The sequence below is a fragment of the Beta vulgaris genome, chromosome 4 (assembly GCF_026745355.1).
Source record: "Beta vulgaris subsp. vulgaris cultivar EL10 chromosome 4, EL10.2, whole genome shotgun sequence".
NCBI classification, from domain to species: Eukaryota; Viridiplantae; Streptophyta; class Magnoliopsida; order Caryophyllales; family Amaranthaceae; genus Beta; species Beta vulgaris.
Window position 1 is genome coordinate 60,771,713 of NC_079205.1, and position 144,179 is coordinate 60,915,891.

Sequence of the window (144,179 nt, forward strand, 5' to 3'; positions counted from 1 at the left end):
AAATATTGGAGCAAAATTTACCCTGAAAATTATTAATCATGTCATCACTAATATTAACCCATCAATTTAAAATTCATTAAAAACATAACAAAAATAGAAATAAATCAATAAATCACATAAAGATCAAAACTTTATATACCCACCTATCACATTAGGGTTTCAGTTTAGGTAACAAAAAAATTGATCCAATAATTAAAAATTTGATGCATAAAAAAATAAGATATTGAGAGAGAAAGAGGAGAGAGAAAATAGAAAGTGGAGAACAAAGTGCACGATCTTTAGCATTAATGCCAAAAATAGAAAGTAATGAAACAAAATTGAAGACAAAGATTCAATCTTTTATTAATATGTTTTCTGGGATTCGTACCTGTCACGCAAAAATCCTTTATGTTGTTGTTGTTGGTTGATTTTGGTGCAAAAATTGTAAATTATATGACAGTATATATAACACAGAAGTTGGTAGTTTAAACTGAATAAATTACGAAACAAAAGTTGTTTTTTTCTGAGATGATGAAGAAAGTTCTCCTTTATCAACAAATTTTCCTGGTCTAATGCAACGTGTTTAGAAAGATTAAGTGATAAGTATTGTTGTTTGAAGTTTGAATAATCATCGAAAGAGTTAAAAACTTTTTTTTGTGAATAGAAAAAGGGACCACCAGAATTTCAACAAAGTTTTGGTTATTGTAAAGTTTTCCACTAATCACGTAGTAGACCTATTTTTAGTCCATAACCGTGGGTATGAGGGAATTGTGGCAAAGAGTCTCGAAAGGTTTCTTGTGACCACTTCTTATATTGCATTTTACGAATGCGATAGAATTTGGGGATTCCACTTGTAAAAAGAAAGAATCGAACTTATGTTTTAGGGGTGGAAGGAGGATCTTAAACTAGCTAGGCTAGCTTTTGATTCTTGTATAGTGAGCACTATAGTCTATATCAACAGAGATGTAATACGATTTTATGTAAAAGAATATAGTTTTTTGAAAAATATATGTATGTCACCTTTGTCTACAATTACAAAAGAGCAATGATACAATTGATAATGATAATAAAAATAGATATTATGAGAGAATAAACAAAAAGATCTTATTAAAAAAAAATATTCTAGGTGTATATACAACTATCCCCATAAGTCACCTGTTTTTGTAATATGTTTCTAGATGAAACTTAGAAGAGATATAACACGAAAAAGGAAATTACTTTAGAAACAAAGAAAACTATTTTGAGTAATATTTATTTTCCTTAAGTCTTGCAATATAAGTGAAATAGAGTCATCAACTAACTTCGGAGCATTATTGTTCCTAACTTATGAGTAGAGATGGAAATATCCAGTGGACCACCCGGTCACCCGGTCCATCTGTCTTAATGGACGGGTGAAAACCCGTTTTAAACGGATGGTGAACGGGTGACGGATTAACGGATGCAGGTGATGGATCGGATCCCGGTGGACAATTTTCATCCATCACCCGACCCGTTAATCCTACCCATCACCCGTTTATTAAAAAGAAACATTTTTTAGGTCCAATCCTCAAGGCCTAGCTAAATGTCCAAATCTAAAAGCCCAATGCCGAACCTAATTTTCCTAATTTCTGTATGCGAATTATTGTGATTTTGAGCTTAATTTGAATTGTGGTTGTGGATCTATGGTTTTGTCGGTTGAAACTTTATTTTTCTGAAATTTTATGGTTAGCATTATTTTGAGGTAATTTCACCCGATTATAACCCGATCCATCCGTTCACCCGGAAGTAAATGGATGGATGATTCGGGTGGTGATTTTTTCGGGTGATGGATAGATCGAGTGGTGCGGATGGTAGCGGGTGAAGGATGCAGGTGGTGCTCCACCCGCCCAGAACCTGATCCATTTACATCTCTACTTATGAGAGAGCGAATGTAAACATGTACCACTCGGTTCCTCCAAATTTGATGACACTTCCTTTATACTATTCAAGCCTTGATGTGTCGAGAAAGTTTTCATGTGACCACTTCAACTCAAATTGCATTTTACGCAAGTGATGTGATGTGCACCATAGTTTATACTAACAAAGATGTATGTGTTTTATAAAGTATATGTAATACGATGCAATTACGAAAGAGCAATGATACAATTGATGCCAAAGATAAAAAAAATAGATATCATGAATACAGATTTTATGAATAAGATATTCTAGATGTTATGTATAATTTAAGACTACTTCAAAGTTTTGACAACACAATTCTTAAATAAATCATAGTATTGCTAACAAATGACCCGAATTAAAGGAAATTACTATTTAAAATGAACAAAAGTAGTTTGAGTAATAGATATTTTCTTAGCATCTTGCAGTTAGGGGTGAAAGTTCGGTGTGCGGTTTGGATTAGGGCCTAATCCAATCCGATGAGAATAAAATTTGGATTTCAATTTTTCAATCCGAATCCAAACCAATTAGGGTTTGAATCCGATCCAATCCAATTCGAATCTTCATACTCTAGATTGGAACCGATCTGAAAATCCGATTTTTTTTAAAACTCTAGTTTTTTGATGAAATGAATTAAGCACAACAACAACTTAGTAGATTTAGGAAATGAGGAATTAAGTGCATTTAGTGTTTTAGGGGAAGGGTTGAAGTGCTATGTGTATTGTGCTATGGAGTAGGTTTTTTTTATAAAAAAAAATCCAGATATATAATACAAGATATGTTACTATTTGGTTATATTGGATTTTTGGATCTGATTACCCTCAATCCAATCCGATCCGAAATCCAATTTTTCGGAAAATCTCAATCCGAATCCAATCCGAACACAGTTCAAATCCGATCCGAATTACTAATTTGGATTGGATTGGATTGGATTGGATTTTGAATTTTATCCGAATAACTATCACCCCTACTTGCAGTATAAGTGAAATAGAGTTAATGAGTTATCAGCTAATTTCAAAACATTGGTGTTTCTTGGTTACGAAGAAATGAAATAGAGTCATTAGCTAATTTTAGAACATGGACATCCCTAGATTACGAAGGAATGTAATAGACATGTACCGATACATCGTCTACTCTTCCAAATTGGATGAAAGGTGAACCTTTAAGCATTCATGAACTATCTTCGTATGTCAAAAAGAAGTTAGAACTAGCTTTAATGCAATGTTACAAAAGGTACAAAAACAACAATAAGCTCTATTATTAAATATAATATTGAAATTTTATTATCCTTATCATAACCTACTAATTAATTGTTATTGAATAATTATCAAACGACAATTAGAATAACAATTAACATTAACTACTTCTCATCTCAACTTTTATCCTATTGTGTACATCTAATATCATTTATAAGTCCTTCTTAGGAAAAAAAAAACACAAAGTGAAAGTATTACAACCTCTAATAAAAATTCCAAAAAAAATTAGTAAAGAAGATGAGGATGATTGAGACAATTAGAAGGTTGCATAAACCCTAAAACTTTTCCATGGGCATTTTCACTTTCACATCGAGGAATCTTATATTTGTAAGACAGTTTAACATCTTGCAATGTTAATTCCATGCAAGGCTTCGTGGGACTACAATCGAAGATCAATGCTGTTTCTGAAGTCGATGTTCCATAAATGCCCTTGTACATAACATTACTTATTTGTATTCTCGATCCCTATATGAAATACAATGAAACAACATGAGTCACATTATATTACTTATACATAGTAAACAACAAGAATAAACTGTCTAATTTTAATACTCCCTCTTGTTTTTTTTTTTATCATTCTCACTTTCTTTTGCACATCTTCCAATGCACGTTTTAAAACTTAAATATCTTTCATTATATTTTAGTAAAAATTATAACGATTGAATATTAATAAAGTACTAATTGAGAAGAATCAAACAAGACCCCACATGATTATGTTTTTTCTTATAAATTGAGAACATTTGAGAAGATTCTCTCTATGCATGAATAGTGTCAAGATTCTAAGTGAGAAAGATAAAAAAAACAGAGGGAGTATTAGACAACTCAAGTTTACATTCTCCTAACAAACTCATTTCATTTCTCTTTAACTTAACGTTATTTCTAGGTATCTTGCACCATCTTAGTCGTCCATTCTCTTCTCCTTCCTTTGTATTCATTTGAATATCAGAAAACAATTTTTAAAAATAGTCTGACAGTCTTACGAAATTTATTAAACTAATCACTAAATGGATTAAATCAGTCACTAAATGAATTAAAAAATATTATTACTGAATAGATTAAGTTGGTCAGTAAATAAATTAAAATGCTCACTAAAAAGATTAAAATAGTCACTATACTATATTAAGAAAGATGGTACATTCTCTTCTGAATATCATTTTCTCTGTCTTTCAAGTAATTGCATATTCTCTTTACGGAGTCTCTAATATATATATGCAACTATTAATATCATTAATTATATTTTGATAAAAATATACATTTAAAAAAAGTATTGCATTTATTTTAAAAAAAAAGCCGAGCATGGAGTGAATAAATTAATAAAAAATCAAGAGAATAATATTGGGCCCTATTGGGCTGGACTAGTAGAGAAGAATCACCTGGCCATTAGGGCAAGTATTATGTGGACAGTAGCTCTGATCGATGATAATAGGGTATTGGACATTATTCATATGGGCCCCAATAAAAAATATATCTCTGACTGTTCCAGTTACTGGAGTTGAAAAAGTCTTTATTCTGAGCCCATTATCTGTACCCGTAAATGTTACGGACTTCACCATCACATTTTGGACTACTACACCTTCATCTGATCCACGTCCAAGGCTCCCTATGCTGTTTCCAAATACCATGCATTATCACAAACTTTAAATTAGTAAATAAATATTACAATTTTATGTCAGAGTGCGTCTTATAAGAGATCGCCAATTTTTAAATTAATATTAGGCAATGGTAAGTTTAATATTAAAAAGAGAATTAGTCCAATAGTGACTAGGTTAATTTCTTTCGGTGACTAGTTTAATCCATTTAGTAACTAGGTCTACTTTTACATTAAATTAGACCGTTTCTTTAATAATTTTTGTTCATGTCATGAACAAAATGTCAAAATAATTAGTGGAGTAATAGATTTACGTTTTCTAACCATTGCATTGAGTTGTGTGTTTATTTATTTTGACAAGATTATGTTTTTTTTTGTGGTTAAAAGAGAGGGACAAAGGTTAAATAAGAATCGCACCCCAATTTATTAATTGCGTTCTTAATTGAGTATTTCTCGATTCTTAGAGGGAGTGTAAATGACCCTATAGCTGTGCTCAAGTAATGTAACTAGACTAACATGTGAGCTGCACATGTTTAGTAAATTCAAGTATCTTAGATCATGTGAGGATTCATCTAGGGATTAATGCCACCCTCATTTTGTCCCTAGTATAAAAGGTTGTGTAAGTCAGCTTGTAACACTTAATAAATACATTTATAAAATACAAAGAGGAGCCGTCATTTGAGCTGCCTACCTACATTCAAACATTCTTCTCTTACACTCACGAATGCTAACAGATTTCATTAAACTCTCTGTCTAAAATTATTTTCATTATAGTATAATGGATTGTAGATCAAACCCTTCCCCATTTACCCAACAAGATTGAGGTCATCCAGGATTTTTGAAAGTTTGGCCATATTTCTTTTACTAGTATATGTAAAAAAAAAAGTTATTACGCAAGATTGATCTTATTGAATTTGTTTTAGTATATGCTTCCTACTTAAACACTTTTGACTCCTATTCTATTTGAATATTTCACTTTGATCCTTCCCTAACTAACATATAAAAACATATGCTATATATTTACTATTGGATTTGTCTAAAAATACCATTTCGTTTTTTAACGATTTCTACTAATATTAAAAACATTAATAATCAAAGTTGTGCATTATCATACATAACCGTCAAAGTGTTGCAATTTTGTCTAAAGTAGATTACATACTTAATTAACTATAAATTATTCATACGATTAAAGAAAGTAAAAGAAGTAGTAGTAAAAAAAAGGTAAAATACCTAATACCGTGGCCCGGTCCACAAGATATGTCTTGAATCCAAATATTTTGATTATTTGGACCGATTGATATACAATCATCACCAGTTTTAATAAGAGAATTGATAATTGTAATTTGATCTGATTGTGCCAAATGTATACCATCAGTGTTAGGACTATTAGCATCAGCTAAAATTGTCAACCTCGTCATCTTTATTTTCTGGCATGCGTTAATGCTAATGTGGAACATTTGGCTGTTTATTGAGGTCAAACCATCAACTAATATATTCTTTGAGTTGTCAAAGCTCAACGACTGCTCAAAAGGAAAAACAAATTAAATAAACAAGAAGAGATATATATATATATATATATTTATATATATATTATAATATATATATATATATATATATATACTATATATATATATATATTAGTAAATATATATACAAGTAAAGATCATGAATCATGATATTATAAAGTGCAAAATTGGAGGTATTATTGTTGTTTTCTTTTTCTAGTTTAAGTAATTTAGAATAAGTTACTATGAACTTAAAAGTAACACAAATTATTAGAATGGACGGTCTAATTAGACAAACTTTAGTCTAGATTCTCCTAACAAGTGTACAAGCTCATGTCATCTAACTCTAACCTGATACTATCTATAGATATCTCGCACCAACATAGTTGTCTCTTTTCTTCTGTTTCCTTTGTTTTCCTTTAAATATCGAATTACATCAAGCAATTTTAAATAATAACCTAGCATATGTAGCAATGTTTTAAATTAGTCACCAAATGGATTAAACTAGTCACTTAATTGACGAACTCAAAAATGTGATTACTGAATGATTAAACTAGTCTCTAAATAGATTAAACTAATCATTATATTTAGAATGGTGGTTTTTTTTCTCTTTTTAACATTAGGCTTGGGCCGTTACCTAATTTAAAACTAAAAGTAGACCATCTTTTACAAGATCAATGGTAAAAGTAATGCTAATCATGTTAATTTTCAAAAGTAACAGGGAAAAAAATGAAATATTATGTTGGTAATTTTCATTATAGGATTATGTTGAGAGACTTAATTTTTTTTTATTGCCCAAGAATTTCTCTGTAAGAACAGAGGTAGAATGTGATGAGAAAGAAAATAGCAAAACATTGTAGGTCTATGTAAGGAAAATTAAGTATATTGTTCTCATATGCTTTACTCCAGTATGACAATAAAATGATAAGATCATTCTAACCACAATAATATACTTCTTTTTTATGTTACTAATCAATTACTACTGCCTACTGGGAGAGTAAGATAATTTGTATGTAGATGGTAATCTCTTTTGCTAGTTAGTCAAAGTAAATCAAACATTACCTTAATTCTGGGAAACTATGAGGATACCAAATCACATGAGATATTATTTTCAATATATAAAATCCATAAGATAGATATATATGATCAAAGACGTACATATATTACTAAACCATAGACATTTTATGAATCCAATAGAAGAAACACACTCAAGAAAAATGGAGGAAGTTATAGATTTCTTTAGATTTTTTAAGGGATGATATCCTCTAATAATACTACAGATGTGTTCTCTTAAGTTCAAATAAATTTAGTTAAATTTGATAAGTCTTAACATCTAATAAAATAAATTTTAATAAGTTCAATTCAGATAAGTTCATGAAAATTTTAGTGGAGAAATTGTACTCTAAGTAAATTAACTAGTAGCTTTCCTCAACGGCTCAACCCTAGCCTCTTCTCACCTCAAACAGATCGAGGCAACCTAAGTAGATTTTTTTAGTATCACGTCATATAAAAATGACTATTGTATCATATAAATATAAAAATAAAATCCACAATCTACTCAAATAGATTATAAGTATTTAGCTAGATAGGTCTACCTAAAACAATGTTCACTCCCTCCATTGCATTTTGATCTTCCTAATCATGTAACGCACATCTTTTATTATTGTTTGAATCTTTAACTATTTGTGTGTGAAAATAGTTTGAAGTGTTGTATTTCAAAAATGCATAGTAAAATAAATTCAAATTCCGTATAATTACAATATTCTTATATTATATTTTTCTAAAATGTTTACGCAAACATGAATACAAACAACAAAATGGGACGGAGGGATTAATAAATATCACGAGATGCGCAAAAAGGTTACCTTAGCCCCATCGGGACATCCTTGATTCGAGGCCTTACAATTCCACAAACGATTACCCTTAGCATCAAGGACACCACCCTTAATTTGTAGGCCATCAATCATATGAAACACAATCCAACTCTTAGATTTGGCTACTTCTATATAGTCATCAGGAGCAACTAGGGTTCCATCAATTTGTAACACAATATTTTTACTCTTACAACTTCCCTCAAAAATCAACGGTTTTACTAGATAGTATCCTTTAGGTACGTACAATATTGATGGTACCGCCGAGGTACATGCAACATTCCATGCACTAAGAAATGCTTGTGTTGCATCCGTCTTACCATCATTTTTTGCACCAAAATTTTTCACATTTATGAAGCTTTGAATAGACGACGATAACAACGACAACAACGACGATGGGGAGACCGAATCAAGAGTCGGTCTCGTTAGAGATGGCGAAGATAAGTGAAGGAGCGAGGAAAATAGTAAGATTAGCAAAGAGAGATTACTAGGAGTAGTCATGTTGGTGAGTTTCAAGGGTTTTGGTGGCTAATTAAAGTTGATGAAATGATTTAATTGTTTAGAGTAATTGATAGTGGTGGAATTTATTGGGAGTTAATAGCCGTTTTTAGTAAAGATTAACGGAATTTATTTATGGATATTGACGTAAACTAGGAAAAAGATCATTTGGGTACTAAAATGTTTAGTTTGTAGTAAATCTTGATAAATAGATGCTTAAAAGATTTTGGATCCATTTTGAGAGTTTAATTTTGTATTTTATCTTGATTTTTATCCTTTTTTAACATTTTCTAATATATTTGTTACTTAAGCTGTTATTTCCATTACGGATATATAAGCAGATGATTGCGGGCTTGATTTGAGATTTTCTAGCAATTTTTGCTTCATTCCTCATATATTTGCTTCGTTTGCATATTCTCAAATTATGTTAGTACTTAGTAGCGTAGTGTTCCAAAATCAAACTTCGGGCCTGTTCTTACTAACTTATTTTCAGTTCAGTTCAATTCAGTTTGTTTTATGCCAGAGAGAACATGCCTTTATTACCATTTATCAATTTCCAATTTCTAATCTTTTCGAAAAAAAGTTTCCAATGTTTAACTTTTAAAATTTTTATAGGTCACATTATATAAGTTGTACAAATTTAATATTATTCAGAGTTACATTAATTATGTTAATTTTTTGAAACATGGCAATTAAAAATCGAAAAATCATTTATTATGGTTTTCATACTTATGTCTTTAGTTTTAGACTTTCATTGCGCTCAAATATTTTCATGGCTCGAAGCAAAAACTAAAAAAGGGGCTCCTAAATAATGGAGATGCATGCGTTTAATAAAAAATTCATTGCCAAAAATATTTCATAAAATTTTAAATTCAACAACCACTAAAAGTTCATTAAAATTACGAATTATATGATAGGCCCATTTAAAATAATCCAAATGAACAAAATGTATTAATAAATAGAGTTTCAAACGAGCAAAATGTATTTAAAAGGAGAGTTTCAAATGATCACATAAGCATAAATTAGTCTCAGATATACCAGACTATCGAGTTTGTGATGAATAAACTCCTCAAAGGAACATCTAAATTTAATTTAAGTAAAAAGGTCCTAAACTTTTATTTACGGTATATGCCAAAATAAATTATAGTTATTTGAGAACCTTACAGATTCCAGTCTATATATGTCGATTCTATTATTTTATTTTATTTTTACATAATATCCGTTTTATTTAAGGTACTTATTTAGATGGATTACCAATTTACACGATGTTAATTTTTATTGTATTTATATGAAAATGGGCTTGGGGTGACCCAATAAGGAGGAGAAGAGTTTAGGCCACTTACAAGTTAGGAGGTTCCATCCTAAAACCAATTGGTGATAGGAGAAGTAACTCCTAATCTTATAAAGTGGTTTATTCTCTCCTCTTTCTCCAATGTTGGACACTCACAAGTGGACTTTCAATGGGTTTCAACACACCAGACATAAATTTTTATTTCTTTTATTAGTACACTAGCAAAAGTTCACATCCCTGGCCTTCAGGCTTTTCCCCTCATTCTGATCTGCTCACTAATCTTATCAGTACCTCACAACTGAACTGAATTGAACTGAATTGAAATGAACTGAACTGAATTGAACTGATCTGAACTGAACTGAATTGAACTGAACTGAACTGAAATGAATAGTGATATGTGAGAGTAAAAGTATTGTCAAGAGCTGAACTGAACTGAACTGAGGGCCTGTTCTCTTCGGCATAAAACAGCTGAACTGAACTGAACCGAATTGAATTGAACTGAATTGAACTGATCTGAACTGAATTGAATTGAACTGAAATGAATAGTGATATGTGAGAGTAAAAGTATTGTCAAGAGCTGAACTGAACTGAACTGATCTGGTCTGAACTGATCTGAACTGAACTGAATTGAACTGAACTGAATTGAATTGAACTGAACTGAACTGAAAATAAGCTGGGGAGAACAGGCCCTGAACTGAACTGAACTGAACTGAACTGAATTGAACTGAACTGAACTGAATTGAACTCAACTGAACTGAAAATAAGCTGGGGAGAACAGGCCCTTAATCTACTTCCTGCCTGTAATTTGTCATAACTAGCATTTTTCAATTTCTTTCGAGACAGAACTTCGGTTCTAACTTCTATTCGACATAAGTAAGAGTCAAAATTTGAATATTAGACATCCGAAGTATAATTGTTTTTAGTTGCAAAATTTAATTGATTTAGTCTCTATCACTTAAGTCTCTCACTAGTTTTTTTATTTATTTTACTTTTCAAAGTTAAATTCTATGAACAAAATAGAAATTTTATTGAATTTCTTTATGATTTCTAATATTATATTTTTTTAGTTGATTTTTGAATTAAATACACTACTTCATAGATTGTGAAGAAAGTGGACAATTTGATTTCAAATAAATTTTTTTGAATATTTTTGTGAGTATGTATTGACGTTGCAGTGTATTGATTGTAGTTTGTAATTGAATTTTTTAGTTTTGTAAAGTTTCCTCATTTGAGTAATTTGTATAATGTAAATTATGCAATTCTCTGATTTTAATTGACTTGTGAGTGATTGTTATAATTTTATTTTTAGTATTTTTGTTTGAAGCCCCTTTTCGTTTGTAAACGAATTGGTAATTTAGAAAAGAAATGGGGGTAAAATATCTCTTCATTGGGACACCATAACTCCCCCCTTCCCTTATGTAATAGAGATGATGAAGCAAATTTAAGACCTTAAGCTGTTTATTTTCAAAAAAAAAATAAAAGAAGGCTTTAAGCTGTTTATATATATCAATAAGTTTTTTTAATCTATATGAATCACAAAGGCAGTACAAAATACAAAGAAGAAGAGGGGGATTCAAATTTGTGACTATCGTTTACAGCACCTCAATCTTAACCACTAGTAGACCAAGACATCCTTGGTTCATATCAGTAAATAATAAACAACAAATTCATGATTCAAAGATTGAATCTGATCTAACTGCTATTACTAGTACTACACCACTATATTTGAAAGAAGTATTATATTAAGATCACAATGAGTACAATTTCCAAAATTCACAAAAAGAGAACAAAAAAGATGTGATCATTGTAACAGCATTCTTGTACAACATGTGGAATGAAATCCAGCAAATTACAGAAAACTTATAATATTTGATGTGTGTTTACTTTTTTTTCTTTTCTCTTTTATAATTTGATTTGGTACTTTGAAGTATATAATATAAAAAAAAAAATACTTCTGACATTATTTACTCAAAATGTGGATCCGCTGACTAAGGATATTCATTTTTGGTACAAACTAAAAGAACTTCATTACTCATAATGAGTGAAATGTCTCTAAAATTGCATAATATGCAATCAAAATTGGAAGTGAAGCCATCATGCCAAATATTACCCTGCAACATGCATAAAATTGAGGTGTAAGAAATTTGTAAAAAGAGATAATATTGCAAATGTATATATAGAAACGCAAAAGTTTAAAATGATAACAAAATGTTCACAATTGATATTTTATAGTTATCACTTGTGAGTTGTGACTAATCTGAGTCCAAAAACACCCAAAAAGGAAAGATAATTTTTTTTTTACTACCTTTCATTGTGCTATGTGTACAAATAGTTTTTCTGTAGAAAAAGAAATGCAAAAAACCAATTACTCCTACTAGATAATGTCATAGACAGCATCTAATAAGTTCACTTCTTCATGGTCTGATTAGTGCTTATTGCTTATTCCGATTCCGGGTTTCCGGTCCGGTCCGAACCCGGAAAATTCCGTTCCTGACCGAGATTTCTATTATTTTAGTAAAAAAAAGTTTATATGTTAAAAAAAATAAAGAAAAAGGTAGAAAGTTACAAATTTGAAAACATACTATTTATTACTTTAGGATTATTGTTATTAAAAATATAATTTTTAATATATCTAATTTATAAATACATTTAAATAAAATAAAAAAAAATTTTTTATAAAAAAATAGATTCCGGTCCAAGACCGACCAGGCCGGAAAAATTCCGGTCCAGATCGGACCTAAAATTTTCCAATCCGGTCCAAGAAAAAGGGATTCACTGATTCAGTCGGTTCCGATCTGATCCGATCTCGGACAGGTGCACACCCCTAACTTGTGTTTTTATTTTTTTTGGGTGTCTCGACTCTCTTCCCTTGTACAATAAACAAACCAAAGGTAGTAGGGTCATGGGGTGAACAATGTTAAAAACCAACTTCAATATATATGCGGCTTGCTAATGAAAGAACTTACGCAGTACTTAGAACATCTGCGTGCAGTCCATATTCTTTCGCATATATGAAGGAGGTGATAGATTGGGGCAATGCTGCCTGAAAATAACACACATTATTAGAATAATTTTGTGAAAGAATCTAAAATATAAATTATGTACTCGCTAAGTCTCAAAATATTAGATCTACTAAATATTCCACTGAGAAAGGAGGGGTGGATGAGATTCGAACCCGTGACCTTTTTGTCACGCTGGCTTTTGATACCATGTCAAAGGACCAACTCAACCAAAAGCTTAAGCTGATGGTTGACGCCCCAGAAATAGATCTATACTCTATCAGACCATAACTTTGATCATATGTAGTGTCTTAGCTTGTTAGAATCCTATCACTGTGTATTTTTTTTCAAATATTAACTTTTTAAATTTGATATTAATGAGTAATTAAAGTTATTTCTGGTCAAACATGCTTGTAATATAGAAATAAATTAAGTATTTTCAGATAATGAAGGGAGTAATATGATCTGTAGGCTACTTCCTCCTTATTTGATATTTGTGCCACACTGATCACTATTGACACTATTCATAGTTTTTACTTTTGACTATCTTGTATTATTACTATATATGTACGAAGAAAAAAAATGTAATAATATTGAATGTTGTTAAAATTTATCTTAAAATTAAATTAAGTTTAGTAGAAAAATCGTAATTAAAGACATTAATATTCAATTCTCTGTTTGGAAAAGCATTTTAGCTACCTTAAATGATAAGGTGCTAACATATTTTAGGTGCTAAAATGATTAGTAGTATTTGGGGAGCACGTAAAATAAAATTTCAGGTGGCTAAAATGACTTAAATGATAAGTTAATAAAATTTACCTTTTCACAATCAGGTGGCTGAAATTTAGGAAAATCCTTCCAAAATTTTGACAACAATAACTAACTAATTTTGCTAAAATAATTTATCAACTTAATCAACTAATTTTGCCAAACAGTTAAACTAATCAGTTTCAGCACCTTATCAGTTTCAACTTTATCTTATCAGTTTCAATTTATTTTCAGCTAGTAATGCCAAACAGAGTCAATATTATGCAGTATTAAACGTGTATGTCAAGTCTTTTGGATACAACTGGTAAACAAAGGAGGAGGTATAAAGTACCTGGATGATAGCTACACGTAGAACATCACCATGCAAACCAAGAACAAGCGAAGATATAGCCATAGCGGCAGGGCCAGCTATAAACTTCAAAATCATCGCGAATATGGTCAACTTTGGTCCACATGAGATTAGCTTCTCTTGCGATGCCATGAACATGCCTTAATTTTCCATACATATTCCAACATTAATTAAACAACACAAATAATAGAATAATAATATCAATACTTTTACTAGGAAAAAGAAAGCTACAACCTTATATTAATTCTTCCTCCCTTAGTTAATATTGCACTTTATAAAACAAAGGCAAGATAAATGCATGTTTAATTGTTGTATATCTCATGTTGCATATTCGAGAAATATTTGTTGCATCATGAGAATTTTTTGTACGAGAGAGGTGTATGGTTGTATAGAGTTACGTAACTTTTGATAATACACATAAGTGATCTGCATGATTAGCTCAAGTATTCGGCAAAAACATCGCCAACTAATTTAATGGCGGATCTAGGATTTCTATATTAGGATGGGCCGAACTTGTTGATTAATTTCTTTGAAAATCACCTACTCCACCATACCTAATTGCATTACTATCCCAGATAGGTTACTTATAATTATATTGGATCGTGGGGTGGGCCAAGGCCCGGGTAAGCCACCCCTAGATCTGCCCATGCCAACTACTAGCATGGTTACGTTGTTTTAATTAAGTATGCTATTTATTGGATATAAACATCCTTTAATATGTATACTTAATTAAAGTACTTCACCATGAATAACTATATTCATCAAAATTACATGTGATTTATGAAGTAATTAACGGCATAATTTTTTGGTAGGTATATTAAAACACAAAAGTTGTTTAAATCAAATATCAAAAGATCTGGGTTTAAAACAAAAAAGTTATTTAAACCAGATATCAAAAGTTGTTTATGGACCAACACATATTTAGATCAACTGGTAAGGGAGTTATTCTAGTTTAACCAGAGGTCTCGGGCTCGAGTCCTGGGAACGCAGCCGTGTGTGCTGAGAGAGTTTTCCCCCCAATTGGGGCCTGACCCGGCTCGAATCCAGATTAGTCGGATTCAAAAATAGATTTCGAAAACCAAATATGGTTCACCAAAAAAAATTGTTTATGGACTTGATTATATAAAGTGACTCGACTCAAAAAAGTAACATGAACACGAAACTACTTGGACACCAGACTCGACCTAGAGGTTAGTTTAGCTTACCCATACTAAACATAGCAGTTCCAGTCCCAGCTTTTGACATAATGAGTATAGATCCATCAACTATGCTTGGCAATTGCAAATGAAACCTACATATAACAAATCATAATAAATCAAACGCTAATAACATAGTCATAATCACATGTAAATCATATAATAAACAAATGATCACTATGAAATAAATTGTACCTGCTAGCAAAAAACGCCCAAGCAATACCTATAATGCAAGAATAAGAGTTGGGATTAGCAAGAATTTTCACCCCAACCCCCTTGATTAAAGACCATAATGATGGCCTAACAACATCCCCTAAACCATCATTAGTACTAATAATTTTTCCTTCCATATCTTTATTCTGATCAACCCCAAAAGAATGAACTTGAGAAGGATCCTTAATCTCTACACTAGTACTAACACAATTTATAGTACTAGGTAAATCTATCCTAGATTGACGAAATTCAAGAACAAATAAGAGTACCGTAAGCCAAATAATAGCTTGAGTAACCGAAAATTGAACAACTAGGTCTACACCCATAGGACCATACATGGCCCCTAGTAAGGGCACCCCAACGACGAGTGAATTTGTTAAGGTTGACAACGAAAAACTAGTTATCGACCAACAATAGCTTCCCTTGCTGCTACATGTAACCCAAAGGGCTAAGACCGCGACTATAATGACCTTAGACATGGCATCCGCGGCTAGGAACTTGTAATTCCATTCAAAAGGGTTACTATGAGCCGTGAAATCTAAGTTGAAAAGAGGGAGAGTAAAGTAACAAACAAGCCTATTTATGGCATCACATTGATCAGCTTTAAAGAGGCGCCACCATTTGACTGAGCCATAGCCTAAAATTAGTGCTACATAGAGTGGAACTGTTGCTACTATAACCTTGGATATATCTTCTAAGCTTATCATGATTAATTAATAACTCTGAGATATGAACCAAAACCTTATATATGAATTTGTGCTAGAGAATGTTTGATGTGGTACTGTTGAAATGACAAAAAGCATCAGCTTGTTAGCTATTTATATGCATACGTGACAGAAAGCATCTCAAACAATTTGTTAAAGTTAAAAATTTATAGACTTCTTTTTCTAGATGTAAGCAACTAAAATTTGTTACAAGATACCTTAGTGGCTTAGTTAGACAATAGTAACCGTTCTAATCTTTCTAAAAATGGTAAGGAGGATAACAAATAGATACAAATCAACGTCCCATTAATGATAATGGAATTAGGCTAATAGGCACACATAAGTTAAAACTATGGTTCGGACCATATTACATAAAAAGTTTGTAAATAACTGGATTAGATTTCTTAAACTCCAAATGGTTTAGTCTAAATTCAATCCAAAAAAATTTAGACTCGAAAATTTGAGTGTAAATTCAATCCAAAAATTTTCTAATCCAGTCCAATTTGACAGTTTGGACTAGACCTTGAACTTTTTTTTAGTCAACTTATACCCTGTCAGCACACATATCAGGTTGGGATAGTGAGGGGACCCCACACATGGTAAGGCACTGTAAGTTCGAATCCTATTACTAGACCAAACAACCTTGGTTAATGACGTAGGAAGGTTAGCAGATAAGTTCTATGACGAAGTTTGTCAAAATAGCTTGAAATGATTTCTACTAATTGGGCCTCCGGAGTCCGATTGCTTATTGTAATACCTTTCTGGAAGCGGAACGGGCCAACGAGTCAAACTCATCGCTATGCCGTGACCTATAGGCTTTTTAAGCCCTCCGAGTTCGTTTAGGGCCGGAAAATAACATTTTAATTATTTTCGGATTTTATTATTTCCTTAATTTCGTATAAGGGATTTGTGTTAAGTATTTAAACATTATTAGGTCATTATTGGGAGGCAGTTTTTGATCTTTAATTATATCTCAGAGTTCCTACTCTTTTTTGGTGGATTCCGGATTTCTACAGATTTATCGCTTGTAAATCTGTTTGTTCTTGATCGAGATTAGTGCTTGCTTTTCTCTGAATTTTCCGACTGCGTCAGTTAATGACCGTTAAACTACTATTTGTGCGCTTTTTTTTTTTGATAATTTTATTAATATCAAAGAGATGGAGATGACCTCTAACTCCAAGCTAGGTATTCCCCCACTAGGTGGGCGAAGTTTTTATAGTGCCGAAACACACCCGACAAGGAGGAGTCCACCACCATATAAAGGTACAAACTATTCTCAGATACATATTATATTGAGCTAATTACATAATACATTGAGATAAGTTATCTAATGGCAATGAGAACTACCAAATGAAAGACACTGTGAAAGCCTAACATCGAGCCGATTATCCTCCACACCTCTGAGACCTGCTACTCCATTTGCTTCTCCAATTCTACTGAGAACTTTTCAACCTTCATGAGATCAACACATTTACAGCCAGACCACAACTTCCGAATTTCGCCATAAATTCAGTTTTGAGAGTTGCTCACCTACCAATTGGGAACTATTCAGAGAATGAGAGATGGAGATATTCCTTTTGCTTCCCAAGGAAGCTCTGATGAATCTGAGGATGAAATTTAAATTTCCTGGCCCCCCACCATTATTTAAACTCCAATTCACTGCTTCCATTGAGTCAGAAGCAATAATAAGGGGCAGCGAATTATATCTGGGATTGTTAATTGTGATTTGCATTGCTCTGTGGATGGCAAGAATGGAAGCTGAGTTAAAATCCATAAAGGGGATGGGGCTGGACCAGGCGCACAAGATCCCTCCTTGCTCCAATCTGAGAAATCCGCCCGTTATCAAACATGAATTGTTCGGGTTTATAGATACACCTATTATCCATGATGCCTTCGGACTATCCTTCCTTACTTCAACATGGGGATTCAAGATGGAAAGTGCAGGCTTAATTATGCGAGTCTCATTCGCCCACTTTAGACATGATGGGGTTCTTGCAATCTCTTCGGGAGAGTATGGAAAGGGCTCCTTCCAGCTTTTAATCCACCAACCCAATCGGATGAGAATGAGATTGCGAGAGTCTGCTATAGAACTTGCTTTGTTCATAAAGACTCTTTCATTTCTCTCTTTCCAGATTGTCCACAAGATAATTGAGAATATTGCCTTCCATACCTTTTTAAAAAATTTGCTTCTTGTTGGGAAAGACCATTGAACAAAAGCTGATTCAATACTATTTGTGCGCTTATATTATGCTCATATTTTATATACTTAGATTCTTGATTAGAAAATAGAGAAAAGGGTTCTGGGGTTTTCTTTATTTTGTTTTTTTTTGTCCGACGGGAGGATTCTTAAATCATGTGATTTATGTTTAGGGTGCATCATGATTGAGAATTAAAGGGAATAAGATTTAGGTGCAGATCGAGATTATTCTAGTGAATATTGCAATATAATGGTATTGGTATGGTCTAATTTATGGGGTTTTTTTAAACTATTGTTATAATTAATTGTACCTTTTGGGTAAAGGCATAACAAATTAGATACGATAGTATCAATACTATATATACCTTGAGCATCATGTAGATCGATGGATTATGGAAGAATTATAAATTTGTTTTGTCACTTCAAGTTTTACACACATGTATATCGTATATATAATGCAAAATAAATAAAAAATATTATCGAGCTTGAAACATAGATTACTTTAAGAATATATACGAAAATTAGGATTTATTCTTAAGCTAAATCTATTCCTACGAATTTTTCATAAGTGGTTAAGCTTATTTTCCTCATTGCTTAAAACAATTCACAGGTCAAGTATTTTATTCTCGCACATATATATGCAAATACCATTATTCAAACTTTATAAAGAATCAAAATAACCTATAGATTGAGAAAGTATTCTCAACTATTGACCTTAAATTCCAATGATTATAATTAACTTCAACTGTATGAATAATTGTACACGTTTAATAATCCCAACTACACACAATTGCTTCACAATTCGTAATAGACCCTCTCTTACCTCCATGCATGGTAATCTCAAGTAAAGTATAGTTACGTGCCACATAAACAACTGTTACCTTAGCTTGATCAGATCAGCATACCCAATGCATGTGAAATATGTATTTTGAACTTCTTTTCTAGTGCCATGCATGCATGCAACTTTAAGTTCATGAGAGTTGTGAGTGGTCGATGTAAGTTCTATTGACTATCAATCTAGAAATAATAGCAAACAATAATAGAATATCAAATAATAAAGCAGGAAAGAACACACCAGAAATTTTACGTGGAAGCCCAAGAACTGGGAGAAAAACCACGAATCTGCACTAGGAATCGATGAATATTCAAGAAAGATTACAAAAAAGCGCTCAAGAACTCTCTCTATAGCTTTTTCTCTCTCTAATCTGTATTTAAAGATGAAGAATACATTAATCGTAATTAGGGCACCTATTTATACCCTCATTAAGCAAAACCAGAAAATTAACGCGTCGAACTTTTCACAGAATAGGTGATTTGCATCGGATGTGAGGCGCCTATTTGCGTCGGACTCCGGTGCGACGCCAAAGCCCTCGACGCAAATGACTCAAAACCATCTGCGTCGTATGCGAAAACGACGCAAATGGTTCAGCTATTTGCGTCGCACTCGTATACGGTGCGACGCAGATGGCTATCCCAGCCCAACTCAGAGTACTGCAGAGGGTAATGTGCGTCGCACATAGCCTAGGGTGCGACGCACATTAGTGATTTGCGTCGCACCTCGGGCTATGTGCGACGCAAATTGGTATTTTAATAAAAAAAAAATTATTTTTAGACCTACAATATACTGCAAAGATAATTTCGTTGAACTGAACCAATAAAACAAATATAACAAATACTAAACCAAAATAACAGATCTGAGAATAACAATAAAACAAATAGAACAAATGAAAACAATGTGAACATAAATACAACAAACAATCCAACTCATCAATTCTAAAAGGCGAAAATAACGAATGTACAACAGATTAATATGTACAACAGATTAAGCGAATACAATACAAAATTCGAATAAATATGTACAAAATGAAGAATAAAAAACAACAAAGAAATTGAGAAAAGAAGCGTATAAATCTGAAAAAACGTGAAAATACATCGATGAATTGAAGCAACAATTCGCTAATCTAAAAAAAAATAGTCTAAAAATCCTAAAAAACAAATCTCTCAACAGTTAATGTAATACAACATCTAAAAATACTAAAAACCTGAGAATGAGCGAAAAAATTTCGTCGATGACATCTGAAAATATCTCTGTGTACATAGATCTGAAAACAGCATCAAAATTTTTGATGAACATAACCAGCAACGGTGGGGTTGTGTACAGCAATCGCGATTAAAGTGCGACGATGAGTTAGAAAATTTTCTGGACGGAACAGAACAACGAACGTACAGCAATCGCGACGATGAGGAGAGATAAAAGAGTGCGACGATGAGGAGACTGAAGAATTAGGAGGGAGATTAAAGTTTTTAGGAGGGAGGGAGCGGCTGAGAAAAGAGTGCGGCGATCTAGGGTTAGAGAGTGAAGGCTGATGAGAGTGAGAAAAAAGGTGAAGGAGAGGAGTGAAGGCTGAGAGAACGGACGAAATGGAGCGGGATCTAGGGTTAGAGACGCGAAGTGGGCTTTTTATATGTTGGGAGCCTATCTGCGTCGCACTCCAGCCCATGCGACGCACTATCAATTTTTTTTATTTTAAGCCCAACACATCTGCGTCGCATGGATTTCTTCGTCCGACGCAAATCTATTTTTTGCAACGCATCTTCATGACATGCGATGCAGATAGGGCCTCGACATTTTTGTGAGCAGTTGTTTTGCGTCGCACTCTGGCTCCCATGCGACGCAAATTCCCTTTTTACGTCGTTTCCGTTTTAGTGCGACGCACATGGAGGGACGCAAATCGTCTTTTTTCTACTAGTGCTGCTTTTCTAGTGCCATGCATGCATGCAACTTTAAGTTCATGAGAGTTGTGAGTGGTCGATGTAAGTTCTATTGACTATCAATCTAGAAATAATAGCAAACAATAATAGAATATCAAATAATAAAGCAGGAAAGAACACACCAGAAATTTTACGTGGAAGCCCAAGAACTGGGAGAAAAATCACGAATCTGCACTAGGAATCGATGAATATTCAAGAAAGATTACAAAAAAGCGCTCAAGAACTCTCTCTATAGCTTTTTCTCTCTCTAATCTGTATTTAAAGATGAAGAATACATTAATCGTAATTAGGGCACCTATTTATACCCTCATTAAGCAAAACCAGAAAATTAACGCGTCGAACTTTTCCCTGCAAAACCGCGAGTCGCGGTGCCTGCCGCGAGTCGCGGTGCCTGCCGTGAGTCGCGGTGCTGGCCGCGAGTCGCGGTCAGCTCTCGCAGTTTTGCCAGTTCTTCGTAAAACAGTCATAACTTTCTCGTTTCTCACCAGAATTGGACATATGACCTATCGTTGGAAAGCTCTCGGAACAAGCTATCACCTTCAATTTGAATCAGCTCAAAATCATTTAAGGATTGGAAGACATGTGCATTCAAAGTCAGCCTTATGTCCCAAATGACGTTTTCCTTCTACGCAACCTCATCTCCACACCCATACACCTCCATGAGCTTCATATACTACCATATACCCAACAGTCGATTGTTGTTAAGCAAACGGTTATGTGAGATTTATTAATCATGTTCCTTTCGATATATTGAGACTTATTATTATTTGATAGCCCATAGATGGAATGTGGAGTTTTGGACTATTAGACTTTGTTTTTCTGAACTGAATTAAACCGAATTGAATTAAACTGAACTAAAATTATGAAAGGAAATTAATTTATTTGAACCGAATTGAATTTGTCATTTTCCATTAATTCAATTCAAAGGAACAGAATCTTAGGGTTTTAGTTATTCGATATTGATAAAGAGTGAGGTTTTAATTCTTATGTAAATATACCCACATTCCTTGAAACTAAGGCTATGTTTGGCAATACTTACTGAAATGGAGTTTAAACTGATAAGGTGGCTGAAACTAATTAAATAGCTGCTGAAATTGATAAGCTAGCTGATTGCATAACCTGTTTGGTAAAATTATTTATGACGACTTTAGCTGAAATATCTTTTTAGGCTTAAAAAGAAAATATCTTTTTAGGCTTAAAAAGATAAAAAGAAAATAAAAAATCCAGCACCTAATCTTAGACGTTATATTTTGTTCCAATTCAATTTCAATCAAGTTTTGGACTTAAATTTTATTTAAGTTCCTCCACCAAACACCACTAATTATATAAAGTAACTTAAAATTATAGCACCTTATCATTCAAGTCACCCGAAATGCTTCTCCAAACAAAGCCTAAATAACAAATTGAATCCTTCGCTCCATCATATGCATCTTTCCTCTTATATATAGTGAATTTTATCCCATTTCTCGAATAGTCAATTAGTACGCATCCCCACTCTAACCATATCTGTATATCTTTACAATAGTTTGTGCACAACCTTCAAATATGTTAATCGAATTATTCATTTCGCTTCAAGTACCTAACTAAATTGGAGCCTTGACACTCCAACTCGAATATGGACAACCTGCCACTTCATTTGATCTAAACTTGATCAAATCAGCCCAGCCCACGGGCCTAGTCCGATTTTTTGCGGGTTTTGGGCAGATTTTTTGGCTCTCTGTCGGGCCCGACTCTATTTTTTGTTTTGGCTTTTCAGTCTTTTTTTGGCACGGTCCGATTTTGACTCGAAAAGCCTGCTCATTTTATCCCGAAATAACGGGCTTTGGACACAATTTTTTGGCTTGAAATTTGGGCCTGCCCGACCAATGGGCAATTTTTAAACCCGACCCTACTCAAAACCGGTTCATGATCATCTCTACTTTAATCTAAATCATGGACATTATAAAGTTGTCGAATCGCACACTTGAACACTTGTGCGTGCCAATATGCTTACCCAACAATTTTTTTTCGGAAATTCTTAGGTAAATGACGCACTCCTAAATTATTCCAGCACTTCTGAATTAAGAACAGGAAATCAGGAATGAGTGGAGAAAAGACAGAAGTACAGAAATTTATTCTTCTGATCACCAGATCTCTGAGTAATCCCACTAACTTGTGTTTCAATTTTCATAGTTTTGAATTTTTGATGCCCTTTATGTGAACTATAAAAGAAGAACATATACTTCTCACTCTTAATTACATTTTTCACCAGTGAAATGGCATATTAATTCCAGCTTCAGTATCATGCTTCAGTGAGTCAGTCACTAGCATATATCTTGCCAACTTGTTGGTACTAATGTCTAATGTATTATCTTTAGCAAAGCAAATATACACATCTTGAAGATGTAGGACATTCGCTCCAATATCTCTCAACTACACCACAAAAGTTCTAATTATTCAACCGTGAAGATGTTGCCCATGCTGGAGTAGAGGTGATCATGGACCGGACCGGGTCTAAAAAATTTCCCATTGGTCGGGCCGGGTCAAAATTTTATGTCCAATGCCCACTATTTCGAGCCTAAATGTGCGGGCTTTTCGGGTAAAAATCAGATCTGGCAAAAAATAGACTAAAAAGTCATTTTTGGCTTGTCCAAAGCAAAAAAAAAAAATCAGGCCGGGCCCGACCGCTTGCCAAAAAATTCTGCCCAAAATCGAGCCGGGCCAAAATGATCAGCTCTATGTTGGAGATTAGTGTCAATAAGCCTTCATTCTTCTTTTAACTTCTTATACTCCATCCGTTCTAAAATATAGTTCCTATATATTTTCATTTTCAGTATCTCAAAATATAGTTCTTGTTTCTATATTTAATTACACATTTTTCCGTAATTACCTAGAAAAATCGTGTTCCTGTAATTTATTTGCGTCTTGAAATTAGTTTTTTGCTTTGTTTATTCAACCCAAGTGTCATAATTAATGCTCTTTCACCAATTATCTCCATTCTCTATTCTAAAATCATCTTTTCCCGTACAATATTTATTTAAATAAACAAAAAAACCTTTACTATCCCTTTTAGATTCTACTTACCTTAATTTCCGTAAAAAAAATTAGAATCATGAACTATATTTTGAGACGGAGAGAGTAGTAAGTTTAAGCAAAAACAAGTTGTTCAACAAAAATAAGTTACGTTTAGTAAACTAAGTTTAACCAGAGCAAAATATTAGATAAGTTCAACAACTATAAATTCATCAACTACTCCCTCGGTTCTTTGTAGTTTACCATTTTATTTTGAAGGAGAACTGAGGAAGTATAAAAAAAAAAATGAGAGAAAAACTAGAAAATGTGAGAGAGAGTTAAAAAGTGAGTTAAAATATTAAAAAGTGGTTGGCATGGGTAGAAAAGGAGGAGAAAGTAGATGCATGAGACATGTTAAAGAAAATAGAAAAGGCAACCTTGTGTAGATTAAAAAGAAATAAACCAAAAATAAACGTGGGTTGATTAAAAAGAAACGGGAAGAATATTAATTAAGTTGATAAAAAAGAAATCAAGTTAAGTCTATTTGACTTTAGCGTTAAATCAAGTAAAATTTGATATTCCCATTATGTTATTATTTGTAAAATTTGAAAGAAAAACTACCTCGATCTATTTCTTTTAATTTTAGTATGAGATTGAAGTTCCATCTTGAAAAATGATTGTATAGAATTTGGAGGGAGTAACAATTAGCGAGTAAGAGTTGATTGAAGCATGAAGATGTGCGTCATTGACCATAATCGGTAACATTTAAAAGAACGTGTAATCATAGTAGGGCTTAATTCTGTGATATGCAACGAGACTTTCTAATTTTAGGGATAAGTAAAATATACACTTCTAATCCCTCCTAAACCCTAATCCTGCATACCGTTTAGCTGGTAATATCTCTGTTTTTAATATCGTTCTCATTTAGAATTTTGACACTATTCATAGTTAGAGAGAATCTTCTCAATTATTTTCAATTTATAAGAAAAAATATAGTCATGTGGGGTCTTGTTTGATTCGTCTCAATTAGTACATCATTACTATTCAATCGTTATAATTTTTACTAATATATAATGAAAAATATTTAAATCCAAAAATGTACATTGAAAGATGCGCTCAAAAAAATGAGTAAGATAAAAACAAACGAAGGAGTAATTTTGTAAATTGTAGACCTTTAATTATATAACCGTATGAAATTGTGTATAAAAATGAGCATGATTCTCTTACTACTATTATGTTTATAAGATTGAATATATGCTTCCTAGCATTAATATTGAAGTACTCTTGTGGAGGTTTTTGAAACCTTACAAACTACCAAAAACAAAAAAGTAAGACAAGGAATCTAGTGGATAACCAAAGTTTAGTCACATCATATATGTAATACTCTTAATTATGTTATAAGTAATTTATAACAAATCACCATAGGGTACCTTTGTTTTAAAAATAAATGCTAAAAAGAAACGCCTTACTTGACCAGATGCTCTTGCAAGTTGACCCAATTTAGCTATAGACAGACAAGACCTTTTGAAAGTGGAGGAAGCGGTAAAGAATCCCACCCTCATAAAGTCATAACGTCTCTAATAGGATTGATCATACACCTTAACAAATTAGCATATGTTCTTGATCTTTGTAATACTCTGAATTAATTAGTACCAGAGACAAAGAAGACAAGGATACCTAACCTAGTGGCAATGATAATTTGACATCACCTCTTAATTTCAAAAATCTAAGGATCGAGTTTCATCCTTTACAAAAAGGATCCTTAAATTTTCCTCTACAATTGCAAAGAATTTTCACATATCTTTTCAAAAAATATTTTATATATCAAATATATTATTCTGTCGGATGGTAATCACTAGTTCACTACCCTTACACATTGGCAAGGGGTCTTACCCATTCATTTACGCCGAATTGACTTGTAAAAGTTTTTGATGGACATTTCTTTTTACCAAAGTAAAAAAAAAACACGTGTAGTATTTTTTATTTGTATTGAGAAAACTTGCAAATTAATTAAAAATTGAAGTACAACCTAATGTTTATATATTCAAACATTTACTCTTACATATTTTATTGAACAAAAACTAACTTGTCTCGAGCGAAGTTAGATGATGTTGACTGTTGAGTTATATGTACTTCTTGCTGGAAAAAACCTGATATGAGAGAGAACATGTTGAGAGACGAAACTCAGACGATCTTCAAATTTAGATTGCCGCATCCCATCTAGGAGATCTCAATATGTCTACTAGATGATATATCCCAAGGTACCTAAACAAAAGTATCTTTCTGGGGTCCTACTGATTGAAGTAACAAAGAAACCATGTTCTTTGATGACTTCTAACCCATGTGTGAGGGTATACAGAGTTTAGTTTTGCGATACTGAAAATAAAATGCGTGGAGGCCGAAACTTACCCCAAATTAGATTGGAGAGCCTTCCACAAAGATGCATTTTTTAAGTATGATGATTCCGAAAGTCATCACATGAGCTTGGGCGAATTATACTGAAGTAATTCATCCCATCTACGGGATCCAAAGATCCAACCAGACAACCTCTAAACTAGAAGATCGAACCACAACATATTTAAAGAAAGAACCTCCTATCATCTTAGCCAATACTACCCACCTATCATGACTAACTAGCACCCAAGCACAACCATAAACAAAATGGCAAGGATAATTGGAGCAGGATAAACCTACACTAAAGCTAAAATAGAGAACATAAATGAAACAAACAAAACAAAAAGGGGAGGGTTGAGGGGGCTTGACTGCCGTTAAGAGGAGCCCGAGGCGGCTCACGCAACAATCGATCCCCGCTGGGTGTTGAAGGTTTGCGGAGGAAACTTTATTTAGAGAGAGAAAGGGTTGGGTGCAAAAACTACTCTCAAGTTATAGTATTATTCAAGGGAAGTACTGAAATAAAGTACTTCATTCGCCTCTAATTAGTAATTAATTACATAATCTTATATAACACGGACTTATAATAATATACTTCATCTGTTTCTTTTTAAGTGACACATTTCTTGTTTTCACGTTTGCCAATGCATTATTTTAACCATCAATATCTTCAATTATTAATAAGTAAAAATTATAAAAAATTGATATTAAAAAAAATTCACATTCAGACGAATCTAACAAGATCCCACATGACTATGTTTTTCTTAAAATGTAAATCACCAAAGCTAATTAAAGTTTAAACTGTGAATAGTAAACACTATGCAAATGTGTCACTTAAAAAGAAACGGAGAAAGTATATTGTAAGATAGGAGTGACTTCTATTTTCTTCAGGGGTGTTTCCTTGCTTTAGTAAGTGTCTTTTAACATCTTGTTGTAATAATTTATATACATATTCTACCTTATCATAATTTATCTATACTAATATACTAAAAGGTGTTGTCAAACAAGGATCGGTGCCATCTAGCCCTCTCTTTTAAGGTGTTTTGCTCCATGTAATCGATATACATTTTTTTGAAAAAAAACTTAGTAATTGCATTATATAAGATTTATAATCGATCACGTGAATTCAAGTTTATATACTTAACTATTAACCACTAAATCAAGTGATATCTATTGTTATCATTTTGAAGCGAAATATTAATAAATGAAAATTTTTCTTACCTGAAGCATTAACCGAGCCTAATAATTGGTTAGATGATTAATATCCGATTGAAATGAACTAGCGTTTTCCAAAGAGTAACACTACCTGTCCAAGCATTTTCCACAAAACAAAGAAATATATTTATATTTTTACAAGTTCAATATACAAAGATTATACTACCTCTGTTATATATTATTTGCAACGATTTGACATAAAACGTGAGTAGAAAATTTCTAATCGTTACAAATAATATGAAACGGAAATAGTAATTGAAATATACCTTGATTTAGTGAAAAACGCCAAAACGGATAGGTAAATAGCCTTTCCGTTCCCAAATATTCTTTTTGTGGTTTCACCTCAATTTATCTTTGCTAAGTTTTTTCAAACTTGTAGGCAAGGAGAACCAATTCTTAGATTCGATGATCCCAAATTAAAATAGACATGTATAGGGTACCTGAGATTGGGACTCATCTTCCACATGCAAAAAGAAAAGATATTAGACCATTAAAATTATGCCACCATAAATTCTCAAGAGGTCAAGGGAAAAAAAAGATTCATTTTTCCAATTGTTTTCATTACCCCATGCTGTTACTTTTGATGCCTTTAAAGGAACACTTAGAAGTTCTTTTGTTCCCACAAATTAAAAACAAAAAACAATACTTTCAATTTGGAAGATCTTGTTATGTTATTTTCAGAACTTAGAATAAGACATCAAGCAAGGTTTTTGATGAGGCATTTTCATAATTTAATTTAATTATGCTTTGTTCTTTCTTTTCTGTTTTCTCTCTCAAGACGAACTTTTTGAGCACTAAAAGCTTATCTTGCAAGATCTGGATGCAATCACATCATATAAGATTGATGATGAGTATAGTATTCGATGCATTTACTGATTCTTTTGTCATAATTATTTGGAAAAATTGACAATAGATGTTTCAATTTTGGATGATAATTTTTAAAAAGTAAGAACTATTAATTAACCTGCGGAGGTCCCAACTTTAGGGGTCTTAATTTTTAGCGGAGCTTTAGTGACTTAAAACTGACTTAATAGGTCATAACTTGTAAAATTTGGGTCATACCAGAAGGGTTAATTGAGGGAGGGAAGTAGTAACTAGCTAGGTGAGATTTTTTTTAAAAATCGTCAGCTTTAAGTCACCGAAGCCCGCTAAAAGTTAAGACCCCCAAATGTTAGGACCACATAGGTTAATCAATAGTTCAAATCTTTTAAATATTATCGCCCAAAAGACCTCTATTGTCAATTTTTCTAATTGTTTCCCTTTATATTTACATGTATTGCCACCAATCAATACTACAAAAGTTTCACGAATTATTGGAGTTTGTTAAACATCTCCCCAAATCCACTTAAAGTCGCGAAGGGTTGGTGGTGGTATGACGCGAAGGTGGTGGTATTAGGGAGGTAGGGATGGCAGGGGTGGCCGGGATGGCAGGGGCTAGCCGAGGGTCGCAGGTGGTGGTGGGGATGGTGGGTGGTGTGAAAAAAAAAGAAGGGTAAAGTTATCTAAAAAAAATGATTTTTGGGTGATTTTAAGTAGTTTTGGGACGATAAATAGAAGTTCAGATTATTAAAGATTATAACCAAACTTAGTCATGAAATTTTTGAAAGGCAATTCGCAAGAAATAACTTTACTAATTTGGTGACCCTAAAATATCAAATAATATTTTACTCCTGCAATTTCTAAAACTAATAGTTAATCGCTCATTTACATCAAAAAAAAATAAGAATAATATATATATGTAACTATTCCGCATATAAAATATAATAACTAAACATCAGTTAGCAACTACGTTCAATAATGCACGTAACCCTTGCTAGTACTCCAAAGTCCAAATATGTCCTTGGAACTTTGAAGAAATCCACTAGTTTTACAAATGTTAAAAGCTACTTAAAAAAGCCCTCGAGTGTATATGTAATATGCGTACATGTGTATGATCTATTTTTTTTTAAAAGGTAAGGAGAAAGCGTCCTAACCAGATCGGAACCTCGAATAGGTTAACTCGGTCCGGATTTGCAGGCAAGTCCCCTTGGGAGTAGGGGGAATGTTAAGGGAAAATTCACACCCCCTAAGTGCCTCTAGTGGAATTTGATCCCACAGCCTCAAGATTGTGGATACAAACCAAATCACTAGACCAATTACTACTTGGTCGTGTGTATGATCTATTTGTTTAAATTGGATCTCATTTGTATTTTCTTTGTGGTATATATCGCTTGTGAGAAGAGCAAATGAAGATAGAGGTAGGACAGGTAGGTTCATGTGTGCCGATCATGAGGATCCACAATGCAAATCATAGCAATGAACACTAGAATAGCAATATACATACTCTAAAACACAATGTAACAAAATCATACCAAGCTAGGTGTACCGTGCTCATTGTGCATTTCACGGCTATTTTCTTACTCATTTGAATTGCTCCAAATGAGTCAACAAGCATAATGAAAGAGCTCAATAAGCAAGTAGATATTAAACAAGCTTGAGTGTACGATTCGCATCATACACCCGAGAGTACGATAAATGACTTGATAAAATAGTCCAGCCACACCATATACAATTATCATGAAATCCATATAAATGTGAACACTAGGATAGACATGAATATACAAATCAAATTATTCAAATCTCAAGGATCACCAATGCTTGACAAATTGTGGGAAGCTTTGTAAACTCTTATTTGATTGATATAAAAATAAAAAATAAAAAATAAAAAATCCAAATCTTGCAAGCATAACAGAAAAAAATAAAAAATAATACACTCTGCAACTATTTAAGAACGGTTATTAAAGACGTTCCCACACTGCCAAGCATTTTTACAGCATAAAAGACTCCCAAGGCATACAATTGGTACATGTAATGATACTAGGAGACCTGGAGGTCTCTGCTTAACATAGTCTTAGAGAAAAACCTGTGAAGATGAATGTTATGCAGAACCAACTAGAAGAGCAATTTGGATTTAGGGATTCGAAGACGCGGTTGTAGTTGGTGGTTTATTAGTCACAGCATGCATGATCTCCCCATATCCAACTACGCCAACTAAAATATCATCTTCACCTTCCGTAACCCATATATGGGTTGCCCGGTGAGATAGCATTTGAGCCATAACTGCAGCCAACGAGCTTGTAGCCCTGCACGTCAAAGGTGCACTTCTTCCTCGATACATACTTCTAGCAGACCCGGAATTAGGGCTAACAGCATTTCCAAAGAATCCGATACTTCTGCTGCTAAATCTCCTAAGCCTCATTGAGCCACTCCCGTTGTTCGTATTATTCTCTCCTTTAACACCTGAATTAACTCCTCCGATATCAGGAACCGCCCTTGGTGTCATATTATTATCTTCGACCCCCATAACAAATTGCCCGGCTGAAAGATTGGCCAAAGCGTATGCTGCAGCTAAATAATCACATTTCCATAATTTACAAGCTGAAATTTCCCCTATGATTTTATGCTCACCATCAGGAGCGGACTCCACGACTGCAACAGCACTTGGGTCGTGAGGCAGCTTCTTGGTGGCTTCAATGGCAGGGAGGAGGGCTTCAATGGAGGAATAATGAGGGTTGATTGCTCCAAGTGAGGAGATGGAGGAGAGAGGTATAGGAGCTAGTGCTCCCAGGCAACCAATGAGGAAACGGACAACATCTTCTCGAGAGAGACAGCAGTACTTGGTTTTGCTGATATTTGTGGTAGAGGAGGAAGGGCGATTGAGATTTGCAAGGCCATTGTTAGTGCTGCTGCCCGTGTCTATGGTCCTAAGCCATTTCCCATTGTAAAGAATTGAGAACTTTTTGCTCACACCTTTCCACACGACACTCTTCGGCACAAGAAGGCGCTTCACGCCTTGTTTCATCATTTCCAATGCATCTACCAATCTTGCAAAGAATGAACAGTGTCAATGGGAGAATCTAGTAAATGGAAAAAATTAATGGGGTTTTGCAATAATCTGAAATTACTTTTGGTAGGATTATTTTTGCAGAGGCGGGGCTAATGCATCAGTTTTATCACAAACAATCAAGCAGCAGATAATCTTAGACCCTAGTCTCTTTGTTTAAACATAACAGAACAGCTGGAAACAGATTGCAGTAGTGCCAGAGACACAAGAAGTCTCATCAATATTGAGTACTTTGCAGAAGTTTGCTAAGAGAAGCGACATTCCAAAAACACAAACAGCAGCAACAGACAGACGCATGATTGAAGAGGAAAAACGCCAGTAAGATTTCAGATATAAATAAATAGATAACCCATCCACAAAGGTGAAATTCTCATTTCGACCAAGCAGATTAAGCAGGAAGAGCAACAAGAGTAAATACATAAAAAAATCATGATGTCAGAAACTTGAATGTATAGATCAACCATGACTAATGTCTGCCGCGGAGATACATACAATCTTGACCAACTCTTAAGAAATTTCACCAATAGCCCACTTTTCTCTATCCATTATGCTTAGTCTGTACATCACACTACAGTATCATATTTGCAAAGTCAAGACTTAAAAAAAAAAAAAATCTTTCCTCACTTTTCATCCTTTTTTTTAACTATTTTGAGGAAGGGATTGACATATTAATAACAAGAGTTTCATCTGCTTTTGTGTATTCTGTTCCAGATTCCTCAAGAGCATCATCACATAAAAAAAAACTCCACCACAAAATCCCACTTAATTATTTTCCCCTTTGGATTAGTCAGAAGATCACACTATAGTCTCATTCTGAAATACTATTTTCCTTCTATTCTCTTCACTTCTTTCTTTTTTAAGGGACGCAAGCAAGCTGTAAAAATATGCACTAATTAAAGTTATGCGAAGAGTTTCATATGCTTGCAGATGCTGTTTCAAAGTACAAGAAGCAAACAAACATTCACCCCAGCCCTCCCTTTCTGTTTTATGTGATATACGGCGTGAGAGTGAACACCAAGAAACACATTGAAAGGGAAGAATGAATCCAATGATTAAACCTGCTGAGAAATAGTCTTCCTAATTCAGGGTGAGAATGAGTGAGTGGGCTATAAGCTTTCTCCTATAAGGCTATAACATAGATAAGTGCATCCAAGACCATAATAAAGCTGATCTTCTTGGCAGGTGGCAAGTGCACATAATTGTGCAAGTGAAAGATTTCAAGGCTTCGCTATGCATTTGCACACACCTACCGTGCTTGTTTCTCTGCAAAATTACAGCTAAACCGATTCTAGCATCAGTTCAACAGTCGCAAACAATTCATCTATTAAAGATTCTCCCAATCTTGACGAAAGCTAAGTCAAAAAGTTCCACCTGACTGGACATGCAACCAGTTGAACTGTCAGTTGACTTTGTAGCTCTAGACAAAACCAAGCAAAAATGGAAAAGGACACAACTGTCTGTGCATCTCAAATACCTACTTAGTGGAAAAAAAAGGGGATACTAGTGAGATTGATAATAAAGAGACCATAAATCAGACGCAAATAATCTCATGATGTTACGACTCATCTCAAGTTCTCAACACGAACATCAACAACTGTACCTGAGAATATCAGTGAAAAGAACCATTGATAGCTTGATAGGTCAGGGCAAAGATGCCATGAGTGTCCACTGCCTATTGCTTAAGTCTCGCAGTACCACTCTCAAGCAATTCATATAAGTTCATCCAAGTAAAAGAACAAACTAGAATGAAGTTTCTTGTGTCTTTCTAAGTCAATGCTGATAAGATGAGCTAAAATCACAATGTTCAATGAATGAAAAAGCTAATTTTGACGTACTGACACTAGCCTGTGGGCAATCAGTGGGGACTCTCATAATAATAGCTCTAGGCTCTAGTTTCTTTGCTTAGGAGAGATGATTTACCAATCGACACAAAAGGTGCATCATAAATCCGTTTAGACATAGAAGAGCAAACAAGAATACAGTCAAACACACATAAATTGGGGAGCTATATATAGCATTCAAAAAAAAAAGTACCGAGCTAGCAACAAGATGTATGCATCTGACTATATGAAATTGTATGTCCCAAAATCCTCACGGAAGAAGTTAACCATGCATCACATGCCAATTGCAACCTATAGTACGGTTCTTTTAGCTTTAGACTTAACAATGGGACTGGGTTACAGTATTGGTGAGACAACTGAAATGGCAATGCTATATTGTTACTTACTCCCCCAAGTATTTGCTTGAAGCAAGTCTAAGCTCGACATTTAAGACATCAAAGAAGAGCAATTCTCACTGAAGATATCTGTTATACACCTAATATTGGGAAAAAAAAATAGCATGGCCGTTACTAATTGTTTCACTTCTCCCTGATCTATGCAACACACTCTGCAGAAGCAGCTTCGCCATGAGTAAAGTTTCAAACTGTTTTTCATTTGGGATTAGAATCATTGAGACTAATACAGACTAGATCCAAGCTGCTCTGATGTTCATATTCTCAAAAAGGAAGTCACTCAAATTTACACAAAGGCCACGTAAGATGTAACTTTGTTGTCTCATCCATTGACCCGTTCTTAGAGAAGATAATTGCTACACAATGACTGAAACTTCTTTTACCAAGTCAATCTAATTCTACTCGCAGTTGGAACTTAAGCTTAACCACTTTGGTACCTAATCAGTATATGGTGATGGGTGAGTTGTTCACAAGCAAACAGATTTCCAATATAATCAGTGCAGACCATCCAATCCAATCGATAGCTTTGTCTCCTCTACTAGCCTTCAACATAGATTTAATTGAAAGATAACATCCCACTTGCCATGTCACTTAATTGCATGAAACATCGATATGCATCGGAAAGCAGTTAATCACCATTATATCACCAAAATCAGAGATGATGTGCCACATGTATGAATAGATTCGAAAAATCATGCTTAGCTTGCCTTAGAGAAATTCCTGCAGCATTTATCTTGCTAGTCAGACAAAGCAAAAACCCAAATTTTGTTAATTTGGTTCTTGTTAACAACCAAGATTCAATAGCTTCTTCTTCATATCTCAAAAGTATTATCGTGCACTCCTTCACTCATAAGACGGTTAATCACTTTCAGGAAAACATATCTACTACACATTTGGAAGAGATCATCCGGTCAATCACTGCATTGGTTTCCTCCTAGTTTCTAACAGATAACCAACAACATAATGCCATGATTATCTGCTTGATCATCATCCATCAACCTAAGTACTTCAACGAAACAGACAGTACGAGCAAACTAACAGAACCAACCAGGAACACAACTAAACAAGTAAGACCAGTGCCAGATCTAAGGAGAGTTACCAACACAATTTAATAAAATATAATGTCAATAACTATACTCCAACCACACTTAAATACATTAACCAACTGACAAATTGGCAATACAGCAGTATAGAAATCGAAATTCTAACTCATCATCAAACAAAGATTGCTTAAAACTCTCTAAAATTGATTCAATTTTCACCTAACAAATCATTGTACCTAGAATCATAAAAGGCAAATTCAAGAAACACACTACAACAATCCATCACCACTCAAAATCATGAAGCAAAAACATCCAACAAAGATGCAATAACTATAATCAATCACAAAAACCAAGAAAAAAAAACTCTAACCTTGTGGCAGGATCCACTTCCTTAAGAAGAGAATTATTAAGAACAACAACCTCAGAAACAGGAGTTTTCATTGCTTTTTCCTGATCTTGCAAACACCAATCTTTTGCTAAAAAAGCCACAATATCCAAAGGATTAAGAATACCCACAAATCTTTGCAACCTCATTTCACTATTTTCAATCACACCCTTTTGAGGTTTTTTTCTCCAAATTGGAATTCCACCTTCAGTTGACTCTCCAATAGCTTGAATCGCTGATTCAACCGTTTCACTCTCTAAAAACTCAACTAATTCTGGTTTTGCCACTGTTAAATCACCCACCACATGGTACACTAAAACAGAAGCCATCTTTAATGGAGTTCAAATTCTTGTTTCTAACGAAAATTTGATGAGCTGGGTATGATTTTTCTTGTGTTTTGCTCAAAACCCAGAAATTAAAAACGGTAAATTTGGTATAAAATCAAGTGAAGATGAAGATAGTAATAAAAGGATGAAAAATTAGGGTTTTTTTGAAGAGAAATTGATTGATTATTATAAGAGAGAATGGAGAAAAATAAGAAGGAGATGAAGGGCAGTAATGGGAAGAGAGAGAAAGTTGAGATTTAAGAGAATTTTAGCCATGGATGATGATCAAAGAAGCTTGTAAAAAAAAATCATGGTGGATTGATTTCAGTGTGTCCTAAATTTCCACAATGAAAACCCTTATTTATTTCAAGTGTTTGTTGTCCTAAGAAGTAAATTTTATTTTAAAATTATGAGAGAGGATATGATCATATGAGTGGCAGGGTGGGGATGAGAAAAGAGTCCTATAGAAAACAAATTTGTGATGGATTTTTTAAGGCTTAGATTTGTTAATGGAGTTTACTATTCAATTTGCTTTAGCAATCTAATTGTCCTGATTAGTAATCACTGTTACATAACATGAATTGCATGATCTACAATAAATGGAGTTTGTCTTGTATTGTTTTGTAACCCCTTTCTTCTTTTTCTTTTTCTTTTTCTTTTTAAGGTAGGAAGAAGGTGTCCTAACTGAATCGAAATCTCGCACAGATCAACCTGGTTCGGATTTGTAAGTAAGGTTCCTTGAGAGTAGGAGGAAATGGTAAGGAGTAATCTCCATCCCAAAAGTATCACTAGACCAAGTACTACTTGGTGTTTTGTAACCGTTATAGGTGAATATTAATAGTATAAACGTAGTTTGTAATCTCTCTGTTCTTTTTCTATGATAATATATGAGTTTTATGTTTGCTAATGTACAACTTTACTCGTTATAATTTTTAATTGATTGTTAGTAAAAATTAATTAAAAATTGATATGTTGAAAGTACATATCAAGACGAATCTAATAAGAACATACAAAACTCTATTTTTCCTAATGTAAATATCGCAATAGAAGGTGAGGGTAAATGTGTGAATAGTGTAGATACTCATATGTTGCAATAGATTAAGAACGAAGGAAGTACATTTTTTGCAAAATGTTATGAATATTTTGGGATTTTTTTGGAAATAAAAGGGGTCTTTTAGATAGCTTTTTTCTTTTTCTTTTCTTAAAGCTCCAAATTTCTTAAAGCACAATTCACATATCTCAATAATAAATTTGGGATTGATATTAAAAGGCACCAATAACTAATACTTCATAAGTCATGTGATTATGTCAAAGAGTGTAAAAATTTGTAAATATGAGAAAATCAATCATAAACTAACACAGTTGTTATTTAGAAATAACAATATGGGGGAATTTTAAAATACATACAAATCACTTGACATACTTAAGATTAACTTTATATTTTCATTTCTCATTTTATGGTCCGTTATGTTCAACTTATTTTAACTTATATAATAGATCAGATAAGATAAGATGTTATGTTAACTTATCTTCACTCATTCCAGAAAAAAATAAAATCAGATAAAATAAGATAAGATTTTATAAGATCTTATAAGATACGACAAAATAAGTTAAACAAGACAGATCGTACTAGTATTTTTTTATAACAATCAACTTTTGTACTCTTGTAAGCTTCAAGCCTTCAAGCTTTTGAGCCAGATCTGACTAATCTGAGGCCTCTTCAAGGCAGCAAGACGCAAGTGAATAAAGCCAAGAAAAAAAAGGTCATTAACTTTTCTATCGTAGGATTCCCTAAAAAAAAGAAAGAAAGCATATAGATCTATTGGAGCAATTTTTTAATGTTTGTTGCCTTTTCTTTTTTTTTTTTAAGAGAAATTTCATTAATTACAGGTCAAACGGCATCTACAATAGATATTAAAGAATAACAAGATACAATTAAACAAGATTAAATCAAATTCGTCCTCGAAGAAACTACAATGAACCAAATCGAGCAATACAGCGCAGCCCCCTTGTATAATAAACCAACTATTAATGTTTGTTGCCTTGTAAAACATAATCTTGTATGTCTTTTCTTGTAAGATCTTCCCCAATTATTACCTATGTTTTACTCTAAGGGCGTGTTCTCTTCGGATAAAACAACTGAACTGAACTTATTGGAGCTGAACTGAACTGAACTGAACTGAATTGAATTGAAATAAACTGAATGTATTAAATATATAAATAATATTTTAAACAAGAATAATATGAATATTAAATAGTAATTATAAAGATAAGTAATAATAATGAATAATAATAATAATAGTATTTTGGATATTTTTAAATAATAATTATAAATAAATAATATTAATAATCATAAATTAATAATAATAATAATAATAATTAATGATAATAATGATAATTAATAATAATAATTTTATATTATTTGTATTAATATATTAATACTTGATGATGATATATAATAACAATAATATCTAAAAAGTAAATTAATATTACTATTTTAATAATTAAATTTAATAATATAAAAATATTTAGTAATAAAAATAACGATTGGGTTGGACATAAACCGTCTTGACGCGATTTGATTGGTTTATGGGCTAAAAAAGGTGGGTTTATTTGTGCTTTGACCTAAATCATGATCCTCCTAATAATAATAATAATAATAATAATGAGTAAAGCTATAATAAACAAAATAATATAGAAACAACAACAACAACAACAACAACAACAACAACAACAACAACAACAACAACAACAACAACAACAACAACAACAACAACAACAACAACAACAACAACAACAACAACAACAACAACAACAATAATAATAATAATAATAATAATAATACTTAATAGTAATGATATATATTTAAATAATAATAATAATCATAATCATAATAATAATGATAATGATAATAATAATAATAATAATAATAATAATAATAATAATAATAATAATAATAAGAGTAATTAGTAAAATAAATTATACCAACATAATAATAATATTTAACAAAATAATTATAAAAGAATAGAGCTGAACTGAACTGAACTGATCTGAACTGAACTTAAATGAACTTATTGGAGATGAACTGAACTGAACTGAACTTATTGGAGCTGAACTGAAAGTCTGAACTGAAAATAAGCTGGGGAGAACAGACCCTAATTTTAACAGTTTTTGACAATTACTTTGTCAATATATAATTTTGTCCATTAAATTTTTAAATTATCAGTAGGATAATGTCATATAAAATAGTTGGTATTTTTAAATTTTATATTGAGATTCACATGTCTATTTTTTTGGAACACATGTTTTTGTTCTTACATTACGATAGTTAAATGAAGTATATAAACAATGCAAAAAGTCATGAAATATGGAGGCTTAAAATAACGCATGTTGTAATGTTGTATATATTAATCATTCTTCATAGCATTATTTTACACATACTACTTAGGCCTTGTTTGATTGACAAAATAAATCATGGGAAGTGCAAATTCCTATGAAGTAGAAGTATATGAAGTTGTTTGGTTGGCAAAATCAATACTTCTTTGATTCTAATTTGATCTGACTTATACGTCATCTCCTTCTTATTGTATGTCCTATACATTTTGTATACTGACAAACAATTGTTGTGAATGATTTTTATGCGGTGCCAAAGTGGTGCGTAATTGTATTAATAAGAAGCAGAGAATAAGCCATTTATTCATATTATACATATCAAAATTTGTAACTTAGTTATTTGAATATCTTTGAACATGAAAATTGTATATCATTCTTTTTTATATAAAAGGAAAATTTGTCAGAAAGCCGCTTTTAAAAACACTGTTTTGTCAAAAACCACCTTTAAAAAAAATTGAGTACGCAGCCACATTTCTTGTGGGAAGCCACCACTCGCCGGAATCTGTTCATAGTTTGAACTACGGGCATGTTCTCCCCAGCTTATTTTCAGTTCAATTCAGTTCAGATTAGTTCAGATCAGTTCAGTTCAGACCAGTTCAGTTCAGCTCTTGACAATACTTTTACTCTCACATATCACTATTCACTTCAGTTCAGTTCAATTCAGTTCAGTTCAGTTCAGATCAGTTCAGTTCAGTTCAATTCAATTCAGATCAGTTCAGTTCAGCTGTTTTATGCCGAAGAGAACAAGCCCTACATATCAAGATATGCAATATATAGATCATGATTCATGAAGATTAAAATATGGTATCTAATGTCAAACTTCTAAAGAGAAAGAACAACAAATTCAAGTAGATGAATCTCAGCATAAAATGGGTTACGGCTTTAGTAATGATCAATGATATGAGATTGCATATTCTAGATTGGCTAACTGACAAAACGATTATTGGAGTTCTTCCATCATCCAGGTAGGGGATAAAGGAGAGAATGGAAATAATGATCCTTGCTTATAGTCATAAAATGGTCCATCTACATAGCGTTATAGATAGTCAAAACCTAATATTTTGGCAGATGAATAGATGATGATGTCACGATTTGGCCCCTTGTTAGCCAAAAGAAACAAAACAGTCAAGACCTTACCCGAATACCATGACTAACTGAAGACCTCTTTATAGAGATGACTACTAGTGGGGGCTGGTTTATGGACCCTAGTGGGGGCTAAGATTTCACGGTTCAGGAACGGACCGTGAAGCTCACAGTTTGGGTGGGCAGGTCCATGGGTTGAAAAATCTTGGCCCACACCAGTTTGTTACCGGTTTTTACGGTTCGGAAAGCGGTTCTGACGATTTGTGGGTTTGGCGGGCCGGCATGATAAAGTTTTTTTTCAAAGTTATATCATTATTTATTATTGTTACATAAAACCTTTAAAATATATACAATTATTATTATTACTGAATAATTTCATTGTATTTGAATTTGATTGAATTATAATATATCCAATTTGATTAAAATATATACAATTTGATTAATATGTACACAATTTGGTTGAATAATTACTTGGGTTGGGCTGGAATGATCCTGTTTCGTGGACCGGACTGGGTTGTTTTAGTAGCGGGTTTTCGTGGACTGGGCTTAAAATAACTGGCCCACGGCCCAACCACCAATTTCACAGTTCGAGTTTGGCTGGACCGAGCACTAGGGGAAAAAAAAAAGAAGGGCTGCGCAGGAAGGGCTGCGCTTTTTATATAAGCGCAGCCCTATAAATGAAGGGCTGCGCTTTTCTACAAAAGCGCAGCCCTACAGAACAGAAGGGCTGCGCTTTTGTAGAAAAGCGCAGCCCTTCAGTTAGTAGGGCTGCGCTTTTTAAAAAAAGGGCAGCCCTTCAACTTTGTAGGGCTGCGTTTTTTTTTAACAGGCGCAACCCTATTGGGCCTTAAAACAAACACCCACTAATAAACTTCAGCATTCTCACGCACAAAAAATAACCTTGCTCATAAACTTCACGCCTCCCTCTTCTCTCTCTTCTCTCTCTTCTCTCTCATACGCCTATTCTCTCTTCTCTCTCTTCTCTCTCTTTCCTCCCTCTCATATGCCTTTTACACTCCTTCGTTCGAATTTTCTGTTATCAAATGCCTTAAAGCAGACGACAAACACCGTGACTTCATCTCCTTCGTTTGATTTTGAGGTTATCTTCATCTCCTTCGAGAAATTCCCTCCTTCGTTCGAATTTTCTGGTTATCTTCATCTCCTTCGTTCGATTTTGAGGATGTTTGCAAGTACACCGTGACAAACACCGGTTATCTTCCTCTCGTTCGTTCGTCTCCATCAACCCCGACGAGTTGGTCTTCAGATCTATAATTTTAGGGTTTTTTTTTGCATTTTATTCATTTTCGTTCTTATTTTTTCATTTTTGTTCTATTTTCGTTCCTTTTTTTTCTATTTCCGGTCGTTCGTTGCAGCAATTTCAGATCTATAATTTTAGGGTTTTTTTTTCTTCATTTTTTTCATTTTCGTTTAATTTTTGTTACATTTTTCGTTTCTGATTTTGTTTTTTTGTAATTGTGATGTAATTTTTTTCGGTTTTTCTTTTCAGGATATTAATTTCTGTTTTTTTGGTTTGTATTCAATTCTTTTTATGTAATTACTATGTAATTTTTTGTAATTCTTTTGTAGTTTTTGGGATATTTTTCATTTTGGTGATTTTGTTGAATATTTTGCTGCAGTTATTACTTTTTGTTGTATTGTTTCTGTTTAATTTCGATGTTTATGTCAATTTTTGCGCAAATGTTGATGGTGGATAATGAATTGTGTTTGTATTTGATGTTTAAATGTCAATTTTATGTTGTTGTTCATAATATTTCTCTGTATAAAAAATGCAAAAAAAAAAAATTTTTTTTTTTATTTTTTTTTGGGTCAAAAGGGCTGCGTTTTTTTACTAAAAGCGCAGCCCTTCAAGCTTAGAAGGGCTGCGCTTTTTAGTAAAAAGCGCAGCCCTTTGTTGTGAAGGGCTGCGCTTTTCTAGCGCAGCCCTACTTGAATACTGAAGGGCTGCGATGAAAAGGGTTGTCCTCAAAAAACGCAGCCCTACATGCCATTTTCAGCGCAGCCCTACTGCTTTTTTCCACTAGTGGAGCTTTTCACGGGCTCAACCCACATTGCCGAAGAGGCGGGCTGGGCTGGATTGGCTCACACTGTTTGCCATCTCTACTTCTTTATAACGATTATAGATGTGAATATTAGCATATCACAACATAATTTTGGATAATTTTGGACAATATTATGGAAATTTTAGGAAATTTTTCACAAAACAAGGGGGTATTTTAGATAGTAAATTTTCTCATTTTTCTCAAAAACTAGATTTTAGGCCCGTGCATAATGCACGGGAACTATTTAGTATAATAACAATGTTTATATATCAGCTACAATGAAAACGTGTAAACGATTCTTACGTTAACTTGATAAAAAAAAACTTTGTGTTTAAGAGATATACACCTTTATATTAATTATAAAGTTGTTTAACATATACATGATACTCATATGTTTTGGAAGACTTTTTTTAGTGCAAAACGAAATTTATTAAGAAGTTACTTCCTCCGTTCTATTTCTATAATATTTCAAAATGAGATTTTTACACCATCCATTCACCATCATAACCTTTCACTATATATTATGATTTTTATGTAAGGAAAAATATTGTCATGTGGGATCTTGTTAGATTCGTCTTGATATATACTTTCAAAATATCAATTTTGTATAATTTTACTAAAAAGTAATTAAAGATATTAATAGTTAAAATAGTGCATTGTAAACGTGAAAACTCAATTGTTGCAGTAGAAAAAGAACGGAGGTTGTATAACATAGTCATAAGCAAAGCCAACTGTTAAGAGGAACTTTGGAATTCCATATTTTCTCCACACTTTCGATAATTGAACCGCTAATAACTTATGTATGGGAATTCTTTGAAAAAATAATAAAGTTATGACATGCTTTAATATAATATACTAATTTTGGTGTATCCCCACAAAGCCATCATCTAAGGGTTGAGATGACAAAGGTAAATTAATGATCTCAGCTGCTTCAAAAAGGGAGAAAATTTGCACGAACTTGGTCTTAGTCCAGTAACCACTTATGAGTCAATTGTCTTAGAAACCCTCTCCACATTACAGTCTTTATTTTTTTACTCAAAATGGCCTTAAAGTGTTAGACTTCTCATGTTATTTCTCATAAATTAGTACTATTAGACAATTTTTACTCGTGACTGAGAAATGGCTACATAAAATTAGCCATGACTAAGAACTGGTCTCGGGAGATACAAACCTACCATGTGATAGGGATTGTCCTTGACTTTTAACACATGGCCGAAAAACTATCTTTTTTGAAACATCATAAGAAATTTTGTTCCAATTGACGGAATAAATACCATATGGGGTATAAATACCTTATTCCCCATTGCTACCTGAAATTACCACAATTTCGATGATATGTTGTGTCATACCTTATTCCCCGTTCCATCTGACATTGAGTATCATACGGGGTTTCCCACTTTACTTTTTTGCCTAAACTTATTTCCCGTTGCTACTTGTAATAATCCTTACTCATTAATTAGTTTCTTCCTAAAATAAAATTAGAATATATTAAGCCACCATAATATTAATATTAAGAATAATTTAAAAAATGATAATTTTGTATAGTAAACAAATATAAATACACAGTACTTGTACAATGTATGTGTGTTTTATAAGTTCTCCATATGACTTACATTTCAATATTATCTTTTACATCAAAGAAAAAAGAAGCTATCAAAACAAAGTACAAAGGCAAATTAACAACTTTTCTAATTCGATAACTTCTGATCTTTCAACAACAGTTTTACTCTCTTATAGACCAACTAAAATTGAATACTTTTAAATCCCTCTTTTGATATAGAAGCTTGATATATAATTAACTCATTTTGTTAATTCACCTTCTCAATTAATGTCTTGAAGCTCGTTAAAGAAAGCTATATTTTATAATTTAAGCACATGGGCCATGGTTTCACTCTCTCTGCTAATCCTTTATTTTAGAATTTTTATATATAATGGGCCAAATTCAAAGTGTACATTTTCTTTAAAAATGATACTAATATCAAGCGTAAGTTCATAAGTGGATGTATTTATATTTTTTTGTTTCATTTGAATGTAAGAGCGCGGGAAAATTTTGAGTGATCCTAAGGTTAACGGTTAACCCTCTTAGACACAATAAAATAATAATATTAATATATATACAATAAATTGGAGAGAGAACAATCATAAAATTAATGTTTGAATGTACTATTGACTAAGAAAATTTCAATAATTAGAGGGTTGGCAACCCGTTGGATCACCTAATCATCTAAATTTTTTTGAACTTATATCGTCATAGTTTTGTCAAAATAAGTTGAAGTGAACCGACCCTTATATGTTGGTTTTCACTTTTTTTACCTTATTTAATTTCTTGTTTCATATATTGTCTCTTGTCTTACTTCTCTCACTTTAAGGGACGATTCTCCCCAACTTATTTTCAGTTCAGTTCAATTCCTAAATTATTATCATTACTATTAATTATAATTTAATTCAGTTCAGTTCAATTCAGTTCAGTTGTTTTATGCTAAAGAGAACATGCCCTAACTCTTTTTTTTAAAAAAAAAATTTAGTATGTATTGGTCGTGGATATGTTTTGTTATGATGATTCATATCAACCCACCTTAGACCACTTTGGGACTAAAGATTGAGTTGTTATTGTTTTTATAGTTTTTGTTATATGTAACCTGTGATCATAGTCATGGTGTGACAATTTTTTTTTTTTTTGAACAAAACATCTTTTTATTTCTTATTTGGTAATAAAATAAATTTGCATGACTGTTATTATTGCATTTGCATTTCCTCCTGAACGGGCTAACATCTCATTATATTCATTACCAAGAGTGAATCAAGAAAAAAGAAAATTAATTAGTTGGCTAACATATTATCAGGATATCATATACTACTTCACATTTGCAATTTTTTCATTCAACCCATTACCCATGAGCTGTTTTATACTTCTTTCATAAAGTATGATATATTATAGGATGATTATGTCATATATGAACATTGCGAAATAGGTAAAAGAGTAAACATAGGAAGGAATGTGTGTATATTCTTGCACGAATTTATAATACAGTCATTCAATTGTGTGTAACTAAATTTTCTTAAACAATTTCAGTATCAAATCTAAAACCATCCTGTAAATATTTTTCAACTTCAAAAAAAGTAGCTGAATAGAATAGTTGACAGGAAAGGAAAAACCTTGGAAGATTTGCTTAAGTGGAGATTTCCTTCCAGTGAGGAATCTTTCTTTTACCATCCAAAATCACGGATATATCTTCAACTTAAGGGAATTGGAGGTTTTACTAAAGCATTCAATGACTGATTTTTAAAATTTTTGGAAACTAATAATATCATAATGAAACAAAATCATTTTGATGGGATGTGACACGTGGCATCTATTTCATTGCTCTATGAATGTGGGGTGAATTGTGAGAGCAGAATTTCTATAAAGTTGTCACGTAAGCTAATTTTTTCTTGCTTTAATATTATATATGATGTCATTGTGATATGCATTACTTAAGATCACAGTGATAATTTGTTAGGTTTCCCAGAATAAATGTATTGATAAATAAAAAAATAACATGTATGGATATCCAACATAGTTTTTGATAAGTCGAAGTGTTAGAGGTAACTTTTTATCCTAAATTTAATGTAAAAAGGTGATCCTTATATAAAAAGTGACCCTTTCAACTATAAATGTGACCTATTTAGGACAACTAGTGACATGATTTTACAATAACTTCATTATAAATCGGTTTTACACAAGACTTATTATTATAAATTACGGTACGTTTGGTAGTTGGTCAAACTGGTGATAATGGAAATGAATTTGTGTGTGAATTTGTGAAAAATATCGTTGTACATTCCCATGGTAATGCTAATTTATCCTAAATTGTCCACTTTCCTTCTTGAATTTTCATTGCCATCCAATACCACCTTGTAGGTGGTAATGAGTGGTAATGAAAATTGCTTCCCCTTGGAGACAAAAACACAAGTTTAATTTAGGTTCCGTTTGGTAGGGCGTAAAACATTTTCAATGTAAAATGATTTTCATGGAAAACAATTTACAATAGAAACACGATTCCAAAATTAGTTTTCCGTTGTTTGGTTTGATGTAAGAAAAATGATGAAATGAAAGGGAAAGTAAGGAGGTAGTGAGAGAAGTGTATAAGAGATAAGGAAAATAGTTTTCCCTTCATTTTGAAAGGAAAATGGTTTTCCATCATTGGGAGAGTAATTTTACCCCAAGGGAAAATGATTTTACACTCTTTTGCCAACCAAACAATATAAAACTGAAAATAGAGGAAAACAGTTTTCCGGAAAAACGTTTTACGCCCTACCAAACGGAGCTTTAGAGGTGAGATTGCTTGCCCATGAAGAAAAAATGTCTCCCCATGGAGATTTTAAGGGTGCTTTCCTGCTAAAATAACACTTAAAATTCATTCTTATTACTGCAATTTATTAGCGACTATCAAACGAGCCATTAAAGTTAATAAGGTTTAATTAGAGCTGCAGATGAAAACATTAGTTGAGATGTCTTTACTAAGTGAAAGTATTGGGTCAGACCGTCTGACCAAATACTTTCTGTCAGACGGGCTGACCCAGTGACCAAAAATCAGATCCCGACGCAACATAAAGCTCCAATCTGACACCGATAAAGTAGATCTAAAACAAATAAATAAATCCAAAAGTGAAAATCGAACTCACATAGACTATCTTATCGATGATAATCAATGAAGAAAATAGAAATGAGATTGAATACGAGTAAAAATACAAATGGAAAATCAAATCAAAGATCGCAGAAAAACAGAGAGGGAGGAGAGAGAGAAAGAGAAGCGTTAAAACTTAAACGCATCGTACCTTGAGGAGGAACCGGAAGCCATGGGAGAGTCCTTGGAATTAATCGGTTCCAACCAACATTTCAGTTGGTGTGGTTATATTACGCTGAAATGACAAAATGCGATAACTTCTTCATTTGATTCAGAGCTATGATACCCTGGATACTCTTGCAGAAAACTTTAGTTTATTGAGGCAACTCCACTGATTTTTGGCTTTGAAGATGGCAAAGATAACTATAATACATGCACCAAATATACAAAAGAACTCCCAGGTACGTCCAAGGTATAACGCAGATACAGTAATCAAGGACTTTGTAGCAGAAGAGGAATGAAGAAAAAGGAGAAAGTGAGAGAAAGCAGAGGTTAGTGTTTTATTTTCTTTTCAGTTGGACTTTGTTTTCTTTCAGTTGGACTACCTGAAAAAAAATGAAGACTACCTGAAAAAGAATGAAGACTACCTGAAAAAAATGAAGACTACCTGAAAAAGAATAAAGACCCACTGAAACCCAAAGTAAGTCTAACTGAAGTACAAAAACCAACTGCAAAAAAAAAGAAAACTAACTGAAAACAAAATGAAGACTACCTGAAAAAAAATTAAGACTAACTGAAAAAAATTGAAACCACCTGAAAGTCGTCCGACCAAAGATTATGGTTGAACGAGTCCGACACAATACGTTCTCCTTTACTAATTACCAATCGGTTAAGATAATAGTTTTTACACTCCTTACTATAGTTCCTAATTCCAAAACCTATTGATAATCATAACATATCCTATCATCCTAAACAACTAATAAAAGAATCGGCATTACGTATGGTTTTACACAAAATATTTAATCAAAGTACCATATATAAGAGTCCACTCATGGTACACCCAGGTGTACCATGCTCATGGTACACCTAGGGGCATTTCTGTAATTAATTGCAAGTTAAAGGGCACGCTGGTAATTTCGGAGCAATAAATGACAAAAAGCAAAAATTTGAATCCAATTCTTCTTTCTTGCTCATTTCTCTCAATTCTTTCTCACCAGAAAAATCTGATTTTCAATTCTTCTCTCTCTCCTCCTTCCAAACCTTCCAAACACAACAATGGAGATCTGAAATTCGCGAAAAAAAATTCCAGATCTAAAATTCGCGAGATGAACGATGAGATGATGATGACGCAGACTCGAAATGATGATGATGAGGCGACTGAAGAGACCCACAACCCATCCACGACGATGATGAAGACCCACGACCCAGATCTGATTATGTTTTTGCTCATTTGTTTGTTGTTGTTTTTCTCATTTCCCCTCAGTTATTCGTATTGCATAAACCAAATGTTTTTGGTTGTTTTACATGATCAGGATATGAACAAAATTATGGGTGTTGATTTTGAATTATCATTGTAGAAATGAGCAAATGTATTCTGCAATAATTTTGAAATTCTAATGTTCAAATGAGTCAAGCATCTATGCTTATTTAGAATGATTGAAGATTATGTGCTCATTTGCATAATTTGTGTTGGATGATTATTGCTGCTTAGTCAACTCTTATACGTGCTCTAGTCTTTTTTTTTTCTATTCATTTCATCTCTTTCTTCATTTTCTTTTTTACTCACCTGTAATAAGTTCGTTTTCATAACTGCTCATTTGCACCAAGTTTGCTCAATTTCTTAAATGAGTAGAAACATTTGCTCATCTGCTCATTTTACTATTTTGCTCATTTGATCATTTGCTTAATTTTCTCATTTGCTCATTTTTCTCATTTGCCCATTTTGCTCATTTGGCGAAAATAGCCTTGGGTATACCATGAGCATGGTACACCCAGGTTTACTATAAAGATTCTCTCATATATAAGTACCGACCAAAATCCAATCAGTAATTTATTGATCAACTTGTGAAGGTTACACTTCCATAACTAATCTTAATGATTTTTTAATGTTTTATATGCTCAATTAAGTTGTAAATAAATTTTCATGATTGTCTCCACAAGTAATCATCAAGTGTACAATCTAAAATCAAATTACATAAGTAATAAATTATCTCCCCTAAAAAAAAGTAACAAAACATTATAGAAATACAACTATAGTATTATTTTTTTTTTTTATAAATGACAATATTTGGACCATCTAATATGCACTTATTAGTTCAATTAAAAACTATGTTGACATTTAACAATATGATAGACATTCAAGAAAAAATTATCATGTAAATCTTGATAGACACCTACACATTAACCTATAAAATCAAATTGGCCTGCTTAGTGATGCTAGTTGCTAGTCTTGCTACCGCCTGTAATTTGTTTTAACCTATACATGCTATCTTCATGAATAATGCGTTTTCATACTAGTTGCCAAATTTAAGGAATGTATTAGGGCATGTTCTCTTTGGTATAAAACAGCTGAATTAAATTGAATTGATCTGAACTGAACTGATCTGAATTGAACTGAATTGAACTGAACTGAAATGAATAGTGATATGTGAGAGTAAAAGTATTGTCAGGAGCTGAACTGAACTGAACTAGTCTGAACTGAACTGATCTGAACTGAATTAAACTGAAAATAAGCTGGGGAGAACAGGCCCTTAGTATATAAACTTATTTTACTATCCATTTAGAATACTATGTGAAATCGTGAACCTACCCACTAAAATAGTTTTTCATAAATAAACCAAACACATATATTCCATAATTGATTCGAAATCTACCCGTTCATTTCAAAGTTTCCATCTTCTGAGTATTTTATGATTAATATACCATATTTAAATTAGCTTCTACCTTTTCCTAAGAAAACAAAGGTATGAATGATAAGTAGATACAGGTGCTAATTGAGGGCCTGTTATCTTCGGCATAAAATAGCTGAATTGAACTGAATTGACTGAATTGAACTGAACTAAATTGAATTGAACAGAATTGAACTGAACTGAATTGAACTGAACTGAAAATAAGCTGGGGAGAACAGACCCTGAGTGAGTCAATCACGAGTAAGGCCTTGCTTGACTCGAAAACTCGTAAAATATTTACTTGACTTGAAAACTCGTTAAGCTCGTCAAATTCGCTCTTTCTTTACTCGTGCTCGTTAATATTTTTTTGATCGACTCAATTACTCGAAAATCTTTTTTTTAAAAAATTTGTTGTTTCTTTTAAACTCATGTTACTAGTTTATGAAGTATGACGTGGACCATGAGATAAATTTTGATTGGACTCGGTAACTTAGACCTTGACTCTCAAAAAAATATTTTATTTATATTAAATAAGATAAGTTCTTAGAAAAAAATTATATAAGTAAATTATTGCGCTACTCGCGAGCTTAATAAATCGAGCAGACACCTGCTCAACTCGTGCTCGTTAAGATCGAGCCGAGCCAACTTGCATCGAGCTTTGACCGAGTCGAGCTCAAGTTGCTCGACTCAATTAACACCTATATAAGTAGATAATATTGTCGCACAAACCTCATGATAGAAGGTTGTCACTCATGGATCAACAAGCTAAGCTAATTTTGCACCAAAAAAGACAAGCTAGGCTATATAGGATTTATATTAAATGATCTCATCACTTATTAATAGAACTAACTTAACATAAATCATTTTGAAATAGTTTAGAGTCGAGTTAACATACTATTTTCATTACATTTTTAGCTCCGTATATTTCTCTGAAGTTGAGAGTTTTTTTTTCTCTCTTTAACCTCTCTTTTATCTTTGACAAAAATTATTTTCACTTAACTACGTAATATAAGGATTACTAGTTTACTACTACTATTTGATAATAAGCCCCTTATATAATGCAATTTTTTATTACCAGAACCTCAGCCCGGCCTGCGATTTTGGCCCGAGATGGGGCACCTTTTTCGCCAATACCCACCCAAACCTGACCCATGCACCTTTAAGGCGACCCAAGTACCATAATTTTAAGTTGAGTTTACAATATCTATACTACATTACTGCCATTTGAATAGTCTACTAATAAGCAGTTTGGCGAATCAAAACTTATATTTGTGTCTCTCATGGCTACGACTCTTCTATCTCACATTTAGGCTCCGTTTGGTAGGGCGTAAAATGTTTTCCCGGAAAACTGTTTTCCTCTATTTTCAGTTTTACATTGTTTGGTTGGCAAAAGAGTGTAAAACCATTTTCCCTTGGGGTAAAATTACTCTCCCAATGATGGAAAACCATTTTCCTTTCAAAATGAAGGGAAAACTATTTTCCTTGTCTCTCTTGTACACTCCTCTCACTACCTCCTTACCTTCCCTTTCATTTTCCTTTCATTTCATCATTTTTTTTACATCGAACCAAACAACGGAAAACTAATTTTGGAATTGTGTTCTACATTGTAAATTGTTTTCCATGAAAATCATTTTACACTGAAAATGTTTTACGCCCTACCAAACGGAGCCTTAGCTAACTAAAATTTAGCCATACAGACTTTCTCGACGAATAGCGAAAGACGAAAAGGCAAACAAGAGAACATGCGTGAACATCACGCGAGATATAGAGAAAGCAAAAGATGCTCATACACAGCTTTTTAAGTTTTTACATAAGAATGCAATTATCAAAGAAAAAAAAAAAAAAGCAGGGGCTCACACACACATACAGTCATACACATACCACTCTCAGTTTCACACGATTTTACAGAAAAACAAAGGGCCCTTCCAAATACAAAGCTGCCGAAAGAGAGAATATTTCACTGTTCATTTAATACACAAACCCTTTATTACTAATCACTTTCATAAATGCCCAGAATTCTCTCAATTCTCACATCAATGTTTCCATCATTAATTAATTAATTCTCTTACTACTAGGAAACAGAGCATAATTCCGTTATAATTATACACTTATCATATATACTCACTCTACTAGTAGTAATAAATACTTATGTTTCACTCAATTTGATTGTTACTAGTATTATGTTATTGCAAAAAATGCTCAGTTTCAATAAAGTAGACAACAAAGAAGAATGTTTGTTCCTCTTCCTCGTCACATGAGCTTCATTTCTCCGTCCTCTGCTTCAGTTAAGCTCCTTCTTCAGGTCTTTTCTCTCACTCTCTCTCCTCATTTTTCTGTTCTGAGAAAAACCCACTTCATTTTTGCAGATAACTTTTCTGGGTTTCCATTTTTACACTTAAAGACCTTATCTTTACCTTAAATTTTCAGTTTTTCTTCATCACATTTGAGTTTATGTGGAAGTAATAGAAATGGGTTGTTGATTTTTTCCTTTTTTTTGTTAATTTTGAGTGGTGGGGGTTATTTTTGGACCCACTTGAGTGAGCTTTCAAGTTTAATCCTTTAATGGAAGTAAAGAAGAGTTGTGGAATTTGTTTACATATTTTTATGCCATTTTTGTTGTCCATGTTGTTGATATTTGGAAACCCTAGTGTAGTTTCAGCTGTTGTTGTTCACCCACAAGATAGAGCTTCACTTAGTGAGTTTAAATCAAAGGTAATTGACGCAGACCCTAGTTTGTTTGCTTCATGGGTTGGGTCCAATTGCACCAATTGGACCGGTGTTTTGTGTGAGAATCGGACCGGTCGGGTTGTAGCTGTGAACCTTAGCTATATGAACTTGTCTGGCACTATTAGTTCTAGCTTATGCAACCTTTTATCTCTTCAAACACTTGTTTTGTCTCATAATAACTTTAGTTCTGTGATTCCACCTTGTTTGGGGGATCTTTTGGGTTTAAGGGTGCTTGATATTAGTCATAATGGTCTTGGAGGGTTGGTTCCTGATACTTTGAGGAGGTTGAAGCATTTGAGGGAGTTAATTTTGAATGGAAATAGGTATCTAGGAGGTATATTGCCTATGTGGGTTGGTAATTTTTCGAGAAATCTTCGAAAACTTGATTTGGGTTCGAACTCATTTGGAGGGGAGATACCAGAGAGTTTGTTCTGGTTGGAGTCTCTTCGGTACTTGGACCTTTCAGAGAATAATTTGTCGGGGAAGCTTGGTGCGTTTCATCAATCTCTGGAGGTCCTCAATCTAGCTTCTAATCGTATTTCGGGTACTTTGCCTTGTTTTAATGCTTGTGTACAATCACTTAGCATCCTTAACTTGGCAAACAATTCTCTTGTTGGAAGGATTCCCTCTTGTATGTCCTCATTTCAAGCTCTGAGGCAGCTTAATCTCTCCAACAATGGGTTGAAATATGGGATTTCACCAATGTTGGTGTTCTCAGATATGCTTCTGTCTTTAGACTTGAGTTACAATCAGTTATCAGGTCCTCTTCCTAGCAAAATTGCAGAAACAACAGACAAGTCAGGGCTTCTTGTTCTTGACCTATCACACAACCAATTTTCTGGTGACATTCCTCTGAAAATCACGGAGTTGAAAAGCTTACAGGCATTGTTTCTATCGCATAATTCACTTACTGGGGCGATTCCTGGGAGCATTGGGAATCTGACGTATCTCCAAGTCATTGATCTTTCATACAACTCTCTATCAGGTTCGATTCCTTTGAATATTGTTGGGTGTTTCCAGCTCCTTGCATTGACACTCAGCAACAACGATCTCTCGGGTGAAATACAACCAGAGCTTGATGCACTGAACAGTTTAAAGATACTAGATATTAGTAACAACAAGATCTCTGGTCAAATTCCTCAAACCTTAGCTGGATGTAGATCACTGGAAGTTGTGGATTTCAGCTCCAATAGTCTCTCGGGATCTCTAAATGATGCAATGAACAAATGGTTAAATCTCAAGTTTTTGTCGCTTGCTCAAAACAAGTTTGAAGGTTCTCTACCTAGTTGGCTCTTCACATTCCCGTCCATCAGAACAATTGATCTTTCAGGGAACAGATTGTCCGGCTTTATACCTGATGGTACCTTCAACGTCAGTAAGAATTTCAACAATGCAGCTATCAGTGGTATGAATATTGAGCAGAACTCCTTATCATCTGAAAGTAAGGAGATTCAAATTTCTGTTATGGTAATGGATAGAAATGAGCTAAGTTTTGCTTATGATTTACTTTCACCTGTGGGAATTGACCTATCAACTAACCAGCTAAATGGGAAGATACCCGAGAGTCTATTCACTTTAAATGGATTGGATTACTTGAATTTGTCGTATAATCTTCTGGAGGGTCAGATTCCTGTGGATTTAGAGAGGATGTGGAATTTGAGGGTTCTTGATCTGTCACACAATTATCTTTCTGGTCCTATTTTGGCTAATATTTCAAGCCTTCAAGACTTAGTTATGCTAAATTTTTCGTACAATTCTCTGTCGGGATTTGTCTCGAGGAAGCAGGGTTACTGGAGATTTCCTGATGCATTTACCGGAAATCCAGCCTTATGCATTGAGGTCTCTGCCGGAAAGTGCCAACCACCAACCATTCCTGCACTTCCTGGAGATAATTTCAAGGATGATTTGGAGGGAGGGCCAGTGTCAGTGTGGATTTTCTGTGTAACTGCTGCTGTAACTTTTTATGTGACCCTGATTGCTCTCTTCTGTTGGCCACGATCAAGAAACTATATTCTTAGGTCGAAAATTTAGGTGCATTGTATAGAGAACAGAAACTTTTGTACATTTGTTATGATTTATATTAGTTATGATTCATATTTGTCCTCTAAAGGAGAAGGAAAGTCATGTTTTTAGTGATACTGTTAGAGGCTTTGAGCTAATGCTAACTTGAATCAACAACTTTTCAAGTTAGTTGTAATGTGGATGATATAGCTTGTGTTCTATTCAACAAATTTTGACTCACCTCGACTTGTTTTAGAACTAATACCACCTCTGTATGTTTTTAGTTGCAACATTTGCTTTTTCACATTTGTCGAGACGATGCTTTGAACGTCAATATCTATTATTGGGTATAAGTAAAAATTATAAAAAATTTGATATTTAGAATCCTCGCATCGAGACGAATCTAACAAAATTTCACTTGACTATGTTTTTTCTTATATAATAATACGACATAATTTAACAAAGTTGGTTGATGAATAGTGTCACAAAACCAAATGATGTAACTAAAAAAATACGGAGGTAGTATGAAGTTTTGAACCTTTTTTTTTTCCGGGAAGGTTAGAGAAATCCTATTGGTTGCAGCTTTATCCAGACGTCTCTGGGAAAGTATAAAAAAGATCAATTATTTTCTGAAATAAGTTGAATAAAACACTACAATGGTAGGTGGGTATTTCTATAGGTGGTCTTAAAAGATATGAACATGGAAATCCTATGGTTAGAATGATTCTAGGCCGACTCTCTAAAACCCAAAATCATTATGAGCCATTAGATTTTCGGTCATTTGTTTTTATGACCACCTTAGTATAATCAATAGTAGAAATGATATCTCCCGTTCCAAAACGAGTTTTGCTTGCATTTCCTGTCTGCAGGGGCGGCTAAGGCCATGTGGCAAGGTGAGCAACTGCAGAGAGCCCCCGAAATATAAGGGTCCGATTCTATTAGTTGTCCGCCTAAAGAAAATAAGAAAAGAAAACCTAAATCTAATTACAAATATAAAGAGATTAATTCCTATTTGGTGTTTTTCTTCTTCTATCCTCCAAAAACCCCCCATTTATAACTTTTCCATCTCTTCTGTTCACCAAAAAAATTAATCTTTATAATTTATTTTAGCACAGGGCCCCTAATTTTATGAGACGGTCCTGCCTGTCTGGCAGTGGCCAGTAGCACCAGTAAAGAAACGCTTTGAACTTTTTGCAAAAATGCACACATTATTATTATGCGCTATGATTGCCAGAAACCTCAAGATATCAGGTTCAGGGACAAGAAAAGGAAGCTACATCAGTTCCTAGGTTAACATAAGCCTAATGCTTCAGTTTCTACAATGACTTGCCACCCAGGAACTACCTAAGGAATTACAAATGGAATGACAAAAAAAATATGAATTTGTGTGACAAGTATATACTCAGATCACAGGACAAACACAGATGGCTTGATTACAAGTGTGGCTACCCGTATGAACGGTAAACAATAACATTGTTGGATTTTGCATTCCATCCTCCATGTAGCATCATCAGTAAGACATGCGAGAGTTGGAGCAATTGTCAGTTCAGTCTCATTACTGAGGCTTCTGGTCACCTTGCATTGTTATATTTGCAGAACAACCAGCTTCTATAGACCAATAGCGAAATCGCCAGCATCTTCTCTAACAGACAACACAATATCTTTGCACGTCGACACCCTATTAATAAACTCGTGTTCTCCAAAAAGCCTTTGCTAATATTTGATTGGTCCTTCCAGACTCCCTGATACAAACTGGACGTGCACCAAATAAGAATGCAATGTTCAACCTATCTAACATTAAAACTTGCCGTTTCAAATATATGAATTGTTCATTTCATGCATTCACAAATTTTACATGTCTCAACAGCAGAAGATGATTAAGACATGGCATCTAATTTTCGAAGTACTGATATGATACTTACCTGTTGAACAATGGGACTAGTTGAGGTGGTAAATTCATGGGTCAATCCTTCCCAAGCAATCCTCCCCTCGTGTAGGAAAATCAGCCTGAATCAATAGAAATCATCAGTGATGGTAATGGATCAAAACTCCAAAAAGGACATGCAATATAATAGATTGAATGAGGCACATTACCTATCAACTGCTCTTCGGATGGTACTATGTTGGTGAGTCACAACTATATAAGATGCAACCTTTCCAACCTTGCCAACAGCATCTTCACCTTTTATATGAACAGAACGGATCAGGTCTTCAACAACAGTTGATGCAATTGGATCAAGTCCAGCAGTTGGTTCATCATACAAAAGCACCTGTCGAAACAGTAGCAAGCAACCGTATTATTAAACAAACGTCCTTAACCCATTCAAATACTAATACATTTTATTTATTGTTGATAATATACAAAAGGGAGCATATGTAACAAAGGCAAATGATGTAGCTACAGGCCCCCCTTGTCAATCATAAAGTACTACAACAAAAGATCCTAACAAAAAAATAAAAAGACGGGATACTTCCAATTACATCAAGTAAATTGATTGACTCAAATAATTTCACAGCCATAATATATAGGGAAGATACCAAATAACTATAAATCAACCGGTTGATGATGGATTCACATTAATGGTGATGTAAGATTATCCATTATAGCTGCTATGTGTATGACATGCTTCCAATAATATTGTCAAATAAATGTTTCAGCGAGAGAGTAAAAAACATACCTCCGGTTCCACAGTATCCTTTGTGGTGTCAAAGATAATAGAACGCGCCAGGGCAACTCGTTTTTTCATCCCTCCAGACAACTCAGAAGGCAACCGATCCTCAACCTCCTGCAAATAATTACAGTATTACTCTAATCTTGTTCAAAGTCACCACATTGCAATGCACATACCCAAGTAGCAATAATCGACATAAACAAGAAAAATGACCACAAAGACTTCTAAATCCGAAAAAGATCACCACGTGCACTGGTAAAAACATACCTTCAGTCCTACTGCAGCTAGAGTTTCAGTTACCAATTCCGAAATTTGATCATCTGACATCCTGGAGTTTTCGTACCTAATTCATCACACGAAAGAATGTGGACAAGACTTAGTATCAAACCCATAAGATATTCTCAAAAGAATTATAACTGACAAAGAATAACGAGGAGAGCCTCTTACAAAAGAAAACCAACATTCTCACGCACAGTAAGAGAATCAAACAATGCACCACTTTGAAAGACCTGTCAAACAAACAGTACAGAAGTGAGCAACCATATTACACCACTACACTAATAAAGAAAGGTAATTATGAGATACAATTACCAAGCCAATTCGAAGGCCGGATATTGAGACCTCCTCATCACTGATCAATCCCTCTCTCTTTTTCCCACAGATAAAGACCTCACCCTGTAACCACATTGTCAGACTAATTTACATGAAATAAACTATAATCCAAATGCAAACGGACTTCAGAGAGATTGTTCACCTTGTCCGGAGCAAGAAGTCCAGCCATAATTTTTAAAATGGTAGATTTCCCAGTACCAGAAGGTCCAATAATTCCAACTGCTTCCCCATGTCTGATCTACAAGCAGATGTAAATATCAAGAAACATCTCAAGAATGAAAATCGAGAGTCTCCACAAATCAAGCATGGTCAAAACTTTTACTCTTCACCTACAAGGACATAACATATGGAGAAGATAAATCTTCACCTTGAAGCTTACACCTCTTAAAATGTGTTTCTCCCCAAATGACTTGAACACATCTTTACACTCAATAAGCACATCTGAATCATCCTCGGGTTCGTCGATTGAGTTCAATATCTTCATATCAGAAGAATCCTGACACCAAAGATAATAAAGACACAACCAAGTTTGAAGCTTTACTTTGAATACCAGCAAAAAACTACATAGAACTAATTTTTTTCAGAAACAAACATAAACAAGAAATTCTTTACTGAAAACTGAAGTAAAGCTATACACAATATAAATTCAAATAAACAAATTGAGAAACTAATAAGTGTCAATGACATCAATCCCATGTCCTATAATCTATAATCCAAAACACCCATCAAATAAATTACAGATATAAGCATAATTATCAGGTAGCTACTACTGAAACTAAAGAAAAAGCATAAAGTACAAGTTAGCAAATTTAGACCAATTGAAGCATCAAACTTTATTTATCTATGATTCACAAATTGATAGCAAATTGCAAAATCAATAGCTTGTCTGCTTGTTGCATCACAAAAAAAAAAAGAAAGAAACTTACACTTAATTTAAAAGGGGAAAATCCATCGCTCACATTTCTTGAAGATGTCATACAAGAACATACAATTTTCCTCTGCATTGAAACCCAAAAATTCGACATGTTGGAAACTTCAACATTATGATTTATAGTAGAACGAGAATACCCATGATATGAAGGTGAAAGAAACAAAGCTGAGCTTGATGTAGAAAGCATTTTTGATTGATATAATATTTGGGTACAAACCAAAAAGAAGATTTTTTTTGAGCAATAATAAGGATAAGTTAATTCATTGGAACATATTCTGATTGAAAGGAGAGAAATTGAATTTCTGGGTAGCTAAAATTTGGGATTTTGGGTAGGTTAAGAACCCTATTATGAATTATCAACTAATCAGTCGAACCCACCAAAAATGAGGAAGGATTCAGGGTTTTGATGGAAACCCAGAAAATTAGAAGCGAAAATTGTGAATTTGTGATGTAAATTGGTCGAATCGACAATGTAGCAGTTATAATGTGGATTAACTCGTTGATTAGAGATGAATAAGTGAAGTATTAAAGATATTTTGGGTCCCAGAAATTGGTAATCGGGAAAGAGGCTAAAAAACAAAGATAATTCGTAAAGGATAGGAGAGAGGAAATATTAAAATAATTGATGATCCAAAATTTTGGATTAACCATTGTGTATGCTTTTAGCATGTTATTGCATGCCTTCACTTTACTAACGCAGTCCAGTAAAATACCTAAAATACCCTTCATAATTTGATTATAGGGATTTTTTGGGCTGTGTTAGTAAAGTGATGTTGCGTTTAGTAACCCCATTGTATATGGTGAGGAATTTGGTAGAAACACAAATTTCAATACCTTAACAAAATGAAAAGCTTGGTGCTACAATCAAATATTTCTTCTTACCCTTTTTTTAATTAATCGCTACATTTTTCTTTTATACAAATTTATTTCGTGTCGCACTTACAAGTTGAGTAATCTACAATTAAGTTATCAACTTAAATAATTTTTACATGGCTACCACATCGATTATCTTGAAGTTTGCCAATTTAGTTAACCTTACACATATTTTAATCATTGGTTATGCATCAAGTTCTTGTGTCATATTAGGCTATGAGTTAGAATTTGTAACTTATCATCCTCTTGAGTATTACCAAGCAAATAAAAACTTACCTATGTTAAATAGATGATTAAATTCCATTTAGATTGACATGAGCATGGATTAATTATTTAAGGGTTCCATACATTAAGGCTCCGTTTGGTAGGGCGTAAAACATTTTCAGTGTAAAATGATTTTCATGGAAAACAATTTACAATGGAAAACACAATTCCAAAATTAGTTTTCCGTTGTTTGGTTCGATGTAAGAAAAATGATGGAAAACAAGGAAAATGAAAGAGGTAGTAAAAGGAATGTACAAAGAGGAGTGGTGGAAAATGTTTTCCTCCCAATTTTGGGGGAAAATGTTTTCAATGGGTGGAAAATGGTTTTCCATCCCAAGTTTTACATTTTAATATTTTACACCAAACCAAACAATGTAAAATAGGAAAATAGTTTTCAAGGAAAACGTTTTACACTCTACCAAACGGACCCTAAACAAGCTTGGTTATAAGTTGTTGTAGAAATATCATCTACGAATTTGTGTTGTATTATGCACATACATATGCAAATAACTATTTATTCATGTATATTTTAAGTAATAAAAAATTATTAAAAGAGACGGTCTAATTTTAATATAAAAGTAGACCTAGTCACCGAAAGAAATTAACCTAGTTATTATTAGACTAATCCTCTTTATAATATTGGATTATTTACCATTGCCTAATTTTAATTTAAAAGTAGGCGGTCTCTTACAAGACAAACTCTTTAAGTATTTACTAAAATAACTCATGTGCAAAATGTAAACTTATCATGAGCTGTTGACTCGGGATTAAATATGTTGAATTACTATCATCTATTGCAGTTGTTGATCCGATAGTGAAATTGACCCAACCCGAAAATTGACATGAATGTTGACGTGTCAATCCCAAATTGATTGAGCCTACCATTTGGCAAGGTGGGTTTTTTTTAGGTGGAGATGTATTTCAAACTAATGTTATTTGTATAATTTAGTATTTACTACAAAATACTGAAATAGGTCGCTTGTGGTTTTGATTAATACTAAATTAGAGTGGTTGAAATAATCTATTTACCTAATATTTAAAAGAGATGGTATTGTGTCAGATTCGTCTGACAAACCATTCTCATCGGACGTCACACACAGAAGACCATATGAAAAAAACACAACACAAGCTGAAAGAATTTACACACCATCTGAAAGAACTCAGAAGATCAAATGAAAGAAAAACAACACAAGGTGAAAGAAGTTACACACCAACTGAAAGAACACAGAAGACCAAATGAAAGAAAAATAACACGAGCTGAAAGAATTTACACACCAACTGAAAGTCAACAAAAGACCAAATGAAATAAAAACAACACAAGCTGAAAGAATTTACACACCAACTGAAAGAGCACAGAAGACCAAATGAAAGAAAAACAACACAAGCTGAAAGAATTTACACACCAACTGAAAGTCAAGTACTCTCTCACCAAATTATTACTATCTTCTTCTCTACTCCTACCTCACCCCTCCCCCTCCCCCTCAAAGTCAAGTAATCTCTCACCAAATTAGATTACCAAATACCAAATTCCTTTACACCACTTGCATGTTATGTATTTGCCTCATCTTGATGGTCAGAGCAAAGGAAAAGAGAGAAAGAAGCATAAAGCAGAAAGAAAGATGTGTTGTCCTAGTAAGATTTGCATGTTATGTATTTGCCTCATCTTGATGGTTATCGCCATCGGTTTCCTCTTCGAATTCGGCGTCTTCAAGAATGGTTTTCACAAATCTTAGCCAAACCTCCACCTTTTTTTTTTAATTATTACTATCACAATTGTTCCTACAGTAGCATAAAAGTGTATACATACCGAAGATAATAATATCCCAATAAATTCCAAGAAATTTGGAATTACAGGAAGCACACCCAGACGCAGGAGAGAGAAAGTTATTGTGGGTTGTTGTTGTTGTCCGACCGAAAGTTTCGGTCAGACCGTCTGATACAATACTTTCACTAATTAAAATAATTGATACACCAACTCATGATTCATGCCCAAACTAAAAAGTAATTTGGAGCCACTAATTTATTGAGTTGACGCGAAATTAGATATATTGAATTATGATCAAAGTTATCAACTCGATACCAGAATTAACATGAACACAAACTTACAAAAAATTCAAAACTAATTCGACAACCATTTTACAAGGTCTACCCTAAGCTATATATCGTATAGAAGCGAGGGAGTTAAAGAAGGTAGTGGTTCAGACCGAGTTGAATTTCACAAACTCCATATATGATCCACCTTTATCCGAATTTTATTTAGATCAGAATCAATCTCCTTTGTATTGGATTTCCAACAGATTATTATTTTCTCGGATTAGATCACATAGAGTCGGATCTAGAATATTTTATCACTTAAAAACACAAAACTCAAAATTTTAGCCGATAAATCGACGATGTGGCAATAATAATCAAATCCAGGTTGGGTTTATTGGATTTTATATCGGCTACACCGCTACACCTCTTTAGATCATATTCTCACATCTTCAGATATGAATTACTACCTCCAGTCTTTGTTAGTTTACTCGTATTCCTTTTTGAGATATCCCTTATTAGTTTATCCATTTCTTTTGTTTCTATTTTTGGAATGAGTCCATTAACTTTCCATCACATATACATTCAACTTTCACATAAAATAATAGTTTATCTTCCTTCTATGTCCTATAACATTATTTCTCCTAAAACTTTGCGCAAAAGAAACGGATAATATAATAAAGACCGGAGGGAAAATCAGACTCAGATCCTTCCTATATTGCCCTCCCTAGATTGATCACTTGATTGTTTTGATTAAATCATAAATTAACAGGCATTTAAACCGGCGCCATATCTGGTTTCTCTCTTAGCATATCTTATCATATCGTTATTTGTTGCTGCCAGTTTCACGTTTTAAGATTTGGTATTATTATTATACTATTCTGGACTAACCTGTCCAATCAATACACTGGAAAAAGGGCAGTATCACGCACATTTGGTAATTACCTTCCACATGAAAATCCTATAAATTGTGATGTCTTTATTACTTGTTTGTGTTGTTAGCAAGTATTTCTGCAACTTTGTCAAAATCTCAGACTATATACTCAAAAGCACGATTATTTCACAATAGAATGACTCTTTTCTTCAAACCCACAATTTCAATCCCACTTAATTTCTCTTTAAACCCACCAAAATCAAATCCCAGATTATCAACAATCATGAAAGATAGCAATAATAGTAGCAGTTTTAGTTCTGGTATTGACTTTTCTGCTGCAAAGGAGAAGAGAAAGTTGCCAATTTTGCTATTTGATGTAATGGATACTATTGTCCGTGATCCCTTTTACCAGGATATTCCAGCGTTTTTTGGGTAATTTTTAATCCATTGTTTTTCCTATTTTTATGTGGGAAATGTGTGTTTTTTCTGGTTAAATGAGGAAAAGTTTGGAATTTTATAGCTGTGTTTATTTTTTTTTACAAGTTATTTTGATTTGGATGAATTAAGGTCCTTATTGTCTGTGTGTTTATTAGCAAAAATGCTGAAGCTTTCTGATATGTTTCTGGAGAATAAGAAATGGTCTTCAGAAGTAATGGAAGTTACTGAAATTGTGGTATTTTTATGCCAATAGAATTTGAAGTTGAGATTATTATGATGTAGGGTGTAACTGATTGGGGATGTCACTGATTCAGTGATTTGTACTTCTGAATTGATGTGAGTTGGTCAATCTTATTGGCTTTCTGGTCTAACCTTTCTGTAATTGCAGGTTAAGCCTGAAGTGTATTTTTGGCCGTTGTATTGGTATCGCGATCTTCATCTGTTATTCTAGGGGGGAGTTTCATTAGATGCATTTGGGACTTTGGGGTGGTGGCGTGGTAGTTTGGAAAATAAGGTGGAATTTATGAAAGTTATGGATTTTAAGTAATGGAGGATTAATATGGAATAGATTTGGATAGTATGTGTGCATTGTGCACTTGTATGGTGAATTTTAAAGCATGTTTGAATAATCATTCTCATTCGCAGGGAAAAAATTGGCTGAGGTTTAGTGTTTTGATAATCGACTTATAGTGACCATCTTGTGCTTGAAGAACTCTTTCTGCACATGAATTTGTGTAATGAAGCAGGGGATGAAAATGTTAGATTGGTGCAGATGTGCTATAAGTTGTTAGATAGGTTATAGTGAGCCTGCTGAAAGTGCTCAAACTAGTGACTTAATCGGAGTGTTGACTTATGGTTAGAAGAGATAATAGGAGCATATGCCTCTTTGTAAAATTATTCATTTGCTGTAGGAGATGGTAGTCATTAAAGAGTTCACTAGAGTTCATATTAGATGCTTTCGACTCTGTTATTTATTGACATGTGCTTGATAGTATTCCTTATCCAAGTTATACAAAGGAAACCTGTTAATTTGTCTGATCTTTCTAATGTGAAAGGTGCAAAAACTTGAGAATTCCGACTTTGTAGCCAAATACATTTCTCTACATACCTTTTTATTTCTTTCGTGGTGTCTATCCGCTCTGGGTTTGAATTGCTGTAATACTATTTCAGTAATAGGAGTAATAGATTGCTCTGAGTGTAGCTCACTGGATAGTTTTGGGCAATTATGCTGATTTTGCTTCTGCAGAATAAACTGTTGATTTAGTTTATCTGTTTCTTTTTTTTTTTCAAGTACATTTTAATCGTTTGACCTGAAGAATCAGTGTAATATTTGAAAAGTGAGGTCATGAATCAATGTGTTACTGCTATATCATTTGCTAGATGGTTGTTTATTAAAGTACTACTGTTGTCTTGTCTGTTGTGATTTTCATGCTCAGCATGTCCATGAAGGAATTGATGGAGTGCAAGCATCCAACTGCCTGGAGTGAGTTTGAAAAGGGATTGATTAATGAGGTATATGGTGAATGCTAAAAAAGTGTATATCTTCTGTGTGAAACTTATTTTTATTTTGGAGCAGTCTGATGGCTCTCTCTGATCTTTAGTCAAAGATGGGTGTTGCTAGATGTGTGACAGTCTTCCTGTTTGCTTTGCTTTTCATCTATTCTAAATTAACCCTTTTGCATTCTAATATATCGAACTGCCCAAAATCCAAATATCTACACTCCCTTCTCCTTGTAGATCATCCCACAGCTACTTGAATGGGCTGGTGGCATTTAGTGACTCACACTGTCACACCTATTGTGAATCTTGGTCAAGTTTTATTTGGCCAATTTTAAGTTGCAAACTGGGTCTCATTTGTTTAGTTTGCTTTCACGTCATTGTTTTATCGGGCTTGCTTGAAGTGACAATTAAATCAGAATGTTCTTTAAAGCTCAATAATCTACAGTTTGGATTGGTCAGTGGCTTAATTGCGTATAGGCGCATAACTTAGTCTCATGTCTAGAGAAAATTTCTTTATTACTGGCTTTCTGAAATAGTTATTTTCCAATATGTATTTAGGTCCTTGATGTCGCTCCAATATGTTTTCCATTATCAGCTGTGAGTTAAGAAGACAATCTTTGCTTTAGTCAAGTTTCTCATATCTTCATTTTTGACCGAGTTTAGGGAACCTTTTTATACTTCCGTCAGTTTTCACTTTGCTTTGGATGAGTATTGTGCTCGAGTCAGTCAACAAGATGAGAGCTGCAATTCTCCTTAAAAAGGGATGCCTTTTCACAAGACGTTCATGATTCCAGGAACGATTTAAGATATCTCATTCAAATGAAGCTATTCAATAGTAATCTGCTCTCACCCGATTCAAAGCAATCAGGACAGGCTTGCTTGAAAGGATATGCGAACAGTAGCAGCTACTTAGAAAGATTTGACACCTGTCATGCAGTTGGTGGGCATTGTAACTTTTATTTGAGGCCTTCTCCATCTAAGGAGGTCGTGCATCACTGACCACTAACCCATTTATCTTAGAGACTTGGAGAAATTTGGAAAGAGAGAGATGCCTGTTTTCCGAATGTTGGATATTAATTTCACAAGGGTAGAAAACCTTGAGCATCTGGCTTTTTGAGGGTCCATATTTTGGATATATTTGGGATATTAAGTTCTGAGTTTAGGGCGGAATAGACTGTAGATTGTGGTAAAGACGTCAGATAAAATGGCCAAAGCCTTTTTTTATATGAAAAGATTTAAGAAATGAAAACGCTTTAGCCAAATTATTTTTGGTCTTTGGCTAATGTATGAGCTGAAGTGTGTATGGCACCCTTTTAATTCTGTTTGATAAAAAATGTCAAGGCAGTAGCCACAATTTGGCAAAATAGTCCAGTAACTTGCTTAAAATTATGTTGTTTTTTGTGAAATCAATAGTTAGACAGAGTTGAAAATCGTGGATAAAATATGTGAGAACTTGGTCAGGACATATTTCGACAGTCTATTGAAAGTTTAAAACATTGATATGGTATATTTGGGCATCTAGATAGGACTTCAGATTTTCTGCTGACTCCAAATCTGATTGTTGACTATTATTCATCATCCCTCCTATCCTCTTTGACTTGTTAGTGTGCCTGCAGGATGAATTAGCTACGAAGTTCTTCAAAGACGGAAGACACCTAGATCTGGGAGGTGAGTTGGAATTCTTATTGATCATGATATACATGACTGCGTCTCAGTTTTGAGTTGCTGAACAATTTCCTTTGTGCATGGGTATCACAAATGTTTTGAAGATTGGAGCTTCTATAGTGACAAACTTTTGGGGACAGTGAAGTGTTTTATCAGAAAAACAACTCACGAATCTTAAACTTGCTGTTGGTACCTTTGATCGGATCTGGTTTCTCTTTTCTAGTACAGTCTCAGAAAAATTAATGATTTTTTTTATTCTTTGTGTAGTCTGTTTTTGACCTTAGGTTCTAAAATATTATGCTAGCACGTTGAAGTCTGTTTTATGGGATTGTAGATTCTAAAGTTTTGCTTTAGTTACCATGCTATAGTATTCAATACAGTCATGGCTCGGAGCTCATTAATAATGTTGATTTCTGGAACTTTTGCTTCAGTCGTCATTGGTCATAAAGAGACTCGTTTGGTTTTGTCAGTGAAAGCATGTATATACTTCATTTTAGAAATGGAGGCCTGCTGAAGTTGAAAGGAAAAACCATATGAAGATTGGATAAGATCTGGTGTACTGTGTCTTTAAACTAGAATGAGAGTTTATCTATGTTAGCTCTTCGAACAATATGTATGAGACTAGAATGAGAGGAGAATCGAACTTTAACTGAGTTGTATTCAAGTGTTACAGGAAGATCGTATAGACCAAATTCCAAACAGATGGTGCTCTGGCGAAGCTGATTCATTCAGCTGAATACTTTATTGTGGGCCTTATAGATATATGGTGTTGATCGTATTACTTCTTACAGTGGTGTCTTACAGGCTTACGTGTCATGTCATAAGAGTCTGGATGGAACCTTTTTCTTATCCCATTAAGTCAATTATGACTGTTAAAGGATGAGCGATAGTCTACATTTGAAGATCTATCTGTATTTCTTTTTCAATGTCCTGTTCTCTTCCTTTGTCAACAGCTCATTTGTAATTTACAATGATAGATATCTTGATTATGTGCTACTTAGTTTTATTACGGTACTGAAGCCTTATAATTGTCTTTGTAGGCCTCAAATCTTGCGTGAAAAGTGGATATTCCTATTTAGATGGTATTGAAGAACTGCTCCATGGTTTAAAACTTAACAATTATGAAATGCACGCATTTACAAATTATCCAGTCTGGTACTTGTTCATCTGTTTCAGTTTCTTATGAAATGGAGTATCTTTCTGTTAACTTCTGTTTCATACTACGTTTTTTATGAATTTTTAACAGGTATCAAATGATTGAGGATAAGTTAAAGCTATCAACTTACTTATCTTGGACATTCTGCTCCTGTACAATAGGTATATTGCACTACCACTACTAGTTTATGTCCAATGACTTTAGTTGTAGTTCGCAGTTCGGTTTCAACATTGTTTTACAGAATATCTGTTTCTTATTGCCATGACTTTCTGAGAATTCATTCAATGTCAATCACGTCCTTCTTGCCGCTTCATCCGTTGTATAATGGGGAGGTGCAATGTTAGATCATCTTTTCAATTACTTCTGTCTTGGTATTGCCAAATTGGCATACAATTATTTATTTATTATCAGGTTCTTAATGAAACATATTTATATATAACTATTGAATCACCACATATTTTTACTCATATAGTGGTAGGCTTGATCATGTTATGTGGAAGAGTACTTCGTAAACTAAAGAAATATGAATGAGGTAAAACCATTTAATGTGAATTTGGAAAAATTTATGCCATCTTCTGCAATCTGTTCCATTTATCTGTTACAAGCCTTTTGATTGACGAAGCGACCATTATGACATTCAGGATTATTTTCCTTACTTGATAGTGCCTCTCATTTCATGTTGATTTACTGCGAACTTCAGCTGAAAAATCTGAAAAAACAGGACTTAACTTGATGATGTTATGCTGCTATCACACCCTGTTATAAGCTTTCCCTGTATGGAGATGTGTCCAGAATTATCTTTTTTCTTTCTTTATTCTTTGATGTTTTAGTGTTCATTTGGTTATTCTGAAAAATACACTGCAGGAAAACAGAAGCCAGACCTTGGTTTTTATCGCGAAGTTCTCAGATACCTTCAGGTTGATCCAGGAAGCTGTATCTTCATTGATGACAGGTAAATGCTGCTTCATGGTTATTCTCATATTTGTCTTGTTGTATTACAATGCTTGCTCTGAAGAGTCGTCTCCTTGAAAAAGTATTTAGGCCTTATATATCTACATATAATTGTTGGGACGAAATTTTATTGCAGGGCAAAAAATGTGGAGGGAGCAATTAGTGCTGGAATGGTCGGCTTGCAATTTAAAGGTGCAGATGTGTTGCGTCAGGATCTATCTCTCCTTGGTATCAACGTTTCTGCAGAAGAAATCAAGCACCATGAGACGACCTCATAGAAGACGTACAACATTTTGAGCTTAATTTTCTAAATTCTTCCATTTGCAGAACTCAATAGTTACTGGTTTCGTTACACTTCAATGAACCTCTGGTGTTCTTTTCCTCTATGTGTTGCCTTATCTTTCTTCTTAAATGTATATATGTCTTTCTTTTTATGGGGTGGAGGGATTGAGGGAAGGACAGTAATGTAAATGTATCATTTTTTATATATAATACTTCATTATTCTCTTTCATGTTATAATCTCTCCTGAAAGTTATTCAGCTTGACTAGATCAGTATTATAATGCATCACGATCTGGTCATCCTAGTTCAGTAACAAATTCTACCAGTCTACATAACGTCGATTTACCTAGCTTTTCGTTTCTTCATTTCTATATGGTTTTGCGAAACTAATATTGGTTCGGTAATGATGTAACCTGTATGATTCTGATTTTCTTATTCTTCGTACTAGAAGTTCGTGGTTATATAGCCTCGAAATTTCTCCTTAATCACTGCAGTCTTCAGTAACCTTCCAACCGTAAAAAGACACATAAAAACAACAGGTCATCATGCTATTAGTTGTGCTGTACTAGGTCTGTACTCTTCACATTACGAAGCATGATGACCATAAAAATACATATTTGTTCTGTTTGTACTAGGTTTTTTTTGGTTACTCTTCATGTTTGCTACATGTACCTGAGCTTCATTTGATTCAGTCTCGTCTGTTGGCCTCTGCTCAAAATTATGTTCTAGCTGACTCATGAATTACTGGGACGGTGGCACACATAATTCTCTTGCATTCTACTTTGCAGCACACTGTTATATCATGCTTGTTCTGTTGAATAAGGTATTCTGATGCAAGCTGCTGAGATTGTTGCTGGCCTTTATTGATTCAGACTGAGGCCATGCCCTACCAGTAAGTCGAGTATGGAGCCACAACCCCATAGTGCATCTGAGTTATATGGCTAATTTGACAAATAGAAGAATTTGAGGCCCCCAAATGTTTCTGCGGTGATGATCATCTGGACTGTCCAGTCTTGATATAGATTGTCACTCCCTTTGATCACAATATGCTTCTAAACAACCTCGCAAATAATATAATAAGACAATAATTTTTTTGGCTACCTTCTCTCTCACAATCTCCCAGTTACGATAGCCTATAGTTATAAGGCCATGTAGAGTTTCTTGGCCAGTCTATATTTCATAGACTAAACTTCTGATAGATGCTGTTTCTTACTAACTTATTCTGAGATGTTAAAAGACTTTTCCCATCAGCATCATTTGCTGGGTGTCTTGGGTTTAGCACTTTAGCTGCTGAATTTCTTTTACTAACTCAGTTTGCCCCCGCAGTTTTCCTCGAAGTTTGAGGTTAATTATATCAAATTGTCTTGCATTAAATTTTCTCATCAGATTTGCATTATATTAACTTTTTCTGTCTTTGTTTTAGCTGTTAATTCAGAAGCTGATGCAAGTTCTGAATTTTTTCCCCAGCAGTTAACAGTACTAGGTCAACTCCTGATTGATTGGGTGGTGCACTGTGGATGAAGGATATGAGATTTTTAATATAGCTTCTAGTATTGTTTTATGTAACTTGGACCATTTACAGATCAAGCTGTTTTATTATATAGTTTTTCTGCGGTGACTTTGTGATGATACTCCAGTCAGTTAAGTCTTACTCCTTTTACATTCTGTAGAATTTTTTTCCTTAAGTCACATTCATGTCAATACAGTGAATAGCCAGATAACAACTCCGTGTGTTCTAATTGCAGCAGCAATAATATGGATGTCAGCATTATCAATGGCAGCTTATGACGTCCCCATCGCAAAGCCTGGATGTCCCGAGAAATGTGGAAATGTGAGCATATCTTATCCCTTTGGAATAGGCAGAAAATGCTACCTTGATACCTCATTTGAGATTATTTGCAACGCATCTGATATACACTCTGCAACACCTTTCTTAAGATCATTCAACCTGGAGGTTGAAGAAATAACTCTCAACAATGACTACAACATGAATGAGGAATCCCAAAGAATTACAGTGAAGATTCCAGTAGAGAAGTCTTGTGGTATACAAAATGCAAACATAAGTAGCCTCGACTTTGGTAGATCTCCGTATTGGTTCTCAGAAGCCGAGAATGTTTTCATAGTGAGCGGATGTGGAAGTACCGCGGTTTTGAGAAACAGAAACAATGTAAGTCAGGGTGGATGCAGTTCACTTTGTGTTAATCAACCTCATGTTATAGATCATAATGATAAGGTGGTTATTGCTTCTTGTATTGGAATTGGGTATTGCAGAATTAATATTAGTGAAAGTCTTCCTCTTGATTTTTATCACTTGAGTATATTCAACTTTTTTATGGGGTCGTTTCATAATTGCACAAGCACCATGTTGGTTAGTGAAACCTACTTCAATGAGGTCCATGTTGATCCAAGTGATGCATTTCAGCTTTCTGCAGCACCGACGGTGTTAGGCTGGATGGTGGCTAACTCTACTGGTATTGCTATGCCTTTATCTGGTGATAAGAAGAGGCACTGCCAGAATTACAATTATACTGCAAAAGTGGGGGAAGGTATTATCTGCTTCTGCGAGAGCGGCTACTTCGGGAATCCATATATTCACGATGGATGCCAAGGTAACAAGGACTATAAATAACATTGATATCACCATATCTGTTTTTTGGTTGTGTTGCTGATGTGTTGTTCATACTTTTTTTTTCTGCTTATTATTGTTGTATTTGTACAACAGCCCAACAAAATGTCTAAATTGCAATATGAACAAAAGACATGTTTAACAGAATGAAAACTACTCCACAATCCACCCCATTAGTCCATACTAGGAATAAACTGTGCTACATTAATTAAATTTCTGTCTTCCTGAATCAGCCTTTGTTTTAACCGTTTCTTGCTTGTTAAACATCTGTTTATCTGACACTGACACCTCCGTAGCGTTGAGTGAATGCGAAGGATGCAAAACAGGATACTGCTTTGGGGGACCTGATTCTTATCATTGCAGCGACTATATTGCTCAGTATCGGTGGTGGTGGCCATTAGCTCTCATCGTTCTTGGTAAGCTTTGAGATTATATATACTCCTACCAGAACTTTCTCAATTGCACTCTAAGAAAGAGTAGGAGACTTAGAACAAAACGCTAGCGTTGCGTCTCTTTTTGGCCTGCATATTTGAGATGATTTGACATTAAAAGTTAGCTTTTTGTATATTGGATAAAAGTAGACAGGTTGTAGCTTCGTATGTACTCGGAGGAGGATCTTAGTTGGGGATAGTAGGGTCTAATCCCGAATATTTTGTTTCCACATGTTAGATATCATAGATATGTTGTGTTATATATGTACGAAGAAAAACTTATAGCATAATGCAAAAAATGGCCCTCCTAATGTTTTGGGTTTTGACATATGCTGTGTTACAGGTTTTGTTGTTGTTCTACTGTTGGCATGTTCTGGTAACATATATGTCTGCTATAGAAAAAGGAAGTTTATCAAAACGAAGGAGAAGTTCTTCCTACAAAATGGTGGTCTATTGATGAAACAACAACTTTCTTTGTACGGCGAAACAGAGTCAACAAAAATATTCAAGGCCATTAAGCTCAAGACAGCCACCAAAAATTACAACAAAAATAATATCCTTGGCAAAGGTGGATTTGGGACTGTGTATAAAGGGGTATTATCGAATGAGCAAGTAGTTGCGATAAAGAAATCCAAGATAACTAGTGAAAGTCAAGTTGAGCAATTCATCAATGAGATGGTCATTCTAACTCAAATTAACCATAGGAATGTGGTTAAACTATTGGGATGTTGTTTAGAGTCTGAAGTGCCTCTCTTGGTGTATGAGTTTGTCTCAAACGATAATCTATATCACCACATTCATGAAAACGGCGACACATCTTGGCTTTCATGGGAAAACTGTCTAAGAATAGCAACTGAGGCAGCTAACGCGATTGCTTATCTTCACTCAGCAGCCTCAATACCTATAATACATAGAGATATAAAGTCGTCCAACATTCTGTTGGATGATAACTTTGTTGCCAAAATATCTGACTTTGGAGCCTCAAGACTAGTTCCGATTGATCAAAGTCAAGTTACAACGCTGGTTCAAGGTACTTTTGGATATCTTGATCCAGAGTACTTCCAAACGAATCATCTGACTGAGAAAAGTGATGTTTACAGCTTTGGAGTAGTTCTCCTTGAACTCTTAACAAGGCGAAAAACCACTTTTGTGGGGAAGTGGGGTTGAAGAAGGAAACTTAGCATCTTATTTTCTTGTCTCAATGAAGAACAACCAGTTATTCAATATTGTTGAGCCTCAGTTAATGGAGGAAGCTACTGAAGAGCAACTCATCACAATTGCAAAGCTCGCGCAGCAATGCCTGCGTGTGAAAGGTGAAGACAGACCGTCCATGAAAGAGGTAGCAAAGGAGTTAGAAGGGTTGAACAATCATATCAAGCATTCTAAGGATGAGCTAGCTTATGATGAGGAAACTCAGGGCTTAGAAAATGAAGTTAGGAGGCTCTGCAGTGTAAAACCTTGCAGCAGTAGAAGCAACGAATCCCGACAGTACACTATGGAGCAGGATATAATGCTGGAAATGAGCTCACCTCGATAATATTGCAATATCAGTAATTAATTTCTATCTCTATCTTCTAGAACTGTTTAGTTTTTAAAGATTTGTAACAGTTGTAAGTTAGTGACTGCAAGATATGAGTAACTTGTTCATGTACCAAAGTAAGAGATCTTTGTGTGCTTGTGAATGTTGTGATAAATTATAAGTCAATATGGTTTTGATTAAAACACTTCTTTCTCCTTACGTAATGAATAGAACAACTATTTATATAAAATAACTTACAGAATACTTGCACATTTACTCAGTCTTATTGAGATACACATACACTGGTTAGTTTTATTGGACAGAGTAAGCTCCACATTACTTTTGAGCCTGAAATCTGTGGTGAATTATGCAGCAATATTGAAGATGATCCGATGCAATGAGAATCCTGACTTCTAAGTGACAAAAATTGCATTTTCTTGTTCTATACTGATTAGTAACTCAAATGTACTAGACGCTTTGCTTGTTGTAAATGCTGAAGGGTTCAAGAGGCAGAACTGTCTAACTATTACAGTAAGGTTGAATGGTAGGCAAAACAGTAGCGTCATACACACACACAGACGCACAAACATATGTCCATCCTCATGACTAAATGTACCAGAAAATATCTTGAAGCAATGAATTTCCAGTCATTGTTTCAGCTTAGTGCTATACTATGGATGTCAGGATCATTGATGGCAGCTGATCTACCACAAAGCGTAATTGTGAAGAGAGATGCGGAGATGTAAGCATTGCTTATCCGTTTGCGATTGGGAGTGATTGCTATCTCAATCCATCATATGAGATCAGTTGCAATTCATCTCTACAACCCCGGAAACTTTTTTTAAGTGCTATCTCAATCCATCATAGTTTGTGACTAGCAACATATGCTAATGTCCTATTGCAGTGGCATTACGGCCACCTTAATGGTCAAGGTTTTCGATCCAAGTCTGTCTCAGCTATCGGAAGCTCCAACTGCGTTATCTTGGGGCGTTTTCCATTCTACTATGCCCTCTTTTGGGGACAAGGATAGGCAGTGTGGGATTGATTAATATAGCTTTCTTGAAGGACTTATACCTTGTACCTGCAAGAGCGGCTATTATGGGAACCCCTACCTTCCCTTTGGATGCCAAGGTAACTCATTGTTGTATATATAGCTTTTCTTTGATGCTTTTCCTAATCTGCTCCCTTTTAGAGCATGCTTAGATTGGGGGTAATGGATCAGAGGAGTAATAAAAGCCAAACCACCTTAATAAAAGGAAAATTACGGTGGTGGGTAACTATTATTGAGTAATGATTTAAGAGAGTAAACAAAAAAATTATGTGTTATTGTTGAAGGTCATTTATATGATTGTTATTGTGATATGTGAGTGATTTATTGTGATTTGTGTAAGTATATCTTCTCATAGAAGCTGTTTAGTAGGCGGTAATAAATGCTCTTAACGATATCAAGATCGCATGGATGGGGATGTAGTGTGGAAATAAGTGCATAATAAGGAAGTGTCAAAACTTTAGCATAGTGGAAGGCTTTCTGTTAGTTTGCAAGTTCTCTGGTCCTCCAAAATAAGCCGCCACAAATGTTTAATGATTTTGAATTCAATACTATATAGTATAATATCTTACAGATGTAGCATTGACGTTCTTTTGTGTGGATTCCATGAATCTTCTTAGTATTAAGGTGACAGTGACCTGGCTAGTGACATCCATCTTAGGTAAGATGTCTTTTGTTGACTTTCCCACTATTTCTGAATTAGGTGGCTCTGTTAAGTTGCTTCTTTTCTATAATTATGGCAAATTATGTATGCTGTCCATTTTATGCTCAATAAGCTTTGGGAACAATGATGTTTCATCACTTGTTTCAATTCATCACAATAGTTGTATCTTTGTGGGTGCAACCGTTGCAGATAATAGTGGCATCTTCATCACCAATGACGGCTGATCCACCCATTGCAAAACCTGGTTGTCAGGACATCTGTGGGAATGTGAGCATCCAGTACCCTTTTGGAATAGGGGACAATTGCTACCACAGCCTACCATATGCGGTTGTTTGCAATGCCTCTAAGATGCCTCCGAAACTTTTTCTGAGTAAATTGAATCTCGAGGTTACAGACATAAGTCTAGAGACTTTGGATAAACACACTATTGTTGTGAAAACTCCGATGCAGAGGACCTGCAGCACCAAAGATGTAAATATAAGCAGCATTGACCTTAGCGGAACTCCTTACATGTTCTCAGGTGAGTTCAATGCTCTTATTGTAGGTGGTTGTGGAAGTAGCACCCTCTTGTTAGATGGAAGCAATAAGATCTTAGGTGGGTGTACCACAGTTTGTGATAGGAGTCATACGATAACGAATAGCTGCATTGGTCGTGGGTGTTGCAGCATTGATCTTCCTGCTTCACTTAATTTTTATCGTGTAAACATTTTTAACTTTGGTAGTGGTGCCGTTAATTGCACAAATACCATGTTGATAAATAGGACCTCATCGATTATAAACGAGGTTGTCAATCCAAGTTTGTCCAAGTTTGCATTAGTCCTAACTGTACTGGAATGGAAGCCCGGAAACATAACAATGCCTGCTGATGACCCGAACAAGTATTGTCGAGGTCCTCCAGATGATTATGATTGTTACTGCAGATATGGAACTTATGGGAATCCTTATCTTCCTTATGGTTGCCAAGGTGAGCATAAGTGGTCCTAATATCTGATATGTCATTTGATTTTTTTATTTATTATGCTACCTATTGCAAATGCATGATCAAAGTCTTTGTCCAATTGCAGTCCCAAGAGATTGTAAGGAATGCAAATTAGGGTGCACCAAAGACTGAGATCTTTATCGCTGTGTTAGAAACTTTCCTGTAAAGTCTAATACGCGGCTGATCCTTTTGATTCTTCTTGGTGGTAAGCGTTTCACTTAATTTTCCCTGGTATATACTTCAAACATTTCCTTGAAAGTGTGGAGTCGCATTCAGGTCACCATGAACATAATAAGGATTCAAACATAGTAGGACTAGTACTGTAGTGTATATGTTATGCTCTTTATGGAATAATAATGGTAATGATGTCTGACATTATGAGTTTAGATCTGAAACTTTGAAAAAAATTACATGAAACGCATGTATGTCAAGCATATTCGAGTATACAAAGTTACAGACTTGGTAATGGGCCATAAAAATTCTTCTTGTAGGTTCAATCGTTGGCTTGATGCTATGTACTGGCAACATAAGCTGCATATACCTCTGTATTAAGGAAAGGAAGCATATGAAGTTGAAGGAGAAGTTCTTCCATCAAAATGGCGGTTTTTTGTTGAATCAACGGCTTTCTTTAAACCAAGGCAGCAATGATTCAACCAAGATATTTACTACTCAAGAGTTGAGGGAAGCCACAAACAATTACAGCAAGCATAACATTTTAGGACGAGGTGGTTTTGGTACGGTCTATAAGGGAATTTTACCAAATAACCAAGTAGTTGCGATTAAAAAATCCATGGTAACTGACCAGGGTCAAGTCGAGCAATTCATCAATGAGGTAGTCATCCTAACCCAGACCAACCACAGAAACGTGGTGAAACTCTTAGGATGTTGCTTGGAGACTGAAGTGCCCTTGTTAGTTTATGAATATGTTCCTAATGGAAATCTCTTTGAACACATACACAATGATGGTGCACATTGGATCTCGTGGGAGAATTGTTTAAGAATTGCAACTGAGGCTGCTAACGCGATTGCTTATCTTCACTCTGCAGCCCCGATACCCATTATCCATAGAGATATCAAATCATCCAACATTCTTTTAGATAATAACCTCACAGCAAAAATAGCAGATTTTGGGGTCTCAAGATTAGTTCCAATTGATCAAACTCAAGTTACCACTCTAGTTCAAGGAACTTTTGGGTATCTTGATCCAGAGTACTTTCTGACGAGTCATCTGTCTGAAAAGAGTGATGTTTACAGCTTTGGTGTAGTTCTTGTTGAACTATTAACGCGAAGAAAACCAATACTATGGGAGACTGGACTTGAAGATAGAAACTTAGCGATGCATTTCATTAGTTCAATAAAGAACAAGCAGCTTTTTGATATCCTTGAGCCTCAACTCATGAAGGAAGCATCTAAAGAGCAGCTTTTAACAATTGCAAATCTTGTAGAGCAATGCCTTAATGTTAAAGGAGAAGATCGGCCATCTATGAAGGATGTTGCAAGGGTGTTAGAAGGATTTAATAAGCAGGCTAACCACTATCAGTCTAATCAAGATAATAATGAGAGCCAATATGGCTTGTTAAGTGAACATAGGCCTTTCCACCCTTTCCAAGATCCAAATTCGTCTCGCCTTGTGAACTATGAGAAAGATTTGATTGTTGAGATGTGTTCCCCGCGTTAGCTGGTGACGTAATTTCCTGTCATCCAGATTGTCAATCAGTTTCAAGACTAGGAGTAAGATGAACTAATCCCATTTGACCTATCTGAGGTGGTAATTCAACTTTTGTCGAAGAAGAGCACCGAGATTATATGTGCTCTCCTGGGCTCTATGAATATGGTTTTCCTGCAGGATGCAGAGAACTGTTCACTGTCAGAAATTCCCCAGAACACAGAAGAATGCCATTCCGGATTTCTGTGCAGAATACGTGATCCCTTTGGAGGTTAGATTATGTTGCACTTATGTAGCTTGCTTTGTTTACTGTTTTCTTCCACTGTTCTTGACTGACTGTTTCTTCAATATTTTGTAGTGTGTCTTGTTCTCTTGCTATTACAGCAGAGCTTTTTCATTGATCATTAGTGCCTTAATTCGCGGTAATGGCTTATGTCTTGAATGTGTGATCTCCATGTTTCTTCTTTTCATCTTTGATTTTTTTGGCATAACTACCTTGTAACCTAATGGTCCATTTGCTAGGCGTATAGGCAATAATAAATGGTGGTTATGGTTATAAATTTCACATTTGTGAATAAAGTTCCATGTTAATGTTAATTGAAGTGCTTGTCTGCCATAAATTTCTTCATATGTATCCTAAGGTTTGCAAACAATTCACAACATGCTCTTAATGACTGACAAATATTTTACTTTAATCACTCCAAATTAGGTAATTAACTAAAAGGATATTCCATTTGGTACCATTGTACTTTTGGCTTTTCCATTTGCTACCACTATTTTTCAGATATTCTACATGGTATCACTATAATTTGATTTTATTCTCTATTGTAGTATTCAACTAAGTAAAGTGTTAATTTAAGTCAAAATAGGTTAGAGCTTTACTTTGATTTACATGTTTTAATTTGCGTTAAGGTTTTAGTAATCGTTTTAGTTTGAAGGTCAAAGTTGAGGTCATATTTGACAATAAAAAGACATAGAATATTATGATCATTTTTATGAAAATTTTGACTGAAAAATAGAGTTTTAAGGGTTAAAACGACACCCTAAAATTTTAATTTATTAAACTTTTGCAACTGCAAATAGAAACATGCAAACCCAAACAAAATCGTATTCTTGTTCAACCATTAACTAACATTTTACTTAAAAAATGGTATGATAAAGATTAATATTAAATTAGAGTGGTATCAATTATCATGTGGAATTTTAAAATAACAGTGGTACCAAATGGAAAAACCAAAAATTCAATGGTACCAAATGAAATATCCCTCAACTAAAAGACCCACACAATTAATCTCTCTTCACAGTTGCTCCTCCCATTCCAGGAATCTCTCTGGTAATGAAAGATATAAAGCAGGCAAAAGGTGAGATATTTTACTTGTCAAAATACTGAGTAATACTTACTGGTTCATTTTTTATGTGCATGTAAAACCATTTTGAGTGGTAAATGGAAAGTTTATGAAATTTTAACTCTTGCTTTAGAAATTTCAACCAATTTTATTTACAGTTGAGTTAGATGGACATTAGCTAGTTATAGTATTGTAGGTCTAAGACCTCATTACAGTGGATTTCAAGATTCATTTCTACAATTTTTTTTTTTTTTATAAAGGTACGGAAAAAGAAAGTTAGAAGACCCTACACACGAGGAGAACTCCAACCTTATCGTTTACAAGGATTGAATGAAGAGTTGACTGAGTACAATTTTCAATACAAAAACTAGAATCTATGAGGTGACCAACATTGGCAATCCAATTTGCTGCTCTGTTAGCTTCCCGGTAGACATGACGAATAGTCCAAAAAGAAAAGGAGCGGAGAGAAGTCTGAATATCCTGAATGATGTGGGCGATCTGCCAAGGGGGGGGGGGGACTAGACGCCTTTGATGGAGTTGATAACCATGAGGTATCTCCTTCAATGTGTAGATGAGTAATAGCTTGCTTCCCATTATTTTTTAAGAAATGCAACAAAATACGTACAATACAATTGATTTGGACCTATAAACTTTCACTCTATAAGTTCTTCTATTCAGCATTAGATAGACTACTTTCACTCTCTTTAGCAGGCAGATTTTCATTATTTCTTACCACAATAACATTCTCATTCCCAACATTATTAGTGTCTTCTCTAAACTTCTTGTATATATCACCTTTATAAAAGTTCCTAGTCCTAAGCACTAAGATAAATGAAACCAAACTCCCAAACAATGTAGCACCAGTAATAATAATAAAAGAAACCTTATAACATTCTGCACCAACACAATTCAGATCTTCTCCTGTTTTTCTTTTCAATCCCTTGGCATATAACTGTCTCAAAGCCTCCCTATCGTATAGCTTACCTGTGACAACCACATTGAATATATAGGACCCAACTGGACTTGCTATGGACCCAAAATTATAGAGTGTGGCATAATATTTGAGTCCGAAAATTTCCGAAATGATGGCGTATATTAATGGCCATTGGGATCCGAAGCAGAACCCAATGATCACTGAAGCGACATAGAGAGAGTTAGGGACGGCGAATGCAATGAGGAGATAGCCTATACAAGAGAAAAGCAGGACTATAGTCAAGAACATGGGCCTTGGAAACTTGTACTTTGCTAGGACAATCTCAGAGCCAAATCCTGCACAAACTCGACCTAGGTAGTTCCATATGCTCACTAGGGAGACAAATGTGGTTATGCTATGTGTTGGGTAGCCCAAAGATTTTCCGATTTGGCCTAAGTTATCAATGGCGGTTAGGGTCCCACCTAGCCCGCAAATGGTAGTTACAAAAAGGATGATCATGTCAATGCTAAAGAGGGCTTGGAGTATGGTGAAGTCTTCTCCTCTGTTTGGTGGCTTGAATATGTTAGTTAAGCAAGAAACATGGTTCTTTGGGTCATCATTCGAGTCCTCCTTTATTCGCGGATTTTCACCTGATCTTGCTTTGGCTACAATCTCTAGGGTGGAATCATCTATCTTCCTTGGGGTTGGAAGATAGAAGTTACAGTACTCTTCTTTCGCAACAATAGCAAGGGGGAGAAAGAGGAGGAAAATAATAACCAAGGCGCTTGTATAGTATCCGATCCTAGTGAAAATAAGACTATTTTGCACTACTATTAAGACCATGAGAAACCCGGCGAGTGAGAGTGATATGTAGAGCAAATTGTAGAAGACCTTGACCTCGTTTCGTTTTTGATTTGGATCCACCTTCATAACTCTTATAGTTGGCAGGAAAATAATGGAAACAGCTGCAGGAAGCCAAGCAATGAACAAAATTAGGCCCTTAGAGTTGTTACCATAGAATGTATGGTAGAGTTGTGTAAGGATTGCACCACTTAGACCCACATATCCCTTCAATAATCCTAGCACAATTCCTCTGCTTTCAGGGAAGTTCTTCACACAAGTTACTAAGCCACCTGTGTTAGCAAAGGATTGTGAGTCAGCTCCTATGCAAATGTAGAGACACATTTGCCATACAGGAACTCCCTTGAGACGCCCGGTGACAGCAAGCCAAATCATGACATAGCCAAAGTTCATCAGGGCTCCAATAAAGAGGACCACCCAAGGTGGGGTGATCTCATTGATGAGACCCGAAAATACACCTACGTTGCTACCCATATCTTTGAAGAAGCTAAGAAGATTGAGAGTGGCTTGATCATAGCCCATTGAGGATTTTATGTTGTTTGAAAAAAGCCCGAACATGTAGCCTGAACCAGACATAGCCATGATTAAGATAGACCCGAAGGCCATGAACCATCTTCCAAGGATCAATTGTGACCCTAACTGCCTCAGGGTTGTCCAACCATCATTGCTATCTCTAAACATAAAAATGGCCATACCTATGTAAGCAAAGACTAGATGAGGAGAACTAGTAAAGTTTTTGAACTAGCTTGATGGTTATGAAATATGAAGTAACAGAATGGATGACGGTTGAGTGCTTATATAGATCGATATGAACGAACAAGCCCCTATCGATGAATGATCAAATTACAGGCAATTCTAGTTGGGAATGTATCCTACATCCACCTGACATAGGTGGATGTAGTAGCCTGATAGACTTGTGTAGCTATCTGTTCGTTCTCCCTCTCATTTTCCCGTGTGGGGCAACTTACATGTGGGTTTTACTCTTAGCGCCCTTACAATGGAGGAATATGTGTAGGCCGTTAGCTCGCAGATTGAATGGCAGATCAATGACTCCAAAAGAAGGCGAACTAAGTTTGAAACATGAAATTTGGGAAACACTTATCCAAGAGAAAGGGACAAGTTCTTACATTGTGGATGATAGAACTGTCAAATATGGTGTTATTGTGTCAGGAAGAGAACACAGTTATATAAGTGACTTGGGTTTGGGAGTTTGGCCAATATGAAAGTTATACACGATTCTTGCCAAACTCTTCATAGAAGATCAAATTCATGTTGAGTTAGCAGAATGTACACATTCTTTATGGGATTTTGAGATTAGGTGTAAGTCAAGCAGAAAATGTGAACTGGTTATGTCTTAACGGATTTGTGTAAGAATTTATTTTAAGATCGAAAAGTTTAACAAACTCAAGAGCAAAGACAAGAGGATACAACCTTATTACTAATCTCTCCCTTCTGAAATTAGTTGTCAATACCTTCAAAGGTGCAACTTGCTTGCCTTTTACATTTTTGCATATTTTACATTTGCACATTTGAGCAAAATATACAACAAATGTGCTTAGAAACACATAGTTCTATGTGCTTTCGGAAGCACCTGAAAATTTGCAAGCTAGGTAGGGTGTCTTTGGCGGTATAACTAATGATTTAAATAAGGGGGATTTTAAACAATTATTTAAGTTATGGGTGGCTTGGTATCTTTTTTCTATGTTCTATGTTCTCGACTTATGAGTGGTTTTTGGTATCTTTTTAATTTTATTTCTCTAATTTTTTTTTGATGACCATTTATTTTTCTAAATTAGTTCGAATTTACTGTTAACAAAAGACAGTACTTTTAAAAAAATCACCTCTATTTAGGTATAGTGTATAGTCTATGGAGTCATTATCAAACATATTTCATGTGTTCTTTATTAATTATAACATATGAGTTTATTTGACACACTCTATAATAAGGAAACGAAAAAGATGGTAGAGTATGAAAAATTATCTATGTGGAGATCAATAATTGATGTGAGTTTTAGCAAGATTTAGTAAGAGCAAATTCATTTGACTAGCTTTTATTATCTCTGATGAAGATCTTAGGTGGGTTGATTTCTTCCCTCCTCTTCTTCTTCCTCCTCACAACTTTCGATTAAAAGAAACTCTCTCTCTTGTCATTGGTCACAAATCACAATGAAAATGATTGATTTTTTCTGTTCTACCAAGGTGGAAACACAAAAAAGAGATGGTTTCATGTGTTTTTTTTTATAAAAAAAATCATATTTTAAAATAAAATAAGTAATAAACAAATACATAATACTTATAAAAGTACGGGCGATTTTAATAAAATACGGATGGCAAAAAAAACACTCATATTACACCTTTCTCTTCCTCCTCCACTCATTTCCATTCGACCTAGCAACCTTCATCAATCTTGGTTGTCTGGTTTCCACCACCTTCATCCACGTTCAAGCTTAATTTTGATGGTTTTGTTTCAAAGAATTCAGCTGCAACAAGAGTCATTATTCGCAACAGTAGTGGAGACCTCATTCGTGCCGCAACCTTCAATTTAGGCATTGCTCCAGTTTTCGTTGTTGAAGCAACAACAACCAAATTGAGGATGATCTCCTGATCGAGGCGACAACTTATCAATAATAAATACAGTCAAGGAATACCCGACAAGCTCCATGACAAATACATGTCATTATTGAAGACATAAAAGCACTCATACGTCAATTCAAGTCCACACTATTTCTCACACATATCGTGAAGCAAACAAAGCAATAGACTGGATAGTCAATGCCAGCCACTTAGTTCTGATTTCTATATTAGTCAAGTCTCTTCTTCGTCGTTAAATACAGTCCTTATAAACGATAGTTTAAGAGTTCCCCTCATGAGAAGGATCTTCTAAACTCTCATTCATCTTACCTTTATAAAAAAAAATTGTAAATGAAGGTGAAGTATTGATAGATCAATTTTCATTAACTCTTTTATTATTTTATTTATAATATCTTTTGAAAGAGGTCTTTTGGAAGAATATTTCTAAGAATAAGGTATAGATAAAAATGAATTACTAGTAAAAAAATTTTTTTTTTTTTGAGGGGATAGTAAAAATTTATTTGGTGTCAATAAAGCTAGCTTGTTTTTGTATTTTATCAAATTTTACTTCTTTTCATATGTTAACTACTTATTTTCGCCCAGACGTTGTTCCGAGTGGTATTTTTTTCAAACTAAAATATGCATTTTTTTCCATTCGCATTAAAATATAATAAAGAAAACTCAACATTTAAAAGATACAAATATAATAATGTGGACACTCAAAGCATGAGTAAAAGTCGGTTGAGATAGTAATTGTGTTATGCATAATAGCAAGATGTGGACACACCTTTTAATATATTTGTATAGATAGATAATATTATCGAACATTTATTTGGGATATCAATCATTGACATCAATAAATTAAATGTAGGGGTAGAAATGGTAAGTAAAGAAAAAAATGTATTAAAAAAATAAAATGAAAGTTGAAATTTTGTTAAATACTCACATGTCATCGCAAATTATTTAAAATACTCATATGTAGCCGGAATTTTTTTTACATACTCACAAAGTGCAGGGAGAAACTTTAGAATATACATATGTATAATTAATTATTATTCCCTCTAGTTTTTATTAATTTATGCGTTTTTTTGCATAAGTTTTAGAAGAAACAATATTGTGGAACATAGAAGGAAAAATAATCTATTATTTATGTTAAAGTTGAATGTATGTGTGATGGAAAGTTAGTGGTCCCATTTAAAAAATAAAAACAAAAAAAGATAAACTATAAGAAATTCTAAAAAAAAAATACGGATAAACTAATAAAGACCACAAGTAATATTTTTGGATTTCATAGTCTTGACCAACTAACTTATGTGTTATGTCCAATTGTTCGAATGGACTTCTCTGACAATATCTAAATTTAAGTTGAAAATGACAACTCAAAGTTGAACTAAAATTTGAGATGAGCAGGATTAATCGAAAAACAATCCAATTTGAATCTTAAATTATAAAGGGTAATGTTATATGTAGCCCTTAGGGCTCATATAAGCATTAAATACATTTCTTTAAATGGAAACAGTTTAAGAATTCAAGACACATTTTTACATCAACTGAGGTAATAAATGCTTGATTTAATATTTTATTTCCATTTTAAGCACCTTATACATAGCCCTAAGGGCTACATATATCATTTTCCAATTATAAATATAAAAAGTTGATAAGTAATTCAACTGGCTGAAAATGTTATTTTTGTCACTTGAATTACCATTATTATTTTTAGGGCCAAGACATAAACAAAATAAAGTCTTTTCTCAAAATTATATTTTTTTTCTTTTGCATTAACAGTTTAGGTAACTCTAGAAAGTCCCAGGAAAGAGCCTTTTTCTTTGTCAATCAATATCAAATTTAAAATCCCCTCAAAAAAAAAAAAAATATCAAATTTAAAAGCATTCTGCATTACCCGAAGATAAAAAGGCAGATTAAAAAGCTATGGCCAAAGCCATATAGTAGTAGTTACTTGATTGTAAGGCAACTTAGGGTTTGCTACTTCAAATCACACCTCACATAATTAGACATCGATTTTATGCCTTTTAAGTGGAAAGGGATCAATTAATCATTATTCGAGTTTAAATCATTACAAACACTCTGAGTTTAAAACGTTACAAATTAGACATTGTTGGACCATTATAATTAGACCTGGTTATTGGGCGGGTTGCGTCAGGTCAGGTCAGTCCGGGTCGGAAGTGAATCAGGTCATAAAAGGGTCGCCTCATAGATCGAGGGCCGGTAGGAGGTCGGGTCAAAGGGGTAGCGGGCCGATGGCGGGTCGGTAATGGGCGAACCGCCAAACGAGCAAGAAAAACTAGAAACAAAGAGAGCCAAAAGTGAGTTTAAATGAATGTGAATTCGAATATGTAATTGTTTTTACAAAACCTATTTTATCTTTCAAAATTATTGGGTTTTTTTATTGGTATTTGGTCCTATAATGACCCTGTACAATAACAACCCTATCCAATAAAGCCCTGTCCAATAAAAGCCCTTTAAATTTGAGCCTAACCCTTTAGCCATTGAACTACCTTATTCAATAATCCTCTAATCATAATTCATAAAAGCATCCTTAACCATAAACCAAAAATGATTTGTGCGTAAATAGAGGAGGATTTGTTCAGATAAAAGCCCTTTAAATTTGACCCTAACCCTTTAGCCATTAGACTACCCTATTCAATAACCGTCTAATCATAATTCATAAAAGCATTCTTAACCATAAACCAAAAATAATCTGTGCGTAAATAGAGGAGGATTTGTTCAGATAAACTTGACATTGATAGACTTTATTGATTATACTTTTATGCTATATGATATGGTTTATCTAGTTCTCTTCTGCATGGAATGTATCCTACCCCACGAAAGTTTGGCCATTAGCAAAGGATATGTCATTTGATAAGACCAACCTAGCTTAGTTTTCACTACTTTGGCTTTGCCTAACTCCCAATCAATTCATACCATGGTGCTATCTTTATTTGTGTTCCATCTACGTCATGTTAATTGTTAATCATAAACAAGACTCACAAAATTGAGGTTGATGATGAGACACAAGGGTGAATATGTATGGCTCTAATGTATGTCTTGTTAAAACTTTAGGTAAATAAGATTTAATAATACGAATTTTCATATCGACCAAAATCTATATTGTACACTGAAAATTATTTCTTCGCTCATTCCTCTTAATTTTTAGCTCAGTTGGAGCTATAGAAAAAATAGTCTTAGATGTATGATACACTTGGGTGTACAATATAAATTGCATATTTTGACAAAGTACTGAAAGTTATTAGTAGAAAAAGTCGTACACAGTCTTTGTCACGGTATATATTTTGCGATGAGCATGGAGCTCTCCAACAACTGCCTTGCTAGGGCATAAGGCGAGGGAGACCATATTATATTGCATTTTCTCTTTTCTACTAAAACTCGTTAAAGATACATCTAATTGTTGGTCCTTTACACAAGGATAAGGATTTCTTGCGTTGGTGAGAACTGAGAAGCTTGTAGTACCATAGTCTATAAAATGCATAGCACCACAGATGTAGACATGAAAATGAAAGGCCTAAATACATGTGGGATCATGACTAGATATTGCAAGATTATGGGACATTAACTAAGTAGTGGAGGATACCCAAATTTTTACAACCCTTAGCTACATCAAGTCTATATATACTTCTATATATCGCAAATATTTCTTTCTTAATACATACTTCCATGACATCCAAACTTCCTTAACTATAACACTAAGCTAATATAGCCAATTTTCCTTTCTCATAAACCTAGCTAGTTACTTATAAAAGAGCTTTTTTTATGCTTACATGTGGTAGTTAAGATCTTAAGGATTAGAAACATGGGTGATTTTGTGTTACAAGTGATACAAGGTAGGTGGTTCATGGTCTTCGCATGTCTTCAAATCATGGGAATGGCTGGAGTAAACTACCTATTTAGCCTCTACTCTAATGACATAAAATCGTCGATGGGCTACGACCAAGCAACTCTCAATCTGGTTAGTGTCTCTAAGGACTTGGGTTGCTATGTAGGCATATTCACTAGCCTCATTAGTGAGGTCACACCTCCTTGGGTGGTTCTCTCTATCGGAGCTGCGATGAACTTCTTCGGATACTTTATGATTTGGCTAGCCGTCACTAGTCGTTTGAAGAGAGTTCCTTTGTGGCAAATGTGCATCTACATTTGTATAGCATGTAACTCTCAAACTTTTATCAACATAAGCACATTTGTTACTTGTGTAAAGAACTTCCCTAGAAGTAGGGGGGTTGTAATGGGACTTCTAATGGGTTATGTGGGTTTAAGTGGTGCAATACTTACACAACTCTACCATGCCTTTTATGGTAACAAGTCTACCAACCTTATATTGTTATTCGCCTGGCTTCCTACCGCGATTATCATTATCTTCTTTCGAGCCATTAGGATTATGAAACTAAAAGATCAGCAACAAAAGGATGAGGTTAAGGTCTTCTACAATCTCCTCTACATATCACTCTTCTTAGCAGGATTTCTCATGGTAATAATCATAACACAAAACATGATTAACTTCACAAAAGTTGGATACTCTACAAGTGCCTTTATTCTCATTTTCATCCTATTTCTTCCTCTTACAATAGCCATAAAACAAGAGCACCAAAACAATCAAAAAACCAAAAATGATTCAATCAATGAGATCATAATCCAAACCATATCAAAACAACCACCAATCAACCCTTCAATTGATAACCAAAAAGACAATAATAACAACAATTCTTCTTGCCTTACCAATATATTCAACCCACCAAATAGAGGAGAAGATTACACCATACTTCAAGCCATCTTTACCATTGACATGCTTCTTCTCTTCATAGCTACCATTTGTGGTCAAGGCGGATCCCTAACCGCCATCGACAACATGGGCCAAATAGGTAGATCATTAGGCTACACAAGTCGTACCATAACCACATTTGTCTCCTTAGTGAGCCTATGGAACTACTTAGGTCGAGTTACATCAGGGCTCATCTCCGATTTAGTCCTAACAAAGTATAAGTGTCCACGGCCTATGATCATAACTTTTCTCCTTCTTTTCTCTTGTGTAGGCCACCTCCTCATCGCGTTCGCGGTCCCTAACTCAGTCTATGCAACCTCAGTGATCATAGGATTCTGCTTTGGTGCACAAGGTCCATTGATAAATGCCACCATATCAGAAATATTTGGCCTCAAACATTTTTCTATGCTCTTTAATATGAGTACCATGGCTATACCAATTGGGTCTTATCTATTTAATGCATTACTTACTGGCAAATTATATGACAAAGTGGCTAAACAACAGTTAAAAGTTAAGGGATTGACAAGAAAAGAAGGAGAAGATCTAGATTGTTTTGGTGCAGAATGTTATAAGCTTTCTTTTATTATTATCACTGGAGTAACGTTGTTTGGGTGTTTTGTTTGTTTTATTTTGGCACTTAGGACTAGAAAGTTTTACAAAGGTGATATATATCACAAGTTTAGAGAGAATGCTACTAATAAGGTGGATAAAGATGGAGAAAATGGTGAATGTTGTAATGGTGTTAACCAAGCCAATGCTCGATAATGCTGGTTAATTACTCCTTTTGTTTTTGTTATCGATGTACTTTAGCTATTTACCATTTTTAGTAAAATAAAGTAATATTAGTATATAAACCTAGTCTTCCCTATTTTTTTTCACCAATAGGGACTGCCATGGATGATTTCATCCATGGTAAGCCCTTTTTTCTCTTTTATTTTCAGTTTTTAGTTAATTTATTTCTTGTTTTGTTAAATAAAATAGTCTCTCTTTATGAGATTTTTTCAAACCCTGTTATGGGATTTTTAGTCTCCGTTGTGGAGATCTCCTTCTCCCCTATGAGAGTTGTGAGTATGGTTCTTTTGTCTTCAGGTAGGAAAAATTGTTCTCATTGTTTGAAATTCGACATTAAACATGAAGGTATGAGAATCTCGGATGCGGTCAACATGGCTTGATCAAGAATGTTCTTCCCAAACTATGCCATAATGATAGACTTCCTCATCAATAGCGGCTTGATTCAGCAAATACAAGGGGTTGTGCTGTACTGCTCGATCTGGTTCATTGTAGTTTCTTGGAAGATGAATTTGATATAACCTTGTTTGATTGGATTTTGTTTTTTTTTTCAATACCTATTGTAGATATCGTTTGGCCTTCAATTAATTAATGAAATTTCTCTTTTAAAAAAAAGTAATACTAGTATATAAGAAGATTGGGGTTCTGTGAAATTTTGTTAGATTTGTCTTAATAAATTTGCAAAGTATCAACTTTTTATAATTCTTGTTTGTTTTTATGTGTTTTTTCTTTTTTGAAAAACAACACAATGTAAAAATTATGAAAATTTGAAATTATGAAAATATTTATTGTCAAAAATCCAACCGAATCTCACATGATAATATTTTTCGCCTTTACTTCTCGTCCATCCAATACACAAATTTTGGATCCGCCATTGCTCACATGTGAGATGTTGTCACAGAATACATTATAGTGTAATTTCTAACATATTACAACCAAGACGCACTCATAAACTATTATTTATACTATATTTACTATCCTAAAAAAACACATTGGCACTTGATCTTTAAATGATGAATAAAGTGTCGATTTCTAAGTAACTCTATACGGTTTTATATATTTTATAAAAAAATTGGTAAGAAGAATTCCTCTAGGCTGCTTTCGCACAAGGCCCCATCCAAAGGGTCGACTTATTAGATTTGACTAACTTATTTTCAATTTATTGTAACTCAATTTTGTATGGGTTTCTTTCAGCATATTGATATAGTGCTTAAAACAAATTTTGTAACAAACTTTGTATGGGTTTCTTTCAGCAAATTTATTGGAACAAATTTTGTCGCATTTAAGGGTTTGTTCTTCCCAACTTATTTTCAATTCAGTACAATTGCAATTATTCACAGTTTAGTTCAATTCAGTTCAGTTCAATTGTCATCAGTTCGATTCCATTTAGTTCAGTTCAGCTCCAATTATTATTTCTTTTAGTTATAATCTAATTCATTTTGTTCAGTTCAGTTGTAATCAGTTCAGTTCAGTTGCAATCAGTTCGATTAAATTCAATTCAATTGTTTTATGTCAAAGAGAACATACCCTAACTGAGTGGTTTTGAAATATTGGTTGCTCATTTTATCTCTTAATCACTTAATTGGAAATTCAATTCTCAACCTTGAAAATGAAAAGAGATTTCTGATAAACCCTACATCCTTAAATAAAACAATCGGGACGAGAGCATTATTCACTGCTATTAACGGGTTGTTAAAAGGTCAAATTTTACCCCCCTTGGGGCTTCGAGTTAACACTCAACAGTCAAACAGTGCTATGGCCTATGGGACTAAATTTACGAGAATACTCACTCCTCAAGTCCTCACTCCTCAGTCCTCAGTACTCACTACTTCACTAGTCGCTACTAACCGTTCTAGTCTCTCTCCTCAGGCGTCAAGTCGTCGGAAAGTTCGAGAAGATCAACGGAGTAACTGATAATTCCGACTTTACGGCGAGTAACTGATTTTTGTAAGCGGTATGTTTTCTGCGTTTCAAAAAATGAATCTAGTTAAAGTCATATTTATGATTTTAATGATTGTTTGGTTCACTAAAATCGAAATTAGTCCTTCAAAAATGAATTTATGAGGATAAATTGTTGTTAATTGTGAATTGAAGTTGGTGAATTGTTGTGAAATGCGTTTTGTATGATTAGGTTTAATTTTTTAGAACTGAAATTAGTCCATCAAAAATGAATTTTTTAGGAGGATAAATTTGTTTTGCATTTGCATCTGATTTTTAATTGTTGATTTTTAAGGTTATGGTTTTATGAACTGTGAAACTGTAGAACTATGAATTGTGAATTTATGGATTGGTGAATTGTGTGAATTTATAGATATTTGGTTTGTAAAATGTGTTAGTTTGTGGAATTGTGATTAGTGAATCTAAGTGTTATTGATCAACGATTGCAAGAAATTGAAGGTGTGATGGGATGAATGAGGTAGTTTGGATTAACAACTTCCTTTCGTTGCAACATTGAATGGATGTGATTAAGTTGGAAAGAGAGCTTAATAGTAGCTTGGGCTGTATGAAATGCAAGAAGCAGGTGGATATATCATATATTTTCTCACTTCTGAAATAAGTGAGACACTTCTCTGTTTTATGTGAGAGCTTTTTAAGAGAATGTTTTACTTATATCTTAACGGAGGAAGAAGTATCATATATGAGATGGTTGAGGAAGATAGATATGTCATCAATAGCTCATAATGCATTCAGCTTTGTCTATAATTTTTAATTACTCTGTCTAAAAGATGAATCACGGAGGCCCTTGGTTATTGGAATGTGTGGAAACTAAAATTGGTGTTTGGTGAGTTGGTCCCAATTTCTTTGTTGTTCGGGTCAAGGAAGGTGAAGCATCAGGGTTAGTTTGATGTGGAGTACTATGAGATGAGTGCTTTATTCGTGGGTATCAACACAGCTGATGATATCGGAGTATGGATGCTGAGTTTGTTATCTTCGGTTTGATCAATAAAGAAACACATTCAGTTCCTTTATCTCCTGTTGATCTAGTTATTAATGAGATATAGTCTTGGTCGTTAAAGTTTCATTTTGTGGTTCATCTTTTGTTGGGAGAGAGGAGAATAATCTGGCTGATATTATAGATAGATTTCAGCCTTCTATGTTAAAGGAGAGAATTTAGCTTGATGATATGCCATATCATTCACTTGCCGCCTTTAAACTATTCAATACTCAATAGTTCCTTTTTGTTGCTATGATAAAAGAAAAAGTATGTCTCTCTGCTTGTTTACGAACTTGAGATCCAGGCCAATACTTGAATAAGGGGGAAAAACATCTCCCATTTTCAGTAAAATTATTGCAGATTTGGTTGTCCGATTGGTGGAGGTTTGGTTTGCAATGGTTGATGGGTACTAGGCTACTAGCACATCATATACTGCTCCTACTGTACAGCGGATTTTCAGTTATCTAATTTACCATTTTGCATAAACATTCTGTTCAATTGTGGATGTGGTGCATGTCTTTTCCCCTTCTTCCCAGCCAAAAAGAGCGATAAAGTATTTTTGTCAATATAAAAATATAATTAATGAGGGTATTTAATTCACGCAGGTGGGAAAGCCTTAATGGAAGGAAATGGGAATGATGCAAAAGGGGCGACAAAAACATCAGTTGTGAATGGTGATGGTGTAACTGTGAAGGATTGCCAAAAAATGATCCAGAAAAGCTTGCGATCCCCCATGGTGAAATTTCTGATGGAGAATTTGGAGAAATGTGGGTGTACCATTGGAGATAACTTCATAAAAGCTGTTAATTGCCAGCAGAAAGTTGCTGGTGGTTATACTCGTGGCGGAGGGATAATAGTATGTAGCAATCATATGAACTTGCAAGATGAGGTCGACCAAGTTTTAATCCATGAGCTCATTCATGCTTATGATGATTGTACAGCGAAAAACTTGAATTGGGCTAATTGTGCTCATCATGCTTGTAGTGAAATTCGTGCTGGCCATTTGAGTGGTGACTGTCACTTCAAACGAGAGCTATTGCGTGGCTATATGAAGCTCCGAGGTCATGAACAAGATTGTGTGAAGAGAAGGGTGGTTAAATCAGTGATGACTAATCCTTATTGTTCTGAAACAGCTGCGAAGGATGCAATGGAAGCTGTCTGGGATACTTGTTACAACGATACACGACCTTTTGATCGAGCTCCTTGAGATACGCTAGCTTGGCTTACACAATATTGTTTCAATGAAAAATATGTCTTTTTTCTTAACATTCTGGTCAACTTTTGATTGTTTCCCTGCTTCTCACAGGATCTGTTTTATTTACTAAAAGGGGTGGGTTTTACTGGAATATTAACCGACATTAATAAAAACAAAAAAAAAAAGGTTTGAACTGCTTGGACATGATCCCGATCTTCCCTCCCTCTGCCCGTTCTCTAACCAGAAATCTCTCTTGCGCAGTCTGGCAGACAAAAATATGTTTTAGATGATTGAATTCTGCACAGTTCATGTCAACTGTCAATGTTGGGTGCTAAGAACTTTCCTAAGCTTTTATGTAGACTTGTATTTTTATTTGAATTGAAACTATTAATGTCACAAGATCTGTGAATTATGATTTTTTTTCCTAAATGTCGTGAAATGATGGGGCCTACAGCCGTGTTACTACATAGAAAGACATTTCCAAGTTCTGTAGATCATTCTATCTGATGGTACATGATGATTAGCTGAAAGCTCTGAAGTTGGAAAAGTCTGAATGTTTTTTTCTCTTTTTGATAGTGAGGAAGAAAAGTATATCAGATTGGTCTGGAATTTTGTCATGGTTCTATATTTTCTTACTATTCAATGTTTTGCAGCTACCTAATGAAATTTCCTATCTGTATATGAGCTCCAAGTGTCTAATTTGGTCAAGTTTTGGGCTAGAGTAACTGAATTAGTGGCATCATGATAAACCATCACCATCTTATCAAATTTTGTTGATATTTAGGTTCAATGTTTTAGTATGTTTTGGCTACTTCATAATGTTACGTACTTACCCTTGAGTTCTTTCAAGCCTAAACTGTATTGCTGGAAGTTGGGTTGTAACCATGTATATGATGCTTGCATCTCTGGCACTTGTCCTATGGGCTATGGCTGTCAGATTATATAGTCGCAGCAGCTCCGCCAATGGCTAAACCTGGTTGTCCAGACAAATGTGGGAATGTTACTATTCCTTACCCGTTTGGTATCGGCTCAAATTGCTATTACAATGAATGGTATGAGATTACGTGTGATTCTTCCAATTCTCTGCTCACAAAATTCAGTCTTCAGGCGCTTGAAATTTCCATAGGGTCATCAACAATGAGTGTCAATGCTCCAATGGTTATCAACTGTACTACAGGAAATGCAGCATGGACAAGTACTAATTTGGGCGGAAGCCCTTATAGTTTCTCTACAGAATGTTTTTGCTCCTGTAAATTGTGCAGCCACTTCTTTCTTTAACGGACTAGACAAAGTAGTGGCTCATTGTGGATCAGTTTGTGGTTTGACCGCTAAGGGAAATGTGATGATGACTCAGGAGTCGATTTGCTTAACTCGTCTCCCCTATTCTTTTAGTGTTTACAGTGTGAACATCTCTCGATCTAAGGGGACTTACAGCTATGTCTTCTTGGTGGGTACTCGTTTCTGGGAAGAATTGTACTTGTCCGACCCTCAGCAATCAGTTTTGCCCATTCGCAGCAATGGAAGTCATATTCCTGTAGTTCTTGATTGGACGTACAAGTATTGACCTAGTCCTTCATCCAATTACTACAGTCCGTACTGTTATACTGATGGTAGTTACAAATGTAGCTGCCCTTTAGGTCAAGGTGGGAATCCTTATCTTCCTAATGGATGCCAAGGTATGATTGCCAAACCAAATTCTCCACATCCTCCCCCCCTCAAAAAAGAAAGATAAGAACCAAACTTATTCTAGATATAATGTCTTCTATGCAGAGATGCCACAATGTAGAAGCTGCAAAGGTGATTGTCTCGTCAATAGCGATGATTATACCAAAACCTCATGCTTTGCTTCTAAAAGGTGGACACACCTTCTTGGAGTTGTTTTAGGTAATACTTTCCTCTATTCCTTCATACTTTAAATGCGTGCAATGCAATGCCTGATTACTTTTCAGTTCAACTCATATGCTTGCCTCAGTGTCCAAAGTTATCTTAGGCAAGACACCATTATATTTGACAGTTTAACTTATATGTTCCCTGTTTTTGTCATGTTTCTTGCCTGTACCAATAATTTACTGGGTCATCAAAGGATTGATCACTAACATTAACTGTTGAAAGTTGAAAGTATATTACTTTCACAGTTCACAGTTTCACTCCACTAGATTACAATTTTTAGAGTTAACCTTTGCATGCAGATCAGGATGAAATTGTTGGAGTATGTCCTACTATCAAGTGCATTACTCATTTTGATAATAAGGTTGTAAATTTATCAAATTAATCCAATATAGTTTGGATAGGCATGATGCTTTGCTAGAAGCCAATCTTGACTTGTAATATTAATAAAAGATTAATATTTACTACTAAACTGATTTGGACATACATGGTCAAGCTTAACTACAATCTTGATTAATTAGTCTATTTGAGACTAATATTATCTGATAATGCCAATATATAAGATAATCCTAATATCTTCTTATTTTGGGTAAAGTATCAATCATTGATTGATTGAGAAAATCAGTCAAATGTTAATTGATTATGTTGAATAAGGAAGGATTTGATCCTACCTTTATTATACATGATTCTAGTGGGAAACATGTTTTGTTTTTATCCATATGAGCCACGAATGCAGTACAAAGAAGGGGAGGGGGGATTCGAACTTGTGACCTATCGTTCACAGCACCTCAATCTTAACGACTAGGCCAAGACATCTTTGGTGGCAAAATGGTTTTATAAGTGTGAAGAAAATTGCTTTACTTACAGACTTACTCCACTGCCGTGATAGTGAAAAGTAAGGAGAATTTTTTTTTCTAAAACGTAGTTTACAAAACAAAAGTTGTTTTAAGGTTCTAGTAAACCCACAAGGTTAATCTTCTAAGTAGTGGTGGATTATCTATAGAGGGACTTCACTTATCAACGAGGCACATATCAAATCTATAATTCTCTGCACCCTTTGCAGATTCATTCTAGTATTTCAGCCTTTCAGGGTGTTGTTGGGAATAGGATTTTGTATAAATTGTTTGTATTTCCGCATCATAAATCCTATTAGAAACATTTTACTCCTTATGATAAGTTACTATGGTTCAGGAACAGCTAGATTTTGCTATAAAAGGTAAATGAATTCAACACAATAGTTTTTACCTCTTGAAACATACTCTTGGATTAAACATTGTTGCCAGAGTTGAGGCAGTTGCCAATTTTCAAACACGAACCAACTATTGTTCTGCTGCTCTATTGTCTGATGTAGGACAAAATCTGCATTTATTTTTGGGTATTTTTTCTTTCTTATTGTGTTGTTTAATCTCTTATTCCATTCGAACTGGGATAAAAAGAGAAAAGTACCTCCATCTCATGCTAATAACTAGAATGCCTTATGATAGGACTCGCTGTTGGATTAGGATCACTATTGGTGTCTCTTGGTTGCTATTTGTTGTGGCGGTATTTGCAAAGAAGGAAAGAGATTAAACAAAGAGCTAGGAACTTCAAACAAAATGGTGGTTTGCTGTTAGAAAAACAAATGCGTTATAATGATGGTGTTATGGAGAAAACAGAAGTTTTTACTGTCAGAGAATTGGTGGTAGCCACAGATCATTTTAATGTGAACAGAAATACAGAATAATCGGCCAAGGAGGCCAAGGTACAGTCTATAAAGGTATGTTGACTGATGGAAGGATTGTAGCAGTCAAGAAATCCAAGAAGGTCGATCAAAGCCAATTGGAACCTTTCATTAACGAGGTGGTTATCCTCTCCCAAATTAACCACAGGAATGTGGTTAAATTACTAGGATGTTGTTTGGAGACTGAAGTACCTTTACTTGTTTACGAGTTCATCCCAAATGGAACACTCTCTCAGCATATCCATAACCCAAGTGAAGAGCTTCACATTTCTTGGAGAATGCGCGTGCAAATTGCAGCAGAATCAGCAGGAGCAATTGCGTACCTTCACTCATCGTCGTCTACTCCAATTTATCACAGAGATATTAAGTCCTCTAATATACTTTTGGATGACAAATATAGAGCAAAGGTTTCTGATTTTGGAACTTCAAGGACAATAATGATTGATCAGACTCACTTGACCACTCAAGTTCAAGGGACATTTGGATATTTGGATCCCGAGTACTTCCAATCAAACCAATTCACCGAAAAAAGTGATGTTTACAGCTTTGGAGTTGTCCTTGTTGAGCTCTTGACCGGCAAGAAGCCAATATCTCCGGACAAATCTAAAGAATGGAGAAGTTTAGCCACAGAGTTTCTTCTTGTGATGGAGAATGCCTGGTTGTTGGATATTCTTGATCCTGATGTATCAAAGGACGCGAAAAAAGAGGAGCTCATAGCTGTGGCCAATCTCGCTAAAGAATGTTTGAACTTAAATGGGAAGTTAAGGCCTACTATGAAAGAAGTTGCTTTGGTACTTGACGGGCTTCAATCTCGTACTGGAAGTTCCTTAGTAAATCAAACGTTCCCTAAAGAGAATCAAGTGATTGCTGATATGAGTAAGGTAGATACAGCTCCCTTCAGCATGAGCACCTTCTCTTCACATGAAGATGATGCATTAATTCTTCATATGTAAGTTGTGTACTTCAACCTTTTGATTTATATGATGTTCTAATCTTATTATTGTATAACGTTTTATCAATTTTATACGTGAACTCAATTTGTAGTAGTTTGTAATACTCTTCTTTGGTGTGAAATTAAAGCTGGCTTGTTATACAATTAACAAAGTGAATACTACATCTGGTGTTGCAGCATAGTTGCTCTTTGTATATGGTTGGCATATTACAAAGTCATTTACTTCCTCCGTTTCATTTTAAATGTAACAAATGAATATTTTATATCTCACAAATATTACCTATTTGTTGCATTTAAAACGAAACGGAGGAAGTATTATAATTTCCGTGTGAAATTTTAGGTTTTAAAACTGTTGAAAGAAGATCCTTGAGTTTTCTTGTGTGTATATTGTGAAGATGTTTAGATGACTGAATTATGCGCAGTACATGTCAACTGTTAAACATGGCTAACCAAAATTTATTTGAGCTCTTGGTTGATTTGATACCAAAGAGAAAGAGAGAAGAGAATAGTGAAAAAAAAGATCAAGGACCACTTCAAAATTAATCAAGTTGGTCAAGGGTAACTCGGGAGTTCTTCATAATGTTTAATGTTGAATAGGTAGGTCCTTGGCTATTGGACTACTAGGCTATTAACCTGTAGAGCAAGACCAACTCAAAAGTCAAAATGTAGAACGGACATTAGACTTAGACCAATTTCAAGCTAAATAAAATCCCCTTTTTATATATGTCAACATACGCTACCAATAGCTTTGTAGCATCACTATGTTTTTTTTTTCGAGGCAATTTCGTATTTTCGCGATTATAACATCTCAGTATCCCTACATATTAACATGATATTATAGTTCTCTCTATCCTATTATATATAGTGATTGTTTCTTTCTGTAAGGCCGGTAAGACGTGCCTTTGACCATTAATATTTTCAATTTTGTAGTAACAGAAATTGTAAATAGTTGATATTATCAAAGTACACGTTGAAAACAATTTAAGTATATATATATATATATATAATGAGCAAAAAACATAAAATGAACAAAAATTTGTAAAAAGAACAAAAGTTTATAAAGTGAGCAAAAGTTTCTTAAAATGAACAAAAACAAATGAGTAAAAAACATAAAATGAGCAAAAATATACAAAATAAGAAAAAAGGCCAGTTTTGAATTCTACTAACCTTAAGTCGAAAATTTTATTGGTACCAATATCTTGGAAAAAATTGGTATTGGTACTAGGAAGGGTTAAACTAGTACAAAAAGTTAATCTTGCATGCATATAAAACTCTAGGCCTATAGATAAATGACACGTGTTAAAATTTATCTATTAAATCGTTTATCAACATATTAGGACCATTGTGAGAAATAGTGGAATTATTTTGAGATTAATTGAAGATGAGACTGTTTTAAGCAGCTATCAATTTTTCTGTTATGTGATTCTAATGATAATAGTTTTAATTTTTTTATTTAGATAGAATTTTTTTGGGACCCCTTTCGAAAACTCGTGGTAAAATGAATTTCCCCTAGGTTGCCCTTATATAAAGTCACTCACCTAGATTGAAATTTTGGTTTCACCCAGATTTAAACTTTGGTCTCCCATGTAAAAGATAGGAAGTCATACCATTAAACTCAAGAGTCTTTGATTATTTAAATAAATTTGATAAAAGATTTTACTAAACTATAACATCTCACGAATCAACCTGACTCGAGTATAAAATGATGAAATTTCGTCTCTTATAATTACCCGGAGTGGAAATTGAACCTCTAACCTCGACTCACAAGTCATAATAAGAAAGATGCCTACAAGGCTCCAACCAACCAACCAACCAACCAAAATATGGAGGTGGCAAATTTGAGCGTGGGAAAAACAGTTGACTCTCCCTAAAAATAAAGCGGACACTTCCATACCGTTTCATCACTCGTAGAAAAATACATCTACTACTGTACTACTCCCTGTCAAACTGTCATATGCCAAGAAACTCGCCATTTCTTCACCACCAAAAACAAAAATGGCGGCCTTCATTACTAGAGCTTGCATTCTCCCAACAATGTCGATCGCTAACCCTAACCCTAAGTATTCGCGTTCACACGCAGTTGACGCGTACTACATTAAACGCGCCGTCGAATTGGCCGACAAATCCGCCGGATTTTCATCGCCTCACCCTAATTTCGGCTGCGTAATCGAAGCCGGAAGAGTCGTTGGAGAAGGTTATCTCTACGCTCAAGGAACTACTTCGGCGGAACTTCAGGCTGTTGAAGCTGCTGGTGTGTGGTGTCGAGGTGCTACTGCTTATCTTAATATGGAACCTGGTGATTGCCATGGTGAACATACTGCTGTTTCTGCTATTGTTCAGGTGATAGTTAAGTTTTGAATTCTCTCTCTTTTGATTGGTTTTTGTTTTCCTAGGGTTTTAATTTGGATGAATTGATAATGTGATGATTTTTGTGTATGTGTGAATTGAAATGAGTAGGCAGGAGTCAAGAGAGTGGTGATCGGATTACGACATCCGTCGAAACATCTGAGAGGAAGCGCGATTCAAGCGTTTCGAAGCGAAGGAGTTCAAGTTGATGTGCTTGGTGAGGATTTGCAAAGCGATGTTGTCGAGGTCCTTTATATTTATCTTTGTTTCAATTTCATCTTTTATTTGAATGCATATGAATATGCTTGTGCTTTTATTTTGGATTGTATTAGCTGGTTGTGTTATCTTTGTTTTCTTCTTTGAAATAAGGATATTAAGTTCTTGAGGTAATTTGACATTAGAGGATAATGATAACGGTAGATTAGGGGAGCTAGGCTTGGAGTAGTTTGATAAGTGTGAGATGAACTGAGACGGAAGAACTTTGGCGTAATGTGAAGCTGAAATACATATCATTATAAGATGATTTCAATGAGCTTTAGAAGTTTGTAAAATCTTCAATGAAGGCATATTGGTTTATGATGCCATTAGAAGATGATTTCAATGAGCTTTAGAAGTTTGTAAAATCTGCAATGAAGGCATATTGGTTTATGATGATTGTGCAGCGGGATTAGTCGTATGATGATGAGGATGGGGTTTGAAGGATTGCGAGGGGGTAGTAGGAGAGATGGCTCATTTGCCGCAAGGTCATGATTCTGTACAATATATATTAAAAGGTGTTTTCAAGTCCTTCTATTCAGTAATATCTAAAAACTGATTGGACTGAGTGTGTGTTAATAGTCTTGTGGTATACTTTCAAGTCCGAGGCATCTAACAAATTTCTGAATCCTGCAGGAAGCTTTAAAATCTTGCCTTCTCGTGAATGCTCCTCTGGTTGTCAGGGCTGCTTCCCAGGTCCCATACTCAGTTCTCAAGTATGCAATGACCCTTGATGGTATAAATTACAGGTTTATTCTTATAGAATACTTTCTCGACAAACTCAGCTACGAGAATTATATGGATAATTTCTAAATGGTTAGTTGCTTCATAATATACCTGTTTACATGCTTTTATGTTGTCACTTCTCAGGGAAGATAGCTACTAATAGGGGGCATTCAGTATGGATAAGCAGCAATCTGTCGAGGCACAGGGTTCTTGAACTCAGGGGTCGAAGTGATGCTATTATTGTTGGAGGAAACACTGTACGAAACGATAGTATGGATCTGAGCTGTTAGTTGCATCACATGTGCTCAAGAGATTATCACGTATATGTTTAATAATTCTTTTTTTTTTCCGTGTTTTAAATATGTGGAATTAAGATCCTCGGTTAACTGCAAGGCAACAAGGTGGGCACTCACCCGTACGGATTGTTGTGTCACAGTCGCTGGATCTCCCTGAGATAGCACACCTTTGGGATACTTCCGAAGTGCACACCATTGTCGCAACACAGAAAGGTGCTAGAAGGAGCTTTCAGAAGTATCTTGCTTCCAAAGGTGTTGAAGTGGTTGAATTTGATATTTTAAATCCTAGAGATGTGATGGAGTACTTTTATGAGTGCGGTTATCTTTCGGTCCTCTGGGAGTGTGGTGGGACATTGGCTGCTTCCGCTATTTCTGCTGGTGTTATACATAAAGTATGCTTGTGTTTTCTTCTTCCTCATTTTCGCTTTGCTTCTTTTTCCAAAGCTTATAGAAGTTCGTTAGGCATCTATCGGAGTTGCTGATTCTTAGCTAGTCTCTCTGCTTGATTTCTTTTGTGCTCATCTCAATATGTCTAGTACTCTAGTCAGATAGTTTAATTAAAAAGGGGCTTCTATAATTTCAATAACAATTGAGTAAACTTTCAGTGGGCTAACTTGAGATTTGGAAAAATATCCCATTGTGATCTTATTTGATAAATGTGAGTGAAAATTAAGCTTGCTGAACACAATGCGGATGCTCTTGACGGCAATTGCTGCAGGTCTTATATATTTTTTTGTGAATCCTTGGAAGTCCTTGGGCTTATAGGTGATCTTGGTTATAAGTTCTTGCTACCCCCTAGACCACTGAATAATAGCCTTGCATCTTTTGGTGAGCTGTGCCTGTTAGGGAGTTGTTTTTCGTGGCTGGCCTTTACTTACCAGTCAGTAGTCACTCCTGTTCCTCCCCCCAGCTTAGCTCCCTTCTGTTCTCTCTTATCCCTCTCAAGTCACAATGCTCACTGAAGTGCCGCCAAGGAGTTGGTTGTCAGCAGTAATGCAGTCCTAAAAATAGACTTCGACAGGCTATATAGTAAATCATTTCCGTTCTTCAGTGACCTGCTTCTCTTCCTCTCTTCACCATGAGAACTTTTTGTTCTCTCTTTAACTTAATTACAAGCGGCATGGGTTTCATGTAGTCACTTTACTTGTAAATATTTGGCACTCCGAGGCCTTGTAGGTGCTATTTCTGATGGGGGCTTCTTACCTCTAATATTTATGTTTCCCTCTTTTTTTCTGTCTCATGACCATCCCCATTTGCATCTTTTGCCAAGCTGCTGGGGAACTTCATAGTGGCTGACATACACTTATGATACACCTACTCTCTCTCTTGACCTTTCTGCTGGTCTATCCTATCCCCCTCAAGCCCCAATGCTCACTGAAGTGCTGCTAAGTAGTCGCTCGTCAGCAGAGATGCTGCCTGCAATGTGGCCATGTGGGTACTGGGTAAGCAAAGGCCTTAACAAATCCTGGTGCCATCTCTGTTCAATCTTTTCATACCTCTCTCTCTCTCTTCATATATCCGTGTGTGCTTGAATGATCTTTCCTGTTCTAAAGATATATCGATTTATTTGGTGGTTGTAACTAGTAAGCACAGACTTGTTGTATGTGAGAGAAGGGGGGGTTAGAAGAAGATTTTGCTATCCGTTGGGGGTGGAAAGAGGACCTGTTAGGGTTTCTTTCTCTATCTGTTTTTTTGGATAAGGATTGGCTGATTGCCTGTTTTCATCATTATTATTATTATAGATGCCTAATGGGGTCTAACTTTTGTTATTTCAATTGAATTATTTTGCCAAACAGGTTCTACTGAGTGAAGGCATTTATATATTGATACTTGGTTAACTTGAAAAAAGGCAGTAATATAGACCTTGGACTGTGGACTATTCAGAGTACACCATAACTAGAAATAGACTTAAACGAGGATGCCTCTCATAATCTGGAAACGTTGGGGTACCTCACTGAATAAGGTCAAACCTTAAGGCTTAAGATAACTACATTGAAGTTTCTCTTTTTGCTAGATGTTAACACTAAATTATCTAGTTTCTGCAGTCGAGTAGTTTAGCCTATTAGCTTAGTTGATCAAAGTATGTGGGAGGTAATACTCAAGACCTTATTTTGAAACCTATATGCTTCATTGTCTGGCTTCGTCCAAAAGGTTATCTTATTACGCTGCTAAGATTCATTGTGCAGATATTCAACTGTTCTTCTCTAAGCTCATTTTTTTCATGGTAACAGGTGTATGCTTTTATTGCTCCAAAAATTATTGGTGGAAAGGGTGCCCCATCTCCTGTTGGTGAACTTGGCATGGTTGAGATGAATCAAGCTCTTAACTTACACGATGTCAGTTATGAGCAGGTTCGTTGTGATTCTACTTCTTGCTGCCTTTGATCCCTTGTTGTACTCACTCTGCTCCCGTTTGTTGCCCCAATTTCCTTTTTGGAATGTCCCCAAATATTGCACATACTAGAAATGACCATGGGACCACTTCTTTACTCTCACATGCACTCTGTTTGGTCTCACCACTTTTCTCAATCATCAACTCCACCCAACCAAAAATTAGAAAGTAATCAAAGTTTGGTGGGGCAAACAAATGGGGAAGGAGTAGTTAGCGGTTGATTTGACCGCAGGTGATGTTTTGCATTTCCTAATTGGGATCAGTTATGGTTGCCTTTCACTTCAAAGTTACTGTAGATAAAGACATAAGTTGGTGATAGTGCATTTGGGGGTATGCCTTGACCTGAGGGAGATGCAGATGCACTGCTGAAGTTTGTGCTCAATCATAATACTTCATGTAACCCGTGTCAACATATTGTAACTGAATAGAAGCATAAAAAAGGACAAGGGATGTTAATAAGAAGACTCAGGACATTTGTTGTCTGTCTTAATCTGATCTGTCTGTTCAGGACTTGAGGTGCAGAAGTCACTAGTAATATCCTGATAGTGAAGCTTTTGTTTCCTGTAAAGGAAGGGCTGTTTGAAACTGAGCTCCATTTTCATTAATTCTCTGGAGAAAACATCATAATAGCATATACATCCTTTGAGTGTTGGTGCGGGAGCATATAGGATTTCTGATGCCACTAACTTGTAAGGTTTTTTAGTACAACTAAACTCTTAGTGCTAAATAGGTGTGCTTCCTAGGGTAATATCTTCATGCATGTTTCCTGATACAGAATTGTTTCTTGTATTTTCACCACAGGTTGGACCGGACATGCTTGTTAGTGGATTTCTTCAGCCGATTCCTGATTTGACACCTAGCATTCCGTCTTTATCTGAAATATCGAAAATTGATCCATCTATTAACCCTTATGAATCGACAATTATATCCTTCTACAAGACGTGGGATCCTTACGGTTCTTTCTCCAATTTCTCACCTCATCCTATACAGATGCCAGATGAGGGTGGTGATTATTCAACCTGGACAAGTGTTGAGCATTATTACCAGGTAATGTGCTTCGTCTTTCCAGAGAAAAGCATTCAGTCAGTCTGTTCTCCCATTCCTTTTTTTTTTATTCTATAGCCCTTTTCAATTTGTTCTAAAAGAAGTTGTGAATCATTACCTTCTCAAACACTTCAGATTTACTATTCTTACCTCGTTTTGGTGGATCTCTTTTTTTGGGGGGCAGGAGGGGATTTTAGAAATGACTTCAAGTGTGTATATATATCTTATGATAGCTATATTGGGGAAAAAATAAAACCGCTGAAATTTAACCAAGAGTAGCAATAGTAAATGTGAAGCACACTAAAAGGTTGTAATCTACATCTATTTTTGGAATTTTTTGAAAGGATTTAAGTTAAAAATTGACCTTTGAATAGATGAGGAGAAATTTTCAACAAAAGCATTTGGCAAGTGAAAACTCTGAAGACGTGTGGGTTAGAGTAAAATGAAAAATCAAGGACTGGTTTTTTTGTACTAATCCTCACTTCTTTTGTTGGCTGTAGATGCATTTTGTAGATGTTATAAGTGTATTTCTTCTGCAGGCACACAAGTTTTATGGTGTACAAGATCCTGTGGCGCATGACTGTTTTGAGGCCATAAAACGTGCAAAAAGCCCTGAGGAAGCAGCCAGGATAGGAAGGAAGATGCAGAGGAAAAGACCTGATCTGGTATGTTTTCATGTAATTAGAGTCCAATAAAACTATCATTGCTGCTTTAAAATTAGCTGCTTTTACAACTTTTTGTCTCCAAAATTGCACAAGGAAATGTCAAATCTCATACTACTCTTGTTGGAATGTCTGAAGATTATATATTAAACAATCCTTCTTAGGGGACCACTTCCAGCAGAGGTTCACCCTACCTCGGATCATATCTTGACTCTTGAGTGACACGAATCTCCGCTGTTTATTCTAGTTGCACAAACTGATGATGTGCTGTTTTAGTTTTTGTGCCTATTTTGTGGAATACTTAGTCTATCCTTTAATTAATTGAAGCAAAGACGGTCATTCCATTTTCATAACATTATGGGTGCATTATCTCGCCTGAATTTTGCTGAACCTTTTTGAATTTATTATTGGATTTTATTGTAGCTTATTTTTTAACTCATTGGAGCTTTTCTAAATTTATTTGGAACTAATTGAACTTATCTTTTCTGAAACTATTAGTAGTTTGTTCTCTAAAAGGTGAAGAGAGCACATATGTGATATGTGTAAGTTTCTACATATTAGATTCGGAGTTTCAATTAATCAAATTTTTTTTTGCTTTACATTATAAACCGTGAACAAATCTGATAGTATATGCTATATAGTGAAACACAGGATTTGCTTGATCTCAGATTCTTTTTCCTTTCTTTTTTCAGTTCTTATTCTCATTCTAGTCTCATTAATATAAATATCACTCTCTTTACTTTTCTTTGTATTCCTTTTTCTTAATGTTCAGGTAAGACCGGATTGGGAGACGGCAAAAGTTGATACTATGTACAAGGCATTGAAATGTAAGTTCTCGATCTACCCACACTTGAATTCCATGCTACTGTCAACTGTTGGGTCTATTCTTGTCGAAGGTTCACCACATGATCTCTTTTGGGGAGGTGGACGTGAGGGAGAAGGCCTTAATTATTTAGGGAGGTTGTTGATGCAGTTGAGATCAGAGTTTGCGGGAGAGTCCTCCGCATAAATTGAAATTTCCTCCGCATTAGTTCCACATATATATTCTTAGCATAGAAAAGGCCATAAAAAATATAGAGAAGGCAAAGCTTGTAGCCTTGTACTATAGTCTGGATCCCCAAAGGAACAGGGTTATAGGAGGCAAAGTTTTGTATGATTCGTCCACGGTTTTATCATTGATTATGTTGTAGTAATTTTGTTGTGAACTTTCTGTAATTTTGCAAGTGTTGCTCGTACTTGATCCAACACTAAAATAATGTGATATGATGTTTCTCTGAGAAGTAGAGTAAAACAGCAGCAATAGATCTTAAACTCAGTTATGGATTCCATCAAATGTTAGGCCTTGATCTGGTGCTTCTAATTTCTGAACAGGCGTGGAATTTGGATCTAGGCCTTAACTTTTACACACATTATCTGATATTTGTACTTTTTCTCAGTTTCCTGGTACTTTGTAGGCCACAATGAATTTCTTGGAAATATTTCTGAGGTTTTCTAGAGATCTCGTGGTTGAGCGCTTGGCTTGTGGTAACACTAGATATGAAAGCTTTGCTCTGAGTTTGGTTTGTCCCGGTTCGAATCCGGATTAGTTGAAGTCTAGCAGGCTCTGAATTATCACATAAAAGAATGGAGAAAAAGGGATTTTCAAAGGAAAATAGATGAATTTTGAGGGGTGGCAGATTTTTTATGAGTATGACTAGATTTTCAAATTATGCTCACTGCTTACCAAGAATTTATATATCAAGAATTCTAACATCGTATACTCCTTTTGTCCTCTATTAGAAAGATCATAAATTTTATTGTATTCTTTTTTTTACAATGAAACATTAATTAAAAGAGGAAAGATAGTTTAATGCTAATACAACACAAACTAAAACAAACAAACCAACCTAAATGAGCTCTAAGAGCTCATATAGTCCACCTAAAACAAAAAGAAATAAAACCAATACAAAGACGGTAGGAAGGGGGGCATCATTGGGAAGTGCCTGTGATGGTGGATGTGAAGCTCGGATGGCTAACGGAAATGATAGAAAAAGCAGATGACGATCACGATCTGGACAACGAACAACTAACAACGACTGTTGCGTCTCGCCGCATGAGCAATCCCAACGATTTGCTACCGCGTGGGATTTTGAGCTCTTGATCATGTAAGGAGTCATGTTCCAATGTGACTCATTACTCTCGATCGAGAGTATTTCAGGTTTCTCCATGAGATAGGAGAAACACCGGTGAATGGGCATGCTGAAAACCCCCAAATGCAACTGGGGTGCCGCTTGTATATTTGAAGTTGTCAAAGCAAAGACCATTAAGATCAGCGCCAAGCTAAAAAAAAGTCAAACAAGTTGAGCCTCGAACTCATCTTTGGTTTTCAAAATCAGAAAACAAACATCTCAACCATGAAAAACTATCATCTTCTCGTCCATGCTCACAATCTTCTTGATTCACCTTGTCCCTCAGCACATATTTCCAAAAATCGGATCACTGAATTTTTGAATCGGATACCGGACTTTCGGATTGGATCACCGGATTTTCGGATCGGACCGTTGACATTTTTGAAAATTTCCAATCCTAAAACCCAAGATTTTTTCCGGGTATCCGATCTGAAATATCTGAAATCGGATCGGGATATCCATAATTTCAGGTCGGATTTTCGGATCGGGTATTTTTGAACAGCCTTAGGGAAGGGGACGAGAAGCAACCTAAACGACGTAGCAAGGAGGCTAGGCTCGCTGGCGACATGTTGATGTTCCAGCCACCGACGAGACTAGGGCGGAGGGCAAAAGGTGGCTGAATTTTTTTAGGGTTTGTGCCTTTGTTTTCTTAGAGAGAGAAAAAAGAGTTTGACAAACTTTATTATTGCTACTAAAATATCTATGAATTTGTTGGAATTCCAAAACAAAGATCAATTTTAGAATTTGTAAGTTTTTTTTTTTAAAGAGAAATTTCATTAATTGAAGGTCAAACGACATCTACAATAGATATTAAAGAAAAACAAGATACAATTAAACAAGATTAAATCAAATTCGTCTTCGGATAAACTATAAGAAACTATAATGAAACTAGAATTTGTAAGTTGAAATGACACTTTTCTGTCTCATTTTCACTTGAGGGTTGAGGTTCCTAAGATAGGCTACATTAATATGGTAAAAAAAGAAAGTTGCATATATTCTGTTTCATACCTTTTATATAGCCTCCAAGTCTATCATTCACAGTCATTTAAAATTATACTTCTGTAACTGAAGATAATTATCATTCCTGATCTTAGTTGTTTAACATTAGTTAATATGATATGCAAAGTTGGCTATAGAGCATAGATTATACTGATAGATGATTATCACAAGAGATAAGAGGATCACCATGAACATGCAAAAGATTCTCTACAAATTAATTTTTTTGGTAGAACATGAATCTCGACTAATTATATTTCCAAAGTCCAAACAATCACAACATATATCTGCTTAAAAACTACAAAGATACAGGAAAATTTTCTCAATAATAGATAAAGCCTTACATGAGTAGGAGATGACTCATGTTACAAGAGAGTAGGGACACATGTGGGAGACAACACCAAGTCAAGACTATCTACATCTGGATTTATATAATATATATCTGCTATTCAGATTATATATTTAAATAGGAACACTAAATAAATTTTCATTTAAGAGGTTATAAAGTGGCGACAAAATTTCAAGTAACTTTTAGATCTTTTACCAAATTATGCTTTTTTTTTAAAAAATCACTAAATCTATACTAATATATTAAAAGGGTTTCCTTTTTTTTTTTTTTTTTGAATAGATTAAAAGGGTTTCCTAATAAGCAAGGAACGATGCCATATGGCATCTTCGCTTGGAGTATTTTATACTACATAATCGACGTACACTTAAAAAAAATAGAAAATGCATTATGTAAGATTTAATTCCAAGATTACAAGCATATAGACTAATGTCTTAACCTCTAAATCAAGTAATACTTGATGCTTTTATTCCAAAGTACTCCCTCCGTTTCCTAAAGATCTTCCCACTTACTGTTCCTACAGATACCAAGGAAAATCAAGTTGTGTGGGGCATGGTGTGAGTAAAGTAGGAGAGAGAAAGGGGTTAAGATAAATAAACAAATAAAAAGGGGTTAAAGTAGGAGAGAGAAAGGGAGTAAAATTGAATTAATAATGTAATAGTGGACCATATGATAGTGACATGAGAGGGTAAATAGGAAAATTTGTTTTGCCAAATAAGGAATAAAGTAAAAGTGGGAAGATCTTTTGGAAACACCCTTAAACGGAAAGTGGGAAGATCTTTAGGAAACGGAGGGAGTAAAATATTAATAAATAAAAGATATAATTACTCGATGTATAGCTCGAGCCTAAAAACTAATTATGTTTTTATTTAGGGTAAATTGATATTTGGATAATTAGAGTTAATGTGGCTTTTTTATTTGGTTGAGGACTAGAGGAGTAGAGGTGGTGTTTTTATAGAAGTTACTAAAAGATAGTTTCTCAAGGATATAAGTAGCTTTAAACCACTTTTGGATGTATATAGTTTATAACTTTTGTTCTTTTAAAAATTCAATATTTTATTAGACTCTAATTGTTCTAAAAGGGATTTTATCAATTGAACTCTTAGCATTAACATTTAATAGCGAGTGATAGTTAGCCGTTATTGTTGCAATATGTCTTGAATTATTTTTATATATGCAATTTAGTAAATTATTTTAGTTTTGGGTGTAGCCTATTTGCTTAGGTTAATTATATATACTATCTTTATAATTAATTTTTGCCTAAATATTATGTAATTTGTACACTCTCTCTTAGCGATAATAAAAATGTTTTTTCTCTATAAGTGGATGTAACGAACACATTGTTAGTTAACCATGTTGATTTTTGATCCGATTATTTCTTAATTTTTTGTTACTTTATTGTATTTGTTATAACAGTTATTATATCAACTATTTTAGCCGAACAAACCGATAAGTAGATTCTATAAAAAAAAATCTTCAAACTCAAAAGAAAAGAAAATGTACAGCAATGTCCAAGTTTCAGTAGGCAAAGAGCATGACAACAACACCGACACCCACATTCGATGGATGAGATTTGTTCTAATGAAAGTAAAACAAGATTTATCTTATTTTAGGCAACATAAGTTTTTTTTTAGTCCAAAGTTCAAACTTTTGGGTGATCCAGAATTTAGGAACTACTTGGAATGTTTGAGAGATTTCGAGTAGAGACAACTGTGGCTAACATGATACGCAAAAGAGCCTTTCTGATCATTATTGCACATTATTTTGTATGTTTTGCATGTTCTTCACCTAATCGACTAAAGGTTAAGTTAGGCTTATATACTTATTCTATTTGATATGGATTTCTTTTGTTTTTTGTTTTTCTGATGTTTATATAATATAGATATTAGTACTTTGTAGCAAAAAGCTTTATCAAAATCTAAATTAGTTTTCTATAAGGCATATTATATCATTAGGAAGAAAAGATTCCACTTTTACATCCTCACTTTTGCAAATGTTGATTGTGGTGTCAATAAGTGATATACTTTTACTATTTTCAATTCATATGCATATTTATCTTAATTAGTGTTTTGACTGATTTCAAAAGCTTGTGCCGAACATGTCTTATATATTAATGTTTTATTTGAATTTTAAATTAATTATTTATAAACAACTACTTTGACAGTTTCTTTCACCTAACATCAATATTTAATCCGTTACATGGACAACTAACAGTTAACAGCTACACATCGACCACTAACAGCTACCAGCACAACTAACAACTAATACTCTAACAACTAAAAACTACTATCACAACTATTGTTGTCGAACACACCCTTGAACACCTGCGTAATCTAGCAGTGTGACCTAGCATCCACGACTAAGATATGGTAAGCCGGAGTACTTTACTAAATTTTACCTCCATCCCTAAATCCAACCATCCTCAGACATTATAATAAATTTAACAAGGTCTTATACGATAATTTTTTTTTTATGAATTTATATATTAATGGTTAAAGTTGGTACACTTTAACACTAAAAAATACTACTTGAAAATGGAACAAACAATTAAAAACAAAGATGACAATAAAAGAATTGAAAATTTCTTCTAATGCTACCTTTGATAAAATTATAATTATCTAAATTCATATTTATAATGAATGTACCGTGGGAAAATTAAATAAGAGCCTTATAATTTGGATTGAAACATATTACAAGGAATCAATAGAATAAAAAAATAACACGTAAATTGAAAAGAAACAGATAAAAAAAAAAATATGTAGATTAAAAGAAATGGAAAAAGTATGTTACAACTAATAAAGGATGGAAACTATATGTACGATGATCAGTAATATGATTGTTGCATTCACTATAATTCATATTTATATTTAGTGATTACTGTATTAATTTGTTATAATTGCAGTTGACTCCATGCTAGACGTAATAATCAGTAAAGTCATACAAGCATGCACCATGCTCAGCTGACTTTGACGTATTGCAAAGACTGATTAGTGAAGATAGAGATTGTTTTTCTTTATTTATTGGTGCAAATAAGTGAAGAGATTGCATGTGCATTGTAAACCATTTATTCCTTTTCAACTTCTGAAATGAAATTGTGAGATACAAAACGGACCACTAACACTACCTTCTATCTAAAATTGACTTATCATGACTATATTAATATTCACTCGATGTAATTGAAAATCAAAATTACGAAATTAACTAAACTATACCATCAAAATTTTCCCTCAAATAATTTTCTTTCTGTGATCAATCCCTCTTCACTATAGTTTGTTTCGAAGAATAATAAATTGATACCAAAATGTTCAATTAGTTAAATCTAATTGATTTTCCATTAAAAAAAGAACGAAGTAATTGTTTCTCTCGCTATTTCTTTTTTTTCTATTATTATTCTTTTCCGCTTTGTTGGTTTCTTTATTTGAATAATAAGATTTGCTAGTTTTAGTTACAATTTCTTATGTTAATATTCGTTGCAACATGATGGAAAGGAGGCGAAGAGCTTGAAGAATGGAAGAGAGAGAACAACCCTAAAAAGAGAGACTCGTATAATAAAAAGAGATAGAGAAATTTAATTACCATATAAGAGAATGTTGCAACTAATTTGAAACTTATTAAAAGAGGAAGTACTACAACTAATACAAATGGATCAAATTGAATGACATACTTAGGCCTGTAAAATCTAGAATTCTCAAGTACTACATCCTAAAGAATTGTTCACATCCCTGTAATTAAGGGTCCGTTTGATCTAACTTATTTTGTCTTATCATATCTTATTAACTAAACTTATATTCTAGTTTATTGTGTTGTCTACCATCTATATTATCTTATCGCATCTTATCTGATCTGATCTTATTTTATCTTATTTTTCCTGAAAGTTCAAATAAGTTGAACATAACATAGCCTAAGTATCTCGAGATTTTTTTCAACACAACGTATAATTAAAATTGGTTCTCGTAAATCTTATAATTTGGATTGTAAACTAGATGGGGTTCCAATAATTCTTGGTACTCGGAACCAAAACCAAAATCAGTATTAAGATGAATTACTAAATTTTAATTTATTTTTTTTGTGAGGAATTACTAATTTTAAATTAGTTATGCCGAGCATTTGTACATGTCTCTAAGCAAGCCCAAAAAAAAACATCTTAGCAAATTTTTTTATAATAGTATATATTTTAATAAAAGCATGCTAAAAAAAATTATACTTTATATTATTATTCCTCTATATAATAACATGCTATTGCTATTGTTCAAAGTTATACAATAATATTTATCACAATTCACAAAAAAATCAAATCCAACCTACAACTACTATTGCATTCAGTTCAGTCTAATTTGGCGAAATTCTAATTTAATTCCCTAGTTGCCAAATTGTACGTGTTGAGGTGTGAAAGTCACTATTCTTCGTTTTCTTAATTAAGAAAACAGAACTAATTATATTCAAGGTGTGAAAGTCACAAATGTTCAATAATGATGTCAAATCTCTCATGTTTCACGTAGCAAAGTAAATTATAGTAAAGCATCATTAGCTTAATTTAACCTAATATGTATTACTTAATTCAACGAGATTCACGATTTTTGAATGAGGACAAAACTGTCTCTATGAAAATTTCTCCTCCTTGCAAATTGCATAATTAATGGATCAAAGGCTTAATTGACTATTTAAAAGTTACCTACTTCTAATACTTGTTTGGATTCCTGATTCGATTTTCAGTCTGTTCATACGGCTGATTACGATGGGCTAGTTATAGGTCGAGGTCCACTGTTTTCATTGTTCAAAGTTCCAAACTATGGACTCCTTCAGTCCTTTGCCGTTTGGTTACTGTTGGAATTTTATTTTCATAGAAAGTCTTATTTCATGGGAAGTGCATGAGTTTCTTTGTTTATTTCCTAGGAAGTGGCGTTGGGTATTTAGTTGAGTATAAGAATTTGTAATTGACACAGGAATTTCTAATCACCAGAGGGGGTTGGTGATTAATTTCCTACACTTTATAGGAATTTCCATTTCCTTGGAAATTCTATTTCTCATGAATTCCCTATTTCCTGCCTACCAAACAACTATTGTATTTTGTACTTCCTATGAAATTCAAATTTCAGTGGAATTTGAGGTGAATCAAACGACCTCTATGAATATCATCTTTCTCTTACATTTTTACAGCTCAAAATTAAATATGAGGTGATGTAATAATTATGTATTATAAAATATTTATATTTATTTTATAATTTATGAGTAACGTATTATTTTTGGAGCGATAACTTGTAATTTAATAAGTTATTGTAAGGCAATTTCAGACAAAGATTTATGACTTTCTGATAAATGAACTTACAAACACAAGTTTTAGTGAATGAGAGTTGGACTATGTACAAGTCATTCTATTAGGGTTGGTTCATTCTTTAAATTATGAGTTATCTCTCTTAAGGACTAGTTAACTTTTGGCTAAGATCTTCATCGGCCCTATTAATGGCTAATACCATGATAATAAAGTTGCACATACATATTGATTTTTGTATAAGGTGTGCACACGTACAAGGTACAAGTCTAATGAGATTTTATCCTAAAATCAATTGATGATAGATTTAAGTTTACAATAGTTAATAATAGACGTATATGTTATTCATCTTCTTCCTCTCCTTCCAAAGTGGAACACTGAGACAAATCAAACTCGCATATGAGTTTCCTCATAGATACAATTAGTTTACAATAGTCAATAATAAACTTATATAATATAGGTCGTTAGTCGTTACTTATATTAGGAGTTTTTCCTATTAGACCAATAATTTCATGTGTTTTTGTTTAACTTGTGAGTTGTGATTTGTGTAATAACTTGATTAATGCTAGAAGTTTCAGCAACTTCATTTTTTCTCTAAAATGTTCTTATAGTCAGCATTTAACAATTTAAATTTCATAACTGGTTGGACCCACTAAATCAAACAAGTAAGAATAATGCTCCCATATATAAAATATATAAGGATTTATTGCATAAAATTGCTCTAATCTCTATTATATAAGGGAAGGGGGAGCAATGGTGTCCTCTTTTGAAATGCCTATTTTGCCCCTCTTCCCATTATAAATTACAATTTCACTTACAAATCAAAGGGGGCTTCAAACAAAAATACCAAAAATATAATTATAACAATCACTCACAAGTCAACTAAAATCATGAAATTGCATAATTTACGTTATGCAAATCACTAAAATGAGACAACTTTATAAAAACTTAAAAATTCACTTACAAACTACAACCTATGAAAAAATTGACTTCAAATCAAAGTGTCCACTTTCTTTACAATTTAGGAAGTACTGTACTTAATTCAAAATCAACTAAAAAATTATAATATTAGAAATCATAAATAAATTCAATAAAATTTCTATTTTGTTTATAGAATTTAACTTTGAAAAGTAAAAAAAAAAAAACAAAAAGAATGGTGAGAGACTTAAGTGACATAAACTAAACCAATCAAATTTTGCAACTAATAAAAATAATTATAATTTGTATGTCTAATGTTCAAATTTTGACTCTTATGCCGAAGAAAGTCAAGTTTCTGTTTCGAAAAAATTCAAGCACGCATCGCGTGCAAAAAATTCTAGTAATTTATATAGTCAAAGGCCAGTATCATAACTTTCTTGTTCATACTCCATTAATATGTAACATTGACACATTAATTTGAAGTCTCTACATTAATTAAATTGGTATAATCATGTATGTAGGTTCATGACATAGAATCAAATATCGATTACATGGACACCGTGGTGTCTCCTTATACATTAAAAATAAATTAATGGTCAATATTAAGATATTTTGTATTTGAGATAGAAATGGAACTTGTTGCATTTCCTCTTAGTTTAGTTTATAATTAACCTGTTACTATGATAGTAAATTAATTAATAGCCAAATTTTAGTTTGACCTTGGAGTTGGAGGTCATGAATATTAAGGGACCATTCTCTTCAACATAATTGAACTCAAATTGATTGCAACTAAATTGAACCGAACTGAACTGAACTGATTGCAACTGATCGAACTGAATTGAATTGAATTAAATTAAAACTGATAGAAATGATAATTGGAGTTGAACTGAACTGAACTTAATCAATTAAAACTGAACTGAACTGAACTTAATCAATTAAAACTGAACTGAACTGAATTGAACTGAACTAAAAATAAACTGTGGAGAACAAACCCTAATTAAGCACAAACAAATTAGTACATAAGCAAATTTGCAAATAATAAAAGCAATATTTTTATGTTAGACATGTTGAGGATTTTTCAGGATTTTCACTTAGAAGTGATGGATTATAAGGTAATTTCATATTATGTAAGGTTTCGATAGATTGATGGGGGTAATAAATAATAATCATTAATCATGGAAATCATGAGGCCGAAGGTTTCTAACTTTCTCTATATAGTAATTTGCACCTAACTTTTCAAAGGACATATATGATGATAATGTTGAATTAAGAACGACATGTGAACTCGTTTTTCATGTGTTGGGATTATTTTGTAATAAAAAAAGAAGAAAAATATAAGAAAAAGTGGCTTAGTTGTTGATGTAATTTCTCATTTTCTTGTACAAGTCATGAGATCTGAAGTTCAACGTGAAAAGGACAGAAGCCCACAAAAAAGGTTACTTTTATCATTTGAAATTAGGAGAAAAGAAAATAGAGAAATTTTATCCTCAAAAAGCTTATAATAGAGTTTATTATAATTAACTCAAATAATCTAAAGGTGCAAATTAAAGGAAAAAAAAAGTATATTAACATATTTGATTGTTTTTTTTTCTCACTATATGACAACATTTGGAAAAGAATGTCTATAAAAATAAAAAAATATAGATTAAAAAATGTTTTAAATGTATGTATAAATAACAAATAACCAAATTAACAAAAGTGCGTCTTAGGTATAACAATAACATGTTACCAGTTACACACTTACACCATAAAATGTTGGGTAATAAGAAAACTTCACACTTATTCTAACAAAAATGATATGCATTACACAAATATTGACATATTCGATGTTATTTTTTTTCATATCATTTGAATTCCTTTTACAAAATAAAAAGCTAATTTTTGAATAATCACATATAAATTATGCTATAACAATTAAAATCAAAAATATATATTTAAGTTAACAACCATAACCAATAACATGCCATGCCTCTCGCTCCTCAACCAAAGTCTCAGATTCGAGCGTTGGATATGGAAAAAATCCAGTTGAGAGAGATGTTGCCCTTTGAAGTACTCATGCAAGCTCGGGAAAGGAGATTAGTTCACTCGCTAAAGACAATAATGGAGAAACTCTTATTGGTTGGGAAAAAAAAAAACCAATAACATGCCATCAAGCTTTATACTAACAATTTTTAGGGGAGGGAGAGTGACAACTATGTTGATTGACATTATATTAATCTATGTTTCATTAACATCGACTAGCTAGTTCTCTTATTTGCCTAGGAATTTATATTATACATGACATGCATGATGAAATAAACAGCAGGAAAAAAAGATCTGGGATACTTATACAGGCCACAACTCATCAACATGTTACCCCACATTACATGGACATACATCAACATTTATTATTCATATATGAAAGGGAACATCAAGATATGTGTTCCCACGCGGCATATGCATATCCTTTGGAAATTTGAAACTTAATACTCCTAACACTTACCATCTATAGCATAATTAAATTCTTGTTTGCTTATTCAATCAACAAATGACACATATTGGTAGAAATTAATAGCTATTAAACAATTGATTTCAACCACCTTGGCCAAAGTCCAACCATCTATTATGCTAGGGTTAGACATATAATATCATGGAAACTAGTAAACCACAAATTCCATCAAAGAGTGTAATACAAGAGTGAGTATAATAATCTATACAAATATATTAAAAGACGTGTCTAAGAAAGTCGATGTGTTATGTAGCGCTTTACTTAAATTTCTTAAAAATTCTATTGTACTCCCGGGAGTACGGTGCACATTATGCACCCAGTAAATTTGTTCCATTTCCTATAAGTAAATGTTCTATTTTAACAAATGTTCATTGTGTTCTAGTTTTCGTAAAAATTGTTCTATTTCAATAAACAAATGTTCGTTTTAAGCTTATTTTTTAGCAAAAATTTATGTTCTATATTTTGTGAATCCGTTTTATTTTCGATAAGCAAATGTTCAATTTTAAAAAATATTTTTTAAAAACTTATTTTTCACCAAAAAAATATGTTCTATTTTCACTGAGAATATGTTATATATTTGATAAGCATATGTTCTATTTAAGTAATTGAAGTCTAGTAATGTTTCACTTTAACAAAAAAATGTTCACTTTTGTATTTGGATTATGGTAATGTTTCACTTTAATGAATTCTTGTAATGTTCTATTTCAACAATAAAATGTACGTTTTCGTAAATGAATTTTGTAATGTTCCACTTCAACAGTAAAATGTTCATTTTCGTATTCGTAAATGTTCGTTTTCGTATTCGTAAATATTCTATTTTGTATTGTGGGAGCACAGTGCACCCATTATAAATCTCTAATGCAAAGTGTTTTATGTTGATCACATGTACCCCTCAATTAAAAAAATATAAATATTGTATAACTCTAAGGTGTCGAACACGTGACCTTTGAAATGAAAAGTAAGAGTTTAACTATCGATATACTATGGCTTTGCTGTCTAATATTTTAAATACAACATGATAAAGCTTTTAATAATCATACTTAACTAAAAAGACTTAAATTAGTGTGTACATCTCTAACACTCTTATTACGTAACTAATAAGAGACTATTGATGTCGATCATATTATCTTACCACAATTCTTTTTAAGCTATTATTTTCAAATTCAATCATTTTTAAGCATTTATTTATTGTAACTAACCCGAGGCATCACCTGGGCCAAAATACTAGTTTCTCATGGAAACTAGTAAATGAAAGAAAAGTTACTATAGTATATAATTACTAGTAATATTATATGTTTAAAAATATTTTCATATTATTTTGTTTCTTTTATATAGGAAGATAATATAAGTTTAGCGATTCTAATCAACACTTTATCGAGAATATAAAAAATTAAATTATAATGTCACGAAATTTTATTATACTTCTTTCGTAACAAAATAGATGTTACACTTTGAAAATTGCACTATTCACCTACTATATTTGACCATGCATTTTCTAATTTTGGATAAAATCAACCGTTACTATATGATATTATTAATATTGTTGTATTCATCTCAACATATACTTTTATAATATTAACTTATAATTTTGACTAATAGGTAACTAAAGTAATTAATGATCATAGTACTATATCGATAAGCATGAACGTTAAGATGTAATATCTATTTTGTTACGGAGAAAGTATATGGCAAATTGAATTTGATTGAAGAAGTAACGAAAGTTCTACTTCCCATTACGCAACTTCATCTATTTGTCGGGGGTAAAAGCTTCCTAATTCCTAATGAGTTACACCCCCTTATGTTATTATGTATTAATTGCCAATTAAACCATTGTATATGTATTAGCTAGTCTCGTGAAAATCAATTTCCATGTATTTATATGTATGCAATATTACTCCATGAATATAATCTATCAAATGACGATGAACATGCAAATATGTAAACTGCAATGAGTTAGTTTTATAAGAGAGCGTCTACTTTTAAATTAAAATTAGGCAATGACGAGTCTTATATTAAAAACAGATTTAGCCTGATAGTGACTAGTTTGATTTCTTTTAGTGACTAGTTTAATTCATTTAGTGATTAAGTCTACTTTTATATTAAAATTAGATTATCTCTTTTAATAATTTGCGAACTGTAGCGCGAAGGATCAAATTGAACTTCTCTTGATCATACATTACAATGCTCTTCATTTTTAGTCTTAGGGCTTGTTCTCTTCGGCATAAAACAGCCGAACTGAACTGATCTGAACTGAATAGAATTGAATTGAACTGAACTGAACTGAAATGAATAGTGATATGTGAGAGTAAAAATATTGTCAAGAGTTGAACTGAATTGAACTGGTCTGAACTAAACTGATCTGAACTGAACTTAACTTAACTTAACTGAATTGAACTAAACTGAATTGAACTGAACTGAAAATAAGTTGGGGAGAACAGACCTTAGACCTATGAACGACGAAAAATGTAGATTTTTGCATGCAATCGAATTTTGATGAAAGATATCGTGGGAGTAACAAGTCAATAGTATGATATAATATTTGGTCCAAAATAATTATAAGCTAAGTAAGTGCCCCCTTTTCTTTCTTTATTTTTTGTGGTGGGAGAAGCTTAAGAGGGAGGGGTGTTGGCACTTGGCAGCTGACACTTGTTGCTGAGGAGAGAAAGTACATTTTGTAAAAGTATTCTTTCCTTCACCATAAACATAAAAGAATAACGGCCAATATCAAGTAACCATCATAGAAAAGATACTCATCTTTTCATATTTGTATATATAATATACTAGAATTTTTTGCACGCGATGCGTGCTTGAATTTTTTCAAACATAAACTCAATTTTCTTCGGTATAAGAGTCAAAATTTGAACATTAGACATACGAATATAATTTTTTAGTTGCAAAATTTGATTGGTTTAGTTTTTGTCACTTAAGTCTTTCACCATCTTTTTTTTTTTTTTTACTTTTCAAAGTTAAATTCTATGAATAAAATAGAATTTTTTTGAATTTATTTATGATTTCTAATATTATAATTTTTTAGTTGATTTTTGAACTAAGTACATACTTCATAAATTGTAAAGAAAGTAGACACTTTGATTTCAAGTCAATTTTTTCATAGGTTTGTAGTTTGTAAGTGAATTTTTAAGTTTTTGTAAAGTTTTCTCATTTTAGTGATTTGCATAACGTAAATTATCAATTTTATTATTTTATTGACTTGTGAGTGATTATTATAATTATATTTTTATATTTTTTTTGAAGCCCCTTTGATTTGTAAGTGAATTTGTAATTTAGAATGGGAAGGGGGTAAGATAGTCTCTTCATTCGGGACACCATAGTTCCCCTTCCCTTATATAATAGAGATATGTTGTACTTTAATTCTTGAATGATATTTTATATAAACCTTTTTACCTTGATAATTTATCGCTATTATATAATAGAAAAAATACTCCAAATATATGTAAAAGTTTCATTATATATAGGAAAACTATAAAAAAGTAAATAATTTTTTTCCTTGTCTAATTTCTAAATTCTGATTTCACTACAAATACACCTCTATTTTTATCATGACCACCATTAATGTGAATGGTTCTTGAGAATAGTGATTTTATAAGTAAATTTTTGTATGTATTGACGTTCTATGTTATTAGTTTTAGTTTGTATATTAATTTAAGTTTTAATAAAGTTTCCTGATTATTTGAGTGATTTGCGTGATTTTTATAACATGATTTTCTTAATTTTATGGTGAATTTATAAAGTTTCTTCTTTTAAGTGATTTGTGAGTGAGTGTTGTAAATTTATTTTCGGTATTTTGATTTTGACATTCCTTTTGTAATTTAGAGAGAGAAGGGGGGGGGGGGGCAAAATAGGCGTTTCAAAAAAGGACACCATTGCTCCCCCCTTCCCTTATATAATAGAGATATATCGATTTTTCTAATTTATGCACCTAATAAATAAGTTTAGTTATTTGTTTTTAATTTTACTTAACAAAATTGACAGATATGACATGGTTAATTAATGATATTATTCTCATAATTGATATCTAATTTCTATAATGAGAATAATATCTTTAAATAATCGTGTCATATTTATCAATTTTGATGATTAAAGCTATAAATAAATAGTTAAACTTATGCATTATGTGTATATGTTAGAAAATTAATATATCGAGAGAGATTTCTAATTGCCTCCAAATTGAATTTAAATAACGGAATCTAAAATAACATATAATAAATTATGAGGAGTATAATTCAAAAAAGTATAATTTGAAATGATATTAGTTGATATTAGTATAAAAGAATGGTGAAAGTTTATAAAGTTGACCTTTCAAAATCAATGTTATAACTAAAATGAAGGAAAAGGTATATGCTAACAATGTATCTCTTTTATCATAACAGATACTTTTCAAATTATGTCACTTTTCAAAGTATATAGCAATTAGTATTGTGTTTTGAATAAATTATTCCTCTCACTATTTTAATGATGCATTGTGTAATATTAATTAGTTTCAGATAAAACTAAAGAAATAAGTGAAAAACTAGTTAGGGATAATGTTACTCCTCTAGCTTTGACTATCTCATTTTTCTTTGTTTAAGCTCTTGTTCTTTTGCTTTTCTAATATTTCATTTGTTAAGGAAATGATTTCTTATGATGATTCATATTAGTCGTTTTTAAATTATTTTCAGACTAAGCATTTGTTACTGTTACCGTACTTTATAGTGTACTCCCTCTGTTTTTTTTATCTTTCTCACTTTTCATTTACACATCTTCCAATGCACATTTTTGAACTTAAATATCTTTCATTATATATTAGTAAAAATTATAACGATTGAATATTAATAATGTACTAATTGAGACGAATCAAACAAGATCCCACATGACTATATTTTTTTCTTATAAATTGAAAAAAATTGAGAAGATTCTCTCTAAATATGAATAGTGTCAAGATTCTAAGTGAGAACAATAAAAAAAAAATAGAGGGAGTAATTCATAAAATACTGTGATAAATAACGGGTGTGAAACCAATTTACTTATAGTTACTGAAAAAATAGAATTAAACGTGACACAACTTTGCAAAATTGTTTTAAAATCAATAGTCATATATACACATAAATATATCAATTACAACACCATATTGGCCTTACTTTGTGATATTGATGACTATATTAACAATTTTATCATCTATATTTAATAAAGTAAAGATTGAGAATTATGTGTTGAATATATATGATCTCTTAAATATAGGATGTCGAATTTATATATTCACCGACAATAAACCCTGAACTTATTACTCTCACATTGATATTGTTACTCTATCAAGGTGCAAAATTCCACCTATATCTTTTGCTAGAAAGAAAAGAACAATTACAGTTTTGGATTATGAATCCTAAGATCCACAATGATATCCATAAATTTACATGAAACCTAAGATCAAATTTCGTCTACACCATTGCAATTAATCGTTCTCTAATACAAAAAAAATCATCTAAGTTCTAATTTCTTTGGGTGCTAGTTGACTATAAAAACAACACTTTCAATTAATAGTACTATCCTAAGAATCTTGAATGTTGATATTACCATCAAATAGTCAGCAAAAAGAGATTTATATATAGTACAAAACCGTTGAGATCCTTCTAGATATTTCCTTCCCAAAAAACAAAGGTCTGATTTCTTTCTTCAAATATTGCCTTATGTTTAATACACTTTTATTTAAATTTTTAAAAAATTATTTGATGTAGGCATGTATCTACCTTATAATGTTAGCATTTATACTTATATCTACCTTATAGGTTCAAAAATTAAAGTTTCATCCACACTTTAAATCCATAAATTTATTTATTAAAAGAAAAATATGTTGGTTCTCCTAACAAACGAATAAAGTGTATAAACTTGACGCTCGTTGGAGATCGCGGATAGTTTCAAATTTTTGATCTTATAAATATAAAAAGTCATATGATATAAGAGGTATAATAAACTTAAGATCAAACATAGACCCATATATATATTAAACATGTAATTTTGAGAAGTGACAACAATTTTTTTCTTCTAATTTCCATATGTTACATGCAATATTAATCATGAGGGCTAACAAGCCTTACGTTAATTTCTTTATAATTAAAGTACCGGCTTAGGAATTTAGAACAAAATCACTTATCCATTGCAATTTTTTTTTTATCATAATAGATTTAAAGTTAAATGAGTAGTTTTTTCATAAAACATAGCGAGTACTATTTCCACTTTTAGCTTTTAAGCTAAAGTCAAATTACAATCGAATATAATATAGTCAATAAGAAGATTCTTTTTTAACAAAATGAAGAGCATACCCCTTTCTGTTAAACTAAACATTTATGAGAAGTATTTTTAATTTACGACAAAATGTCAAATACAAATTCTTTCTATTATATCCTATACGATACGAGACAAAAAAAGAATAGAAAACAACATGGCAAATTAACTTATAGAGTTGCATAAATCATCATCCAATAATTTTAGGTTCATATAAACTCATAACTACTCAAAAAGTGCCATGCTCAATGTTCTTTATTTTGAGCATACTTATAAAGTAATTATCCACAAATTTTCATAAAAATATCTAAAAAAAATTAAGGATTTTCTTTGTAATTATCCACTCTTATTAATCTTCATTATTAGTTTATTACAAATTGTTTTCATCATCCATTCCTATCTTCTTTATCTCCATAATCACCCATTCTAATAAAGATTTTTTTTCTTGATAAGACATCCTAATAAAGATTTGGATAAAACTTCTAAAATCTTACACAAGTAGGCTAATATTATTGATTAAAATACTCATAAATTAAAAAAAAAGTACTATATTTTTAATGGTGGTGGAAGGTTGCAAAAATAAAATATTTATTCAAGAGAGAGAAATATATTTGTAGAGAGAGAAAACTCTTTTTTTCTTCTTCTTTCTTCTCTCTCTCCATACGTTCTAAAATTGCGTTCTCTGCTCTGCTCATCACTGTTTTTCGGGTGGTTGCGATTCTCTCTCTCCTCTATCTATCTTTCTCTCTCTATTTTTCATTCAATTTTTCTACGAATTATCTCACCTAATTTCTTGCTTTTCAATTGTCCATTTTCTCTTTCTTTTTTATTTTTGCTATTTTTAAGCTTCAAGATTTCAGCTCTAAAACTTTGATGCTGAATTTTTGCATTTTTTTTTTTTGAAATTTTAGGTTGATACTCTTGTGATTTCAACTGAGTAACTCAATCACTTGAATGTTTAATCGCGCAATTGAATCTCGATCTGTGTTAGAGGAGGAATAATTGATTGGAGAAAGTTTCATGATCATTTTTAATTGTTGGTGATTTTTCGGAAGTTAGGGTTTCGAATTTGATTCGAGGTTAAAGAATCGACGCATTTGGGGGAATTTGGTGTAACGGTGGAGCTTCTGATGAAGTAGATGTTTCACTGAAACATTCCATTTTCGAAGAAAAAAGGAAAAAAAAAAAAGAAAGAAAAGAAAAATTGTCTTTTGATTATTAGAAGTACCTTTTAGATCTCTACCTTTATGCAAATTTGTGTGTTGTGGGAGAAATAAAGGAAGAGAAGAAAGAGGGATTCTTATTAATATTCTTCTCTTTTGGTGGAAGTTTATTCTATCATTATAATTATTGAAAAAAATTCGAGTATAAATTCCAATTCCAATTTGATTTGTGCATTGAAGAATCAAAGCATAAAATTTGAAGTTTAGAGCATTTGATTTGATTGTATATGTTTTGTTGGGTGGGTAAATAGAGAGATTTGATTGAAAGCTTGAAAAATTGGTGAATTGATAGTGAAAGAAGGAAGGAATTTTGTGAAAATAGCAGTGACGGATCCTTCAGTTGAATATAGGGGTTTTGACTGTGTAGCTGGTCTGGATTGCTTAGTTAATATAATCAGGGCCCTGAGAATGGGGTCCTGCTTATCTGCGGAAAGCAGGAGCCCTCTCCCCGGTTCTCCGTCGGCGGCTTTAGGGGTTAGGAAGAGGAAGAACTCCAAGAAACGATTCGGGTCTCGGAGTTCTTCCTTTGATTATAAGAAGGATGATCATCTTTCTAAAATCCCCGGTCGGGTGTTCTTTAATGGGGCCACTGAGGTTGCCTCATTGTATACACAGCAGGGGAGAAAGGGAACTAATCAGGATGCTATGGTTGTTTGGGAGGTTAGCTCTTATCTTTATACAAATTATTGTGATTTGTGTGTGTGTGTGTGTGTGCGCATCTATATTATGCTACATTTGATATGAAATGTTAGTATGCAAATGTTTCTAAGTGTTGGTAGATTTGGTTGATCATTGATTTTACTGCTGATTGAGTGTTCTTGGCTAAGTTTTACATACCTGTTCTGTGTTTAGTGTATTTTGTTTTAGTGTATGTATGATTATCCTTTCAACATTAACAATGTGTATAAGCTGATCTACATGTGTGAAAAGTGATTTCATGCCTTGATAAATTTCTGTGTTATATGATAAATGAACAGTAAAATCAAGAAATGTTTGGGTTTTTTGGTTGTAAATCTTAGCTGTAAACATCTGGAATGACCAGTACATCTGGTTTCTGGTATTTTGCTCATTAAGTTCATCATCTGGTATTGTTAGAACTGCTCTTTGTATTGGCCCCTCCTCTTAGTCTTTATAATATTTAATAGATCCTTGTCTTAACGGCTATCATTTATGTATAGTGGAGACATCTAAAAAATGCATTATTTCATGACTTTCTTTGTCTAAGCTTTTAATTACGTTTGAGTAATGATTTTATCACTGTCAATGTGTTCCTTTTTGTATTTATCTAGTATATGCTGGTAGTTACCTATAATACCTTATCTGGGATTTGTTTCTTTTCAGCTAGTTTTATCCTTATCCTTAATGATTAGTATCATACTACTGTTTCCATCCTTATCCAACATCCTAGTTGAGAATTTAGATAGATGATCTATTGTATCCTTTTATTAGTGAAACTCTTTAGTACATGATGTGTCAATAATGAGAATGATTAGTAACTTCATACTAAGTATGACTTGTATGATTGGAAGTTTGACCGAGATTTTAGTGACTTACATCTGGCTGGATGCCTGGATCCAGCCTTTGTATCTGAAAAACAGTAACTATATGACCTAATATTTTTAGAATCGACACTTTATCTATATGTGGATGAGTGAAAAGATGTGTACAAGTGCTGATAATTCATAAAATAAATAAACATTACCACGGCGATTATGAAAATAAATAAATTATGAGTCGCCCTTGGATGAAAATCACCCAAGTCTCACATGAAACTATTGTAAAACCGTCTCATACGAGACATTGTCATTGTTATTTTGTGTATTGTTTGACTATCTTTTTCCATCCTTCTCTAATCGTATGTTCTTCGATCTCTGTCTCGTTGTCTTCCTTATGCATGTTTTGTCTTCTATCAATATTTAATCTATATATGTTATGCCCTAACTCTAAGGAGATTTAGCGTCTTTTGTCTACTGGAACTCAGAGCTCCTTTATCATGTGTTCGAGAATTGAGGATGTCCATATTGATTCAACAGGCACTCCTGGCTAACTACTGAATAATTGTCCTAAATTGCAGAACTTTTGCTCAAGAAATGACACAATCTTTTGTGGGGTTTTTGACGGTCATGGACCGTATGGCCATTTGGTTGCTAAGAGAGTTAGGGATTCCCTTCCTCAGAAACTGAATGCTCAGTGGGAAGTGAACACAAAAAGTGAAGAAGTTCTGAGGGAGATCAGCCTTAATTGCAGTAGCGTAAATTCTGAAGAGGCTTCCTTCATATCTGCTGACGAAGAATCCAGGGTCTCTGTTGATCTTGAAGAAACAGATAAGGAGCCAGAAATATTTGAGATTCTGAAAGAATCCTTTCTAAAAGCTTTCAGAATCATGGACCGAGAATTAAGGGTACACGCGGGTGTTGATTGCTTTTGCAGTGGAACAACAGCAGTGACACTTATCAAGCAGGTTGCTGAACAAACTCCTAGTTTTTGTAGGTTTCTTTATGTAGTAACAGCTTCTTGAAGTGAATGCGTGAATATGTATAGGGGCAAGACCTTGTGATTGGAAATGTTGGTGATTCGAGAGCTGTGCTTGGAACCAGAGATACCGACAACACTCTAGTTGCTGTGCAGTTGACTGTAGATCTGAAACCAAATCTGCCAGGTTTTTCTCTTCTCCTGTTCAAACAAAGCTGTAAATATATGCTTGGTGTTCTTATAAGTTGATAGCTGGTGATGACCTTTGGAGTAATTGGATCATATTTTCATCTGCTTGGAAGCATTTCCGTTCTCAAGATATTCAAAGTTTATTTTCGCTTTTATCTACATTTGTCATCTAGTTTCCTCTCCTTTTCCCTTTAATATGTCTGGGCTCGTTTTTTTTTTTTGTTTGGGGGGGGGGGGGGGGAGAGCAGAAGGGAGGATGGAGGAGGCTGCTCGTGGATGTCTTGTTTCATTGAAGAAAATGAATCTTTGCAACTTCTTCATCTTTGAATAGGCAAAACCATCTTTCTATCTGTATATTATACCTATACTTATAGAGTTGCATTTATGCTTCTTGACTGTGTGTGTAATTTTTAACAACAAAATGCATGCTTCACCAATTAATAGTTCATATTGTTTATGATGCTCTCTTATCTATTGAAGTACTTCTGGGGTTGGTTCCCGTTGATACACAGTAAATCTAAATTTGATGCCAAGGAGTGTGTGTGTGAGGCAGGCTGCTTTGAGCTTAGCTGGTGCTTTCTGTCATTGTTAGGTCCTTGAGACATGTGATAAGTCGGATTTATATCAAGTATTCAATCAACAATTCTGGATATCTCCTGATTTAAGGTTTTCTTAAGGCATGGGCTGGTGAACTGTCTGAACATCTTCCTGATATGGTTTTGAATTTGTGGTAGACAGGTTAAGTTGTACCTGTTTTGGGAGCATCCTTCTATGGTTTGCCAAAATGCTATGGCACAGGGTGTGCACTGTATAACCAGTTCTCTTCGATGATATCCCAGAAGGTCTGGGAAAGATACTATTGTTCTGTGTGATATAGTATGGGTTGTTAGCTGGGGGATCTATGTTGTCATCTAGTGAAGGGGCTCGACTGCTGTGTTAATGGCTTAATGCACATGTGGAGGAGTTGATTCTATGGCAAAATATATATGAATAGCATGTGGAATTTTTAGTGACATTTGTTTAAAATATTATCTTGCAACACTCAGATTATTTTTGTGACAGTAGATAGTGAGCCAATCGTGTAAGAAAACGATGAAATCCAGATTGACAACCTGTGAAACCCATTGTGCATCTTTAATTAGTTATAGAACAGAGTTACAGACAAAACTAGTTATGTCATGGTCATGTACACTTCTTCATTCAGAGTTGATGGCAGTTCCTGTTGATGATTCTATTGCACTGATGCTGATACTTCTGTGCACTAGAAGTTTGAGTATTTACTAATAATGTACTTGTTCTATGAGGAAGAGTTTACTGAATAAAGCCTTTTGAGGAGAGAGCTAGATAGAAGGTACTAAACCTTAAATTATCAGATGAATCATCACTGTGTAAGGTTGTAACTAGTACAAAGTTTTGGTTTCTGGATTTTGTGTGGGTTAGGGCCCTTAGGGGCATAGGGCGCCCAATCTTATATTTCATTGTACAGATTGAGCAATATAGGAATTGCAAAGAACTCTTCTACATGTATCTGATGATGATAGGTATCCGTCTGGTGATATATCCATTCAGTAGCTATATATTCCGGCTTAAATTTATTTTGGCTGATCATAGATCAGGTTAAAGAATGGAAATTTAGGTGTTCTATTCATCAGCGATGGCCAAGCACTGAGTGATGCCTGGGCTTTTTTGCTTCTACACATGAACTTTGGTTTTGCTTCTGGCGGTGCTTGCTTGCAGTTCATAGTTAATTACCATAATATTGAGGCAAATAATGAAAATCGCAATTTCTAGTATGATTTGACTGATGTACTTTGCTAGGTAGTTAGCTTTTTTTAACACCTTTTCTTATAATCTGTTTTGGTAATTTACTCGATTCTTTTTTGGCCATTTAACAGCGGAAGCAGAGAGAATTAAGAAGTGCAGAGGTCGTGTGTTTGCACTTCAAGATGAACCTGATGTTGCTCGTGTTTGGCTGCCCAATAATGATTCACCTGGTCTTGCAATGGCACGAGCGTTTGGAGACTTCTGCCTTAAGGATTATGGCCTTATAGCAGTTCCTGACATATCATATAGGCGCCTCACTGAGATGGATGAATTCATTGTTTTGGCTACAGATGGGGTAAGACTCGTCAACCCTGAGCAGAACCAATTCCTTCTTGGCTTTCTCCTTTGGTTATCTAATACTCCAAATGGAATTTCCTAACAGATTTGGGATGTTCTCTCAAACAAAGACGTGGTCAACATAGTCGCTGCAGCCCCAACACGATCCACTGCTGCTAGAGCTGTGGTTGAAACAGCCGTCCGAGCTTGGAAAATGAAATACCCGACTTCTAAAATTGATGATTGTGCTGTAGTCTGTCTCTTCCTTGACTCAAACACTAATGACGTGTCTTCTGCTTTGATGACCAAAGAGAAAGAGCAGCTGGCTTCAGCAGAACAGGCTCAAGCACAGGCCAAGAAAGAGGACGCCAATGGCTCTATTGTTAGAACTGACAAACTCATGGTTCAGGAATCTAGCAAGGATGACGAATACGATGCTGCAGAGGATGAAATGCTCTTGGAGGACTACTCGGCCTTAGAAGGTGTTACTCGGGTGAATACCCTGTTAAATTTACCGAGGTTGACACCCACGAAAATAGCATAAATAAAGCTTTCGCAGAGACAGGTTGTGATTCATTACTGCTGAAAATCAAAGAGATGAAGGGTCAGTCAGCTTTGGCCCTGAGCTTATCCATTGTTTTTCTCTTGTTTCTTTGTTCATTTATAGTTGTCTTTTTTTTTCTCGTAGTTTATCTCTATCTACAAAATTTGTAATTTGAACAGGAGAGACTTGCCCAGCTATATTAGGGTCCTGGGTTGTAATCATCTCCAGTTGTAGTCTGGTTAGCCTTAAATTTTGTAAAATCAAAAAGAAAAAAGAGGGGGGCGGGGGGTTGAGGTGGGAAGTTGTAATTTGTTGGTTAGAATTCGCTCCGATTGATAGAATATGTTGCTTCGACGTCCTGGTTATTGATTATACAGTCATATTTTCTTTGTTCATCCATCTTGTTAAATTCGTCTTGATGTGTATTTTTCAAAAATCAAGGGAGAGACGTGAGCGCCCATATTGATATTATACCATTTCTAGATTTTGACCACTTGGAGATTTATCTTGGAAGAAATGGTTCGATCCTATTTTTGAATGGCGATCCAACTTCTATTGTGGCCCGAGGACCGAAACTGGTATGAACTGGCTCATGGGCCTTAATGAAGGCTAGAAGTTTTGTCCGAAAGATATCTTGGGCTTTGAGCGATGATGGTATTGGAACTAGTTCGTTATTCAACAATTGCTATTTAGGTAGATCATAGCAATTCCTTCGTAACTCGTAAGCTTTGTTTTCTTCACCTTAAATTCATTTATCAAGTTTAAATAAGTTAAGTTCAGAGTAACAAGTTCATATTAGTTAAGTTTTAAGCTAACAAAGGCTACTAATAGGCCTTTGGTAAATTCACATTAAGGGGGTGTTTGGTATGCTTTTTTGATGGCTTGGAAACGGATTCACATAATCCTTTCCGTTACAGTTTGTTTGGTTAGAGGACACCGGTAACAATTACCGTTACCTACATGAAACGCTTTCCACCGAATTGTTTCCGGTCAAGAACTTACGGTAACAAAAACCGTTTCCGCTGCTCAAACAAAACAACATCATCAACCTCGCCATCATCAATTCGACATCAACGATCATCATCAACCCCAATCAGATGGTCTAATTTGCATCATCAACTCTCATTATCAATCACGAATTCACGATGATTTGATTATTGTGGTGATTCTAAATTGATGTTCATAATGATGAGCCGTGATTTGGTGATGATGATTGAAGATGATGAATTGATGATGTGAAGATGATGCGATGATGATAAACAAAACAAAAGAGATTTTGCTTGCTTGTACTCGAGGAAATGTGAGAGAGAGGAGAGAGAATGAAGAAGTCCCACACTCCCACTACATATTTATATTTATATTTTTTCTTTTTTAATATATATATATATATATATATTATAAAATTAATGTTTCCATTCCATACCATTATAAATCATACCAAACAAAAAGAAACGGATTAAATTTTAATTGTTTCCATTCCATTGTTATACCAAACAACTAATAAAAGTAACACTTAATATTACCCTTTCCCCTTCTTATCAAAATCCATTCCACTCCGTTTACGCTAATCATACCAAACGCCCCCTAAGTGATTAAATAGTACTAAGTTTTGGTAAGTTCTCATTAGATTCATGTCTTTATGATATTGTAATAGACCGTCTATTTTTAAATTAAAATTAGGCAATGGTAAGTCCAATATTAAAAAGAGAATTAGCCCAATAGTAACTAGGTTAATTTCTTTCGATGACTAGTTTAATTCATTTAGTGATTAGGTTTACTTTTATATTAAAATTAGACGGTCTCTTTTAATAATTTTCGCATGCTATAATGTTCAAATAAGTTTAGTCTAGAGATATTAAGTTAAGAAACACAATCATTATGCCTTAGTTGAAAGAAGCTTTTAGGAACTTCAACAAAATCATCATGAAAGTCATGGATATCTATATAGACATTCCTGATTCCACGGTTAGTTCAAAGGGGACAATTTGAGTGAAGTAGGCATGTCGAGAAAAAAAAAACATTAATAATGTGATTTAAAGGGATCTCATGCGTGTTCTACAATATGTTACTACTATTATAATAATAATTAGTCAATATCGACTCTTCGTTGAAAATTAGTTGTCACATTGTTTCAGTCCTCTATGGTTAAAAATCCACTACTTTTTTTTTAATGATATATAGATGCCTCCTTTCATAATATAATATCAGTTTATATTATCATCATCTAACCATAATAGAACATTATAATAGAAAATATGATTACCTTTTCCGGATACTTCAAATGATATACTTGACAATTATTCCACATAAAAAGAATAAATTTTCCTTAAGAAATTCGTTTCTAGGTATGCTAAAGTGAAAACTCGACTTTAATAGAACAAAGAAAAAACAGTGTGTAAAAGTTGTATGGATTACTCAATTCTATCATGTTTGTTCATGAGGAGGAAAACAATGGAAGACTAGATGGTCCAGATACTCTTATGGAGTACTATATAAATATTACTTGCACTTTCAATATGAATGTTCATAAACAAAGCAAATTAAGGGAGAGGTGGTAGTCCAGTGGAGTACAATCACGAATTTTAGGACATTGTCCAAGGTTCGAATCCTCATTCTAATAATATGTTGGAGTATTTACTACCGAACTGTTTAGCCTTAGACTAGTAGCCTAACAGGCGTTGCCGCGTTGATTTTGTAAGAGACTGTCTAATTTTAACTTAATATTAAACACGGCCCAAGCACAACATTAAGAGGAGAAAATGCCACCTTTTTTAAATATAGTGACTAGTTTCCTTTAAAAAAAATATATAGTGACTAGTTTAATTTATTTAGAGACCAGGTTAATCTATTTCATGACTAGTTCAATGTATTCAATAATGACATTCTTTAATCCATTCAGTGACTAGTTTAATCCGTGCGGTAAAACTACCAAGTTACTCCCTCTGTTTTTTTTTATCTTTCTCACTTAGCATCTTGACACTATTCATGCATAGAGAGAATCTTCTCAAATGTTCTCAATTTATAAGAAAAAACATAGTCATGTGGGGCAATTAGTACTTTATTAAAATTCAATCGTTATAATTTTTACTAATATATAATGAAAGATATTTAAGTTTTAAAACGTGCATTGGCAAACGTGCAAAGTCAAAGTATGAATGATAAAAAAAACAGAGGGAGTATTTTTTAAAAATTATTTGTTGTCGTTCGATAATCAAGAAAAAAAAAGGAAGGAGAAGAGAAGGAATGACTAGGATAATGTTGGATTAGAGTGAAATGAAATGAACTTGTTAGAAAAATTTAGTCTTGAGTTCGTCTAATTTTATGTTAAAATTAGACCGCCTATTCTAATAATTTGTGCTAAAATTATGATCTATAAATCAGCAGGTAATATATCTGAATTGTACTACTAGCTACTTCCTTTTTGGAACAACCTGCAGATTTATATCTGTGTTTTTTTATACAAAGTGGAATTTTTAGCTTTTCTTTAAGCCAAAATCCTAAATCCTTTGTTTCACTCATCTTTTTTTTCCTTTCCAAATTTAAATTCTATAGTTCTTCATGAATTTTTATCATATAGGCTTTCCTTCTAACCAACGACTATAGAAATCTAATGCCTCCCTTGGCTTGTACTCCGGAACTGTATGTCCTGCTCCCTACACCATGCATAAATTTGAACAATAAGAAAAACAATAAATTTCGAAATATCAATAAACGAAAAACGGAAAAAATCATATAAACTCTAAAGTCTAAACATGTAGTAATTTGAGTCGTCTAAAAAAAAAATCGAAGACTTTAATAATTTTAAAGTCGTTAAATCACGACTAACCTTGACAGTCAGAAAGGTTAGATTGTGTTCGTATCTTTGTACGTATCTGAAATAAAAATTACAAATCCGTGAAGGAAACATAATTGTTCATTTAAAATAAAAACTATATGAAGAATTAATCTTACTGAAAAAACATAACTTCAAATATTTAAACAGAAAATTGTTAACTGTGAAATCTTACCCAGCTACTTGATTGTTAGACATCCAAGGCCTCCATTCATCCAAAATTCGGTACCCTAGTGAGCTGGTCCATGCTTGTGTACCAGTGTAGGGAACACATAAATCATGGTCTCCACTGTGAAAAGTAAAAATCGACTAGTCTTATATCAGAAGGTTTGACAAAACGAATTTGATTAGATTTTTTAACGGTTTGCTTAGAGTTTTTTAAGTATTTTTTTTTTTTCATTATTCAACTTTTTAAGATCTTTTTACTAAATTATTGAACTTTTTATTTGACCAATTGATGGTTTAAATGTCAAATTGACATTTACAAGAAATTTCTAAATCGAGCAATAAAACAAGGTTTATAATTAAATCTTCTACGTAAATACTTAAAATTTATTAAAATTTGTGAAGCACGCGAATTTTTTAAAGCAGTTTTGTCGCAAAGGATATAATTAGCTATTTATATTGCAATATATACTTGAATTCACAAAATCGATTTGTAACACGTTCCGTAAAACCTTAAACCTAATCAACATATCATATACTACATAGTTAGAGGATCCTAACATAACTGATGCCTATATAATACTATTAGCATTTGTAAATTTGTGGGTTAGTTGGACTACACCATAGAATAAAAGCTTATTAGAAAAATGAGAATAAAATCTTAGTAGTACAGTGGTAATACTATAGCACAAATTCTTATAAAAGACCGTCTGACGTTAAACTTAACGTCAGATGACCATTAATTATATTTATAGGCAGTCAATTATACTTTTTACACAATTAGTTATTATATTTAGGATATAAGTCATGATTGTCTAGTCATTAATTATGAATTTCGGGTTAATAGTTATGATTTTGTTCAATTAGTTATTACTGTCAACAGGTCTAACGTTAAGCTTAACGTCAGACCGTCTCGCCGTATAGTGTATGTAAAAGAGTTACCTGTATATTAGTGCTCTAAAACCTTGAGCAGTTAAGTTTCTGTGGTACTTAATCATGCTTCCAGCATCATGATTAAACACTAATGACATGCATAATGACCAGTCACCTATCTCATTTACCTATACACAATCAAAAGATTTCATTAACAAATTAAACAAAAAAGAAACAGCTAATTAATTAGGAAAAGATAATCTGATCAATTTGCAAAATGAAATTTGTAAGAAAGAAAAAGAAATAAAGATATGTTTACCGGTTTTGCATGAATTGCCTTCCTAACTGCTTCATGGTTCAACCATGCAGTTGCAACTTCTTCACTCTGCATTGCATTTGTTTCAGCAAGGTTAAAAAACAACACTTTAGCCTTTACATTTCATGATGCACTACTTTCATTATTAAAGTTAAACTAAAGAATATACTTTGAGAGAAATCAAGCAACAACTTACGTACTTTGAACAAGCAATTACACTGACACACCAAGGATCCTTGGGTCTAATGGTATGGTTTCCTATCTCCCACATGGGAGACCAAGGTCGAATCTTGGTGGAAGCAAATTTCAATATTGTTGGGGGGGGCAGGGAGGGGGCTTGTTGGGCCTCTGGGTGAGTGGCCCTATGCGACTATGCGAGGGCAGTCTAGAGGATATTCATCTTACAACGGGTCCCCGAAAGAGGGCCCCCCAAAAAAAAAATACACACTGACACTAATAAATATATTGTACGTAAGCCAAACTGTTTGCACATATTTGTAAACAGAGGAAGTATATATGATGGTTCACGAAAATATTTTTTTCTCGTAAGATTAGATATGTATCGAAAAACTCAACGAAGATTAGATTAATATTTCAGGTGAAGAGAACACGGCCTTACAGTGCAGGGAACTGAAACTCGACGATCATTTTGTAACGAGTTAAGTTGAGGCCATGAAGGAACAAGACCATCCTTAACAACCATTTGATAGGGCCAAGCTCGGCCAAACATCCTTTTCCTAACAGGAAGAGGCCTCTCTGTAACTCCTAGTTGTTTGAAGCTTTCAGGCAAGCTCAAACTCTTTGTATTCTCATTGTCTGGTTTATGGTAGCAAGGCTCAAGAATGTCATAGATATTTAAACCCTCAATTGCCTGGAAATCAACATTACAATAAATTTAGATCAAACAAGATAGTTATGTTATGAAATATAATCAATATATAATTATATACTATGTTGCTCAGACACGAATTGAGTGTCTATTCGAATAAGGGTGTTCAAGTGTCCGACTCAGCTATTTTGTAGAAAAAAGACAAGTTTTTAGTTTGAAATGAAGTATCAAAGTGAAGTATCGTGTCCGCGACACCCGATTTTTGAGGTAAATAAAGGTGTCGGAGTAACATAAGTTATATATATATAACTTTTAAGAAATGATGTAATTTGTGGTATTACATTATATAACTTATCTCTGTAACCCCTGCATTCAGCAATGCCATCATTTTCTGAGTCCAATCCACAACTGTTTGTAAACTCCTGATTCACATGTAAATTCATGCATAAAATTATCATCATTAAATATACTTCCTCCGTTTCAAAATAGATGCTATATTGTTGACTTTTCCACTATTCATGAATGAGGTTTGACCATGCATTATTTACTATTAGGTAAAATCAAATGTTATAATGTAATATGTTGTTGGATATATCTTAATGTATATTTTCAGAAAATCAAAATTTTATACTTTACTCTAATACATAATTAAAGATATTAGTAGTCAAAGTAGTGCCTCGACAAGCGTTTTAGTCAACAATGTACCATCTATTTTGAAACGGAGGAAGTAAATAAATTAAGTTTACGTTCTTTTGAACTGCAAAAAAGTAAACTAAACAGAAATGAGCTAAACATAACAAAATAGCTTAACTGAATTGAATTGAAAATAAGTCCAAAAGAACGTGACAATAACACTTAATAAATTATAAAAAATAGTAAATATTTCACAATCTTAAAAACACACTTCAACCATTATTACCTTTATTTTTGTATATTAAAATATTATAAAAAGTTGCTAGAAAACAAATCACATCCTAATGTTCTTCCTTATACTTCATATTATACTAGATTACTAGTGAAAAATAAAGGTCAGCATTATATACTTAGACTTTTCTAAAGCAAATGTAGAAAATAAAAGAAGGTAATAATAACAATTGGGCTTGGGCCTCCTCCCTCACACGTACACTGACACACAATAACACGCAAATCCAATTGTAGAGTGGACAAACTAAGGATATTTTAGCCTAATGGTTAAGATTAAGGTACTGTGAACGATAGGTCATAGGTTCGAATCTCTCCTCCCTTTTTTTGTACTTTGTACGGCCTTGGTGACTCATATGGATAAAAAACTCATAAAAACACCGATTTTCACTATACTTGGGCTATATTTGGTTCGATGTAGGCCTAATTGCTATATTAATAGTTGTTATCAATGTTAATATCGCGACCAATTAAAGGTATGAGATAATTTCCTACATTCACCATAAATTAGTTCAATATTATGCTTAAGGTGCAATTTTTTTACCCGAATTATCTTAAACTTATCTTAACGAAATTTATTTAAATTTATCTTGACTTTTTAAAGTTCATTATATAATGTGTTAAAACTTGTCTAAACTTGTCTGAGCTTTGCTAAACTTATTTGAATTTAACTAAACTTATTTAACCCTAATTTTTTACAAGTAAATTATTTTCCATGTTTGGCAAATTTTTTTTAGAAGATAAGATGAAATCTCTTGCACAAGTGAGGAGAAATTTGGGAGTCGTACTTTGTTAGAGGTAAGAATTGTATTCCCTAAACAATTACCTTTTTTTTTTTTAATAAAGTAAGAAAAAACCTTGACAAATTAAAAGAATAAAAAGGATCCCAACTTACTAACGGTGTAAGAATTAATCCCAAATACTCTTAAAATCGAGAGGAAAGTTCTAACCACTCTCGCTCTCAACTCCCTAGGCATTCACTACAAGAATGTCCTCATTCGGCTACTGTAGTCTGTAAATGTATTTGACATCATATTTGTACTACCTTCTTTTTTTCAGTTTACTTTTTCCTGATTAACTGCAAAATCTTTTTTCTGTACCAACTAAAAAAGAGGAGTCGATTTCAAGAATGAAAGACTTATCAACTATTTTTGGACTTTAATAACAACTTGATAGTGGGCCTTCATCTCTGCATATGAGTCCAAAGCCGTTAATGAAATTAACACAAATTTTGAGGTCAAGTCCGAAAGTGAAAGTTGTCAGCAATTATAAGTAGGCCAAGAATTTTTTTGGGGGGAATCAGTCATCAGTCTAACAACCATTGTGGGTCTATTAAGACTAATCAACATATTATCCTAATTAAATTTAATAATGTTATATCTCAATTTTATACTCCCTCGACCATCTCAACCAAATTTTAATCATGATTTAAGTGTCCATATTATTATATTTATACTTTTAAAATATTGAGTTTTCCTTAATATATTTTAGTGAAAATGGAAAAAAATGCATATTAAATCGGAAACACAATACCAACTCGGAGCAATGCTCGAATCCAGATACTAATTTAAATTTATACCCAAGTTAAAATGACTATATTTAAAGTATGTCTAAAATTACTATAATACCGAAACTAAATTGAATTATTCACACAATCTCTTTAAGATTGCTTTATTGTTCTTTTTTTAGTCCCTTTGATTTTGCCCAATAATACTAATGGCAATGAGGGGCCACCATTTTACTCCCATATATAGTGTTTTTGATTCCACCAACTTTATCTCTTATCAACTCCACCCAACTACATGTTAAAATGTAGGAAAATTCTCACTAATAACCCTGTATTATGGAATATTTGTAATGATAAATCTTTTTTTTTTCAGTTTCAAAAATAGTCCTATACTAAGTAATATTATGCAACTGTGACATTAATGATAGTTAAATCGTTAATTCAACCATTTTTTTCAATTTCAAAAACAACCTTATACTATACAACCGTGGTATTACTGATAGCATATCCAAAGGAGTAATCTTAAAGAAGGAATAGTAGTACTCACCCGTATACAACCTGATACATAACAACTCACAATAATAGCTCTAATTAAATAGAAAATATTTTCCCCTAAAAAATAGATAGTGCGATGAATAATAATAAAGTTTATATTTAACTAATATCTTTTAAAATATCAACCATTAAAGTCTACAAAATTCGACTATATCACTTTCAAGGTTGAACTAAAGGAATTAATAAAATTAACAACCACCCACCTTTAATTAAGTTTAAGAAGCTTTCATTGGCCCATCAACACTAATCACATAAAATGAAAATGACATATAAGTAAAGTTTTGAAGTGCATAAATTGGACTTTGGTACTTAAATTAAGTTTTGTAGAAAAAAAAAAAAAAACAAAAGGGCGTGGTCGTGTGGGTTGTAAATTGCAAGGATTAGGTAAGAACTTACCCTGTAAAGATCATCTGATATCAACGCCATCCCATGTGCAAAAGGCAACAAAGCATTCCCATCATATTTTTGTTCTGCTGTTACCCCATTTCCTATCATATATCCCTGCATATTTATATTTTATTATATTACATACTTTATATTAGTTATAAAAATCCAAATTTAATTCTTTAAGGCTTTGTTTGATTGAGTGTAAAGCATTTTCAGTGTAAAATGATTTTTATCGAAAACAATTTACAATAGAAAATACAATCGAAATCAGTTTTTCGTTGTTTGGTTCTATGTAAGAAAAATGTTGACATGAATCGAAAATGAAAAGGAAAGTAAGGAGGTAGTGAGAGGAATGTAAAAGAGAGATAAGAAAAGAAAGAAAAATAGTATTTCTTTTATTTGGAAAAGAAAATGATTTTTCATCATTGAAAGAGCAATTTTACTACAATGGAAAAAATGATTTTATACTTCTTTACCAGCTAAACGATATAAAATTGAAAATAAAAAAAAAATTTAAAAAAATATTTTACGTCCTATCAAGATGATCGGATCTAAGTGACTACTTTTTGCCTTTTTGGTGACAATAATCATGGTTAAGGTCAATTTCAATTTTCAACCACTTGGAAGTGGTATTAGTCACATTATAATGATATGACAACTTTACCTTGAAATTGATAGTGGGATGAACTTTTGCTTTAATTCCTACAATAATAAAAAGAAAGAAAACTGAATCATTGAGGAAGAATAATTGATAATTTAGTGATTTAAATTTAAGATATAATTATCAAATATTCAAATTAATTAGATATTGACAAGTTTCTCACTAATAGGTTGAATAGTGTTAATTGTCTCTTGTGACCTAACATGGATTTTGTATGTCTACTTAAAAGGATGAACACAATCTTATCCATTTCCTTAGCTAGTTTTCTATTAGATGGTCTGATTAAATCACTTAACCTTCCACTTTTTTAACTTCTAAATCTTTGTTTCTACTATTTAACTATTTAATTTTTTTTATATAGCTATTGAACTATATGTACCTTTTTACTAATATTTTTCCAACATAATTGTTTTTATTCAACCAATTACTAGTCTAATCTTCAAACCGTCTTTTTTAGTAGTACTTTGTCTATTAAGGATATGTTCATTCCACCTGAATTCAACTTATATCAACTTATTACGCTTATTATACCTGATCAAACATGAAACTACTCTATGTTTACACCTTACAAGATTTGGTAAGTCCGAAACTTTTTTAAAAGGTGATGAGAAAAGACTTTGAAAAGTGAATAACCTTTGATTTGGTAAGTCCGAAACTTTTTTAAAAGGTGATGAGAAAAGACTTTGAAAAGTGAATAACCTCAAAACCATATAATTATTTACGCTTATCTATCAATTTCTCACTCTAGTCTTTCCTCAATTCTCTTGTGTGTACTTTAATTTGTCAAAAACTTTGAAAAGTGAATAACCTTCTTTGATTAAGGAAGTACAAAAGTTCATTTACCTTTGACGATTTCGGTAGCTAGGGTTGGTACATAAATCCCACCATATGATTCCCCAGCTACATAAAATGGATTGTTTCTGAATTCCGAGAATTGCTTGAACCACTGTAATTACCATATGAATGAGTTTAAATTGAAAGTAATATATATTTTTGTCTTATATACAAGAATATATATAACAATTAACAAACATATAAATTTCTATGTTGATGGTCTGCTACCATCGGACTAGGACCATCCTCGTACAAAAACAGGTAAAAGAAGTGGTATATGATAAACTTGCATTAAACAAAACTTCTAAAAGTTGAAAATTTATACAAAAGTAGTATATGTACTTGAGAAAGTAAGTAGAATGTTATCAGTAAATTCTCAAAATTATGTCAATGAACTTTTTAAGAGACTATTCTCTTATGATTATTTTCCAACTAGGAAGATAATACTCCATCCATTCCATAATATAATGCTTGTTTTATCTTTTTCTTTGAGGTCAAATTTTACGATTTTTGACCAAAATACTCTCATTAATATATACAAAAAAAATACTCGTGTAGGATCTTATCAAGTTCAGCACAATGTGTACTTTCATAATATCAACTTTTATATTTTTTTTTATTAATACAAAATTGAACATATTGAAGGTCGTGCAAAAAGCAAACAAGCATCATATTATTGTGAGACGGAGGGAGTATATTACAAACATATTATCAATTGTAGTTGGTAATCATGAAGCACATATTATTATTTTTTTGTTCGAGTACGAGGAGTTTCCTACCGCCTACCGCCTTCGGTAAGTGGACTAATCTCCTGCAGGAGTTTGCATGTATATATCTCAAAGGACAACATCCCTCCCAGGCTCCCAACTGGGATTTTTTTCATACCCAAGACTCGAACATGAGACCTTAATTAAGGAGCGAGAGACCCTTAACCATTCACGCCAACCCCGATTGGTATCATCGAGCACATATGACTAATGAAGTGTGCAACAATTTACCTTCAATAAAAATGCATGAGTATCACGGGCTGTTTGTACGTCACCAGTTTGGTACTTGGTTTGATTTTCCGAGTAAGACAACCCAACTCCCGTGGGGGAATCCAAATAAATAATGTTTGATACCTTAAAAAAAACCAATATATATACTACAGTAAATTAAACCAATTATAAAGAAGGAAGTTAAAAATCTAGATATTTTTCTGAATTTTTTAACTTTATAGTATAGTGTAATATATACCTTGGACCAACTATATGGATTGAGATGCAACACAGGGAGGCTGTTCTTGGTCTTTCCAGCCTGAAAATTAAATGGTCCTGCAATATTTTTTCAGAACAGAAAAGGACTTCACTATGCAATATCTATACACAATATAACTCCCTACTATATATAATATAATAACTATAAAATGATTAATATCTATATACATAGTTTGTAATATCTAAAGTATACGTGTACCTACGTCTTTTTTTTACCGGAAGACCGAGAGCTATATGGTATTCGGATAATTTCAAATATCTTTTTTATCGAAAGACTGAAAGCTAACTATCGACACTTTAGGTTATTCAGATACCTATTTCATGTGAAATGGTTCACTACAATATATTTACTCTTTTTTTTATCTTTCTCACTTAGAATATTGAAAATATTCATACATAAAGAGAATCTTCTCAATTTTTCAATGTATAGGAAAAAAATATATATATAGTTATCTGAGTTCTAATTGGATTCTATTTAAGTTCAAAGATATGCAAGGCAAACGCGCACATAAAAGTAGAAAGGATAGAAAAAAACAAAAGGAGTACTCCTAGCTAGCTCGATTCTTTTTTCTAATGTATAATTTGTCATTAATATATTTAATCATGTGTTAATAATAACTTATACCTATTTTGAGAATACAAAATTTTAACAAGATCTCACTCGATAATTTCTTCTAACATATTAGTGATAATATATTTAGGTCAACAAATTTAAACCCCGAAAAGCAAATAAAAGCAAATGTTACACTTACAACTAAAATAAATTAAAGAGGAAGAATTTACCATGTTCATAAACAAAGCCATCGAAGCTAGAACATCCAGGACCACCATTCAACCATAATACAACAGCATCTTTCTTCGGATTTCTCTCAGATTCCACGAAATAATAGAATAGATTTTTGGGAGCCCGTAATTGCTTATTTGGATGCCCGTTTAATGTGATGTACCTTAATTAAAAAAAGAAGAGGAAAATGACATATTTTGTCTTTAATAGTTTAATTTCTATACATGCATACATATCATTCTAGAGATCAAAGGCTAAATATCTAAATTACTCCACCCGTTTCTTAATATAAGGCGCACATACTTTATGAAAATTTGTTTTGACCATAAAAATCTCTTATAATATGACAAATACCATGAATTGATACTTTTATGTTTGACCATAGATTTGGCTTAAAAAATCACTTGACATATGTAAAAGTTTAACCTCAAATATCATGTATATATGTCTCATGTTTTGAAACGAAGAAGAAACATATATCTAAAATTATATGTATATTTACTTTAATTTGGCGCCATACTGTAGTTTAGGAGTGATTAAAATTTTGTTATAATCGGTTTCACAAGATTAGAATGGTCATTGAACATTGCATTTAGATATTTGACTCTTTTCCTTCAAAAAAAAATATTGCACGTTAATTATTGCAATATATTTCAATTTAATTTGACCATATCTTTTACTAAAATTATTAATAATATGTCGCATCAAAATTATACATTGACGAATGTAAATGTCAAATTTAAATGACTAAAACGACCGAAAAGAAATTTTACTCATTATCGTACTTAGACATGACAGAAAAGTAAGTTGTCGTACATGAGTATAAATTTATTACCATGTATAGTTGTTTCATATGAAAACTTTATACTGTATAATTCATCTTCATAGTAAATGACAGAGATTGCTACATCCATCTACTGAGTAGATTATTCAAATAGATAATTAAAAATAAATAATTCTGCTGAATTGGACTCTACTTTTTATTAATGTCTCTTTAGTGGATAGACAAAGTTTTTCCGTAAATGACTAAACGCATATAAATATTAAAATTTTACTCCGCCGTTAAAGCAAATAAGCAAAA

At 33.5% G+C, this 144,179-nt stretch overlaps 15 protein-coding genes and 1 pseudogene across 18 annotated transcripts in view; 9 read left to right on the plus strand and 7 right to left on the minus strand.

Annotated features, from left to right (window-relative positions):
• The window catches only part of LOC104890221 (hypothetical protein), a 6,842-nt gene extending 6,135 nt beyond the window's left edge, over positions 1–707 (minus strand). Inside the window, exons 1-2 of one of the 3 annotated variants that reach the window (XM_010675619.3) lie at positions 368–707; positions 1–22 (exon numbers count right to left, since the gene is read on the minus strand). The exon at positions 1–22 is cut by the window's left edge and continues 97 nt beyond it. The gene's annotated coding sequence lies outside the window, so the exon portion shown is untranslated. Of the gene's footprint in view, positions 23–143; positions 298–366 lie in introns of those variants that run through there. The other 2 variants (XM_010675620.3, XM_057394503.1) reach the window with 2 other exon arrangements.
• A 2,667-nt stretch (positions 708–3,374) lies between these two features.
• LOC104890285 (polygalacturonase-like) lies at positions 3,375–8,614 on the minus strand. The gene is made up of 4 exons (XM_010675705.1): positions 8,108–8,614; positions 5,968–6,257; positions 4,523–4,754; positions 3,375–3,614 (listed from the first exon to the last, which is right to left on the minus strand). Exons 1-4 carry the CDS (start codon positions 8,612–8,614, stop codon positions 3,375–3,377), a joined length of 1,269 nt encoding a protein of 422 aa, XP_010674007.1.
• A 2,990-nt stretch (positions 8,615–11,604) lies between these two features.
• On the minus strand, positions 11,605–16,257 carry LOC104890220 (auxin efflux carrier component 5). The gene is made up of 5 exons (XM_010675618.3): positions 15,410–16,257; positions 15,224–15,309; positions 14,001–14,158; positions 12,869–12,945; positions 11,605–12,013 (listed from the first exon to the last, which is right to left on the minus strand). Exons 1-5 carry the CDS (start codon positions 16,132–16,134, stop codon positions 11,935–11,937), a joined length of 1,125 nt encoding a protein of 374 aa, XP_010673920.1. The 5' UTR covers positions 16,135–16,257; the 3' UTR covers positions 11,605–11,934.
• Positions 16,258–30,259: 14,002 nt separating this feature from the next.
• On the minus strand, positions 30,260–36,101 carry LOC104890219 (CBS domain-containing protein CBSX6). Its single transcript, XM_010675617.4, has 2 exons — positions 35,227–36,101; positions 30,260–31,560 (listed from the first exon to the last, which is right to left on the minus strand). The coding sequence occupies exons 1-2, from the start codon at positions 35,568–35,570 to the stop codon at positions 30,648–30,650; spliced, it is 1,257 nt and encodes a 418-aa protein (XP_010673919.1). The 5' UTR covers positions 35,571–36,101; the 3' UTR covers positions 30,260–30,647.
• Positions 36,102–51,433: 15,332 nt separating this feature from the next.
• Positions 51,434–54,566, plus strand: LOC104890218 (receptor-like protein CLAVATA2). The gene has a single exon (XM_010675616.4). The coding sequence runs from the start codon at positions 52,161–52,163 to the stop codon at positions 54,354–54,356; it is 2,196 nt and encodes a 731-aa protein (XP_010673918.1). The 5' UTR covers positions 51,434–52,160; the 3' UTR covers positions 54,357–54,566.
• Positions 54,567–55,514: 948 nt separating this feature from the next.
• LOC104890217 (protein TRIGALACTOSYLDIACYLGLYCEROL 3, chloroplastic) lies at positions 55,515–59,040 on the minus strand. The gene is made up of 10 exons (XM_010675613.4): positions 58,537–59,040; positions 57,978–58,106; positions 57,753–57,848; positions 57,590–57,673; positions 57,446–57,507; positions 57,266–57,341; positions 57,005–57,112; positions 56,421–56,596; positions 56,249–56,333; positions 55,515–56,078 (listed from the first exon to the last, which is right to left on the minus strand). Exons 1-10 carry the CDS (start codon positions 58,726–58,728, stop codon positions 56,040–56,042), a joined length of 1,047 nt encoding a protein of 348 aa, XP_010673915.1. The 5' UTR covers positions 58,729–59,040; the 3' UTR covers positions 55,515–56,039.
• A 3,612-nt stretch (positions 59,041–62,652) lies between these two features.
• LOC104890216 (flavin mononucleotide hydrolase 1, chloroplatic) lies at positions 62,653–68,805 on the plus strand. Its single transcript, XM_019248877.2, has 7 exons — positions 62,653–63,015; positions 64,458–64,533; positions 66,138–66,189; positions 67,227–67,341; positions 67,433–67,503; positions 68,207–68,294; positions 68,430–68,805. Exons 1-7 carry the CDS (start codon positions 62,780–62,782, stop codon positions 68,569–68,571), a joined length of 780 nt encoding a protein of 259 aa, XP_019104422.1. The 5' UTR covers positions 62,653–62,779; the 3' UTR covers positions 68,572–68,805.
• Positions 68,806–68,950: 145 nt separating this feature from the next.
• LOC104890284 (putative wall-associated receptor kinase-like 16) lies at positions 68,951–73,354 on the plus strand (annotated as a pseudogene).
• Positions 73,355–74,304: 950 nt separating this feature from the next.
• LOC109133549 (wall-associated receptor kinase 2) lies at positions 74,305–77,934 on the plus strand. The gene is given in 3 exon segments (XM_019248876.3): positions 74,305–75,827; positions 75,928–76,047; positions 76,334–77,934. Coding segments are annotated over 3 exon segments (2,148 nt in total). The 5' UTR covers positions 74,305–74,986; the 3' UTR covers positions 77,521–77,934.
• A 1,590-nt stretch (positions 77,935–79,524) lies between these two features.
• LOC104890215 (hypothetical protein) lies at positions 79,525–81,463 on the minus strand. Its single transcript, XM_010675611.3, has one exon. The coding sequence runs from the start codon at positions 81,319–81,321 to the stop codon at positions 79,525–79,527; it is 1,797 nt and encodes a 598-aa protein (XP_010673913.1). The 5' UTR covers positions 81,322–81,463.
• Positions 81,464–86,809: 5,346 nt separating this feature from the next.
• LOC104890214 (protein NUCLEAR FUSION DEFECTIVE 4) lies at positions 86,810–88,402 on the plus strand. Its single transcript, XM_010675610.4, has 2 exons — positions 86,810–87,700; positions 88,263–88,402. Exons 1-2 carry the CDS (start codon positions 87,029–87,031, stop codon positions 88,314–88,316), a joined length of 726 nt encoding a protein of 241 aa, XP_010673912.1. The 5' UTR covers positions 86,810–87,028; the 3' UTR covers positions 88,317–88,402.
• Positions 88,403–90,510: 2,108 nt separating this feature from the next.
• LOC104890212 (mitochondrial inner membrane protease ATP23) lies at positions 90,511–93,339 on the plus strand. Its single transcript, XM_010675608.4, has 2 exons — positions 90,511–90,734; positions 92,321–93,339. Exon 2 carries the CDS (start codon positions 92,335–92,337, stop codon positions 92,920–92,922), a length of 588 nt encoding a protein of 195 aa, XP_010673910.1. The 5' UTR covers positions 90,511–90,734; positions 92,321–92,334; the 3' UTR covers positions 92,923–93,339.
• An 856-nt stretch (positions 93,340–94,195) lies between these two features.
• Positions 94,196–97,631, plus strand: LOC104890213 (wall-associated receptor kinase-like 9). The gene is given in 4 exon segments (XM_057394504.1): positions 94,196–94,586; positions 94,681–94,794; positions 96,282–96,505; positions 96,508–97,631. Coding segments are annotated over 3 exon segments (1,299 nt in total). The 5' UTR covers positions 94,196–94,586; positions 94,681–94,682; the 3' UTR covers positions 97,471–97,631.
• A 1,663-nt stretch (positions 97,632–99,294) lies between these two features.
• Positions 99,295–106,469, plus strand: LOC104890211 (riboflavin biosynthesis protein PYRR, chloroplastic). Its single transcript, XM_010675606.4, has 9 exons — positions 99,295–99,809; positions 99,927–100,061; positions 100,707–100,806; positions 100,941–101,066; positions 101,171–101,484; positions 103,324–103,443; positions 104,285–104,530; positions 105,067–105,192; positions 105,962–106,469. Exons 1-9 carry the CDS (start codon positions 99,465–99,467, stop codon positions 106,196–106,198), a joined length of 1,749 nt encoding a protein of 582 aa, XP_010673908.1. The 5' UTR covers positions 99,295–99,464; the 3' UTR covers positions 106,199–106,469.
• Positions 106,470–124,227: 17,758 nt separating this feature from the next.
• LOC104890210 (probable protein phosphatase 2C 33) lies at positions 124,228–130,573 on the plus strand. Its single transcript, XM_010675604.4, has 5 exons — positions 124,228–125,533; positions 126,948–127,334; positions 127,415–127,532; positions 129,430–129,653; positions 129,741–130,573. The coding sequence occupies exons 1-5, from the start codon at positions 125,282–125,284 to the stop codon at positions 130,176–130,178; spliced, it is 1,419 nt and encodes a 472-aa protein (XP_010673906.1). The 5' UTR covers positions 124,228–125,281; the 3' UTR covers positions 130,179–130,573.
• Positions 130,574–133,447: 2,874 nt separating this feature from the next.
• The window catches only part of LOC104890209 (serine carboxypeptidase-like 20), an 11,657-nt gene continuing 925 nt past the window's right edge, over positions 133,448–144,179 (minus strand). The window contains exons 2-14 of one of the 2 annotated variants that reach the window (XM_010675603.4): positions 143,098–143,261; positions 142,295–142,371; positions 142,057–142,179; positions 141,068–141,170; positions 140,228–140,265; positions 139,573–139,677; positions 136,535–136,615; positions 135,984–136,235; positions 135,368–135,433; positions 135,118–135,236; positions 134,186–134,299; positions 134,005–134,050; positions 133,448–133,831 (exon numbers count right to left, since the gene is read on the minus strand). In XM_010675603.4, coding sequence (XP_010673905.2) covers positions 133,748–133,831; positions 134,005–134,050; positions 134,186–134,299; positions 135,118–135,236; positions 135,368–135,433; positions 135,984–136,235; positions 136,535–136,615; positions 139,573–139,677; positions 140,228–140,265; positions 141,068–141,170; positions 142,057–142,179; positions 142,295–142,371; positions 143,098–143,261 — 1,372 coding nt within the window. In that variant the 3' untranslated portion in view covers positions 133,448–133,747. Of the gene's footprint in view, positions 133,832–134,004; positions 134,051–134,181; positions 134,300–135,117; positions 135,237–135,367; positions 135,434–135,983; positions 136,236–136,534; positions 136,616–139,572; positions 139,678–140,227; positions 140,266–141,067; positions 141,171–142,056; positions 142,180–142,294; positions 142,372–143,097; positions 143,262–144,179 lie in introns of those variants that run through there. The other variant, XM_048643606.2, reaches the window with a different exon arrangement.

Coding starts and splice junctions, on each gene's coding strand:
- LOC104890216 (XM_019248877.2), top strand. CDS start 62,780: ATGACTCTTTTCTTCAAACCCACAATTTCAATCCCACTTAATTTCTCT. Junction 67,342..67,432: donor TTTACAAATTATCCAGTCTG/GTACTTGTTCAT, acceptor AATTTTTAACAG/GTATCAAATGATTGAGGATA. Junction 68,295..68,429: donor TGTATCTTCATTGATGACAG/GTAAATGCTGCT, acceptor ATTTTATTGCAG/GGCAAAAAATGTGGAGGGAG.
- LOC104890212 (XM_010675608.4), top strand. CDS start 92,335: ATGGAAGGAAATGGGAATGATGCAAAAGGGGCGACAAAAACATCAGTT.
- LOC104890215 (XM_010675611.3), bottom strand. CDS start 81,321: ATGGCCATTTTTATGTTTAGAGATAGCAATGATGGTTGGACAACCCTG.
- LOC104890210 (XM_010675604.4), top strand. CDS start 125,282: ATGGGGTCCTGCTTATCTGCGGAAAGCAGGAGCCCTCTCCCCGGTTCT. Junction 125,534..126,947: donor ATGCTATGGTTGTTTGGGAG/GTTAGCTCTTAT, acceptor CCTAAATTGCAG/AACTTTTGCTCAAGAAATGA. Junction 127,335..127,414: donor CAGTGACACTTATCAAGCAG/GTTGCTGAACAA, acceptor GAATATGTATAG/GGGCAAGACCTTGTGATTGG.
- LOC104890214 (XM_010675610.4), top strand. CDS start 87,029: ATGGGTGATTTTGTGTTACAAGTGATACAAGGTAGGTGGTTCATGGTC. Junction 87,701..88,262: donor TCTTAGCAGGATTTCTCATG/GTAATAATCATA, acceptor TCTCTTGTGTAG/GCCACCTCCTCATCGCGTTC.
- LOC104890285 (XM_010675705.1), bottom strand. CDS start 8,614: ATGACTACTCCTAGTAATCTCTCTTTGCTAATCTTACTATTTTCCTCG. Junction 4,755..5,967: donor GGACCGGGCCACGGTATTAG/GTATTTTACCTT, acceptor ATTTGGAAACAG/CATAGGGAGCCTTGGACGTG. Junction 3,615..4,522: donor ATACTTGCCCTAATGGCCAG/GTGATTCTTCTC, acceptor TATTTCATATAG/GGATCGAGAATACAAATAAG.
- LOC104890211 (XM_010675606.4), top strand. CDS start 99,465: ATGGCGGCCTTCATTACTAGAGCTTGCATTCTCCCAACAATGTCGATC. Junction 104,531..105,066: donor GTGTTGAGCATTATTACCAG/GTAATGTGCTTC, acceptor TTTCTTCTGCAG/GCACACAAGTTTTATGGTGT. Junction 105,193..105,961: donor AGAGGAAAAGACCTGATCTG/GTATGTTTTCAT, acceptor CTTAATGTTCAG/GTAAGACCGGATTGGGAGAC.
- LOC104890220 (XM_010675618.3), bottom strand. CDS start 16,134: ATGATAAGCTTAGAAGATATATCCAAGGTTATAGTAGCAACAGTTCCA. Junction 14,159..15,223: donor AACTGCTATGTTTAGTATGG/GTAAGCTAAACT, acceptor TGGAAAATTAAG/GCATGTTCATGGCATCGCAA. Junction 12,946..14,000: donor TACGTGTAGCTATCATCCAG/GTACTTTATACC, acceptor TGTTATTTTCAG/GCAGCATTGCCCCAATCTAT.
- LOC104890217 (XM_010675613.4), bottom strand. CDS start 58,728: ATGCTTTCTACATCAAGCTCAGCTTTGTTTCTTTCACCTTCATATCAT. Junction 58,107..58,536: donor TTTCCCCTTTTAAATTAAGT/GTAAGTTTCTTT, acceptor CTTTGGTGTCAG/GATTCTTCTGATATGAAGAT. Junction 57,342..57,445: donor GAGAATGTTGGTTTTCTTTT/GTAAGAGGCTCT, acceptor GTGATGAATTAG/GTACGAAAACTCCAGGATGT.
- LOC104890219 (XM_010675617.4), bottom strand. CDS start 35,570: ATGGCTTCTGTTTTAGTGTACCATGTGGTGGGTGATTTAACAGTGGCA. Junction 31,561..35,226: donor GAAGTGGATCCTGCCACAAG/GTTAGAGTTTTT, acceptor ATTCTTTGCAAG/ATTGGTAGATGCATTGGAAA.
- LOC104890218 (XM_010675616.4), top strand. CDS start 52,161: ATGGAAGTAAAGAAGAGTTGTGGAATTTGTTTACATATTTTTATGCCA.